The sequence below is a fragment of the Babylonia areolata genome, chromosome 13 (genome assembly GCF_041734735.1).
Source record: "Babylonia areolata isolate BAREFJ2019XMU chromosome 13, ASM4173473v1, whole genome shotgun sequence".
Taxonomy (NCBI): domain Eukaryota; kingdom Metazoa; phylum Mollusca; class Gastropoda; order Neogastropoda; family Buccinidae; genus Babylonia; species Babylonia areolata.
This window is the reverse complement of record NC_134888.1, coordinates 11,380,141-11,524,319: the sequence shown is the minus strand read 5'-3', so window position 1 is coordinate 11,524,319 and position 144,179 is coordinate 11,380,141. Positions and strand designations below refer to the sequence as shown.

The window sequence follows — 144,179 nt, the reverse complement described above, 5'->3', positions numbered from 1 at the left end:
AAGACCCCAGACACAGAGGTGCTCACAAAAGACACCCTTCCCAGCATCTTCACCATCCTGATGCAGTCCCAGCTTCGCTGGGCTGGACACGTGGCGCGCATGCCTGACCATCGGCTGCCCAAAAGGCGAGCTGCAACAAGGGAAGAGATCACACGGAGGTCAGAGGAAGCGCTTCAGAGATACTCTGAAAGTCTCTCTGAAAGCGTTTGATATCAACCCTGACTCCTGGGAGGAATCTGCAGTGGACCGTGACAAATGGCGCGCTGCTGTGCACAAAGGCGCCAGGTTGTGCGAGGCCAACAGGACTGCTGCAGCTGTTCAGAAGAGGCAGGCCAGAAAGTCACGGGCAAACAAGCTCCCTGACAATGATATGCCTGTCTTTGTCTGCCCCAACTGTCAGCGAACATTTCGTGCGCAGATTGGACTATTCAGCCATCTGCGCACTCACAGATAGATTCATGAGCATCCTTCCCCCCACCCCACCACCACCCTCCCCCCATCCCCAATCCCCCATCTGGATGACAACGATGGTCATCATCGATCTCGATGGACACACCACCACCATGTGATGTTGTAAGGTATAGGTGACAGAACGTTACATGATGTTGTAATGTATAGGTGACAGGACGTTACAGGGCGTTGTAAAGTATAGGTGTCATAACGTTACGAGATGTTCTAAGGTATAGGTGACATTACGTTACAAGGTGTTGTAAGGTATAGGTGAAAGAACGTTACAGGGTGTTTTAAGGTATAGGTGACAGAACGTTACATAGTATTGTAAGGTATAGGTGATAGAACGTTACATGATGTTCTAAGATATAGGTGAAGGAACGTTACCTGATGTTGTAAGGTATAGGTGACATAACGTTACGTGATGTAAGGTATAGGTGACATGACATTACATGATTTTGTAAGGTATAGGTTACAGAACGTTACAGGTTGTTATAAGGTATAGGTGGAAGAACTTTACGTGATATTGTAAGGTATAGGTGTCAGAACGTTACGTGATGTTGTAAGGTATAGGTGACAGAACGTTACAGGGTGTTGTAAAGTATAGGTGGCAGAACGTTACCTGAAGTTGTAAGGTATAGGTGATAGAACGTTACAGGGTGTTGTAACGGATAGGTGACAGAACGTTAGATGGTATTGTATGATGTAGGTGACAGAACGTTACAAGGTGTTGTAAGGTATAGGTGACAGGACGTTACAGGGTGTTGTAAGGTAAATGTGACATAACGTTACGTGGTGTTGTAATGTATAGGTGACATGACGTTACAGGGTGTTCTAAGGTGTAGGTGACAGAACGTTACAGGGTGTTCTAAGGTATAGGTGGCAGAACGTTGCAGGGTGTTGTAAGGTATAGGTGACAGGACGGTACAGGTTGTTTTAAGGTATAGGTGACAGAACGTTACATGATGTTGTAAGGTATATGTGACAGAACGTGACAGGGTGTTGTAAGGTATAGGTGACAGGACGGTACACGTTGTTTTAAGGTATAGGTGACAGAACGTTACATGATGTTGTAAGGTATATGTGACAGAACGTGACAGGGTGTTGTAAGGTATAGGTGACAGAACGTTACATGGTATTGTAAGGTATAGGTGACAGAACGTTACATGATGTTGTAAGGTATAGGTGACAGAACGTTACGTGATGTTGTAAGGTATAAGTGACAGAACGTTACAGGGTGTTGTAAGGTATAGGTGACAGGACGTTACACGGTGTTGTGAGGTATAGGTGACCGATCGTTACATATTGTAAGGAATAGATGTCAGAACGTTACAGGGTGTTGTAAGGTATAGGTGACAGAACGTTACGGGGTGTTGTACGGTATAGGTGACAGAACGTTACGGGGTGTTGTAAGGTATAGGTGACAGAACGTTACATGGCATTGTAATGTATAGGTGACATAACGTTACATGATGATATATGGTATAGGTGACAGAACGTTACATGTTGTTGTAAGGCATAGGTGACATAACGTTACATGATGTTGTAAGGTATAGGTGACATAACGTTACGTGATGTTGGAAGGTATAGGTGACATAACTTTACATGATGTTGTAAGGTATAGGTGACTGGACGTTACAGGGTGTTGTAAGGTATAGGTGACATAACGTTACATGGTATTGTAAAGTATAGGTGACAGATCGTTACATGATGTTGTAATGTATAGATGACAGAACGTTACGTGATGTTGTAAGGTATAGGTGACAGACCGTTACGTGATGTTCTAAGATATTAGTTAAAGAACGTTACAGGGTGTTGTAAGGTATAGGCGTCAGGACGTTACAGGGTGTTGTAAGGTATATGTGACAGGACATTACATGATGTTGTAAGGTATAGGTGTCAGAACGTTACAGCTTCATGTAACGTTCGGTCACCTATACCTTACAACACCCTGTAACGTTCTGTCACCTATACCTTACAACACCCCGTAACGTTCTGTCACCTATACCTTTCAACACCCTGTAACGTCCTGTCACCGATACCTTAGAACATCATGTAACGTTCTGTCCCCTTTTCCTTACAACATCATGTAACGTTATGTCACCTATACCTTACAACATCCTGTAACGTTCTGTCACCTATTCCTTACAACATCATGTAACGTTATGTCACCTATACCTTACAACACCCTGTAACGTCCTGTCACCTATACCTGGCAACATCATTGTCACAAACTCTCTTAATACAATAATAGTCTAGGGGTATTGGTTTACACAAAAGAGCTTATGCAAAATTGTCCTAACAATTTTAGGGGTGGTTTACTTAACCTGTATTAATTTTACTTATCCAGTACTAAATGAAAAAGACAACATTTATACAAACACCTTTCAAAAAGGGTGACCACACCAAATTTTAATCTTTAGAACATTTATTAAATCATTTCTTTAATTTTAACTCTCCCCTTTTTCCAACATTCATAAAACAAATAAAAGTCTAGCGACTCACGGCCGCACTCATCATTGCCGACTAGTTAAGTTAATGTCCGGGGGGTAAAATCACAGGACTCATCTTCACGATGCGGCGCACGGTTGTCGAGGTGAAGTACACATGCAGGTCCGGTCCTCTCCAGTCAGCGAAACAGCCTCCCACGTCGTCCCTGGTTGTCCGTAAGTAGCGTTAACACAGTCCGCCCTCCAGCCACAGTCACGCCAGGTCATCAGATCAGACCGCATCAGATCCACGGCCGAACAGTCACACAGATCTGCACCCACAGGTGCTTCCCCCATGTAGCCACCTATATTTTTAATTTACCCCCCATATGGACTGAACCAACGTCGGCTCAGTCAACAAAAAGTGGGATATCAACAACCTACTACCTGAACTCAAACCACGGTTAAACAATGTTTTTCCCAGGCAGACAACTGGGCCACACTACACCGATTTATCATCATTTCTTTTACTAATATAACAAATATCTTTACTATAATAAACATACTATCAAATGTATTATCTCCGTTACACCCCTAATCTTTCACATGCACCCACCATACATTCTCACAACAATAAAAATATCCTTACCAGGCTATCTGGTGAGATTATCTACAGATCCACTACTGGACTCAGCAGAAGTCACGACTTCCAACGTCAGCAACTAAACTGGCTCCAAAACCAGTAACCTGTCGACCCACACTCCAGCAACCAGAACTTGTACTGGGAAACTAACAGTCGACTACAACCTGGATCTAACACTCCAGAAGAAGGAATTTCGACTACATTGATTCTGCAGTCCCCTGACTTGGTCCACTCTAGACCAGTCAACAATAATACGAGTTTAGCACTCAGCTTAACCCAAGATCTTCAGGCAATCCCTGGATGGCTTGTACTATAAACATAAATGACGAACTCCCGAACTAGAAAAAACAAAAGTCCTGTTCGATAACAAGGCACTTAGCACGACAGCAAAATCACTCCAGTACAGCACAAAACCCACAAGAATCTCCAGCAACAAATCAACATGAAACCAACTTTTACAACACTAAATCCGACAATAGAAAAGAAAACGATGACTCTGACTAGCAACACAAGCTTTGGACTCTCGCGATCCAAGGAAGAGAAGTGTCGCTCTCTCTCGAAGTTCAAAACCGGAAGCCCCTCCCGCAAGTCCCATCACAATGAACTCTCCCAGCAGGGAAGACGGAAACACACAACAAACATGGTTCCACACTACAATTATAGATCAGAACCTACCTGACACCCCTATGTAAAACTCAGTTATCGGATCTTCCATCCGACCTTTTCCCAACCTGCCGACATACACTGACATGTGACAATTATGTAACGTTCTGTCACCTATGCCTTACAATACCATGTAACGTTCTGTCACCTACACCTTACAACATCCTGTAACGTTCTGTCACATATACCTTACACCAACACGTAACGTTATGTCACCTTTACCTTACAACATCATGTAACGTTATGTCACCAATACCTTACAACAGCACGTAACGTTATGTCACCTATACCGTACAACACCCTATAACGTCCTGTCACCTATACCTTACAACATCATGTAACGTTCTGTCACCTTTACCTTACCACAACCTGTAACGTTTTGTCACCTATACCTTACAATACCCTGTAATGTCATTTCACCTATACCTTATATCACGTAACGTTATGTCACCTATACCTTACAATACCATGTAATGTCATGACACCTATACCTTACATCACGTAATGTTATGTCACCTATACCTTACAATACCCTGTAACGTCCTGTCACCTATACTTTGGAATACCCTGTAATGCTATGTACCCTTTTCCTTAGAACATCATGTAACGGTCTGTCACCTATACCTTACAACATCATGTAACGTGATGTCACCTGTACCTTACAACATCATGTAACGTTCTGTCACCTGTACCTTACAACATCACGTAATGTTATGTCACCTATACCTTACAACATCATCTAACGTTATATCACCTAGAACTTACAACATCACGTAACGTTATGTCACCTATACCATACAACACCCTGTCACCTATACCTTACAACATCATGAACGTTCTGTCACCTATACCTTACAACATCACGTAACGTTATGTCACCTATACCCTACAATATCACGTAAAGTTTTGTCACCTATACCTTACAACATGATGTTACGTTATGTCACCTATGCCTTACAACATGATGTAACTTTCTGTCACCTATACCTTACAACATCACGTAACGTCCTGTCACCGATACCTTACAACACCCTGTAACGTTCTGTCACTTATACCTTACAACATTAAGTAACGTTCTGTCACCTATACCTTACAACATCATGTAACGTTCTGTCACCTATACCTGAAAACATCAAGTAACTTTATGTCACCTATACCTTACAATACCATGTAACGTTCTGTCACCTATACCTTACAACACCCCGTGACGTTCTGTCACCTATACCTTACAACACCCTGTAACGTTCTGACACCTATACCTTACAACATCATGTAATGTCCTGTCGCCTATACCTTACAACACCCTGTAACGTCCTGTCGCCCATACCTTACAACACCCTGTAACGTTCTTTCACTTATACCTTACAACATCACATAACGTTCTGTTCCCTATACCTTACAACATCACGTAACGTTCTGTTCCCTATACCTTACAACATCACGTAACGTTCTGTCATCTATACCTTACAACATCATGTAACGTTCTGTCACCTATACTTTACAACACCCTGTAACGTTCTGTCACCTATACAACATCATGTAACGTTATGTCACCTTTACCTTACAACATCACGTAACGTTATGTCACCTATACCTTATACATTACATGATGTTGTAAGGTATAGGTGACAGGACGTTACAGGTTGTTGTAAGGTATAGGTGACATAACGTTACGTGATGTTGTAAGGTATAGGTGACAGAACGTTACAGGGTGTTGTAAGGGATAGGTGACAGAACGTTACAGGGTGTTGTATAGGTGACATAACGTTACGTGATGTTGTAAGGTATAGGTGACATAACATTACGTGATGTTGTAAGGTATAGGTGACAGAACGTTACATGATGTTGTAAGGTATAGGTGTCATAACGTTATGTGATGTTGTAAGGTATAGGTGACAGAACGTTACAGGGTGTTGTAAGGTATAGGTGACAGGACGTTACACGGTGTTGTAAAGGTGACATAACGTCAGATGATGGTGTATGGTATAGGTGACCTGACGTGTACAGGGGCGGGAATGACGCCAGCAGTGCCTACACTGGTGATGCTGAAGAAAATCTGGGTCAACGTTACTCCAGGAGAGGATCTTCAGGCTGATAAACATTTTCATTTTCCCCAGGTGAGAGAGGATTTATGTTGTTTAATAGCACACACTTGCTCCTGCAAAAACACAAATCCGAAAACAAACGAGCGAGCCCGCACACAGGCGCAAACGCACACACACAAGTGCTCACACAAGCACAGGCACAGAGATATACACAATCACACACACGTGCGCGCGAGCGCTTAAATGCGGATTGACCGACATGCGTGCCCACAAAACACGTAGAATGACACTAACTGCACCATCAACGTGTTTTACTGTTCATGAATACGTTAAAGTAGATAATTAACGAGAATTAACATAATGGGGAAAAAATGAATCGACTGTACATCGAAGGCAGACATATCTTCTGGTCCAGGAGAAGAAAGAAATCCCAAGGAAAAAAATTACAATTGAAGTAAAATGTAATGTAATATTTAACACATCTAACACACCAAAAATACACAGAAATGTGTGTATGTATAAAGCTATAAGCATTGCCAATTTACTGAAGTAGGCCAGTTACAATCTAAATGCAACGTGATTTATACCTTTTTGAGTATTAGGTTTGAAATTAGATTGAGGGGCAAAACGCCCGAAATGTGGGGGCAGAACTCCCACACTAGGCGCTTTGCCCCTCACGCGAGGGCGTTTTCCCCATGTTTTTTTTTTAGTTGATCACCTCTTACGTATAATTGTTTGTTTCAATTTACCATTACTTGGGATTTGTTGTGGCGTGGTTGGGCCTCTATCGTTTACACTTGGTTACGAAGTGTTGTGGCTTCAACGAGAAGAGAAATCGGACTTCTCGCTTAAGGGGGACCTCTTGCCCCGAATTACTATACCACTTGGCATACTTTTGGTAGTGTACACCGGTCTGCAGTTCTGGAGACAACGGCAGCAACTTGTTGCGGTGTGCATGCTGCGATGACTATGTGTGCTTTATCGCAACTTCTAAAAATTTTATAATCGAGATACATGAAAATAACATGATGCAAAGTGAGTTATCACCTCGAATACTAAAAACGACATTAGTTTGAAAGCTAATTTTGGATATTTGTATTGTATCACTCTTTGTGTTTTGGCCCTGTTGTTACTCTTTTTGCTTCCGCGTTTAACATACACGGTTCAAAACCTTTCATGAACTTTTTGACTCACTTGTGTAAACAATGTGAGCCTGTGTAATAACGCGGTGTTCAGTTCTCTCTCTCTCTCTCTCTCTCTCTCTCTCTCTCTCTCTCTCTCTCTCTGTGTGTGTGTGTGTGTGTGTGTGTGTGTGTGTGTGTGTGTGTGTTATTTTTAAACAAGTTCATTTGTTCTGGAATTGCTTTGTCTGCCAATACCAAATTTGAATTAAATATAGTAGGGGGAAACTTCTTCTCAGTCATACCAGTAATAGGTCTTCAGGATTAAGCTGTGTTTCCGGATCTTGAACAGTTTATTTCGTTGAGGATCCGAATCCAGGAAACCACAATTGATGCTTGGGTTTGCGGACGCATTGCCTCGTTTTTCTTGTTCGCAATTAAAAGAAAAGAAATACAATTTCTAGGCAGAACACATACAGTGATACTAACTACGTCGTTGACGTGTTTACTGCATATGAATATTCTAAAGTCGATACTGAATTAAGTGGAATGGATATAAAAGAATAATTGAATGGACCGGGTTGTAGTTTCTGGAAGCCTGTCGAACATGGATCTCCGCACATCTGGAGAAAACAGCCACACGTTGCGGTGTGTCTGAGGTGATGGCAACGTCTCCTTTGCCGCGGACTTGAAAGAATTTCTTAAATAATCGAGATACACCTAAACAGTAACATGATTTAAACTGCGTCATCACCCTTGAATACCATAATCAATTTATCACGATAGAAAAAAACCCATAAGTTTAAACATTAATTTCTAAATTCTATTGGTAAGCGCACTTTAGAACTGTGAGTAACTCTGCTGCTTAGTTCAAACCTCCTAAGAAGCTCTCTCTCTCTCTCTCTCTCTCTCTCTCTCTCTCTCTCTCTCTTTTCCTTTTTGACTCGCATAAAAAAAAAAGAATCTATGTTATAACCCGGTGTTCGGTTGTGTGTGTGTGTGTGTGTGTGTGTGTGTACGCTCGTGTGTGTGTATGTGTGTGTATCTGTCTGTGTCTGTGGTAAACTTAAACATTGCCATTTTCTCTGGAAATACTTTGTCTGCCAGTACCAAATTTGGTTTAAACATAGGAAAAAATCTTCCCAGTCATCCAACAATAGGTTGTACGTCTCCCGAATTTAGCCATATTTCCGAATCATTAACGGTTTATTACCTTGATGCTCGATCCGGATCCATAAACACAATTTTTTCGTTTCCCAGTTTCCGGACAATAGGCTATGTTTGGTAAGAAGACGGCATGACCTCGTTTTTCTTGTTCACAATTAAAAGAAAACAAATACAAATTCTGGACAGAACACATACATTGACACTAACTGCACCATCAACGCGTTTACTGCTATTCTAAAGCAGACACTGAATTAACTAAAATAAATTAAAGTGGATACTGACTTAACATAAAAGAGAAATTGAGTGGATGATGTCATAGTTTCTCAGTGAGTGTAACTATTCATGTTTCGTATTTGGTATTTCTCCTTTCTTTTTTTTTTTCTTTTTTTTTGTCACAACAGATTTCTCTGTGTGAAATTCGGGCTGCTCTCCCCAGGGAGAGCGCGTCACTACACTGAGAGTGCCACCCTTTTTTTTTTTCCTGCTTGCAGTTTTATTTGTTTTTTCTATCCAAGTGGATTTTTCTACAGAATTTTGCCAGGAAAAACCCCTTTGTTGCCGTGGGTTCTTTTACGTGCGCTAAGTGCATGCTGCACACGGGACCTCGGTTTATCGTCTTGTCCGAATGACTAGCGTCCAGACCACCACTCAGGGTATAGTGGAGGGGGTGATTCGAACCAGCGCGCTCAGATTCTCTCGCTTCCTAGGCGTTACCTCTAGGCCATCACTTCACTCTACTGAAGCCTGTCGAACACGGATCTCTGCAGGTCTAGAGAAAACGGCCACATACTGCGGTGTGTTTGAGGCGATGGGAATGCCTCATTTACTGCGGACTTAAAAGAATTTCTTAAATGCCTGAGATATACCAAAATAACATAATTTAAACGGTGTTATCGCTTCGATTATCGTTATCGATTTTATTGCCCTAAAAGAACACGCTTAAATGATAATTTTTGAACATTTTGGTAGACCCGGTTAGCGCTGTGTGTAAGACCACTTATTCTCGACCTGAACATGCTTGGTTCGAATTTGATTTTAAGCCTTTTTTTTTTTTTTTTTAATGCGAAGCTTTATAATAACAAATACAGAACACATTTTAGCACATTAAAAAACACAATATATTTATTGACTTGCCGAAGCTTTATAATATTAATACATCATAACGATTTTTTTACTGGATAAAGTGTGTATCACAAGTGAGTCTTGAAGGCCTTGCTTCCCTTGTTTTTGATTTAAGATTTGTGTTTCTGAATATACATTTTGCGAACATAAGAATAAAGTGGAATGAATTGTCTAAGTGTTATTGTATGTTTGTCATACAAAAAAAAAAAAAAAAAAAAAAAAAAAAAATCACCAGATGACGTGAAATATCGATGATACCAACATTCATATTTACGTTGAACATATTGATAAACGAGTAAACCAGTATCAAAAACTTTGTATATGTTAACATTTCCAGAAAAGATGTTCCATGGAGTCTCTTACTTCATTCCAAAGCGTGCAGTTGCTTGTGGTTGATAGACCCATTGTATTTAAAACCACAATATATATGAATATATCATCTGTAACCACTATATTTTCGCATCTCTGATTTCATGGATTTTTTTCAGAAGGGAATGTGTGCAACTAAAACACCAGACTGTGTTTCTCGCTTTGGCTTGTACACTTCGCCCTACACAAATAGATTCAAGTCAAAATACCCTATGGTCTGATTGCAAACGACACTATTTTTGAGATTCCTGTCAAAACTGGCGCTCTGATCTGTCACCAACGTGCTTTCTTAAATTCTAGCACTGGTGATGCACAATTCATTAACATATCCAGTCAGATCAACTATTTTAACTGTGTCAGTGTTCAGGTCGAGTCCTGCTTGCTTTCCTTGATTTGATGATTGTGACAGCACGTTTGTGAACTTGGTCGGTAGTAGTGCGCCAAGAGAAGAAAGAGCGCGGACATAGTCAGAAAAAGCTAATGTTTGACTGGTTCTTGGAAATGAAGATTCATGTAGGTATCAGGAAGAGGTCGAAGCAGACCGAGAAATGTGTGTGGTCAGTGAGAACGCTTCGAAGTGGGGCAGAACACAAACCGTTCGCAATTACACGCTATTCGCAGTTAGGTATACCTGCCCTAAAACTCTGTGTGTGTGTGTGTGTGTGTGTGACAGGAGGTGCCTAATTACGTGCGCGGTTACCACCAGTTGAGGGATGAGGAGGTGGTGCCACTGGCGGCACTGCTGTACAGAGCTCTGTACGGCCAGGATACCACTGGCTTTGCCAAGTTTGGGTCTGTACCATAGTGGCCAGTGTTTATACAAGAGTGTTAACGATATCTTTCTGTCTGTCTCTGTCCTCTCTCTCTCTCTCTCTCTCTCTCTGTGTCTCTGTCTCTGTCCCGTCTCTCTCTCTCTCTCTCTCTCTCTCTCTCCAATCCTGTTTTTCTTTCTCTGCTATTGAACCAGTGTGTGCTTGTTTACGGGTATATATATGATGTGTGTGTTTGCGCGCGCGCGCTCTGTGTGTGTGTGTGTGTGTGTGTGTGTGTGTGTGATGGAAACTATATATGTGCTCCAAATATGCAGTTGTAATCGTTCGTCTTTGTGTTGATGTTAATATGAACACCCATCTGACAAACAAACAAAAAGTCGCAAACAGCTGGTCTAACGGACCGATTATTGTTTGAAACGCTCAACAGATGAACTGGTTATTTGTTATGTATCTTTCCAGTGAAATTGCCCCGTCCATTCTGCCACGTGGGTATTCCAAGAACACCTCGCTTGAGGACGTCAAGAAGGTCTCTTTCTCGCTCTGTGTGTGTGTGTGTGTGTTGGGGTGTGGGGGTGTTAAGCGTGTGTGTGTGTTTAAGCACATATACAAGGTGAGGTGGTGTTCTTCTGTGTGTGTGTGTGTGTGTGTGTGTGTGTGTGTGTGTCAGTGTGTGCGTGTGCGTGTGTGTGTGTGTGTGTGTGTGTTGGGGTGTGGGGGTGTTAAGCGTGTGTGTGTGTTTAAGCACATATACAAGGTGAGGTGGTGTTCTTCTCTGTGTGTGTGTGTGTGTGTGTGTCAGTGTGTGCGTGTGCGTGTGTGTGTGTGTGTGTGTGTGTGTGTGTCAGTGTGTGTGTGTGTGTGTGCGTGTGTGTGTGTGTGTGAAGGAAAACAGAAAAAGAAGAGTGAGAGAGAAAGAGAGGAGTTGGTGTATGCACTAGCTAATGATGATAATAATAATACTGACGACGAAGAAGAAGAATATTGATAATCATGATCATCATCATCATCATAACAACAACAATAACACGGTGATTTTATTTTATATAGCACTATGATACAAGCCACAGCAAACTATAATCGCTTTACTAATCTTATAGTTATACTTAAAACGAATCACATCAACACATATCAAAGATGAAGTAGAAACATTCAAATGAGTATAAAAGCACATTCATTAATCTTAGGAAAGCACAATTTACAAAACTTTCTTCGTTGTATGCAATTTCAATCCAAGATTCCAACATCCCATACATCTCAGTAGACATTTATATCTACAAAGACATTGCTTAGAAAAAAAATCAAGTAAAGAACTAATATAAGAGCAAACACAGTACCATTTATACACATGAATGCTCCAAATGTTTTACACATCTGTTGTCTGCAGCGTTTTAACTTTTGGCGCCGTGTGCTGGGGAGGGGGAAACTTGACCAAACATGACAAAGACAGGAAGAAATCATTAGGAAAGCAGGTGGGGTGGTGGGTAAAAGACAAGACACCTTTAGCGACATCTACAATAGAAAACTGACTGACAGACTGAAAACAATTTTGACAGACGAAACACACCCACTACATGATGACATTAATAGTCGACGATCGGACAGAAGTGGCAGGTTCATAGCTCCACGCGCAATAACATCTTGTTACATTCATTCCTTCAGTTATTCGCGCTCACAATCAAAGCTTGCAATACACTCACAACACCACCTGAACTCTACGGAAGGCGAGTGCATGGGCGCAGACATTTTATGTGGGACTGTGTGGTTGAGCACAGGCAAGCGTTACTTTGTGTGTACGCGCTTGTGATTTAATGGATTTCATGTATCTTAATGTTAGTTTACTGATTTTATTGGTGTGATATATGTTTTGAGAGGGTGCGGGCGCACAAGCATTCATGCATGCGTGTGTGCGTGTGCGTGTGCGTGTGCGTGTGTGTGTGTGTGTGCATTTTACTTATAAACACGATTTATTTGATGGATGTTCTAATATGCTGGATGTTTTTATTTGTTTACATTGTTGTGCAATACATTATTATCTTTACGTGTGTGCGTGTGTGTGTGCGTGTGTGTGTGTGTGTGTGTGTGTGTGTGTGTGTTTTACATTTATATACGATCTATTTGTTGGATTTTTTTTTTACATTGTTGTACACTACCTTGTCTTTACATGTGTGTATGTGGTGGAGGGGGTGAGGGTGAGAGTTAGATATTTATATTTTATTTGCTGGATGCTTTCTATCGGTATACATTGTTGTGCAATACTTTATTGTCTTAATGTGTGGGGGTGGGGGGTTGTTATAGTCAGCTACTGAGAGTTTTTATCTGACTTGTTTTAGTGTATTGTATGGTACATATGTTTATTTTTATGTTGGTGTCTACAACGACCCAGTGATTACACACTTTAATTTCCATGTGGATTAATAAAGTGTTTTTGAATTTGAATTGATTTTGAATTGAATTGAGGAAGTATAGCTGTACATAAAATTTAGATATATATAGTGACATAGACAGTGAGTAGTATATAAACAGCTGTTTTTGGCAAATTCATAAATACTGTGACATAAAGTGACAGTGAGTATATAAACTGTCGTTTTGGACCACTTTGACCTTTGATTCCAACAGAGCAAAAGTTCATCATGATGATATTTCCAACGGAGCTCTCTCTCTCTCTCGAGAGAGAGAGAGACTATACAAGGTTGTGGACGCAATTCACCTCTGAGAGAGAGAGAGAGACTATACAAGGTTGTGGACGCAATTCACCTCTGAGAGAGAGAGAGACTATACAAGGTTGTGGACGCAATTCACCTCTGAGAGAGCTGCACTATGTGGGCTATCATAGGAATCATCACACCACTTATGGAAATCCCTTTCCATTGGCAAAACGAAAGAGTGGGTAGGCCCGGAGATGATTCAGTCCACAACTATGCAGTGTGCAACCCAGGACAATGCGCATCTCTTCTAATATGGTAGTCCACTGAAAAATCAACACTGCAGGACCAGCAACTAATTATTACAGAGAGAAACATGTATACCAACCAGTCAGAAGTGTTTGTTTTGGTAAACATTATTTGTTTGTTACAAAACATGTTTACAAAGCAGTTGCATTTTGAAGTAATGTTTGTTTCTCATTTTCAAAACCATTATTTAGTTTTTCCTCTCAAAATATATTTTCTCTCATGTTTTTTTTTCTAAGTTAAACAAGCTTATTTAACAAACGAACAAACAAAAATGCTGGCTTCCTTCCCTAGGCAGATTGCTGCTGAAAACAGTTCTCACTCAGCATGCGCACAGACTCTTTCTTGTGGAGTATAGTGCCAGACAGCGGAAGTGTGCCACACTCACACAGGCATGCAGCCATGTTCTCCATTGGCAGAAGGCAGCGCCTCACACATACACGCGCAGCCACGTTGGTGGAAACACCGTGGAAGTCAACACTTTAGGGCCTTAGTGTTTGTCAAAGCGATTTAATAGATGTGTCAGATTCCTCATTAAATTCAGTGGGTGGTGGGGTTTGAGGTGGAATAACTGTATGACCAGACTCCACTTTATTGATTGTGTGTAAGGTGACAGCCTGTATATAGGCTACAGACGTTCCCTTGTTCTAGCATGTAAATAAAGATTCAACTGCATGCATAAATCATCGATTATTGCTTTCTGTAATTATACTTGATAACATTTCAGCATCATTTCGCGATTTCACACATTCTTCTAATTCATCAATTGCTCAGAATAGGTCATAGCTGTTTAGGATTTTAGCAAACTACTCTTCATAATGCAGAAGTTTCTCACATTCGCTGCATATTTCTGCTTCTTCTCGTTCGTCAGATGGACACCCCAGTCCCCGCGATGAAGGCAGCTGTACACTGCAAGTCCTCCACAGCCGTAGAGCTTCCGGGTCACTGGGGTTGGGTTGAGCCAGTACCTCTCTCTGGGCACCTCAAGAAGGGACAGGACTGCAGCAGATATCTGTTGTCTGGCTGTCAGTCCCACAGGGGCATCGTGCTGAGTGACCAATGCAGAATCTTGTGTATAAGTGGTGGTTTAGGCAGTTGTGGCCTGTTGAGTCTGAACACCTGTTCCTGCTTAGTCAGCAGGTAGTAGGGGTCTGTCCTAGGTGGTGTGGATGTTATTGCATCCATGTCTTCTGTTGCTTGGCATTGAGGATGGTCTTTACTTCAGAGTACGTGGTGGACCCATCCACCTGCTCTTATGTAGTTCTTCCTTCGTGAGGGAGTCAGCAGTCTCATTGCCCAGCACATTGCATTGAGAGGGAATCCATTGTAGGACGACATCCTGGCTCCTGCAGAGGGAGGCAAGAGTGGGGGACAGGTCGTTTAGGTCAGTGTTTTTGTTGGATTGTAAGGCCTGCAGGACGGACAGGGCATCAGTCAGGAAAAATATGTCATGGGTAGCGTGAGCGCCGGACTTGATATGGGCTGCTGCTGTTTTCAGGGCTTCTGTTTTTGCCTTATAAAATATCTGCCTCCTGGGTACTGAATGTAGATTCCTGCCCCACCGTTTCGCTCAGCTTCCTCGGCAGAGCTGTCCGTATAAATTGTTTTGGATATTGGGTTTTTGGAGGTGCTGAAGGGTATGGGACTTTTTCTCAGGGCGACTCGAGAGTCTCTGGGTTCAACACCAGGGATGATAGACTGAACGTGGCTGAGTATTCCCTCTCCCCATGCAGGGACAGCCCAAGACTGAGGGATCTCTTTGGGGTCATGGTCAAGAATGTCTTGGTGTTGTCGTTCAAAGGCCCTGCTCTTGTGGCAAAGCTGCTCAAGCACTGGCCTGACTCTTCTATTGTATAAGGCCTCCTGATGGTTGTGGTGTCTGTGCCCCAAATAGTTTCTGCCAGCTCTTCGTAAGGGCAAGTCGCACCTTGGCTCTAGCTTCTGCCTTCTTGGCTTGCTACTTATGTCAGGTGTCTGTCAAAAGTTACACCAAGGTACATAGGATTGTCCTCCGGAAGTAAAGTTTGTCCACTGATGTGCAGCATGGCCTTCTGTTCTTTTGTTGAGAGGCTGAAGACAGTGTAGGTGGTCTTTTTTGTGTGTTTATCTTCACAAGCCACTGTTTTGTCCAGCCTTCAGGAATGGTCAGTACTGTTGCAACCTATAGTTGGCTGTTGTGAGGTGTTCCTCTGAGCACCAAAGGACCAGATCGTCAACATATATGACTCCGTGGACATTGTGTGGCAGATCTCTGATGATGCCGTTGATGAAGATTAGGAACAAGGCTGGGCTTGAGACGCATTCTTCATCACTCCTTTCTCTCAGTGCCTACTTACGACTGTATGCTCCATTCACATGGACTTTGGGCCTTCCTATTGTTCAGATACTGGGACATCCACTGGCACACACAGCCTGTCACACCACTCTTTTGGAGTTTCAGGCAGAGCCCATTTTCCCACAGTTTGTTGAAAGCCCTTTCTATGTCTGTCCACACCGTCAGAGTATGCTGTTTGTCCTGAAAGCCATCCTCAATGTTCTGGGCAATGTAGGTCACCTGGTCCTCAGTGGAACATTGTTTCCTAAAGCCTGCCTTCTCTGGAGTAATGATGTTCTTCTCCTGGTGCCATACTGGGCGTATGTTGATCATTTGCTCCATGATCTTGCCAACACAACTGGTAAGGTTGGTGGGATGGTACCTGTCTGCTTTCATTTGGTCCTTGCCCTTCTTGTGGATGGGCACCAGATCAGCTTCTCGCCAGTTCTGTGGAACGTGCCCATTTTTCCAGCTGTTATTGAAGAGAGCGAGGAGTTTAGATTTGCTTTGGTGCTAAGAAGTTCAAGCATCTCATTGGTAACTTTGTCAGGGTCATGAGATTTCTTGTCTTTCAAGGTCTTTAGAGCTTCCTCCAACTCCTTGTTGAAAGGCTTGTTCATGCATTCTGGTAGATCTTGTTCACTCTACGGCATATTCTTTTTTGTCTAGTGTAGTTCAATCAATGCATATGCGTTGAAAGGCCATCTGTTTGCAATGGTTCTTTTTAAGCACACTGCAGTATATGTCACATGTTTTGCCACATAGTTCACGTGTCTTAACCGTTGGGCACTGACGCAGGTCCTTGCCAGTATGCATTCTATATATTTACAGTCGCTTTTCTCTCTCTGAAAAAAGAGAATTTTATGGAGGGGGGGTGTGATCTAATATCTTGAAAAATGTCAAATAGACAAATGAAGATAATAGAATATAAATGATTCCAAACAAAGCGTAGCTAAAAGCTAAAATTGAAGCAATTGATAATGCCAGGGAGAATCCTGGCAGAATGAATGTTGTGCATGATAATGTTGCTGATACACATACTACTTGTTATATTCAACCAGGCACCAAAGACCCACAAATGTTCATGGAAAGACAAAGGAATATATGCCAGCGACAATAAGATTATGCAAAGTGCTACAATATATGCAATGAGCGTGTGCACATTTTGTCGCCGGCGACACACAGACAGGCATGCAGACATGCAGACATACATAGAAAGAGCAGCGAGGGGGATGGGGGGTGAGAGGGGGGAAACAGTAGTGGAAACCAGAGAAAGAGATCTGGACGAAAATGTTTCTGAGACCATTTCCCGTAGAAACACTGAGCCGAACTGAGAGTGTGGTTAGTCCGTGAAACAAAGGCAGTGAACAGCGGGCCCACACAACACACACCGCGTACTGCATAACTGCGAAACACATCTTTGATCATGGTTAAATGCAAGAAAGTAGAAAGCATTATCAGTCAGTAATAACACAAAGTTCGTTTGTCAAGAAAAAGTGTTCAATTGTATTTTGACTCTTCTTGGATCTTTCTGAGAAGGACTAACGAGCCGGGGAACTATCGACACGGGGGACCCCAGCCAGCGTATATTCATTCATTCATTTAGTTAGCTAGTTAGTTAGGTGATTTTTTGTTGAATAAGCTTGTTTAACTCATAAGAAATTGAGAGAAGGAAGGATATATTTTGATAGAAAAAACAACTAAATAATGATTTATAAAAATGAGAAGGCAAACATTAGTTCAAAACACACCGTTTAGTAAATATTATGTTTTGTAACAAACAAATAATGTTAACCAAAACAATCACTTCTATCTCACTATGGTATACATGTATCTCTCGTAAGTATCGCTGGTCCCGTCTTGTTGATTTTTTTGTGGGCTATCCTACCATGTCATGATGATGAGAGGTGCTCGCATTAATCTGTATTGTATCTCCAACACTGAATCACCTCCAGGTCAGTCCACACTTCCGTTTCGCCAGTTGAGTGACGTTCCCATAAAAGGTGTGATGATTCCTCTGGTAGCCCACACAGAGAGGCAAATTGCGTCCACAACTTAGGATAGCTTCTTGAGAGCACTCTTGGAAAGGCCAGAATGGTGGACGTTTGCTCTCAGTTGGGGTCAAACGTCAAAGTGGTACAAAAATGGCAGTACATATTGTGCTCAGTGAGATAAATGATGAAATAAAGTGTATAAGAAGTAAAAGAGGTAAATTAGATATCTACTATTGAACCACACCCCCTTCTGCCCTCCCACCCCCATTCCCTCCAAAGCAGCAGTACTTATGACATATGTTTTGATGATGAACATTTTTTGTTTTGCTTTGGAAGTTGATGGATGAGTTGTCTGAGAGCAATAGGTAGAAGATTCCAAAGTGAAAAGTTAATCTTTTTCTCATTTTTTCAGGACGTGCAAGCAGATTACAACAGCCAACATCGTCTTAATCAAGACGAGGCACGCCAAAGTTTCCTCCGAAAGGCAGTGGCATGGCCAACATACGGGTCTGTCTTTTTTGAGGTCAAGGTAAGTTTTCATCAGTGTGTAAGAGAGAGAGAGAGAGAGAGAGAGAGAGAGAGAGTATGATTACTCTTTTAAAAGGGCTAAAATAAAGTTTTAAAGGGATGAGATGGGTTACTGTCATTCCATTGTTATTGTTTCAGTTAAAAAAATGACTTCACGTAAATACGATATGTTGATCTCGCATGAACAGTGAAGTTCATGTTGCCATATTTTATAGGATAATGCCAACCTTTTATAAGTATGTTTCGAATTATGTGTTTGGATAACAGAATCTTGGTGGGTATTATTGCAAACTTGTGTTGACACAAAAACACTCAGCTTCTGCTTTGTTATTGGTGCTGTGCACACTATGTTGGTTGCGTGGACAGAATCATTCATTAGCATAGTTTGTTTTCAGCAACGTGCGGTGAGGTCTGTGTCTAAATATTGTCTGCTGGCCGTCAACACCAGTGGTGTTCACCTCTCCGATCTTCAAACAAAGGTGAGCACTGCCTGTCTGTCAGAGTCAGTCAAAATCAGATAACTTTAGTATCTATTATTTAGCGTTAGCAGTCAGAGAAATTAAGTGGTGAAGTCTGTGATACACAGACCTACAGATAAACAGTAAAAGTATTTATCAAATATCACAAAAAAACATACAACAAATACAACAAAGTCAAAGCAAAGGAAGCTCAATAAAAACATGACTTTTCCACTATTTGAAACACACACTCACACACACATACACACACACACACACACACACACATATATATATATATATATATATAAACACATGCACTCATGCACGTACACACACATGATGCACACATGCACGCGCACACAAACCTGCACACACACTCATATACACTCACACATGCATACATGCAGGCACACACACACACACACACACACACACACACACACACACACACAGAGGAAAAGTTCGATATGTAACGGAATAATAGTGCCCGTAATAAATGTATATAGTTATTTAGGTGTGTATTTTTCAACACGTTTAAGTTTTGCGTCTAAAAACCTGACAAGCCGAGCTAAACGTCCATTGATATGTTTCATAGACAATATTGTTGTTGAATAACCAGTCACAAAAACTGTTCTTAAAAACATTTGGATTGATGCTCACAGGTTAACTTATAAGGCATACAGAGTGTTGTTAGATTTCCATAACAGAGGTAAGAAAAACTGGGTTTGGAATGTTGGGGTGAAGCTGTGTGAAAATGGATTTGGTTTTATGTGGCTTAGTGAAGGTGTTGGGGACACTAAAGCGTTCGAGAAAGAATGATTGACAGCAGATGGGAAAACTGGAATTCGCATGTCCAGAACAGTGACAGATTTGAGAAGCATTGACTATTCAATATTTTACATAATCTTCCAACTTATGTGTCTATAAATATTGACAGCATCTAAGCATAAAATGACGAAATTTAGATTTGGAGTTTCTTAACTGTTTGTTCATTGGTACCGTTTTAGACAGTCTAACATTTGTGATTTGTCCGTTATGCAAAGAATCAAAGGGAGATGAAGTCCATTTTGTGCTTGACTGTGCAGAAACGAAAGGTATCAGAGAACAGTTAATTCCAGAAACATATCTCGGAAAAGCTTGTTTATTCAAACGTGCCTTGATAATGCCATCTATAAGTGATATTGTTTAACAGTGCATTGTTTATCTGTATAAAGTGCTTAAAAGGCAAAGTGCCTTCGTAACAACATGAACATTCTGTGTATTAGTACGTGACTTTCATATTTATCTCCTTTTCCAAGGGGCTATGGCCTGTATATCACAGACTGACATAAGTTTACGGTTGGGCCAAGAGCACAGTGAGAGCTGTATTATCAATGATTTTTCCATTGCAGTGGAGCTTAGTTTTTTGTGAAGGACTATGACTAAAATTATGAGGCAAAATTGCACTGGCTCTTAGTCCTGCAGCCTTGGGGGCTAGCTGGCCTTTTGGAACCATTCCAACGCTGACTGTCCTAAAACCCTGTTGGCCTAGAGAGTGGGGATGTAACTTGGGCAAGACACTCTCCATTATAATCAAATTCTAGCCTAGATAGTCGGGACAGCAGTTACCTCCTCTGCTGTTCTGGGGCCGTATTCACGACAAAATTCATTTTGCCTTCAGGCAAGTTATCTTTGACATGGTTGGGACCTGTGGATGCAGTTTACCTTGAAGGATAGGTTATCTTCGTATTCAAGACACACGCGGTTCACTCAGACAGCTAACCCATCGTCTTTAAAAAAAAAATTAAAAAAATCCCAATGATTCCTGTTTGTGCATGCTCTCAGTTTCACTTCTCATCACACCACAGCTCGGAACATTGTCGAGAGAGTTCGCAAAACACATGTTATCCGTAAAGCACGCCTGTTTTCCCTTTTTTTAAAAAGAAAGAAAAATGCTGCAAAAGGATCCGCCATATTTACCTCCGCTTCGTGGGCAGTCACCCTTGGCAGGTAGTAAGGGTAAATTGCCTTCGAGTTTGTAGACACACGGGTAGACTCTTGTGTTCATGAACACTGGATATTGCTTACCCTCGGGCAGTTTGCATTGCCTCAGACAGATTACCGGTAGGTACACATTTACCCTCATGCACGATGTTCTCTTGAATACGGCCCCTGATGGTCACAGTCGAACACGACTGACTGTCATACATGCATGTCCTTTATGAATAAAACTTCTTTAGTCTTCAGTCCCTCACATGCCTGAACGCATTTGTGTGTGCGTGCGCGCACACATACACACACACGCGCGCGCGCGCGTCTTAAGATATTATTTTCCAAAATGCTAAGCTGAATGCTTTCCTCAGTGGCGCAATGGACTGACCGTGTTGCAGGAGGTGATACGGACGTACCAGTTCAAAGACATCCCCAACTGGGCCTTTGACAGACATTCCTTCACCCTGGTCATTCTGAAGGACGGCACCCCATCCAGACTCCTCCTGGAAACTAATGTGGTGAGCCAGCACTGCTACCAGTGGAGACTGTGTTCCACTTGTCCCAACGCCGTTGACCGTTTGTAAATGTGTGGGGTCGGTTTGCAGGCCAGACTCTAACCCGTCAAGAGTAGGCCCCAGTATCAAGTGGCCTGGAGTAGAATATAGCGGAATAAACAGCCTGCTTTACACAAAGGTTATCGTTTGGCCTAGGCCAGTCTGTATCCTCTGGGCCATTTGATACACCCCCCCACCCCCTCTTTTCCCCTCAAATACACTGATATTCGAAAGGTGTAAATATTACCAAGAGCTACAACCATAGAACGTAGGTTTGGTAAACTGTGAGGGAATATTTTTACAACCACTGGACGTCAAAATGAGAAAAGTTCAAAGCAAACAAGTGTCCTTTTTGCCTGGATAAAACTGACTACTGTCTTATTACAATTGCAAAATTGCGTCTTGAATATTTTCAATATGGAACACCTGTTGCATCTGATATTATGTCTGGGTGTGAAGTTCATTCCTGAAGACCAAAAGTTGTTCTGATGTACTTTGACCGCTTTTGATGAAGATAATTATGCTTAGTGGTCTTGAGTTGGAAACAAAAAAAGGGAGACGCTGGGGCACACCACGAGAGTTACTGTTATGTAAATTTTGTAACATGATTGTGACTGGGATTGACTTCCCTTTTATAATGGAATGCCCCAAGTATAATGACTTTCGAAAGAAGTATGTACCTAAAGATATTTGTCTCCAACGTAAGTTTTCAATTAAAAAACAGTTTGTTCAAAGGAAGCAGAAACGTTTTGTTAGCTGTAAGTTAATTATTAGATTTACAAAAGTAATTTATTTAGATGCTAATTGTAGTCTGAAACATATTTGTGCATTCTTAATGTTTGATTATAGTGTTGATTATTTGAATGCCTTATTTTGGGTGTGGAATTATCATTTGATAGTAGTCCTCCATGCTGCAATAGAGTGAAACTATAAATGAAATCAATTAAACTTGAAGCCTGAATAATCTAAAAGGTAGTATAAAAATGTAAGGAAAGGAAACAAAAGAAGGAAAGAACAATACTAACATGAGGTATTGAGAAAAGAGGTTTCCACTAAAAAGTAAAAGAGCAAGAAAAGAAACAAAGAAGAAAAAACAACATTAATAGTGCACGAGCGCTCGCCAACACACACGCACGTAAGCAAGCAAGCATGCACACACACACACACACACACACACACACACACACATACACACGCACACACACTCCAGGAAATGATTGTTTAATGGTTTTATTTTACAATTTTGGACAAAATTGAAATACCTTCTTGTCCGAGCAGTAACTGAATGTTCAGAAGATGGAATGCTGTCATTTTCAATCAAAACAAGAAGCCTTCAAGACTCACTTGTGATATATGCTTTATCGAGTAAAACAATCATGAGAAAAAAAAAGAGATTAACGGAGATTGTTAGAATATGTTCTGTATTATATATATATATATATATATATATATATATATATATATATGTATATGTATGTATATATGTATCAAGAAGCTTAGGAGAAAAAATAAGGCGTATTGAACCATGCATGTTTAGTTCAGAAGCAAGTAGACGTATCCACACCACTGAGGCGCATCTGACGTCATACGACCAAGGGTTTTTTTTTGTTTTGTTTTGTTTTGTTTTTTGTTGTTGTTTTTTTGGGGGGTTTTAAAGTGCGATAAAGATATAAATGTATTGGGGGTAATAACACAGGTGTTAAATCGGATGTTGCTTTGTTTTGTTTTGTTTGTGTGTGTGTGTGTGTGTTTTATATCTCGGTTATTCAAGAAATTCTTTTAATTCGGCGGCAAAACAGACGTTGCCGTCGCCTCAGGCACACCGCAACATGCTGATGTTTTGTGAAGATCTGCACAGACCAGTCTAGACAAGGCTGACCGAAACTCAGTGAAACGGTCGGTTCGGTTTTTTAAGTTATCAGTTAGGATAATTATACTTTCTTTGACTCACTGGTGTTTTATCCTAGCAGATAAAGGACATATTTATTAACAATGAGACTCAAGAGATAAAACAAACAAACACAAAAAACTAGCCGTTTTTTAAGATTATCATTATGATATTGCCACCCACTCACACCACTTAAACAAGACACACACCACCAAACGACCAGTGATTCATGGGCAATAATTGCGTTAGAACTTTCTAAGGCACCGATGCATTTAACATGGGGCCACATCATATCAACCAAATCCATGGTGATGCACAACACAAAAAGCTGGGTTTACAATGAGAGATGGATGTCAGATTGTTTCCCAGCTTACAGAGGATTCCATCAACAATGACCACTTATATATATGTTATGTATATATATATATATATATATATATATGTGTGTGTGTGTGTGTGTGTGTGTGTGTGTGTGTGTGTGTGTGAATAGTGACAAGAACAATGAAGACATTTATTCACTGATCATAGGCAGTATGTGCTTTTGCGGAGAATACCTGGCTGAACGATACCAGTGTGCTGTGTTGTTGCAGGGTCACAACATGGACGATGTTCTGATGGCTCACATTGGCTGGGTGATGGATACGGAGATGAAGAAGAAACATGGATTCTACAACAATGTAGGCGAGAGCATCTGCTGACCTTTTTTTTTCTTGTGTGTGTGTGTGTGTCTTCCCCCCTCTCCCCCACCCCCAGCCCCTTCCCTCACAGATGTCAGTTTTTCACATCCACTGACAAAAGAACAAGAAACAGGACTCTGTAAACAAAAGAGAGCATCCGCTGGTGTGAGATTCATCGGATGAATTCATGCCTGTACTGACACAGTGGTTCACAAACCTACTCCTGTTCCAATACATGTGCTGGTGACGTGCATGGCTTATTGCTGTGTTCACTCACGACAGTCTGTCAAGTTGAAGTGTTCAGGCACAGTGGTTGTTTGTGTGTGTGTGTGTGGTGTGGTGTGTGTGTGTGTGTGTGTGTGTGTGTGTGTGTGTGTGTAAGTTTTTGATTGTTTGTTCGTCAGGTTTTTTCTACTATTTTTTCAGCATGTCACTTGTATTCACTACACTGCATTATGATGTGAGTGGTGAAGATATTGAAAGAATATAATTATGCAAATGCCTAAAATTACCGTAAGAATCAAATCTGTATGTATGCATATACTGAAACGCAGCGTCATTGTATGTACCATAAAAAAGACTCCTCTTCCTTCTACCTGCACTTTATCTGAACTCCCCAATGTCTTCTCCTCATTTTTTTTCGACAAAAATATTCGTACCAGATTGGACCAAATGCCTTTCTAACCTGCTCATCTTGATTTTCAATTCAGCGGCACTCCTCTCTATTCCTTTAATACATTGACTGAAACAGAAGTCCATGAAATCCTGAAATAAATGACAATAAAATCCTGTGAGCTCGATCATATGCCAGCCTCTGTCTTTTCCCAGTGCGTCTCACAGTTTCTCCCCACAATCACCGATATTGTCAACTCATCCCTTCTGGTGTGTTGCTCTAATTACCTGACCAACACTGCAAGTGTCTGTATCTCTCCGGCCTGGTTAACGCTGGGATATCATTATGACAGGAAGCGTAGAGTACAGCCTTGTCACGCAGTCCCAAACCAAAATGGACCTCCATAGCAACATTGTCATCGTCATCCACCTCCTCCTTCATCATCATCAATATAAACAAAACAGTCTCAAAGTATGTGGCCTTTCATGCCCTGCTCTCACGGTGACCTCAGTTTCGATACCCCTTTCGATACCCCTCCACTTCTGCGCTTGGGGCGAGTCCTGTCAATGTCTTCAGTGTCGGCAGATTCATGGGGGGCTGTTTGAGGGACGTGGTGGCGGTCTCCACTCTGGGAGGGACGCTCACTCAGTCTGGCTCCGCGACTAAGCTGTTATTGTCGTTAGTAGGGGGCTTAGTAAGTGGTGTCCTAAGTACGTTGAATCAGAACAGGCACTACTGAACACCACCGAAGTGACTCAGCAGCAGTGCAGGGTCTCCTCTGGTGTGTGGCTTCCTGGCGACCTAACATCGATGGTTTCCTGCGGACTGCCGACGATGGAACTGTGACAGAAGAACCCGGGTGTGGTCGTGTATGGGGGAATCTAAATGAGCGGCGTGGGAGTAATGCCACTGAAATGGTGCAGATGATGGGGCAGTAAAAAAACAAAAACAAAAAACAAACAAAACAAAAAACCAAAAAAACCCACCTCATCCCTTCTGACTGGAACGTTTCCATCTACTTTCAACACTGCAATCGTCCGGACTCTTCTGAAAAAAAACAACAACAACCTTGACGCAAACATTTTGAAAAACTATCGACCAGTTTCTAACCTTCCATTCCTGTCCGAACTCATTGAAAAAGTTGTCCTGAAGCAGCTCAACAACCACCTTTGTTTCAACAATATCATCCACCCCTTTCAGTCTGCCTATCGTGCTGACCACAACACCGAAACCGCTCTCCTTCACATCCTGAACAATTTGCTGCTAGCACCCGACTCAGGACAAATTTCCCTTCTCACTCTGCTCAACTTGTCAGCTGCACTTGACCATTCAATCCTTCTTTCCCGTCTTCATTTTGCATTTGGTATCAACGGAACTGTTCTCAACTGGTTCATATCTTATCTCACTGATCGATCCCAGTCCATCATTGTTGATAATTTCCAGTCTGAACCTGTTAAAATCGAACATGGAGTCCGTCATTGTTGATAATTTCCAGTCTGAACCCGTTAAAATCGAACATGGAGTCCCACAGGAATCTGTTTTAGGCCCAGTGCTCTTCACACTATACACTGCTCCTCTCGCTGAAATGATCAACCGCCATAATGTCAGTCATCATTCTTATGCTAATGACACTCAACTCCAGAAGAGTGATACACCTGAAAAATTGTTGTCGCTCTTGCAAGAAACATCCGACTGCTTCCTGGACATTCAAAACTGGATGACTCTAAGTACCTTACAATTGAACGCGGACAAAACTGAAGCAGTGGTTATAGGAACTAAACAAAAGCTCTCTTCCATCACAACTGACACAGTCAAACTTGGCAGCACATCCATCCCTCTTTCCAGTTCTGTCAGGAACCTCGGCGTTGTCCTTGACAACACACTGTCCATGCATACATTTATCAGACATGTCAGTCTTGTTACTGTCAATTGCGGCGCATCAGTTCTATTCGGAAATATCTGCCCACCGACGCAACATCTAGACTTGTTTTTCTCATTCTCTCTCGCCATGACTACTGTAACTCTCTATTGTCTGGTTTGTCTGCTTCATCCATTCAGTCCCTTCAGTGCATACAAAATTCTGCTGCCCGACTCGTCCTCAGAAAGAAAAGATCTGAGCAGATCATTCCTCTTTTGCATCATCTCCATTGGCTCCCTGTCTCACACAGAATAAAGTACAAGATCAGCACTCTATGTTGTAAATGTGTTCATAAATGCCCCTTCGTATCTCTGTGGCTGCCTTCACATCTACACCCCATCTCGCTCTCTACGATCGGCTTCGGATCCACTCTGTTTACGCGTACCCAGATTCAAACACTCCGCTGTTGGCCGCCGTTCTTTCTCTGTCTCAGGACCTTGCAATTGGCATGAACTTCCTCCTTCGCCTCGTCAGGTCTCCGCACTCAGCTCTTTCAAGTCTGGCTTTAAAACTCCACCTCTTCCCAAGATAGCCTCCCTCCCCTGACTCTTCCTTGTCTTTGGTGCAAAAGCGCTTTGATTTGTCTCTGCACAAGATTCAGCGCTATATAAATAACATTATAATCATTAAAATACTTTCGCATCTTTATTTTTATACTTTGCAAACAGTACATTCATACAGTTTTTTTTCAAGGACTGTTGCAGATGTGCGTTGATGCATTATCATTTTTAGCTCACATGTTTACACACATCGTGAATATATGTAATAACCATGTGTTTCGGTCAGATCAATCTTTTCAAGGACTGTTGCAGATGTGCGTTAATGCATTATGGTTTTTAGGACACATGTGTATTCACACACAACGTGAGTCTGTGTAATCACCCTGTGTTTCAGTTGTCTATGTATGTGTGTGTGTATGTATGTAGGTATGTATGAATGTGTGTGTGTGTGTGTGTGTGTGTGTGTGTCCGGTGTAAACATTAACCAGTTCATTTTCTCTTTAAAAACTTTGTCTGTCGACACCAAATTAGAGTTTGTGATAGGAAAAATTAGTCATTTCCACTCAGTATAATGACAATTCACTTATGGGAAAAGCACAAACACATAAAGAAGGCAAAGAATGTTTTCATATTCATGTTATTGATTTTTTTTTTCTTATTGTCAGAACTTTCCGCTTTCATCTGACACACTGATACACTGATTTATTGCAGTCATTTTATCATGTTAGTTTAAACAGGAGCTTATTTTGTTTAGTATTGGAGTTACATCGATGCATACATCTGCCGGGTGCAGCACAAATCTGCTAAGTAATTGGTCATCAATCTAAATATACTATGGGAAACTTTTTTTTTTTTAATGGGTCTCGCTCATCTGAAACATTAAATTCTAAAATTTTGATAAAGGCATAGAAAGGCTATTGTATTTTACACTCATTGTGAAAGTTTTACACTGTGATGATCTGATTTACAAATTCAGGTCTGCTTCACACCTTTCTTAGTTTTCTGCTCAATAGTGCACCAACGACACAAAATTATGGATGACTGGCAACAAATTGCAGCTGAATGATAATCAGATAGAAATGGTTGTATTGCTTCCATGCATCTGTTGGACTCAGACTTTCCCAGACAAACAATTTGAATAGTTCTTCTTCCACGTGACGACCAACGTCAGTATGCTGATGAAACTGTCGTTTTGTGAGCGGTTGCCGTTCGACACGATTCGAGTGGAGTGCACAAGATGAGAGGTTGGGGAGGTGGGGCTGAGGGGGAGGGGGATTTCCTTTTTTGAATCACAGACAGAAGTCCAGTCTGGCCTTGAAGCTGTCCAACAACTTGGCTGTGACAGCCTCCTGGGGCAGTGTGTTCCATTCCGGGATGGTGCGGGGAAAAAGACATCTATCTGCACTGTTTCCTGCAGGCAGGCATGTCGTAGTTGCAGGCGTTGTTTCTTCTGAAGTTGAGTTTGTCTTAATTTCATTGACCGGGGCGGGAGAGGGTACCCTTAGGCCAAGGTAACCCCCTCGGCTTTACGGACTAACTTCTGACAATGTATTCGTTCCAGATCAAATCAATTCCTATGGATTTGCCTTACCTGAGACGGCTCATGGCCTTATAATAACATCCTCTTCCCAAATGGGTGTATTCAGTGAAGTGTTTCCAACTAGCTTTACGCGTGTAGATGAATTACAATTCACTTTCAGTTTCTCAAGGAGGCGTCACTGTGTTCGAACTAATGGTTTTAGATACACCACATCTGCTGGGCAGATGCCTGATCAACGCGCTTGTCACGCCTTGAGTGCATGCATGAATATTTGTGTACCTATCTGAGTGGGGGGGTTTTCTACATAATTTTGCCCAAGAACAACACTTTTGTTGCCATGGGTTCTTTTTTAGTATGCTAAATGTGTGCTGCAAACGGGACCTCGGTCTCATCCGAATGACTAAACGCTCACTTTGATTTTCCAGTCAAACTCGGGAGAAAGGGTGAGAGTGAGATTCGAACCCAGACCTTCACGGACACTGATTTGACAGACAAGCGTCTTATCCATTCTGCCACCTTCCTCTTCCGATCATCTGGATCTTTTGTTGTGTTTATTTAGATTTATCGGGTGTATTGATCCCCTTCTTCTTCTTATATATATTATTTTTCTCATAAACTGTTTAGATTCCCAATGTTTTAAATTACGCAGTTCATTATGCCTCTTCCTTCGCATATTTCTGTATATTCTTCTCAAGGTGAGCTTGTAAGCTTTACTTTTCAATAAATCGTGAAATCTGCACGTTTATGTGTTGAGTGATCATGAAACTTAAGTTTGCGTTTTGTTCTGAAAAACTCGGATCCCTTCGGTCTGCATAACTTGTCAAACCATTGTTTTTTTGTTTTTTTTATCTCATTGATTGAGTTACTCTTTGTTTCTTCTGTCAGGGAGTGGTGCTATCTGGTTGTTGATTGTGTGAATTTCTGTATCATGCAAACGAACCATTGAACTCTGTTGTTAATTTTGTGAACAATTTTTCTTTAAGTAATTCCGTTTTGTTCTCATCCAGTGCTCGAATCGTCGTGTGTATTTCATTGTTGTCTTTTTGTTAGTAATGTATGTCCCTGGGTAAGAACTATTGCCGCTGCTGTCAGCTGTCAAAGATAACACCAAAGGACAATGCACATCAGAAAGTATTGCATCATAAGGATCTACACCACACAAAAAATGCTAAAAAGGTGATATGAACTAATTAAATAATTAACATTAGAACACCCATTACTCGTACACATTCCAACACCAGGATCTCTTCCGCACCTACCCTTTACGACGCACAATGAAAATGGTTTACACTGATCTAGTAATCTGAAACCGTAATTATTCGGTCTGTGGATAACTTGTGAGTTAAGTTCCGAGCTGGTATCGTCTCTAATTACTCATGTTCATCTTTTATGCAAAGAATATCATTAATAAAATTGTTATATCCAATCTGACTAGAATCAACAACATCGTATAATGTTTTAATGTATGCATTGAAGTCACCTGCCAAAAGAAGATCACATTCCTACTTCTTTTGGTAATTGATTATATCTGATTCAATTTCATCAAATAGATATACACAACTATACTGCTACCCCTTAGGGGGAAACCACAAGCGGATAAGATCATTGTAGAACAACAGGCCAGATTCAGACCAGGGCGCAGCAAAACAGAAAAATCTTCAACCTCAGGATACTTTGTGAGAGGAACTTACACCAGCAAGACATCTATCACGTCTTCGTGGATTTTAAGGCCTTCGACAGGGTATGGCACGAAGCCTTGTGGGCAACCATGAAGCTGTACAGCATCAACTCCCACCTGATCAAGGTGATACAACGTCTGTATGAAAAGGCCAGCAGCGCAGCATACTTCAGTGGCAACATATAGGTGACTGGTTCAAAATAACTGTTGAGTCAGACAAGGCTGTTTATTAGATCTCCCATTCTCTTCAACATCTTCCTGGAGAGGATTATGGCTGACGCACTTGAACAACATAAAGGAACAGTCAGCACTGGTGGCAGGACAATGACATTGACAACTGGCAGGGAATTAAGATGAGCTCGTGAACCTGGTGAAATGCCTTGACAAAACATCTGCAGCTTATGGCATGGAGATCAGCCCAAAGAAGACCAAACTGATGACCAACAACTGCGACGGCATCAGCACTGATCAGTCAACGGTGAAAAACTGAAAACCATCCAAAGCTTCAGGTATCTCGGAGCAATTGTTTTGGACGAAGGATCTAAGCCAGAGATACTCTCCGGGATAGCTTAGACAACATGAGCGCTTTCATAACTGAGGCCCATTTTGAATGACAGTAACATCACGCTCAACTCAAAGATTAGACTGATGCGCTGTCTTGTCATTTCGGTATTTCTTTATGCGTGCAAGACATGTACCTTGACAGCTTAACTAGAGAATAAGATACAGTTCTTAGAGATGAGATGCCTCTGGAAGATCCTTGGCATCACACACAGGGACCACATCACAAACGTGCGTAGAAGGGTCAAGCAAGCGATTGGGCCATATGATGATCTGCTGACCACTGTAAAGAAAAGGAAATTGAAGTAGTATGGCCACGTCTGGTGTTCATCAGGACCTTACTGTGGGGAACAGTGCAGGGAGGAAGGAGAAGAGGCAGGCAGAAGAAGAGATATGAGGACAATATCTCAGAGTGGACATGTCTAACCCGAGTAAGACAGTCAGGACAGACAACCGTGAGGGATGGAGGGAGCTGGTTGTCAAAGTGTGTGGTGCCCCCACGGTCTGCGAGAGTACGGGATAGACAGATAGATTTCAATGACTCTGAATAGTGTGACGAGGTTAATCTATTTGTTTACATGCATCTTCAATGAAGGGACGTATCATCTGCAAACATTTCACATTTACATTTTATGAAACAAGGCAAGTCGATGACATGGATAGAAAATCAATATGTCCCTAAGCTGGATCACTGTGGTACTCCATGTTTGCTAGAAGTAAATTTTAAGGTTTGATTATTTACTGTTACTAGCTGATTCCTGTGGGAAAGAAAGGGCTGTATCAGTAAGTTTTGATGTTAATTTTAAAACTTTTAATTTCCAAGGATTGATTGATTACACCAAAGGTGTTTTTTTCAAAATATATGAAAAGAAGAGTTGTAAATGTATTTTCATTTATGTTTTGTAAAAGATTATCAGTAAGTTGTATGAGGGCTGCACGACAAGAGTGATTTTCATGGAATCCAGACTAATCTTCGTGGATTGTTAACAAGATAAGAATACAAAGTCTTTTTGCAAGTGGTTTTCGGCGCGGAATTTGTTCCACTACACAATATTTTCATGGAATCCAGATTAATCTTCGTGGATTAGTTTGTTGTTAAGAAGATAAGAATACGAAGTTTTTTTGCAAGCGAATTTCGATGGGATTTGATAAACTACACAACAGGAAAACTATTCTATAGTAAGAAGGATAAGTAGAATCACCTGATTTGTAGAGTGGAATGACTTTAGCTTGCTCGTATTTTAAAGGAAAACATTTCTAATCGATCTAAAAATTACAAAGATATATTAGTTTAACAACAGTGACAGGGGAAGAAAGCATTATTGCTCGCCAGGATTACTCTCGAGGGCGCTCGCAGCTCACAATATCGAGGCGGGTTTTGAGTGTGTTTTTCGTCGTTGTTCTTGTTTTTTCCGTGAATTTTTTTAACGTTTTATCAGAACCATGCATATGCATTTAAAGCTATAGTTCGCTTTCTGGGTCATCATAACTTTTCACTAAAAAGACTTCTTTTTTTCTGTGTGAAATGAAATAATAAACATTTTTCCATTGTAAACTGTCATGCAAACTGTAAACAAATGTCACTTGTATCGCAAACGCTGATATGTTGTAAACTGAAGTATTTCGGTGATTGGAGTGATGAGTTATTTTGTCTTCAAGCAAGTGTGAATAACGGTCTGTGAAAGACATATATGTACAGTTTGATTCCGGGTGTCTACAGTTTGATTCCATGTGCAACCCGCCATATTCACATACCATTCTGACTGTCATACGACAGCAATATAATTACAATCACCTGAGCGATTTTCATATTAAATCTTTGCATTAGTATGCTAATGAAATTGAAATGATTTTACACACGCGCGCTCGCGCGCGCGCGAGAGAGAGAGAGACAGACACACACACACACACACACACACACACACACACACACACACGGGCGCGCATAGGGGAAGAGTGAGTAACAGAAAGAATCAAAGAATTACAAAAAGACAGTAAATTATCATATCATATACATAGAAATATATATTCAATTCAATTTTTGTACATGAAAAAAATCGCATTGTGCATTTATCTACTCAACGAATTTTCCTCTTGTTCTTCCGTTATGGCGTGCATTTATTCAGGGACATTTTCCACTTAACTTCTTTACTGGGCGTGAAAGAGTTCACGGATCTCTGTGAGTCATAAATTACAGACACCAGTAACAATTCTGAATGATGACGTTTTCATATCTGTGTAGCACACAACTTTCGCCCAGTGATAATTATATCAAAGGTGAAGATCACATGGAAAGATCACTATGAGCCTGACAAGAAAGATTTCAGGCAAACCAAAATTGGCTAAACGCTTTACAAAAAATATGTACATCACCACCACCACCACCACCAACAACAACAAAACAACAGTTTATGTAATTATTGTTGAAAGCATGTCCGCAAACGAACATTTGATGGATCTTATTCTAGATATTGTTTCCCTTCACAGAATATGTACAATATTTAAAACACATTTTGCTGTTTGATTGCTGACTGCACCGAAAGTAAATGCCATCAGAAAAAGAAACAAATAATAGACCATATTAAATCAAATCATTATCCATTGAATAAACTGCGGTAATATGGACGTCATTAATAATTATTATTTGTTATCACACCCGTAGCCTAATGTAGCTGGTACAATCATTTGCCTTCTCCTTACTTCAGTATCTTCAACCCAATTCTGAAAAACAATTTCTCTTAACTAAACCACAATCAAAGGCACACAACATCAAGTCATTGGTGATGTCGTTTTCCTTCAGCATGTGGAGTGATGGCCTAGAGGTAACGCGTCCGCCTAGGAAGCGAGAAAATCTGAACGCGCTGGTTCTTATCACGGCTCAGCCGCCGATATTTTCTCCCCCTCCACTAGACCTTGAGTGGTGGTCTGGACGCTAGTGTTTGGGATGAGACGGTAAACCGAGGTCCCGTGTGCAGCATGCACTTAGTGCACGTAAAAGAACCCACGGCAACAAATGGTTGTCCCTGGCCAAATTCTGTAGAAAAATCCACTTCGATAGGAAAAGCAAATAAAACTGCACGCAGGAAAAAATACAAAAAATGGGTGGCGCTGTAGTGTAACGACGCGCTCTCCCTGCGGAGAGCAGCCCGAATTTCACACAGATAAATCTGTTGTGATAAAAAGAGAAATACAAATACAAATGTATACAGGTAGAAACCTCCTCAAAAAATGAATTTTCAAATTCGTTGATCTAAACGTTTTCACAGTAACAACATAAAATAAATGCAGAAACAAATTGCATTTGTTAGGACTGGACAGTGAGTTTGGGTGTCGAACATGCCACACGGAAATACTAAAGAACTTAATGGACAAGTCGTGCCATAAACATCTAAATTTGGCCTCGTCAGCTGTATTCTCTTCTTTCACTTCCAACTTCCAATACATGTTTGGACTACTGGGAAAAGAAATTTTATTATGTGCTGATTAAACGTTCACCGTATGTCATAGGTCTGCAGAAACCCATGTCTTCACTCACTCTGCTTAGAACTCGACCATCTTATCAAAAACGTGATTATTTTCTGTGAAAGGCTTTCCCACATGATGTCACGAAAACAGTATGGTTTTATTGAAAATAAAGAACATCCAGGTTGGGGGTTATGCAAACTCACGAAACAGTTCCCAAATAATGATGAACTACCCTTATTTGTATGTCACGGGTCTATACAGACCTGCATTTCTATAAAAGTGAAAAACCAACTACTGCGTTCTGTACGATTAGTGCAGGTATCTGGTTCGCAGTGTGTGAAAAAAATAAATTCCACCACAACCCCAAAACGAGAGGTGGTACTTGTACCCCTTCGAGTGATATACAAATGTGAACTCAAGCTTCCATAGCAAAGTGCCTAGTATCGCAGGTTGACGCTTGGTTGTGGGTTAGAAAACTAATCAGAAAAATCTCTCCAATTCCGACCAGTATGAGTAGAGTTTTAGTTTAGAAGCCCAGTCGACCACACAGGGCCACAAAGGGCTGAAATTATTCCAGTTAAAAGCACCAATGTCAATATCAATACCCTAGAATCTGAAAAGAAAGTAACCTGGGAAAGAAAATTCGACACAGGCGCAGTCATATAAATGCAAATAAATCAAATAAATCGGGGGTGTACCTCTGAAGATGAACATTCAGTAAATTTTTCAAAGATATCACAAAACACAACACACACAAAATAATACGCGATACAAAAAATCATATGTAAAAGCTGGTATTTATCAAGTCCATAAAAACGTAAACGTTCGGGACTTATAAAAAAAAAAATGCATGTGAATGGAAACGAAGACATAAACGAAAAAAAGGTCCAGAGGACAGAAAGAAGAGGGTAAAGCCAAGAAGAAAGAGAACAACAGCAGATTTTCCAGAAGGTAGAAATACTGCTCAAAACTGGTCTCTGTTGTGAAACTAAAGCAACACTGTCGTATATTTCCACTACACTCAGGACTGATTCTGGCAGTGCTGCGAAGATCTGCTGACAAGTACTAACTGCACATGTCTGCGTCTTTCAGACCTGTCTGGCTAATGCCAGGCTGTTGTGTGAAAGGAAGATGGCACATGTCTTATCCGACAATAGCACATACTGTGCAGTGTCATCTTGAAAATAATTAACAGAAACAAGTCACATAAAGTCGACAGCCACAAACCACAAAAGGAAGTGATAACCAGTAACTGTCAACATCAAAACCTCAAAATTTGCAGGAAACCAGCTCTGTTCCACTAACTGTTTATGCAGTTCTTTTGTCAGAGGAAGCGAACAAAGCAGGTCCAATGTGGACATCATTCGGCCATTTGGTATTTACATATTAGATTACAAAGGTGTGAACATTTTGTGAAAAGCGTTAATTCCTTGAGCCTGCACATGGGCATTGCTCTGGAGTCGAAACCCATCTCATTTTAACCGCTTTCACGTTCCTACATAATATGCATAAACTGCAAAGAAAGGGAAATGATTTTTAGAGTGTTTGCGGATGTGTCTACACGTAATTTGGAGGAAAAACCGTTTATTTTTTCGTCGTTTTTTCCCCATCAATACAGCATGGAAGCCAGCTGAGGCGGTAATACCCAGGGTTGAATGGGTCGAACCGTTTTCTACATAACCTTTTTCTGTTCTTTTTCCCCCCAATTTTCAGTCTTTAAAACAACATTTTGTGATTTATTACACCAAGTCTTTACAAGCGTCTTCTGGAGACACCCAGCGGTATGTTTTAGCATCTTAAAGTCTTCACCTAAGTGGTGTGTGGCATGCATGTAATTTCCGATATAACTGACTGATTTGTCGAAAGGGAGTCGAAGGTTTGTAAATTCATTCCCGAAATTAGCACAGTGCTTTAAAGTTTGCTTTATTTACTTGTTAATTCTCGTTTCAATGTGTGGATGAACATGTAACAAGTTGGCTATTTCAAACTAAATAAATCATCACGAGATTAATAAAACATAGCCATAAAATATAATGGAGAAATAAAAGAAGGAAAAAATATGAGAGAGAGAGAGAGTATGGTAGGGGTTGGGTGAGAGAAACATTTGAATCAAGAGTTGTAGCTTCATCGGTGTGTTAAAACAAAAAAAAGTTCACGTATTCCTTTACAGATTAAAACATCGAATAGGATGACATGAAATCGGTGTCGGACATGTCAAGGTCACGATTACCAACTGATATCATTGATCAGTTTTGAGTAGAAAAATCAGACGGGCGCAATCGCCGAGAGGACTTTCAACCTCAGGGTCCCGGGTTCGAATCTCGGTGACGGCGCCTGGTGGGAAAAGGGTGGATATTTTTTTCCGATCTTCCACTCCAACATAATTATGTGCAGACCTGCTAGTGCCTGAACTCCCTTCGTGTGTATACGCAAGCAGAAGACCAAATATACACGTTAAAGATCCTGTAATCCACGTCAGCGTTCGGTGGGTTATGGAAACAAGAACATACCCAGCATGCACACCCCCGAAAGCGGAGTATGGCTGCCTACATGGCGGGATAAAAACGGTCATACACGTAAAAGCCCACTCGTCTTCATACGAGTGAACGTGGGAGTTGCAGCCCACGAACAAAGAAGAAGAAGAGAAGACAATACTTAAAATAAGATTATTCTCTGTGAGTAAAATGCATCAAACCAAAAGGCAATACTAATATTACATTTCAGTTAAGCATATCAAACAAATGCATGAAGCAATAAACACAATCAACATGATATTCAATGCAAAGTGAATGTGTAACTGGCTGCCATATAAGCCTTTAACACAATGGTAAATTCAACAATGATCAACAATCTTAAGTACACAGTCAGAAAAGCTATTACCGAATAAAAATTCTACAATTTGTTAAATAATGTTATAATGCTCTCTCCCTCTCTCGCCGTCAGTCTTTCTGTCTCACGGACACATCCATGTAAGCGTACACATACAAAAGCATTGCCATGACGGAATATCCATTCAACTTTCTACACGGATTCCCCCTCCCTATCGTCACATATGCACTTGAAGAGCTGGTTCGGATGTACGTTATGTATGCATACGAGTTGCTTGTCCTCTGTCCAACGTGATGTTTATGTCGACGACTTCAAGGATTGCACCACTGCAGCCTTTCCTGTCGGTGACGTGTGGAGAAAGCAAGGGGTGAATGTCAGGGTGGCATGGTCAGAACTGGAATTATCGGAAACCGAACTCTTAAACGATGTCTGGTGCATTCGTCCATGACTCGGTACGATCCGTGCTGTGGCTTCTGCAGTGTGCGGTCTGCTGTCCAGATGTGTCAGCCATACCTAACGTTCCTGAGCAAGTATGGTCACTTATGGACGTCCTGTGTGTCATCCATCACTAACATAGTTTTTCTCCCGGTGTCCACAAGCAACTGCAGAAATTGTGTTTCTGTCGCAGTGGAAGTACCATACAACATGAACACGGGGGTACAAGAAGAGAGCAGGGGCTTAGTGTACAAGCTGCGACCCTCTGATACACTTGGTGCAATAATAACACAGCTTAGAACAGATACAAAACTTGATTTTGAAAGTAAAAAGATTAATGGATGAAATTTTATCTACCACAATTAAGCTACCACTCTCTTCCCCTCTTTCCTTGTGTAGTAGTCTTCAATCTAACGTATCTCCAATATGACGTTTCACAACAACTACAACAACAAAGGGGGAAGAGTGGGTGGTGTGGGAAGAGCGTTTTAGAAGTAAATGTATGTGAACCCACGCCATTGTGCGCACGCACGTGTGTGTGTGTGTGTGTGTGTGTGTGTGTCAGAGAAAGAGAGAGAGAGAGATGGTGAAAGAAAGTGTGTGTTTGTGCGTGCATGTGTGTTTGTGTGAGCGAGTGAATGCGCGGACTCGCACCGCATGTGTAGAGTGTGCGCGCTCACGTGCGCATGTTTTTGAAATTATTTCTGTCCATTTGATACTGAATCATGTAATAGACTCGACACAAGAATAATAAGGAAGGGTACGATTTTATAAGCCTATAAAACATATAGGTTGACAATTTAAATACAAATTTTACCGTGCTCACGTACCCACCAAATTAGCGCAAAACTGTCATGGAAGACATGGAAGAAGCTGGCTTTGTTACGTCTTCAAAGCTATATTGTAGAATAGGAGCAAGAAAAATGTTCCGAAAGAAAATAAAAACATCTTACGTTTGCTTCCGCCACTACTTGAACGAGAATGAACAAAAAACAAAAACAAAAAACAACAAGAGAGGAAAAAAGGGCGATCTCTCTCTCACTCTTTCTCTCTCTTTATATAATATATATGTATATGTGTATTTGTGTGTGTGTGTGTGTGTGTGTGTGTGTGTGTTAGAGAGGGAGGAAGATACGCAAAACAGTACCAAAAGAATCTGAAAATAATATATATATATATACACTTGTGTGCTCTCTGGTTCTCTCAAGATGGGATTACCACAACTCTCTTTTGGCCGGCCTTCCCAAATATCTGTTAGACAGACTCCAACGAATTCAGAATAACGCTGCCAGACTTATTTGCAGAGCTTCTAAATTTGACCATGTTTCTCCTCTCCTTCAGTCTCTCCACTGGTTGCCTGTTTCTGATCGAATAGACTATAAGCTATCCACTCTGACCTTTTCTGCAGTCAACGGATCCGGCCCCGAGTATTTTTCTGAACTCCTCCATATCTATACCCTGTCTCGCCAGCTCCGTTCTTCCTCTGATACTCGACTTCTCAGGATACCTCACGTCAGAAATAAGACCTATGGACACAGGTCGTTTTCTTTTCAATCGCAAAAGACGTGGAACAAGCTCCCTGATAACCTCCGTCATTCTGATTCCCTTGAATCTTATAAATCTCGTCTCAGAACTCACCTTTTCCCTCAGCAATAAGTTCAATTGTGGCAGGTCCACTTCCTTTGCGTTAACTGTGCTTGACTATGTGTGTATACATATGTATGTATACCTAACTACATGCATGTATATTAATGTGTATCGTGTGTGCGTGTGTTTATGCAAGTTTGTGCCTGCCCATGTGTGCGTATGTGTTAGGGTAACTGTTAGACACACATGTATGTTAAAATGTATGTATGCACTGTGTGTGTGTGTGTGTGTGTGTGTGTGTGTGTAGTCACATTTTGGTGTGTGTATAACACATTGATGTAATGTTTTATGTTAACAAAAGCGTTTTTGTAAAGCACCAAGAGCAGATTTCTGGATAGTGTGCTATATAAGTATCCATATATATATATAGATATATATATATATAGAGAGAGAGAGAGAGAGAGAGATGCTGGTTCAGAATGAGTAAACAATCAAACAAGGAAAACAAGTAAACAAAGAATTAAACACCAACATCGCCATTGGATCTTTTTCCAGGTCATACACAAATGATGGTCACAAGGGTAATGTCATGCCGTTTCGGTGTTGTTTGTTTGTCGGATCACACACAAATGTTAATGTCAAAGTAACAACTCTATGTGAAAAGACAAAAATCGAACAACAACCAGTTCGAAGGAATGTTAAACAAAATTGCAATTTTTCTAGTCACTGGTCCTTTAATTTCGTGCTTGTTCTTTGAGACACAACGTCGTGAGAGCGAATTAAAAGTAGTTCACTGACCCGCAGCGGAGCAAACGGTGCCGTCGCTCGGCACTGGAGAGTTCCAGATCTGACAACCAGCCACAACGCGTACGGGAGCGTGTAGAACGTAACGACACGCGCAGGCGTCGTGTAAAACAACAACGATCCAGATCAGCGGCACACACACACACACACCGTGAATCTGATTCTGTTCACACACACACACAAACACACACACAGAATACAACCCAAAACTTTCTTCGCACGATACACGTTCCGAAGCATTCTCAAAGTAGAGTGGTGAATGAGCCAGCCATGTGACGTAAAACAGTTATCAGGCGGCGTCACTGCGTTCGGACAAATCCATATACGCTACACCACATCTGCCAAGCAGATGTCTGACCAGCAGCGTAACCCAACGCGCTTAACCAGGCCTTGAGAAAAAACACACAAAACAAACAAACAAACAAACAAAAAACCCAGTTAAATGACGCAAAAACGTAAGCTCGATAAAACACGTCTTCTTCACAAACTCCTTTTATGGAACACCGTTCCTAATATGAAACAGTGTTTCATAATAGGACCATTACGTGTTTCATGTGAGGTATCATGTAGGCACCCACTACCATGCCTGCTCTTCCAAACAGAAATAAATTCTGCATCAATGCTGCCTACTACCTTGTTTCTAAGTGACTGGGCTGTATTACTGTGATATTCGCCAAGAAATGTTTGCATAAACAAAGACAATTATTAGCACGATATGACATTTGAAATTGTACTTTCCGCTTCACAGTTGTATCTGCGACCGTCATCTCGGATACCGACAAATGGTCACTGGAGGGATCTCTTGTTAACTCTACTGCTGGAGTTTTGAAGCTTCCTTCCTGTACATCGCTTGATCTGTGTTTCATGAAAGGCACTGTTTGATATGTGGTGCTTCTCCCATGCAAGAGACGGAGAGGGTAATCTTCCACAGATCTGTGATAGGTCTATTGCTCGCTTACTTCAGATAGAGATCAATCAGGACCATAACAACCTCTCCACAGAAGCAGAGGTCAGAAAAGCCATCAGCATTTTTCCTGTAAAAAGGATCAGATACAATTCCTGCTGAAATCTACAAAGCAGGAGGCCCACTCATGATGGAGAAGCTGACTGAGCTCTTCCAGTCCATGTGGGACGAAGGGTGCGTCCCTCAACAGTTGAAAGATGTCAGCATGGGAAGATCTTGGCTTGTCCAATCGTCTTCCCCAACTCCTTGAGCGAGGTCTCCTCCCAGAAAGCTAGTGCGGCTTCCATGCAGAGCGTGGAATTGTCCACATGATATTTGCTGCACGTCAACTCCAGGAAAAATGCCAAGAGCACCTCTTCGTGTCCTTCGTCAACCTGTCCAAGGCATTTGACACGATCAGCAGAGATGGCTTATGGAAGATAATGGAGAAATCTGGCTGCCCCAGAAGGTTCAACACAACTGCTTGACAGTTCCATAATGGTATGATGGTGAAAGTCCTGGATGATGGCGACGAGCCTGAAGCCTTCCCAGTAACAAACGGTGTGAAGCAAAGATGCGTTCTCGCCCCTTTCACTCTTCAGTATGATCTTCTCTGTTATGCTGAATGACGCTTTTCGTGATTGCCAGGATGGTATCAACATCAAATACTAGACTGACGGTGGGCTGTTCAACCTCCGGTACCTACAGGCCGTTCCAAAGGTAGAAGAGACCATGATCAGAGACTTCTTATTCCCTGATGTGTGCGCCCTTAATGCCTGCTCAGAGCAGAAGATGCAGCGAGAAATGAACTGCTTCTCAAGAGCCTGCGACAACTTTGGTCTTACAGTACCTAAAAGACCGAAGTTATGTACCAGCCCGAACCCAGAAACCCTTACCAGGAACCACAGATCACAGTATAAGGGCAGAAGATACAGGCAGTTGACAGCTTTACCTATCTGGGCAGTATTCTTTCACGAGCGGTGAACTTCAATGCAGAGATCAGCAACAGAATTGCCAAAGCCAGTGTCGCCTTTGGGAGACTATAATAATGTATAGAGCGGATAGGACTCAGCTTTACCACCAAGCTGAAGGTCTACCGAGCATGGTACCACCACCCTTCTCTTTGCTAGTGAAACCTGGACTGTCTACAGCAGACACGCTAAACAGCTCAACCACTTATACTTGAGCTACCTCCGCAGACTTCTCCACATACAATGGCAGTCCTAGACATGGAGGTCCTGTGGCACAAGGCACGAGCAACCTCCACTTCCACTGCAGCACCAACCCACATGTGTCGCAAATGTGGGCGAGATTTCCGGTCCCTGATTGGCCTCACCAGTTACCTCTGGACCCACACTCACTGATCCTCCATTTGATGCAGAAGTCGCGTGTGTGTTTTGTTGTTGTTGTGTTTGTGTTTGCCTGTGTGTATGTGTGTGTGTGTGTGCGCGCGCGCGCGCGTGCCCGTCTGTTTGTGTCATTGTGTGTGTGCGTGCGCGCGTGTGGAGGAGGGGTGGTGCGTGCGAGTGTGTCTGTATGCATATATGTGCGCATGTGCAGGTGTATGTGATGAAAGTTTATATAAATGTTAAAAAAAAAATTCTTTAGTGCAAAATCTTAATTGTGTTTTCACTAAGTTTTCCCTGTCTTTCTGTCAGCGTGATCATGTCATTGGGTGAAATCTTGGAACATACCTCAGGTGACTATATATTTATACACATATGTGTGTGTGTGTGTGTGTGTGTGTGTGTGTGTGTGTGTGTGTGTGTGTGTGTAAAGAGAGACACAGTGAGAGGGACAATCAGACTAGACAGACAGACATGCGCGTGTATGTGTGTGACTTGAAAACATTGAAAGTTAAAACAAGTTGAAACAAACAAATGACATACCACGGAAATAAACATTTAAGGAAGAAACAAACGTGTGGTATGACACAAATTTCACGTCTTCAATAAAACAAGGAATATTCGGATTGTTGCCCAATGATAATCAGAATTGTTGCAATCACATGTCAGTAGTCAAAAACTGCACAGTTGCATGTCATTCTTCACAACAGACAGCAGGGGCCTACGAGGCGACTTGACCCTGAGAGCGTGTCATCTGCAAGCATTGACATTATGTTGAAAAGCTAAACACTATGAACAATAGCAGCAATCCGGTACGAATATGATGCTCCTGCTTTGCGTAAAATTTAGTTTACATTTCCAACTTTCCTTTTCTCTTTTTCTTACCCCCCACACCCCACCCACACACACATACAGACTAAAACGAAACGACAGAACAAAGACACGCGGGCGAAAATGACTGTCGGACTTTCAAAATGAACGAACGAACAAACAAGTAAACGAACACGACCCCAAAAATAATTGAGATACCCCCCCTTCCCCCACCCTAATTGTCCAAAGAACAATTATGACAGGTCTAATACAGAACAGATGGGGAAAGTATGGGCAGCCAGGTAAACGTGTAGTGACTTGCTGTGTTTAAGTGCACCGAGTGTCGCTGCTTGTCATTACAGATATTTCTATTAGATAACACCGTTTCTGTTCACTCATGTAACTTCTTTTCCGTCCACACTTGAAGAAAATTATACGACCCGAAAGGTTTTTCATGCTAGAGATAAGCTGCCGTCGGTTCGTTTTCCCTCAATCAACTGCGGTAGTCACAGACCCACTCGTCAAATTCATTTCTAGTTAGAAATGTTAACACAAATGATAAAAACTATACACAGACAGACAGGCACGGAGAGGGAGACAGACAGTCAGACAGACAGAGACAGGGAACATGACTTTGGGGAACGGGTTGTGCGTAGATAGTCTTTAACTGGCAGTTGGAGGCGCCGATTTGATGATGTTTTTCCTTGCCGAGCCGGGACTTTTCTTGCCACCTTTTCGTTTGCCCTTGGGACTGACCTTCTCCTCCATCTCCTTCACCGGTCTGTCCTGAGGAGCTCTCTCCTTCACTGATGACTGCTCGCCAAATGTGGTTGAAGCTCGCTGCCGCAGGTTCTCCCAAGCCTTTGGGAATCCCTGAGTGATTTTGTTGTCATCCACATGGACTTCCTTGATGGCCGGCAGTTTGCAGATACTCTCTGGAAGTGCTGTCAGGATGTTATCTGAAACGTCAAATAGCTCTAGGGCTCGAAGACGATCCATCTCTCCAGGCAGTGAGGTCAGGTCGTTGCTTTTGGCGCGCAGTGTCTTGAGGCGATACAGGTAGGGAAAGTGGATTGGCATTTGATCTATATGGTTGTTGGAGACGTCTAGTTCATATAATGATGCCAGTACGTCAATGCGATCCTGGGGGAACATCACCAACTCATTGTATGACAGGTCAAGACGCTTCAGTTTAACCAGGTTTCCAAAGTCATCTGGCAGCAGACGGATGTTGTTGTGAGACAAATCAAGTTCCTCAAGAGAGTTGAGTTTGAGGATGGCGGGCAGGAATTCGGTCAATCCATTCTCTACCAACAGCAAACGCTTCAGCATCTGTAGTGCATACAACCCGGCAGGCAGCGTATCCAGTTCGTTGGAGCAAACGATCAAGTTTTCAAGAGCACGAAGCTTGCAGATGTTTTCTGTTAATGATTTGATGCTGTTTTGAGACAGGTCCAGATGCTTCAGCAATCTGAGGTTGAAAACAGAAGCTGGTACCTCATCAAGTGCCAGTTTGCACAATTCCAGATGAGTCAGGTTCCGCAGGTGATCCTTGTCTCCCATCACCACTAGCGTGGAACGGTAGTCAGTGGGATTGTTCATCAATGGGTTGTCAGACAGCTTCAGATGTGTCAGCGTCTTAGGGAGGTGCAGTTCAGTCAGACCATTGGTAGCCACATCCAGGGACCTCAACTGGTACAGGAACTCGATTGATCTGGGCATGGCAGCGATTTCATTGTGGCCCACGTGGAAGGTTTCAAGGTTGCGCAGTTTCCGTAGATCAGGAGGCAGTGCTGTGAGACGATTGTGGGAGAGGTCGAGTAAGGTAAGGAGCTGGTCTTGTCCAAGTGTTTCTGGCAATCCCATCAGTTTGTTGTGTGCCAAACTGAGTGCTTTGAGGCATTTCAGCTTGCCCACAGCGTCCGGCAACTCTCGAATACCATTACCAGAAAGGTCGAGCGTTACAAGGGTCTTCATGTGGACAATGTCTTCTGGAATGACTTCAATCTCGTTGTCAGCCAGGTAAAGATGCTCCAGGGTGGTCAGATGTACTGCAAACTTCATGGATCTGCAAAAGAAAAGGGATTTGTGTATACCTGCCACAGTATGATTTATCACAGAGTTAGGTAAAGTGGTAAAATAGGGTTCTTGGAATTAAAAAAAGAAACGCAGCTGACTGCAGCGATATGTGCACTTGCAAATCTCGGAGCAGTGACAATGTATATACTATGAAACCTGGAAATCGCTTCTTCATTGTGTTGTGTTTTGTTGCTGTTTTGTTGTATTTTTGTTGTGGTGGAGTTTGATGCTGTCTTGTGTTGTCCTGTTCTTCAGACCTAGACTTCTTTGCATGGAATTCGGGTTGCTTTGCCTTTTGTCTCTTTTCTTTGTTTCCTGTCCGTGTGCCTATATGTTTTTTTTCTCTTTAAATATATATATATATATATGTGTGTGTGTGTGTGTGTGTGTGTGTGTGTGCGGCAGCGGTGTGAGAGGAGGGGAGGGGGCGGACGGGCGAGTAAAAATCAAGGTCCTTGCTGGAATCGAACCTGGCACAGTCACTCCTGAAATTGCACTCCCCCCCCCCCCCCCCCCCACTCCCCCGCCTTCTCTCTCTCTGTCTCTCCGAAGTGGTTTATATATTCACATGATGTGTGTTTTTGTTACAGCACATTGCTGTGTATAATGGGAGACAGAATTAATATTTGTTTTACTGGTATAAGGGTTGGATACACAAAAATGTTCTTAAGTTTAATCTAGCAATGACTTGTTGATTTCTTTACCTGAGAATGAACTGGCACACTTAAGGAACGTGACAGAAAGCTATAGGTCATTGGAAACAGAAACATGTATCAGCCATATAGACATGTACTGCTTCAGAGTTGCTATTTCTACAAATGGGATATAACATACTTCCGATTAATGTCTATTCATATAGCGTAATTCTGTCGTGATATGAATTGTCCTTTTTGGAAGTCAGTAACAGAAGCCAAACGCCATTTTCTTTTTGTTTTTATGTGCACTGTCGAAAAAAACCAACTTGTGTCGACCTGTATGAGAATGAAGTTTACATTGATACAGGTGATCAAGTCATGAACCAGACGCAACTACAGTCGTATCTACGTTACTTATACAGTATTATTGAACATGATTAAAGTTGACGAATCCCATTCCCACTTTCTTGTCAAGGAGACACCCTCACCCATTTCATTTCCTACCAAACTCAGGCCGATGTACAATAAACATTTTAGTTCCTCTCTCTCTCTCTCTCTCTCTCTCTCTCTCTCTCTCTCTCTCTTTCTCTCACTCTCCCTCTCTCTCTCTCTCTCTCTCACACACACACACTCTCTCTCTGATTTAAGATCAGACACACACACAAATAAATATTGTCCATACATTTTTGGAAAAAAATATTCTCGGAGTTTTCAAAGTGACGGTTGTGTTACCTGGATAGCCATCAGGTCAGTGATGAGCATGACAGTGATGAGACATTGCCCGTGCTGTATGTGCTGTGTGCGATATTGCTCATTATGTGCATGGACGTCGAAAGTAATCTGGGCCCTGAAGACCAGTATAACGATATTGTGCAGGTGATGGACTGGCGATTTGATAAAATTTTACACGGCCTTTAGTTACGCACAGCCACCATAAACACAATGCTGAACGACAAATTCAACAAACTAGATAGTACTCTCAGCCAACTGGTATCTGGTGTAAACAGACTGAAAAAGTTTGCTCGTCAAGGATCAGACGATATCCGAAATACGCAAGGAGACAGCGGTTGTATTTTTTGGTATTCCCGAACCATCTGAAAGATAGGGTACTTCTTGTGAGGACCAAATCCTAGACATTCTGGCCACTCTTTAAAATCATGTCTGGAATTATTCAGAGATCAAGTGAGCTTCTCGTACAGGGGAGAGGCGACAATACGACGAAGAGCCCATGCCACCTATCGTCCAATTTAACAGTGGATGAAAATCTTGACGGAGCCACGGGAAGCACTGAGAAGAGAGGGGACCAAAATGACATCCGAACTGACTACAAAACAAAGAAAACCTTAGACGTCTATGAAAACAACAAGACAATGCCAAGTTTTATAGAAACGGAAGACTGCAAGTCATTGACAGGAACATGTACAGAGCTATGGTGATGAGACACACCTCATCCAAGAACTGTCCTCGTGAGACTATTGCAACAAGCCTTTCACGTTTACCGTCTTCAGTCTCTTCACCAGCTGTTTGTTTAAGCAGTTGCCATCTTTTATTGAACTATATTTTTTCTAACTTTAAAATACTGATAAATAACATAACCAAAAGCAAGTATTGCTAAGCAGTCGTAAAGCAATTTTAAACAACTGTTAATAACCATACATAGCTTATTTCACATCTCCAAGCATTGCTAAGCAATTACTAAGCAATGCTATAAGCAACAGGCAGATCAGTCTTTAACATCAGCTTTGCATGCTTGGTTTCTGTAATATAATTCTAACTTTGTCTCGCTCTTCTCGTGTTGAAATAACATAATTTTCTCATAAACATTCTTCGAATGAATCCCTGTCTAACATGACTTACCAGAGATTGCCAGTTTGCTCAACGTCTGCTTCTTTTGATTAAGAGCTATTTAGTGACTGCAATCGTCAATTACATATAGAGTCGGCTCACCCGCAAATATATCGAAAATAGCTGTAACCATTCATGAGGGTAGATGCTGGGATCAATGAGACAAATTTCGGGGTCTTTTTTCAAAACACTGGTAGGCTTTATCGTACTTTATTAGACAAAGAATGACTGTGTTCAAACAAACCGCGGCATGTTTTTTGCAACAAATCTGAAACAAATTATCTTTTATACACCCGTTTGCCCGCAAATGATTGCAGAATGTGCTTCTTTATTAAACAGCTTCGACGGATCTTCCATCTTCTATATTCAGTTGTGCATCCATAATTACAAATATGATGCATTCAATGCACCTTGTGTCTCAGGCTTTTTTAGCAATCTGAATTGCAAAACCCTCTGATGCGTTTTCATTACGTCACTCCCATGTAGAGAATAATCGTCCGTGGTGCGCACAGAGCCAACCACAGAGCATACTTGTTTGTCAAGAACTCACCCACAGTAACATCTGCTGGTACCAGATCTCTTCAAACACTTTTGTTGTTGTTGTTGCTGCTGCTGCCCCATCATCTGCTTCCGTTTCAGTAGCATTTCTCCAACGCCGCTCATTCCGAGTTCCCCATACACAGCCATATCTGGTTTACTCTGTCACATTCAGTGTCAACAGTCCAGAGGGAACAATCAATGTTAGGTCGCCAGGAGGCCACACTCCAGAGGAGACCCTGCACTGCTGCTGCTGTCACTTCGGTGGTGTTAAGTGGTGCCTATTTCTGATTTTTTTATGTCAAGTCAGGGGCATAGCCCTTGCTACTGGTACTATGTAACCTAGTACTACCTGCTGCATGTGAAGTCTCCCAACGACGGACCAGGCGGAGGAGATAACCTTTCCCAACGGCTGTGAAGGCGGAAGAGGATGACCAAAGGGCAGGGGGAGCTCTTATCCTTGGCTGGAAGTCCCCCTAGGAGACGGAGCTCCGAAGAAAAAACCTGCACCTGCCGAGGCCGTCCTACACGTGGCAGTATCTGCACCTGTGGGACTGTGAGCGTCGGTAGGTGAGAGAGTGGGGAAGGGACTGCACAACTCCTCCTCACTAAAAAAAAAAGTCACCTGTGCTGGTCAGGCAATCAAGCTAATGTCGGAACGACGAGCTAGCCCTTCAACACCCAGCTTTCCCAAGCCCTGCCCAAGGTCGAGACCCAGAAGGCCCTGAAGCTGACAACGTCAGGAAAAGCACCAGGAGCGGATGGAATCCAGGCTGACATCTACAAGTATGGAGGCGAGGTGCTGACAGACAAGGTGACCGCCCTGTTCCAGTCTATCTGGGAGAGAGGGGAGGTCCCCCAGGATTTCAAGGATGCTTCCATTGTCCACATTTACAAAAGGAAGGGAGACAAAACATCCTGCGATAACCACCGTGGAATCTCTCTCCTCTGCATCGCCGGCAAGATCTTCGCCCGCATCATACTGAACAGACTGGTTGACCATGTCTCCAACACAGTCATCCCTGAAGCACAGTGTGGCTTCCGCTCAGGCAGGGGAACATGTGACATGGTGTTTGCTGTACGCCAGATGCAAGAGAAGTGCCGTGAGCAGAACAAGGAGCTCCATATGGTCGTTTTAGACCTGACTAAGGCCTTTGACACGGTGAACCGCCATGGTCTGTGGAAGATCCTCCTAAAGTTCGGCTGCCCAGACAGCCTAATCCAGCTGATTGCGTCTTTCCACGATGGCATGCAGGCAAGAGTACAGGAAAATACTGACATGTCAGATCCGTTCCCTATGGTAAATGGAGTGAAGCAGGGCTGCGTCTTGGCACCCACACTGTTCTCCATTCTCTTCTCTGCCATGCCTTCCAAGACTGTGACCGGGGCATCTACATTCAGTTTCGCACAGATGGCAAACTTTTCAACTTGTGGCGACTTCATGCCGGGTCCAGGGTGTTTGAGGCACTGATGAGAGAGTTCCTCTTCGCTGATGACTGCGCGCTTGCTGCACACACCCATGAGGACATGCAGTTCATTATGGACAGGTTCTCAACCTCCTGCAGGCGCTTTGGACTCACCATCAGCCTCAGCAAGACCGAGTCCATGTACCAGCCGGCTAGCTCACAGAACGCCAGTGCCCCCCCCCTCCCCCCACCCCCACCCCCACCTGCAATCAAGATCAATGACACAGAGATCAAGTCAGTCGACAAGTTTTGCTACCTGGGCAGCACCCTATGCAGCAACGGAGCCCTTGGTGCAGAAGTGACGCTGCGCATCGCCAAGGCCAGCTCCACCTTTGGCAGACTCAACAACAGGCTGTGGAACAACAAAGGCATCAGGCTCAGCACCAAGATGAAAACCTACAGAGCTGTTGTGGTGACCACCTTGTTGTACTGCTGTGAAACATGGACGACGTATCGCCGTCACATTCAACAACTTGAGCAGTTTCACCAGAGATGCCTATGAAAGATCCTCGGCATAAAGTGGCAAGACAGGGTCTCCAACCTCCAGGTCCTAAAGAGAAGCGGCCTGCACAGCATCGAAAGCCTGCTGATCCAGTGCCAGGTACGCTGGACAGGACACGTTGTCCGCCTGACAGACAGCAGGATCCCGAAGATGCTTTTGTATGGCCAGCTGAAGGAAGGCCACCGTGAACTTGGAAGACCCTGCAAGCGCTTCAAGGACACCTTGAAGACAAACCTCAAAACCTGTGACATAGACATCGCTTCCTGGGAAACTGATGCCCTTGACCGCTGTCGCTGGAGGATGCTGTGCTCTAGTGGCATAAAGACGTTAGAAAACAAGAGAACGCTGGCCATTAAGGAGAAGTGTGAGCGAATGAAGCAGGGCTCAACTTCTGGAGACGTTTTCCCTTGCAACACCTGTGGGAAGTGCTGTGCATCCAGAATCGGTCTCTTCTCCCATATGAGGACACACACCGACAGATAAGCCTGCCTGCCTACTCATCCGTTGGACCGACGGGAGACTCCATCATTTCTGATTTAACGTACTTAGGACACTACCCACTAAGCCCCCTACTAACGACAATAATTAACTTAGTCGCGGAGCCAGACTGAGTGAGCGTCTCCCACAGAGTGGAGACCGCCACCACGTCCCTCCAACGGCAGCCCCCCATGAATCCGCCGACACTAAAGACCTTGACAAGACTGACACCAAGCGCGGAAGTAAAAGGGTATCGAAACTGAAATCACCATGAGAGCTGGGCATGAAAGGCCACATAATTTGGGGCTTTTATATTGATTATGAAGAGGGAGGAGTATGACGATGCTGACGATGCTGCTGTGGAGGTCCACTTAGGTTTGGGACTACGTGACAAGGTTGTACTCTACGCTTCCTGTCATAATGATATCCCGGCGTCAACCAGGTCCGAGAGATACAGACACTTGCAGTGTTGGTCAGGAAATTAGAGCAACACACCCAAAGACGAATCCGTGAAGTGGATGAAACTCGACTGTGTGGTCCCAGTCTTCCCATTTAAGCCAAGAGAACACTCAACTCTGGGTAGGAGCCGTCCGCGGGCCGAAAAAAACACCTTCGCTAGGATTTGAATCCGCGTCCTCCCAGCAGTCCGCGACGCTAACCACTTCGCCACAGCGGCTGGTGATCTCTTGAAACTTCATCTATTTCAGGATCACGTTTTTGTGTTCCTAAGAACTTTTAAATTTTGTCCCACAGCTGACAAGGAAACATGCATTGACTGTAACGTTGACTGGGTACGCCTTCAACAGTAATTTCGCCTTTTGTGATTTTTGGATCATAGTAGTTATCAAAAAATCTGAGGACTCCCTTATTACTTTTTGCCGGCACATTTGGATTCATATTCCATAGGGTGTCAGCTTCGTTTAGAATAATTTTACGATGCCGCAATACTCTATCATAATTATAGTATTGCAAGCCTGCCTGAATACTGATTTGATATAATTCAGGCAAGTTCTGATGTGTGACTTTTTCAAATTCAAGACTAACGCCTTCGATCGTATATAATGCGTCAAGGTTAGATGAGTTTATTATAAGAATTAACAGTAAGTTCATACTCAAGCCGATCACCAAGAGCACCCTGGTAAAATGGCATATGAGATCGTAACAGGTCAAAATCTGGTGGGATGCAAAATCGATAGCCGCATCTTCAGTTTTACTTTAATCTCCATCATCTGCTCCTATCCACAGTCGTGTAACATCCCTGTTTTCGCTTTAGTCAATATATTGGTACACAGCATTGGCTCTCTCCCGTCTTGTTAGCCAGAGATCACCATAAGTATGAAACGCATCTCTGTCATCAACACTCACAATTTCATTACCAGAGATGCGAATAGTCGTTTTACGCACAATAGCTCTACTTATATCATTTACAAGCGTTCTATTTTTTTTTCTCTCTGTCAGAGTCAAGAGAGATTTTGAATGCTAATATAACAGTCCCCGGAACGATCACGCCATGAGATCCTAAATTTGGAAAGCGAACAAGAAGCTGTTGGTTTTGATCAATGCCTGATGGGTTGTTCGTTATTACAGCAGTTTGACGCATCCCCTTGATTCCCCGCGGCCCTTGCACTCTCCTTATTGTGTCAAGTTTTCTTCATTCAGTATATATCAGATATACAAACCTCCTTGATATATATCTATCATCAGTGAAGACTTTGGTGGTCCCTTCTTACAGACAGAATTATTAAGGAGTGCTGTTGACGATTATTACAAACAACTGGGATTAGAACCCACTGCTGGGAAACTATGATGATTTTGAAATTGAGAACGAACAGCAGCAACTGAAGAATAAACCGGATTTTAATCTTTTGTCAAAGGTAAACCGAGGTAACTTGAAGAAAGGGGATCCACTTCCTCTTGACCCATTAACAAATAAGACAGGTGGCCATACAATTATATGAGAAGAACTTGGTTTTCCAGGATGACCTGTCTCAGCCCACAGGCAGTTGTATCTCTACAAAATGTTGATAATAGATTTAGTGAATCAGAAAACAGTATTGAGATTGTGGGGCTGAAAAATCTTGGGCAAACTGCTAAAAGAACAACAGATCTTGTAGAAACCACTTTCTCCGATGAAAATTTCACAAAAGCGCTTGAATTTTATTATGATGATTCCTCAGTACCTATTACCACATAGGCCTTGATCAGGGTACGCAGGCTGATGATGGCCTTGCTCATCGTGAGCTCAGAGGTTTAGACAAAGCTATGCAAACCCAGCGTGGTAACCTAATGAACAATCTTGCGAAATCATCTAGTCTAGATGATGAAATATTAAATTTAAAATTTCGTATTCGATCTGCAGAGTTGGCAGACAAAGGTGAAAGCGAGACAATGCCGCTATTACGTTTACAGTTAACTGATCAAAACACTGAGCGCTCTCCATGACTTGAAGTAATAACAGCTAATAAAGAAGCACTAAGATCTCAAATTAACAGAATTCGAGAGTCAATGCACCGTGTTTTTAATGAAGAAACACATCATTAGCGGAGAGAACAGTGCATCTCTATTGCTTCCATTCTCACTGCGTTCGGTGTGAACATCAGTAATATTGCTTTAGCTGTTATTGGTGGGTCACCATAAGGGGGTTATGGGGTTAAAAAGGATAGTTGATAAATAAGAAACTTCAAAAACCACAGTGACTTGCTGAAGAGATTGGGTTTAAAGGCAGTTGATGCACTACCAGGAATCATTGGGTCGATGGTTACTTGTACCGTGAGTGCGGACTAGTCGCCTGACAGGCAGGCTCTTTTCCTCTCTCAAGTTTTTAGTGATTGTTTTATTCCCTGCGTTTTAAAATCGTGTTTATATCTGTCAGACTACTTGGTGATGGACATACCTTTAATGTGGTGGTTTTATCCTGTTTCATGTGCTTTTAAACTGTTCGTTTGGACATTTTTGCTCTGGGCTTCAGTTTCTTTTCACCGTCCGCCATTACTGGAGTATGGCCAACACGCACAGTGTTCAGTGCAAAACATCAACACTGCACGCGCCTCGCCATGCAAGTATACTCGGCAACATTTGCTTACACTGGGACAGTGCATGCACACTCTTTTACCTGAGGATGTGATACGAGGTCTTAAAGACTCGAACATTGACTACAACCTCGTAAAAAAACAATCTTGTTGGGGGGAGTACGGAAAAGGAAAATAATATGTGTCGTTCAAGGCAGAACCACCATTTCAAATCCCGAACTGCACATGATTCATAAGGTGAGAGTAAACTCTTTTAATCTTATTCATATAATCCCAATGAAGAATCTTCAGTCAATTGATTTACCCTCTCACCCGTCATATCTAAAAGTGATGTGTGTGAACGTTCAGTCATGCAGACAGAAGGCCGCTTTTATTCATGATATTATTGTTGACCATGCTTTTGACATTGCCATACTGACTGAGACCTGGTTGTATGAGGAGGGAGGCGAATCATATATAGCGCAGCTTACGCCGCAAGGGTACAAACTGAAATCATTCCCTAGACATGTTAGGAAGGGAGGCGGTATTGCAACCATTATGAGAAGCCATATTCAGGATATCTGTACATACAAACCCCTCCATTATACATCATTTGAGGGTGTAGTATTAAGGGTTGAGTACAATAGTTCAGTGTGCCACATTATTTGCGTTTATAGACCCCCACCAAGTCGACACAATAAATGTAACACCCAGACTTTTATTACTGAGTTATCTAATCTCCTCGATAAATACAACCTAGAAGCAGGAGACTTAGTTTTAACTGGCGATTTTAACCTTCATTATGAACAGACCAGCAGTTCAGATTTTCTACTTCACGACCATGGGTTAATAATAATAATAATGGTATTTATATAGCGCTGAATCTTGTGCAGAGACAAATCAAAGCGCTTTCGCACCAGTTATTCACATGCATGCATAACTCTAAAACTGTAGAAACTAAAGACAAGGAAGGGCAGGCAAGGGAGGCTATTTTGGGAAGAGGTGGGTTTTAAGGCCAGACTTGAAAGAGCTGAGAGTGGAGAAAGTTCATTCCAATCGCAAGGTCCGGAGACAGAGAAAGAACGGCGGCCAACAGTCGAGTGTTTGAATCTGGGTGGGCGTAAACAGAGTGGATCCGAAGCCGATCGTAGTGAGCGAGATGGAGTGTAGAGGTGAAGGCAGCCGCAACATAGAGTGCTGATCTTGTACTTTATTCGGCGTGAGACAGGGAGCCAGTGGAGATGTTGCAAAAGAGGAGTGATGTGCTCAGATCTTTTCTTTCTGAGGACGAGTCGGGCAGCAGAGTTTTGTATGCGCTGAAGGGACTGAATGGATGAAGCAGGCAGACCAGACAATAGAGAGTTACAGTAGTCAAGGCGAGAGAGAATGAGAGAAACGACAAGTCTAGATGTTGCGTCAGTGGACAGATATTTCCGGACGGCACTGATGCGCCGCAGTTGACAGCAGCAGGACTGACATGTCTGACTGATAATTTTTTGCATGGACAGTGTATTGTCAAGGACAACACCGAGGTTCCTGACTGACGTGGAAAGAGGGATGGATGTAAGTTTGATTGTGTCAATTGTGATGGAAGACAGTTTTTGTTTAGTTCCTATGATCATTGCTTCAGTTTTGTCCACGTTCAATTGTAACTTATTTCCAGTCATCCAGTTTTGAATGTCCAGGAAGCAGTTGGATGTTTCTTGCAATAGCGACAACAATTTTTCAGGGGTATCACTCTTCTGGAGTTGAGTGTCATCAGCATAAGAATGATGACTGACATTATGGTGGTTGATAATTTCAGCGAGAGGAGCAGTGTACAGTGTGAAGAGCACTGGGCCTAAAACAGATCCCTGTGGGACTCCATGTTCGATTTTAACGGGTTCAGATTGGAAATGATCAACAATGACAGACTGGAATCGATCAGTGAGATAAGATTTGAACCAGTTTAGAACAGTGCCGTTGATACCAAATGTAAAATGAAGACGGGAAAGAAGAATTGAATGGTCTATCATGTCAAAGACGGCTGACAAGTCGAGAAGAGTAAGAAGGGAATTTTTTCCTGAGTCGGACGCTATCAGCAGATTGTTCAGAATGTGGAGGAGAGTGGTTTCGGTGCTGTGGTCAGCGCGATAGGCAGACTGAAATGGGTGGATGAGATTGTTGAAACAAAGGTGGTTGTTGAGCTGCTTGAGGACAGCTTTTTCAAGGAGTTTGGACATGAATGGAAGATTAGAAACTGGTCGATAGTTTTTCAAAATGTTTGCGTCAAGGTTGGGTTTCTTCAGAAGAGGCCGGACGATTGCAGTTTTGAAAGTGGATGGAAACGTTCCAGTGCGAAGGGATGAGTTGACAATATTGGTGAATTTGGGGAGAAGCTGTGACACACTGGGAAAAGACAGAGGCTGTTATAGGATCGAGCTCACAGGATTTTATTGTCATTTCTTTTAGGATTTCATGAACTTCTGTTTCAGTCAATGGATTAAAGGAATGGAGAGGAGTGCCGCTGAACTGAAGATCAGGATGAACAGGTTGGAAAGACATTTGGTCTGAGATGGTACGAATATTTTGGACTTTGTCGAAAAAGAAAGAGGAGAAGACATTGGGGAGTTCAGATAAGGTGTAGGCAGAAGGAAGAGGAGTCTTTTTCGCAGTTCCAAGATTTGACATGACAGAGTAAAGAGATTTGGTGGATGTGGCATCGAGAACTTGAGAAGAAAAGAAGTTTGTTTTTGCTAATATGTGAACCAACCCACAAACATGTTCACACTCTCGACTGGATTGTGGTTCGAGAGAACATTCACACCCCCCAGTTTAAGGTCATGGACTTGGCTCTTGCTGATCACATGGCAATTCTTTATGACATCCCTTTTAAAAGAATGAAGCGACCAAAACGTTTTGTTACATCACGGAACACAAAGATGATTAACCTTGAGGTATTCCAGGCTGACATCAAATCCTTCATGGATGGAACTGACTCAAGCTCATCTCCTCTGACAACATACAACACCGGCCTCCGTCAGATACTGGACAAGCATGCCCCTCTCTCCACTGCCTTGTTACTGACCGACCCTCTGCTCCCTGGATGACTGATGAACTGAGGGCCGCCAAGCGTCGAGAACGACAGGCCGAGCACGTCTGGCACTCCAACAAACTGACTGTCTCCAGACAGATTTATGTCAAGGAGCGAAAAAAACCCTGAATGACATGCAGACAGCTGCAAAGCGTCAACATTTCAGCGCCTCCATCAGTAAGTGTTCCATGTCCAAACAGCTCTATGCTGTATCAAACCAGCTCATTGGCAAAAGTAGAGAACTGTTGCTGCCAAAAAACATTCCTCCTGATGCTTTTAGTAATTATTTTAATGACAAAATTGTAAACATCCGACAAGAACTGGATGCTAGCCCACCAGAGGACCGATTTAATGATTTTAAAGGAAATTTAATGACATGTTTTAGACCTGTCTCTGAAACAGCTGTAAGAGATTTTATTCTTAAATCTCCAAGTAAGAACTGTGACCTTGATCCATTGCCCACTAACCTTTTGAAATTATGTCTTGATGACCTTCTCCCTTTGATCACCAGAATTATTAATCATTCTCTAGAGTCAGGCATTGTTGATGATTGTCTTAAATTGGCCATTATCACCCCTCTTTTGAAAAAGCACAATTTGGACACAAATCAGCTAAAGAACTATAGACCTGTCTCTAATCTTTCTTTCATTTCTAAAATAATTGAAAAAGTTGTGTTACATCAGCTCCAGGAACATCTTGATGAAAACGGCCTGCTTGAAACTTGTCAGTTAGCTTATCGGAAAAGCCATAGCACAGAAACAGCCCTTCTTTCGGTCACAGATAGTCTCCTCTCAAACACAGACAAAAGACTTACATCTGTAGTGGCATTTTTAGATCTGTCAGCGGCATTTGATACAACCACCAAATTTTTATCAATCGTCTTAGCACTACCTTTGGCATTAAATCTACTGCTTTAAAATGGTTTTCTTCATATCTTTAATATCGTCAACTCAAGGTTGAAGTAAAACATTGCACCTCTAAAGTCATTCCTCTTGTGTTTGGTGTCCCTCAGGGATCAGTCTTAGGGCCTATTTTGTTAACTTTGTACACTCAGCCTTTGACATCTTCAAAAGGCACTCATTTGGTTATCATAAATATGCAGATGACACAGAATTACAAAAAGCCGCTCCACCATCTGATTTTAAAACAGTCATTACTGATTTGGAAGCTTGTGTAGATGATGTAAAAACATGGATGGACAAAAACAAGCTAAAGCACAATGAAGACAAAACTGAACTCTTATCCGTTGGAGACTTAACTCGTCTTAAGGCAGCAGAAAAGGACCCAATTATCTTTGGCCCTGCTTCAGTAGCATTTCAAACATCAGCCAAATACCTGGGTGTATATTATACAAATAATGAGACCAGGAGACGATATGATTAACAAACAGCAAAGAGTGGTAACTCTCTCCATTACACAAGGTACACAACTCCAAGTCAGTGATGCTTACGCAACCGATTCAGCAAGCACACAGGTAAATAAAAGGTACATTGGAACAAACCCAGACACTTCCTCAAAAAAGGAAGCGCAGGGCCTGTCCTTATACCAATCATTTGACATGTGCACACAGCAGCAAAGACAGAAGAAATGTGCAAACACAAATTAGCTTTTATTCAAGACTGGTGCTAGCTGAATTGGTAGCGTAAGCATCACTGACTTGAAGTTGTGTACCTTGTATAATGGAGAGAGTTACCACTCTTTGCTGTTTGTTAATCATACCTAGGTGTATATCTCGATCAAACCTTGACTATGAACGACCAAATTTCATTCTTGTGTCGCTCATGTAATTTTCATCTCCGAAGGCTAGCCTCAGTCAGACCCTACATAACAGAGAAAAATATGGCTCAGTTGGTTTCCTGTTTTGTCCTGTCCAGACTGGATTACTGTAATTCCACTCTTGCAGGTTTACCATCTTCCTCCATCAACAGATTACAGACAATTCAGAACAACGCTGCACGACTGGTTCTCGCCAAAAAGAAATCTGATCATGTTATACCTCTGCTGAATCGGTTACACTGGCTTCCGATTGAGTCCCGCATTTACTATAAGTTAGCAACACTCGCCTTCAAACATTTTGACAAGTCTTTTCCATTGTATCTCTCCTCTGTATTGGAAACATATGAACCACACAGAACATTAAGATCCAGTTCTGAAAAGCTGCTTAATGTTCCAAAGACTAATCTGAAATGCGCTGGAAATAGGTCTTTTAGAGCTCCAGTTTCGCAAGTGTGGAACTCTCTACCTTCATCTCTTAGAAATGCCTCTGATCTACATTTCTTTAAGACAGATCTGAAAACTTACCTTTTCCGTAAGCATTTTTGTTCTGGGCGGAATGGTTAAACCAAGGTATGTCTGTTAACAAGTATCTTTGTACTAGTATTTTTGTAGTCCTGTTTTAATGCATTGTGTATTTTATGTAGTTTTGGTCTTAGATGTGATGGTATTTTTTTCTATCTGGTTATTTTTAATGGGCGTGTGTGTGTGTGCATGTGTGTGTGTGTGTGTGCGTGCGTGTGTACGTGCGTGCGTACGTGCGTGCATGTGTTTGTGAGGGTACAGTGCTCTGGTACGCGTGTATAAATGTGTAGGCATATTAGTATGTCCGAACAGAATTCTATGTTAGAAAATAAGAAATATCTTAATGCTTATGTAATTTTGTTTTTAGTGCAGTTGATATTTAATGTCAGCGTGTGTGTGTCTGTGTGTCTCTCTATGTATGTATGTGTGTGTGTGTGTGTGTGTGTATGCGTGTGTGTGTTTTATGAAATGCATTTTGTTTTAATCTAAGCCTTATTTGCTTCATAGCTTTTATAATCTGATTCATCTCTTAACTGTGCTTTTTCATTCATATGAACACACTGGATGTTTTCCATTGTCAGATAGCGGTTGATGTGTTTTTAAGGCATGTTTATAGTCAACTGGATGATGTAAGGCGCTTTGAGCGGCATTGATGCTGGATATCGCGCCATAGAAAAAATATTATTATTTGCTTATTTATCATCATTGTTGTCCTGTTTATTTGTTTTTTATTATTATTATTTTATTACTATTATTATTACTACTACCTTTTTTATATCATAATTATTATTTATTTATTTATGTAAGCTTATCTATTATTTATTCACCTTTATTTTTTTTTTTTTTTTTTTTTTTTCTTAAGGCCTGACTAAGCGCGTTGGGTTATGCTGCTGGTCAGACGTCTGCTTGGCAGATGTGGTGTAGCGTATATGGATTTGTCCGAACGCAGTGACGCTTCCTTGAGCTACTGAAACTGAAACTATTACTATTACTAGACAAGGCTGTCGGATGGTTGGCAAAAAAAACGTATGGGCATTAGTAGTGGGTGTTGCTTTACTCTTGTATGATTATCTACGTCGCAAACCAAAAATATAGTAAGCCCATATATAAGGAAGCCCAAAATAAGGGAGTTTTCGTAATCTTCATGCATTGACGGGTTCTCTGGGTCAGGCGTTGATTGGAGTTCAATTTTATTATCAGAAATACGAACACCGCCCTTTTGTTGCCCGCCAAAGCAAACCATGATCGAGGTATTTGGATTAGCTTTTCATCACTATCAGTACGAATACTCCGGCCAGGTCCTGGAATACCTACAGAAACTTTCGTTTCACCAGCATGAGTTAGTGGTGTAGCTAAAGGGTCACCTGATTTTTAGTCCTTTTTTTTCTAAAATATAATGTTTTATCCGTATCTGGCACCCGATAACCCTTAGACCATCAAAGAGTCTTTCCTGATGGGATGACGAGATAACGGGGTGGGGGGAGGTGTGTTATTGATACAGTGGGGGTTTGCTGGCTTGTACTTGCAGTATGGGGAATTATAGGGGCTTGGTTTAACCAATCGTTAACACCAATAATGCTGGTCTTTTGTAGCAGTAATAATTTTATTATTATTATTCATCTGTATAGTATCTTCAATGTTGCAAAAAACTGTTTCTGAGCTTCAAATCCAGTTCAAGGTTCAGTTATACTGGTTCGAGTCCACGCTTAAAAAAAAAAAAAAATGTATATATATATATATATATATATATATATATATATATGTGTGTGTGTGTGTGTGTGTGTGTGAAATTAAAAACAACAACAAAGAGCAGCAATATGCAAAAGAGTATCCCTTGGACTAAAACTACGTTTACACGGGATGCAACTAACTTGCAACCAATTTGCGACTAACTCTTTGAAACCGGCGGAGACTGGTGGAGACTGGTTGTCCCCGGTTGTGGCCCGTCGCTGCCGGTCTCAGAAACCAACGGATTTTCCCGATTTTTGGTTGCATGTTTGGTCGCAAGGCTCATTTTATTTCCACTCCAAGACCGATAATTTTTTGAGGGCCTTGCAACTAAACTGCGAAAAAACGGTCGCCGCCGGTTGCCACAGCTTGCCGCTCGTCTCAGCCGGTTTCCAACAGGAAATTGATGACGCAAGCGGCACACGTGTCACGGATTTTTCTGTCTGGCTTGGCAGACGCTCGCAGCGTGGTTTCTCGTGTGTGTTGCAACCGGCGGAGACAGGGGGAGACCCGTGGCAACCAGTCGCCACGGGTTGCCGCTGGTTGCAATGTGCTGTGTGCAACCAAGTAGGTCGCCGTATGAGTGATATTTTTTCATTCCACCTCTGCTGCTACACGGACCCACGCCAGTCTTGCGCTGTCATTTTTCAAGTCAAGATGTCGAGCCATGATTCTGATGACGCTGCCACTAACCTGTCTCAGCTTGCACACGACTTGGAAGATCAACTGGCTGAGGAGCCCCAAGCTGCTTCATCTACCAAAGCTGGAGGAGGTGGTCAAGGCAAGGCCAAGGGTCGGAAGGTGGTCAAGCATGCAAGCCTGAGTGAAAAACAGAAGGAGGATGTGGTGGAGTTCCTGCGTGAAAGGCCCCACATCTATAGCAAGAGCCAGACGGCCTACAAGGACGCTGCTGGCCGAAAGAGAGAGTGGAAGGAGCTTGCTGACGAGATGGGAGTTGACGTCGACATAGTCATGACCTGGTACCGGTCGATGAGGACCATGCTGGCCAGGGTGAAAAAGATCAAGTCCAAGAGCGGTTCTGGCAACACCAAGCTGTCTCACGCTTTCCAGTGGGTCTGGGACAATCTGGCCTTTATGATTCCATACATAGAGACGCTGGACACTGACTCACTTGGTCAGAAGAGACGCCGTGCTGCCAGACCACAAGTTGAGGCTGACTTCAACCCTGATGAGTGTGGACCGAGTTGGAAGGTGCCAAGGGTTGTCTCTGCCACTGCCACTACCTCACCTGCGGCTGCTCCAGGTCCATCTCCTGTGGGGTCTTTGCCAGGAGCTTCAGGGTCATCCTCTCACGCTGAATGTTGTGGCCACCTGAAAGCTGAACTGCAGCGCTACCTTGACCGTGCTGAAAATCACCAAACCCACTTCTGGCACTACTTGATGTGGAAAACGTCAAACTTAAACGCCCACCAGAGAGACAATATGGAGCGAGAAGTTTTGGAGGTGGTTATGAGGCACTGCAGGAATGCTCAGCCAGCCATACCCCAGGAAGAGCAGCACTCCAAAGCGACATGTCCCCCGCAGCACTGCAACCCTGTCAACAGTCGACCCGAGCACAACACGTGACTTGGGTTTGGGCTTTGGCTCAGGCTCAGGCTCGGGCACCACAAATTACTAAGTGCGAAAGACGGGTATATTTTATGACATTGTGTTGGATGTGTATCGCAACAAAACTATTTTGGAGATTAATTTTTTGATTTATTAATTTATTTGTTTGTTTATTTTCTTTTCATTTATTTGTTTATTCTTTTTTTCTTATAGAGAGATAGATACAATTGACAATCTCTTAATTTTCTGTCTAAAAAGGCATTATGTCCCCTTTTGTGTCAATAAAAAAAACAACTCGCATAATATTGTCATGTGCACATATTGAATTCTTTGTATTTAAAAAGAAAAAAAAAAAAAGAAAAACAAAACAAAACCATAGTAACAAAAATAATAATCGTTATATGTTACGTTTTCACGGGATGCAACTAACTTGCAACCAACTTGCAACTAACTCCGGCAGGCACAGGGGAAGCAGGAGCAGGGTCTTGGGGATCTTGTTAGTTCCTGTCAGGATTGGTCCTGCGGACATTGGCTTTCTCCCACTGCCATGGGACAAGACCTGCAGGACTTCCAAAGTAGTCTGCAAGCTGCTCCCTGACTTGTTTCCCAGCATTGTTGGCACGTCCCGCCTGTGGTTGTGGCTGATCCTCCCAGATCACTTGTTCTCTCCAGTTGCCAGGGACAATCTCATGCTGTGCATTTTCCCTGTCAAATGCCTCCTGCGGTGGTGGCAAACGCTGCAGCAGGACATTGTGGAGCGTCAGACAACACTTGATGACCTCTTTGACGTTGTGAGGCTTCAACTCGCAGGTGCGCAGCATCACCCTGAAGCGTTGAGCCAAAATCCCGAAAGCATTCTCCACCACCCTTCTTGCTCTTGACAGCCTGTAGTTGAAGATCAACTCCCTTGGTTCCATGCTGTTCCTGGAGTAGGGTTTCATGCAGTAATCCTTCAAAGCAAAGGCATCATCACTGACTATGAAGAAGGGTATGGGGGTGGTGTCCTCAGGGTCATCTGTGAGAGGGCATGGGGCTGGCCTGCCGATGGTATCATCCTCAAATTCCTGTCGCAGGTCACACTCCAGGAAGATTTGGGCATCCGACATGCATCCTTTTCCACCAACCTCGGCCCACAGGAACTTGTATTCTGCATCAACAAGTGCCAGCATGGGGATGGAGAAAAACCCCTTGTAGTTGTGGTACAGACTCCCAGTCCTGTTTGGTTTCTTGATCGCCACATGTTTCCCATCCAAAGCACCCAGGGTGTGGGGCATGTTCCAGCGGGTGTTGAACTTGTCAGCAACGGCCTTCCAACTCTCTTCATCCAAATGACCTGGGAAAGCCTCCTCATCAAAGGCTGCTGTGATGGCCTTACAGACTTCAGGCAGAAAAAGGCAGATGGTGGACGCCCCAACCCTGAAGGCATATGACAATGAAGGGTAGCTGTCCCCAGTGGCCAGGTACCTGAGAGTGACAGCCAGCTTCAACCCAGGTTCAATGGCATGACGCATATTGGTGTCCTCCTTGGTAATGTTGGGACGAATGCGCTCAAGGATGTCCATGAAGACGCGTGGGGTCATTCTGGTGTAGTTCCGGAACATCCTAGGGTCTTGCACTGCATCCTGCATGCCCATGTCCAACAGGGTGTAGAAATGGCCCAGCTCCCTCCTGCTTTCCTCAGTGAGCCAGTATCTGACCCAAACGGTGCGTCTGCGCCTCCCCCTGCGATTCTCATGTTGATGGCGGTGATGATGCTCGAACAAGCTGATGAGGAGTGGCAAAGGGTTAGCCATGTTGAGTGAAGATGAATGAGTTGGAATCAAACATACAGTGGCTTTTATAGTTTTTTGGTAGTTGCAGAACACTAGTTGCGGTAGCCCCATAGTTGCAATATCCCCAGGAGACCCCTGACCGCCCGCAAAGCCTGCAACCAGCGACGACTACTAGGAAACCACCTTGCAAACAAAACTTGGTTGCAGTGCTGGTTGCACAAAAAACAGGCAACCAAATTCGCAGCGAGCGAGTCAGACACAGCGCCCCACTGCCAAAGAAAGGGGAGGAGCCTAGTTAGTTGCACGTAAGTCGCCGCCGGTTGCATCCTGCGGAGACCGTCCAGCCGCATGTACCAGCCTTGCAACCAAAATTTGAATTTGGTTGCAAGTTAGTTGCATCCCGTGTAAACGTAGTTTTAAGAACATAGGGCCCTCTCCTCTCTTTGTCACTGCCATTCTTTCAGCCCCCTGAAGGTGTCATATATACTGTGAATAAGACCTTTGGAGCCACCCTTATCAGTCTTTTATCTCCAGCCGGTGTTTGGATTAACACAACTTATTATGCAGACACCGATACTGCTTTGTCATGTGGATTTAAATTCTTTTTTTCTTTTTTTTCAAATTCGTATACATGTTGAATCCTTGATCAGTGGGCATCATGATCTGCAGTTCGTCTAGTATTCTACGAACCTGATAGTAAAAATGAAACCTGTATGTGGCTTGAATAAAAGGGTCGGACACTTGAAGGTGTTCTTCTGCTTCTCCACAGCCTGCAGTCACGCACCAAACGGCAAACTTAATTTGGTTCTGCCACCACTATTATCAACATTAATGTCTCCAGTTAAAGGGGGTTGACATATGGTTGAAAATTGTTATTTAGTTTGTAAAAGAATCAGCTTTGTTCACTTTTTTTTTTTTTTTTTTGCTTCAACACATTAACCTCTTCTCTGCATATACTGCGCCGGTTTTGTATGTTGCGTCTGATTTGAATCTAAAATTCTTCACATTAAATATGTATATAATATTAACATGATTATGTTCAAAATGAAACATTAGGCCTAGGCCTACCGCGAAGCTGACTTGGTAAATGAATGTCGAAGCGAGAGGACGCGTTTTGACCGCTCAATGCAAGTGCCGAGTTTTTCTGAGCTGAGCGTTGATCTGCCTTCTGTTTTAGAAGTATTTACGCCAGTCTCAGTTTATAATTTCCTTGTTTTCGGTTGCTTCAGACCAAGAAGTGCAACGGCTCATTTATCGACGTTAAATCCTGTCTTTTTAAAACAAAAAGACATTCCGAATTATGACGATGACCGTCCGTCCGTGTTGGAGATCTGTCTGGCGGCGGAATGCTCTGCGGGCCAGGGATCTATTCTCGGTTTCGCAAAACATCCGTGGCCTGTGGCTCATCTACCCGGCTTTCAAAAAGTCGCGGACGGAACTCCTGATCAAGAGGCTTCGACTGAGAGAGACGACCCTTCAGCTCTAACACACCAACCACTTCATCCTGCACAGGTGAGGAAAAACCGAGCTATCACTAGCTAAGTTATGGATCAATAACATTCCCATTTCTGTGGTTGAAACAGAAATATAGCACTCTCTGAAGAAACTGGAGTGTGAGCTCAGGTTTCCAATTCAAATGGAACAAGCAAGGGATACGGACCATAAGCTAGTAGTAGTAAGCTTAGTAGGGACTGGCATTTTTGCCTTTAGGCCTCGCGGCCTATAAATGTCCCCTCTTTGTGTCATCTTTGTTGGTGTGCATCGCATGCCTCATTTAAGAAACATCAAAGCAGTTATTCATCAAATTCATAAAACATGTTGCCAAACTTTGGATCGCAGTCCCGACAGTTCTTAAAACTGTTAGTAACACGAACAGAAAAGTTATTTTCTTTTGTTCGTACTAAATAATTGAACAAATATTTTTCCGTCGGAATTTCTTGTTATGCTTGATTGGCGAAGAGTGGAAAAAATCGTCAGTATCATTGTCCTCAATGTTGTTAATAATTGTGTAAGTCTGTATCAAATCTCCTATAATCTTTAATTCGTCCCTTCGGAGAGTGCAAATTATTTTAATCTTACACCATGTGTGTGGAGTGATGGCCTAGAGGTAACGCGTCCGCATAGGAAGCGAGAAAATCTGAGCGCGCTGGTTCGAATCACGGCTCAGCCGCCGATATTTTCTCCCCCTCCACTAGACCTTGAGTGGTGGTCTGGACGCTAGTCATTCGGATGAGACGATAAACCGAGGTCCCGTGTGCAGCATGCACTTAGCGCACGTAAAAGAACCCACGGCAACAAAAGGGTTGTTCCTGGCAAAATTCTGTAGAAAAATCCACTTCGATAGGAAAAACAAATAAAACTGCACGCAGGAAAAAATACAAAAAAATGGGTGGCGCGGTAGTGTAACGACGCGCTCTCCCTGGGGAGTGCAGCCCGAATTTCACACAGAGAAATCTGTTGTGATAAAAAGAAATACAAATACTCTGGCATTCATTCAACATTTTAGTAGCTCTCCTTTGAACATTTTCAATAGCTATTGATTGATATTTCCATGTAGGATACCACACAACATTACCATATCCCAAATGAGTTCTAACAAAAGCCTTACATATAATTTCAAAGGGGTAACCTTATCTTTAAAAGTAAAAACTCTCCATATAATTCCAATCATTTGGTTAGCTTTACTAATTCTCTGAATGTGAGGCCCGAAGGAAAAGTTTGTCATCAAACATCACTCCTAGATCTTTTTCTTCTGTACACGCATTTGTAGTTCGAACATAATTACCAAGATTCATAGTGTAGTCATAACAAGGGTTTTGTAAGCTAACCCGATTCCTCACAGACTTGACTTCACTTTGACGATCGACGATTTAGGCCTCTCCCGAGGCCTGTTCGTGTTCCAAAACTGTCACTGAATTGGTTGCATGCGTATCGAGCGCGGCTAAACCAAATCAGTTACTCTGGCAAAACGGGTTGTACAGACCAGGTAGGTCCCTCCAATGCTTATCCAGGCGGCTCTTGAAGGCGTTGACAGACGGCGCCAGGACCACGGAGTCTGGGAGACTTCCAGTGTGTCACCACTCTGTTAGTCTCTCAGGGTAAGGCTTCTCTTCCAGTGAGCCCAGGAGTTTTGTTGCTCGCCTCTGAACATCCTCAGTGTCACTGCATAGTGTTTTATGAAACGGTTGCCAGACACAGTGGCCATATTCCAAGAGTGGTCGGACGAGGCTCTTGTACAGCTGAACGAAAGTTGTCTCAGTCAGATAATCAAACGATCGCCTTGTAAGTCCAACCATTCTGTTTGCTTTAGATGTCGACTGTGCAACATGCTCTTTAAAACTCAGTTTGTCATCAATGAGCACTCCCAGGTCCTTTTCACTTACAGTCTCTTTCAGTGTCACCCTTGTACTGTTGCCCTCTTCATTTTTGCTCGTCATGTAGTATGTTGCCTCTGACTTCTGCCCCCCCCCCCCCCCCCCCCCCCCCGTTTCATTACGCTGCATTTCTGTGGATGGAACTTGAGCAGCCACGTGTCAGACCAGTGCTGGAGTTGGTCAAGGTCATCCTGAAGATCTTTTGGTCCCGTCTCTGTGTCACTTTTGTTGAACACTTTGGTGTCATCCGCAAACATTTTTACAGTGCTCTTTACTCTGGCTGGAAGGTCGTTGATGAAAACAACGAACAAGATCGCCCCGAGCATGCTCCCCTGGGGGATGCCACTGCTCACACTGGCTTCCTGTGACTGCATGCATGCCATTGTCAATAACACGCTGCTTCCTGTTGGCCAGAAAGTCCATGATCCATCCCAGCACTTTCCCCGCGACCTTTGACAGAAGTCTACGATGGGGCACTGTGTCGAATGCCTTCTGGAAGTTGGTGTACACCACATCCACGCTGCCTCCATCTTCTACAATGCTCGTCCAGGTATCCATGACCTCCAACAGTTTGGTAATGCAAGATCGTCCAGGTACAAAGCCATGTTGTTCTTCGGCGATCAAGGAGTTCTTCAGCAGGTGTTCCATGACGTGATCGCGCACGATCTTCTCCATAACCTTGCAGGTTATACACGTTAAACTAACAGGTCTGTAGTTGCTGGGCACCATTCTGCTCCCCTTCTTGAGTATGGGTGTGACGTAGGCTTTCCTCCAGTCCTCCGGGATCGTTCCGCTGTCCAGTGTCAATCTGAAGAGATAGGCCAGAGGCTTCGCCAACTGATCAGCTGCTTTGGCGAGTATCAGTGGTGTCAATCCATCGGGTCCTGCTGCCTTGCCTGTATGTAGGTTGACTAAGTGCTTCCGTACAACTTCCTCAGTGACTTCAAAATCTTCCAAAGCTTCTGTGAAACTGTAGTCTAGTGGGTCTGGGAGTGGGCCTGTACCCTCAACTGTAAAAACACTCTTGAAAAATTGGTTCAGCATTTCTGCCTTTTCACTATCTGTCTTTGTCTTTGAACCACCGTCTTTCTTGAGGTCCACTATTCCAGTCCTTGTTTTGGTTTTTCCTTTGACATAATTCCAGAATGCTTTTGGGTTGGTTTTCGCTTCTGATGTCGCCTTTGCTTCCAGCTTTCTCTGCGCCTTTCTGCAGGCCTTCCTTGCCTGATTCCTCGTTTTTATGTACTCTTCGTAGTCCTTACCATCTCTTGTGTTTTGCCATTTTCTGAAGTGTTTGTGCTTCTTTCTGACTGACGTCAGCGTACCCTGATCCATCCAGTTCTTTCCTCTTCTACCATTGGTTCTGGTCTTTGGAGTTGACTTGGTGATAGCAGCGTTAATGTGCTCTTTAATGTTTTTCCATGCTGCATCTGGTTGCAAGTCCCTCAGTTCCTCTGTCCAGTCGATTTTTCCCAGTTCTTTTAGTACATCAACAACGGTTTTCTTGTAGTTGAAGCGTGTCACTTTGGGTGGGCCCCTGCATGTGCATGAGAGACTGATGACAAGTGAGAAATGATTGCTTTTCCCAAGTCCTGCCTCTACTCTGATCTCATTGATCATGTCTTCTCTGTTCGTGAGAACCAGGTCAAGCACGTTGACTTTCTCTCCTTCCCTGTAGCGTGTTGGTGTGTTTTGGTGCTGAATTAGGAATACATCCTTTATTGTCTTGAGGAAACTGGTATGTTCAGGCCCACCTTTGCCTATAACTTTCTCCAAGTCCCAGTCAACATCTGGGAAGTTTTGGTCCCCCATCATCATCACATGAGAAAAATGTAAATCCATCACTGAAAGTAGCCCATTGAGCTTTTCGGTGTTTGCCTTCATGGTACTTGGGCTCCTATATAGCAGGCCTATGAGGAGCGTGTCCCCTTCCTCGACTTGGCATTCCACAAGTATGTGCTCTGAGAAATCCGATGTCAGTTTGTCGCAGAGGGATGGTTTCAGTTCCTTCCGCACATACAATGCTATGCCTCTCCCCTCTTCATGCATGTTGTGGAACAGTTCGTAATCTTTCAGAGCAATCTCGCACTCCATAATCGAGCAGCTTCGTTGTTTCCACTTTACCTCTGTTATCCCAATGATATCAGGCTTGTAGAGGTCGACTGCTGCCTTTAGCTCGTTCCTTTTGTTCATCAACTGGTCTGCATTAGTATAAAAACAAGTGCAATTTGCAAACTTATTTACAGGCTTTGGTGTAGGAACAGAACGACTAGAAAAAACTTTGTGTAGTCTTGTACTTAGTCTCTTCAGCCCCACGTTTCGCTGGGCACTTTTGCCGGCGCTTCTCCATGGGCACCACTTTTCCTTTCTTCAGAATCGAGTGAACGCTGTCATCCCCCATCTTTGGGCTTCATCTCTCTTCTGGCGTAGTTCCTGGAAAAGTGCATCTTCTTCTTTTCTTTCCATTGGTGTCATATCTTTGCGTATAGCCAACTTTGTGCACCACAGGTCTTCTTCCTCTGATTCCTCCTCCTTTGGTTTTCTGATCTCCTTTCTTCTTTTATGATACGCTGCAATCGCTTCATCTCTGGCAGCTTCTGAGGAAAACAAGTCTGACTGGGCGGTTTTTTCTGTCTATCGTTATCAGTTCGCATGTTTCCAAGGCGCCTCACGTCCACGGGTTTGTGCTCACATTTGATCTCTGTGAGAAGCTGCTGAATTCTGTCCTGATCAGCTGTTTTCCTTTCCTGGGCTGATTTTGCTTTGTCTTCTGAAAGCCTGAAGATAACCACATTGGTCTGCCTCCTGACCTGATCTTTGATTTCCTTCATCTGTTCCTTGGACTTTTCTTCAAGCATGTTTTCCACATGTTCTCTAGACTTAACATCCATCCTGGTTTCAAAAATGTCCAAATCTACTTCAAGTTTTACTTCAGTTTGGTCCTTGGTGATTTGCTTCACTGTCTCAATCATGTGATCAGTGAAATGTCCTTTCCTTATATCTTCAACTTTGCTGTCGGTTCCATCCACTTTGATATTCAGTTTTTCCATATCCTCTGTCAGTTTCACCATTCCACTCAGGAACTTGGCTGCTACATTGTTACAGGATTTGGAGCAGTAGTAGTGCACTACTGCGTACTTCTTTTTGCCATCTTTTTTCAGCAAACGATATGTGTCATCATCAATCTTTTCACATTTTGTGTGGTACCATATGTCACAGAGCTCGCATTGTAGAGCCTTCTCAGTGAATTGCAGTTAATTGCATTTTCCGCATAGGATTTTCATGTCATCCTTAGCGTCCGTGACACTGATAGGCACTCCTAGGGGGTTAGGGGTGCACGGGAGGGGTAGTACCTCTCGAGGGGGGGCTTGTCACACTCTTCAGGAAGTGGTTCGTCCTCTATTGGTCCCCACCGGCACCCAGCTCTCACCTATGGGTCCTAGAAGCTGCTAGCATGCGGCAACAGCTTTGACAGGCTGGCTAAACTAGGCGAGGGTAGCCGACGGGTCTCAAACCCTCAGTGAGTTAGGGCTTGTCTACCCAAGCATGTGAAGACTGGATCCGACCGACTCGGCGGAAAAAACCTTCATGGTTCAATGGAGAGGAAGGCGGTTGCAGCAGAGCATTGTGGAGTGCTGAGGGCAGGATGAGGCACATAGGACATCCTGGTCATCCATTGCATCCGTTTCCATCTCCAGTCGTCTTGACCTCGTCTTGCCACTGGGTACAGACGGTCTCGGACAGGAGAGTGAGGTCGACGGTGCGCAACTCCTCCTCACTATAAACAAAGTCATCGCGCAAGTCATCAGTCATCCTTCATCCCATACCATCATTTTCCCCAAGCCCTGTGGCGACAGGTGAGCGACGAAGTGACAAGTGTGGGTACACTGGCAGTCGTAGCCGCGGACCTGCACACAGGCGGCTCAGGCCATAGGGTCGTTTTTTTACCGACTGGAGCAGCGGTGGACATCGGCAGCCCCCTGAGTGACTGAGCAGCCCTCTTCAGGACAGCACTGCTCACCTCCATGGCATGAGGAAGGGGCTAGAAAAGGTGCCCTAAACATTGCCTGCTCCACACCACCCTAGTCATCATACCGCGGCTGACGGGGACCCTACTCAAGCAGTCGACACACAAAGGAAAGAAAGAAGAAAACAAGGAGCACCCCACTGACCATTGCCACATGGAACGTGCGTACGCTTCTGGACAGAGGCAACTCAGACAGACCACAGAGACGCACAGCACTCATTGCGAGTGAACTAGCCAGGTATAACATCGACATCGCTGCCTTAAGTGAGACCAGACTGGCAGAAGAAGGTGAACTCTGTGAGCGAGGCGCAGGCTACACCTTCTTTTGGAGTGGTCACGGACCTGAAGAGAGACGTGAGGCTGGAGTTGGCTTTGCAGTGAAGACAACCCTCGTTGGGAAGCTGGCTGGCCCCCCGAAAGAAGGGAACGATCGCCTGATGACGATGAAATTCAATTTATGCAACAGGAAGAGGTTTACCACCATTGTCAGTGCCTACGCGCCCACCATGACCAACCCGGATGAGATCAAGGACAAGTTCTATGAGGACCTGAACGCTGTCATCACCACTGTTCCAAACGCAGACAAGCTCATCATTCTTGGTGACTTTAATGCGAGAGTTGGCTGTGACAGCACCTCCTGGGAAGGCGTGATTGGGAAGCATGGGGTTGGCAACTGTAACAGCAATGGTCAACTACTTCTCCAGACGTGCCGAGCACGACCTTCTTATCACAAACACCGTCTTCTGCCTCCCTACCCGTAACAGGACGTCATGGATGCATCCTTGCTCTGGGCATTGGCATCTCATCGACTTTGTCATCGTCAGGAAGATGGACAGGTAGAACGTACGAGTCACGAGGGCCATGTGCGGCGCCGAGTGCTGGACAGACCACCGCCTTATCGTCTCCAAACTCAACCTCCGCATCCAGCCCAAGAGACGGCCTCAGGGCATGAAAGCACCCAAACGCCTGAATGTCAACAAGCTGGAGCTAGGCAACTCATGCAGAGCTTTGCTGACACCCTGGAGGAACGCCTTAAGTCCACCGTGCTGGACAACCAGAATGTGGAGGCAGCATGGGGCGCATTGCATGAGACGGTGTACAACACTGCCATGGAGTGCCTGGGGCCTTCTGCCAGGAAGCACAAAGACTGGTTTGATGAGAACTGCACTGAGATCATGCAGCTGCTGGAAGACAAACGCCAAGCCTACAGAGCCCACATTGAAGATCCCAAGTCACAGTTAAAGAAAGACATACTGAAGAGCGCACGCAGCACCATCCAGCTGAAGCTGCAGCAGATGCAGGATTCCTGGTTGAGCAACAAAGCTGATGAAATCCAGGGCTTTGCAGACAGGAACGACATGAAGAACTTCTATAACAGCCTGAAAGAAGTCTATGGTCCCACCACCTCCGGATCTGCTCCACTCCTCAGTGGTGATGGTTCTACCCTAATCACTGACAAGGACGGGATCCTTGAGAGATGGGCTGAACACTTTGACAGTGTACTGAAGCGCCCTTCCACCATCAATGATGAAGCCATCAACCGACTCCCCCAGGTGCCAGTCAGTGAGTCGTTGGATGCCATTCCAACTTTGGAGGAGACCCAGAAAGCTATCCGTCTGCTATCCAATGGCAAAGCCCCTGGCTCAGACTCCATTCCAGCTGAGGTCTACAAAGGTGGTATGGCGCTGACTGAGAAGCTTCATCAGTTGTTCCAGCTCATCTGGCAGCATGAGGCAGTTCCACAGGACTTCAAAGACGCTTTCATCATACACCTGTACAAGCGCAAAGAAAATCGTCAGGCCTGTGACAACCATCGTGGAATATCCCTGCTGTCCGTTGCAGGCAAGACTCTGGCCAGAGTGCTACTCAACCGTCTCATAGCGCACCTTGAGCAAGGTCTCCTACCAGAGAGCCAGTGTGGATTCTGGAAAGAATGCGGGACTATCGACATGGTGTTTGCTGCCAGGCAGCTCCAGGAGAAGTGTCAAGAACAGAATGCCAACCTTTACTCCACCTATGTCGATCTGACCAAGGCCTTCAATACTGTTAGCAGAGATGGCCTTTGAAGAATCTTGGCGAAGTACGGATGTCCCAGAAAGTTCATCACCATCATACGGCAACTACACGATGGGATGCTGGCCCGAGTCCAAGACAACGGAGAGACTTCAGAACCATTCCCTATCTCCAACGGAGTCAAGCAAGGGTGTGTTCTTGCCCCCACCCTGTTCAGTCTCATGTTTTCAGCCATGCTGACAGATGCCTTCAGAGACGCTGACGTAGGCATTGGCATCAGGTACCGCACAGATGGCTCACTCTTTAACCTCAGGAGGCTACAAGCAAAAACCAAGGTGAGGACAGACACCGTCAACGACTTCCTGTTTGCTGATGACTGCGCTCTCAACGCTGCCTCTGAAGCTGACATGCAACACAGCGTTGACAAGTTCTCTGCTGCCTGTGACAACTTTGGCCTCACAATCAGCACAAAGAAGACTGAGGTGATGCACCAGCCAGCTCCAGGAAAGCTTTACGTTGAACCAAACATCTTCATCAACGGGCAACGACTGAACGCGGTGGACAAGTTCACATACCTGGGCAGTACACTCTCTCGCACAGTTGTCATCGACAACGAGGTGAATGCCAAACTCGCCAAAGCCAGCGCTGCCTTCGGCAGACTCCATAAGAACATTTGGAACAGGAGAGGCATCACCCTGGAGACGAAGCTCAAAGTATACAAGGCCATAGTTCTCACCACACTGCTCTATGGATGTGAATCATGGACGGTCTACAAACGCCACGCCAAAAAGCTGAACCACTTCCACACCACCAGCCTCAGAAAACTTCTCGGCATAAAGTGGCAAGAGAAGATCCCTGACACAGAGGTGCTCACTCGTGCAAACTTGCCCAGCATCTACACCATCTTGATGCAAGCCCAGCTGTGCTGGGCAGGCCATGTAGTTTGCTTGCCAGATCACCGGCTCCCCAAGAAACTGCTGTATGGCGAACTCCAACATGGCAAGTGCTCCCATGGAGGCCAAAAGAAGCGCTTCAAAGACACTCTGAAAGCTTCTCTGAAGGCCTTCAACATAAGCCATGACACATTGTTGATCATTTCCAATCTGAACCCGTTAAAATCGAACATGGAGTCCCACAGGGATCTGTTTTAGGCCCCGTGCTCTTCACACTGTACACTGCTCCTCTCGCTGAAATTATCAACCGCCATAATATCAGTCATCATTCTTATGCTGATGACACACAACTCCAGAAGAGTGATACCCCTGAAGAATTGTTGTCGCTCTTGCAAGAAACATCCAACTGCTTCCTGGACATTCAAAACTGGATGACTCGAAATAAGTTACAATTGAACGTGGACAAAACTGAAGCAATGATCATAGGAACTAAACAAAAACTCTCTTCCATCACAATTGATACAATCAAACTTGGCAGTACATCCATCCCGCTTTCCACGTCAGTCAGGAACCTCGGGGTTGTCCTTGACAATACACTGTCCATGCAAAAATTTATCAGTCAGACATGTCATTCCTGCTACTGTCAACTGCGACGCATCAGTGCCGTCCGGAAATATCTGTCCACTGACGCAACATCTAGACTTGTCATTTCTCTCATTCTCTCTTGCCTTGACTACTGTAACTCTCTATTGTCTGGTCTGCCTGCTTCATCCATTCAGTCCCTTCAGTGCATACAAAACTCTGCTGCCCGACTCGTCCTCAGAAAGAAAAGATCTGAGTACATCACTCCTCTTTTGCAACATCTCCACTGGCTCCCTGTCTCACACCGAATAAAGTACAAGGTCAGCACTCTATGTTATAGATGCATTCACAAAACTGCCCCTTCCTATCTCTGCGGCTGCCTTCACCTCTACACTCCATCTCACTCACTACGATCGGCTTCGGATCCACTCTGCTTACACATACCCAGATTCAAACACTCGACTGTTGGCCGCCGTTCTTTCTCTGTTTCTGGACCTTGCGATTGGAATGAACTTCCTTTTTCGCTTCGTCAAGTCTCCACACTCAGCTCTTTCAACTCTGGCCTTAAAACCCACCTCTTCCCAAAATAGCCTCCCTTGCCTGCCCTTCCTTGTCTTTAGTTTCTACAGTTATGCTGAGTTATGCATGCGTCTGAATGACTGGTGCGAAAGCGCTTTGATTTGTCTCTGCACAAGATCCAGCGCTATATAAATACCATTATTATTATTATTACATGGGAGCTGAATGCAATGGACAGACCAAAGTGGCGTTCAGCTGTCCACAAAGGCGCCAAATCCTGTGAGGCCAACAGAATCGCTGCAGCACAGCAACGCAGACAGGCCAGGAAAAGCAGTGCCAGCAAGTCCCCGACAGCCGCCACCATCCCCTGTCCACACTGCGTCAGAACTTTCCGGGCGCGGATTGGCCTGACCAGTCATCTGCGCACCCACAGGGCCCAACCCACCCACCCCTAGGATGACTAGATGGTCCTCGTTGATCCCGACGGACGAACCACACAGGCACTCCTTCAGAGGGTTTTCTTCCCATAGCCGAGGCTGGGGAAACAACATGATTATCGTCTAATGGTTTGTCCTTGTCAGCATTCGGTGTTTAATTTTTTCTGGTACTGGTTGTCTGATTGCCTGGTGGGGCTGTCTGTGACATGAATTCTGTTTTGTTTTCCTGCTCCGTACACGAACGCATGCATAGAATGAAAAGTCAACTCACCGGCTCTGCCACATGTGCCTGGTGCGTGCGTGCTCAGGGTGAAAATCAAAATGGCTCCAGAAGGTTGCAGGTTTGTCTTTATATCTTTCCCCTTTACTCCTTGTGGTGTTGTGTGTTTCACTAAATCTGGAGTCTTGCGTGAAGAAATGCTCTTTATAATGAATTCAGGCAGGAAGCGATCAGTTTAAGTCCGAACGTTTATTCTGTCAATAGCAACTTCCCTAGCAACCCAAATATAACTAGACTGATCTCCCTTGACTGACTTTGGTGAACTCGATAGCTCAGTGGTATTACTCATTATCCCACATCTCCCCCTTTTAAATATAACATAGAATGTCAATCTTTTCAAAGTAAATCAGTTGAATTATTCATAATTATCTCTGTCAGTCTTTGCAAGCAGTTCCGTTCAATAAATGATCAGTTCCAGCTCTTATCTTGACTTACGGTTAATCAACAGATGAATAACCAAGAAGATGAAAGTTTCTGCCAAGTGTAACGCTTTGTTTACAAGGTCTCTCAGTACATTGACTGTATCACTGAGGAGCACTTCTCTGGAATGGAATTTCATACAGAGAAATGTGTTGTGATAAAAAGAAATACAAAATACAAATATACGAACAGGTTTATATTATAGTAGTGCACAGTGTGTATTTTGTGGTTTGTCGTGAATACTAGCCCCCTTCCCCCACCCCCTTAAAAAAAAAAGATGTCACACACACACACACACACATATATATAGACTTTGCGGGAAGGGGGGCGAGCAACTGCAGCGAACCTGAGTTTGTTGGCGGAGACACTGATGGTGGTTATGGAGTGGAGCTGTGCTGTACTCTGCGGCATGAATTCCATTTGGTTGCAGGCCACCTCCAGCACCTTCAGCTTGCGCAGCTTGTGGATGTCCTCGGGAAGGGTGGCAATCTCGTTGTGCGATAATTTCAAAGTGTCCAGCGCGTAATTAAGGCAGCAGATTTCGTCAGGTATAGCCTTCAGAGAATTGTGAGACACGTCCAGGTGGTGCAAATATTTCACCATGCCGATCTGGAGACAGACAAATAATTATATATATATATATATATATATATATATATATATGCATGCAAGTAAAGGCTGCACACAGTTCTGTCTACAGCATACGATCGTCCCTAGACGCAGCATCACACCTTGAGGTATGAGACGTGCCTTCCAAACTGAGGTATGGCATGTGCCTTCCAAATTGAGGTATGACATGTGCCTTCCAAATTGAGGTATGGCATGTGCCTTCCAAATTGAGGTATGGCATGTACCTGGATACGTTCCAAACTGAGGTATGATATGTGCCTGGAAACGTCGGGGCCTCTGTCTGGCCGTCACAGGGCGGGCCTCAGTCTCCTTCCGCCCAATAAAGCTTTGACCCGGCTTCATATTGAGAGACCGCATTATTTGCGCTACCAGACTGTAATTTGAAAACACACACACACACACACACAAAAAAGCAACTCAACAAACAAAACAAAACACCCCCCCCCCCAAAAAAAAAAAAAAAACAAACAAGAGAGGCAAGGCCTTCAAGACTAACTTGTGCTACACTTTAAAAAAAAAATGTAATCATTAAAATGTGTTCTGTATTTGTTATTATAAAGCTTCGCGTTTAAAAAAAGAAAAGAAAAAAAAGAAAAAAAAAAGAAGTCCTAACCAGATTCGAACCCCGCGTGTTCGGGTGAGAAGAAACTGTCTTATCCATTACACTATCGTGGCTCCTTAACTGACGTTCTAAAATTTAACATTTGAACATACTTTTTTAAAGGGCGATAAATCAATTGCGGTATTCACAGTGAGAACGCTGTTTAAATCATATTATTCTGGTGTATCTTGGGCATTAAAAAAATCTTTAAGGGCAATAAAAAAATTCTTTTTAACGGCTATCGCTGCAATCACACTGCAACATTTAGCCGTTTTCACTAGATCTAGATAGATGTACAAGTTTAGTTACACCCGCCGGGAATGTAGTACGACATGGTCGATTCAATTTCTCTTCTTTTTTTTTTTTTTGCTGCCCCATCATCTGCGCCGTTTCAGTGGCATTGCTCCCACGCCGCTCCTTTAGATTCCCCCATACACGGCCACACCCGGGTTCGTCCTTCGCAGTTCCAGCGTCGGCAGTCCACAGGGAACCATCGATGTTAGGTCGCCTGGAGGCCACACACCAGAGGAGACCCTGCACTGCTGCTGAGTCACTTCGGTGGTGTTCAGTGGTGCCTGTTCTGTTTTAACGTACTTAGGACACCACCTACTAAGCCCCCTACTAACGACAATAATGGCTTAGTCGCGGAGCCAGACTGAGTGAGCGTCTCTCCCAGAGTGGAGACCGCCACCACGTCCCTCAAACAACAGCCCCCCCATGAATCTGCCGACACTGACGACATTGACAGGACTCACCCCAAGCACGAGAGTGGAGGGGTATCGAAACTGAGGTCACCATGAGAGCAGGGCATGAAAGGTCACAGACTTTGAGACTATTTTGTTTATATTGATGACGATGAAGAAGGAGGATGACGATGATGATGATGTTGCTATGGAGGTCCATTTTGGTTTGGGACTGCGTGACAAGGCTGTACTCTACGCTTCCTGTCATAATGATATCCCGGCGTTAACCAGGCCCGAGAGATACAGACACTTGCAGTGTTGGTCAGGTAATTAGAGCAACACACCCAAAGACGCATCCTTGAAGTGGATGACACTCGACTGTGTGGTCCCAGTCTCCCCATTTAAGCCCACAGCACACTCAACTCTGGGTAGGAGCCGGCCACGGGCCGAAAAAACCCACCTCCGCTGGGATTCGAACCCGCGTCCTCCCAGCCGTCAGTCCGCGACGCTAACCACTTCGCCACGGCGGCTGGTCAATTTCTCTTTTATGTTCATTCTAGTTTTATAGTTTTAAAGTTGATATGAAAATTTAGTATTTTGTTAAACAAATTACAAGTAGAGCCAAGGACAAGTACTTCTAAACGTCGTAAGAAGTGAAAAGGACTTCATTTTGAGAAAAGTCAAGACTGGAAATTTTTTCGTTTCATCGTGATCAGTTCAGGGTATTAACTCGCATGGTTTACAGTTTTTAACTGTGAATTCCGACTGATTCTGTGGATATTTTTATGGCAGTTTGGGGCATAATCCAGTAAGTGATGAGGCGTTCACAAATCTTTCTCTGAATAAATATTTAGCGGTCTTCTTCTCCAACTTTCCATCACATGTATCGTGTATTGTCCATTGAATATAGGATTGAACGGGCAGGTCAACAACTTGAAACAAAATGGCGTCGTTCGCGTTCGCGAAGAATATGAGCACGCGCTTTGAATGTGTATAAATATGTGTACGCAATTGACCTTCAGGGCTCAGCCAACAGATCTGTAAAGTCCACTCGTATTCATTTTAGTATTTTCCGAAAAAGACCACTTGGGCGAATGAACATAGTGAAAGCCCTCTACACTGAGAGTAAAGCACACAAGCTTTTTATGTATTGAGTATAATTTCAAAATGTAATGTTTAAGATGAGAAAGATCAGTTTAAAGCAAATTAAGTCCCCTAGCATTAATTACAGAGTAATTTCCCTTTTTTACTATCTGCACCAAAACGTTTGCAAAATAATTAAACTTCCATGCTTAGCAAAAGAAGTTCTTGTTGGAACAAAAAATGATAATAATGACTGCTCTTGTTGTTGTGTCAGAATATCAGATCAAAGTGCCAAGTTTAGAGATTACAAAAAATATAAATATAACAGTAAATGCAGTTTGCATATAATTAGGCTTCATTTTTTAATTTTTTGGTGCCCATCTCAGAGGTGCAATATTGTTTTAAACAAGATGACTGGAAAGAACTGAATTTTTCCTATTTTTATGCCTAATTTGGTGTCAACTGACAAAGTATTTGCAGAGAAAATGTCAATGTTAAAGTTTACCACGGACACACACACACACACACACACACACACACAGACAACCGAACACCGGGTTAAAACATAGCCTCACTTTGTTTACACAAGTGAGTCAACAAACAAGAAAAGTAGGTGAATCCTGATATTTTAAACACTGTGGAGAAAGGATGGCAAACAGATGAATCTGGGCTTCGAATCCAGAGGACCGAGGGAGACATCCTGCCGAGAGATTTGGTAGTGGTCACTGTGTGTTGAACATCCGTTAATAGACCTTGGTAAAGAGGAACAATCACCTCAACTTTGCTGCTGTCCTTGAAGATGGTTGTGATATCAGCAGTGAATAGACTAAGAAGATGTTGCCTGGAGTCAGAGACATGTCATAAACAATGGCCAGTTAGATCGCGTTGTTTTCATGTGCATCTCAGTTTTATTCGTAAAATACAGAATGTGTATTTTTTTTTTTTTTTTACAAAGTCATGATCTTCAAATGGTCAGGTTACCAATCTAGTATAATTTATTTTGATACCAAATTATTATATAGATATGTGAGAAGACACTCGATGAGTGACTTGAAATAACCCCCACCCCTAGATGGTCACTATAATTGGGGATACTACTATACTGTAACACTTCTATGTCCTGATATAACCTTGTTACAGCGGGGTAACATATGCCATGAAATCCCCCTAAAAGTTTTTGGGTTTCAGGGGCTATGGTAAAGCCAAAGGCTACACTGTGCCCTAACCAGTCCGTTTTAGAACCGTTGCCCACCACTGAAACAACGCCACTTCGGTCACAAATGACATTATATTTGCCCTTGATCGCGGTGATGCATCGCTACTTTGCTTTGTTACTGACTTTATCACTCTACATTTTCGCTCATTTCACCAACACTGTGGATTTGTGGATTCAAGAGTTATCTCACATGCTGCACTCAAAGGGTCATTATCAGTGATTTTTCACCTCATCTGGAACTGTTTCCTTTGGAAATCGTCAGGTTCAGTGTCGGGCTTTGTCATATTCATCACGTGCACCAAGACCTTGCACTCATTCATTGACAGCCATTCAAAATAGTATTTCAGTTTTTGTCTTCTCTTTCTCTTATTACCTTTTGCTTCCATGTTTCTTCTTCATCGTAGCAGTAGTGGTTGTATCGTACATCATCGTTCTTATTAGTTTGGATGTTGTGTGTGGATGTGGTGTGTAGATGGCGCTGGTGTGGTGGATCCTGCTTGGTGCCTGCCCCATGTCTCTCACATTCTCCTTCGTTACCTCACCACGTATTCTCTCTTAGAATTCCTCTCTTTCATGCTCAGTTTGTGTGTGAAAGAAAGTTTTATGTGTGAGTTTGAATGATTTTGCATTGTTTTGATTATGCTTTCTTTTGCATCGCTTTCGATCCTTTTTTCTGTTTTTACTTGAGGGCTGGGTGAAAAATAAGTCTGGTATATAAGCTTACTTCCTTCCCTCGAAGACAAAGATTTCATTCATTCATCCTTTGATTCATTCATTCAATACATTATTTACGCCCACTGTTTATAGAAACTGTCGAAGTTAAAATTGAGGACCGAGCGATACAAAAACATTTTAAGTTCGATAAATGACCAATACGGGATGTTGTTGATGGTGGTGGTGGTGGTTGTGACGATGTTGACAGACCTGTGGCGGCAGCTCGTCCAGGGAGTTGTGGCTGAGGTCGAGGTGAGTGAGACAGGTTAGTCTGTCAATTGTGTCAGGCACGAAGGCGATGGAGTTGTGCTGAAGGTCCAGACGTTTTATGTGCGGCTTCTTCACTGTGGCCACCGGCATGGCCGTCAGGCGGTTATTGGACAGGTCAATGTGGGCAGGCACCTCATACACTCCCTGCACAACCACGGCACACTCCTTTTACACAGCACACTCCCCGTCATTCAATGTAGCTACATGGCACTGACATCATTTACTACAAAATTAACGACAGTTTACACATCGTACTCAATTATTATAGCTTACACAAGACAGTCATATCATTTATTGTCGCTGGAATTTTGCACATGGCACTCACATCATTTATTGCAGCTGACAGATTACACGTGACATTCACACACACACACACACACATTAAGATATACACACACGCGCGCGCTCACGCGTACATACCCCCCTGGATATCATATGTGAACAACTGCAAACATTTTTAACTAATTTATTTACACAATCTGTAGTTCCATCTGCTTCCGTTGGCAACGTTATATATGATAATCAACTTATGTTTGAAATAGTTCAGAGCTTATATGGGAGCCCCGTTGGCTCTTGTAATTTTACTAGTTGAGAAGTACGTTTGTTGGTTGTTTTATTTCATTCATACTTTTTGTTATGCAAATTCATAAGAGAATGGAATAGAAAAAGTAGTGATGACATCAGGCGTGGGTGAGTGGGGGAAGGGAATGGATTCTCGTTTAAAATCACAATTGTGGATAGCCGTTAAACAAAACAACGAACGAACACACACAGAGACAGACAGACACACACACACACACACACACACACACACACACACACACACACATTCATTGCATCTGACAGCTTACACATGCTACATCCTCATCAATCATTATTAATGATACAGACTGCTTTACACTAGACACTGAAATACACGATTTACGGGATGCGATTATAGCATTGACGAACGGAAAAGTTGCTGGACCAGATAGTTTCAGCGGTAAATTTTATAAATATTCATCTCTGTTAGCTTAATTATTTCCTTCTTGACAAAACTTTTCAATAAACTGTATAAATTTGAAACGTTTCCATTGAGCTGGTCTGAGTCAATAACACACCCGTTGCAGAAGAAAAGAGACATCCGTTCACCTGATAATCAACAATGTGTTATATATCTGCAGCAAATTGTATATTCTTATCCTATATATCTGCAGCAAATTGTATATTCTTATACTGAATAGGAGCCTAACAAAATAGGTTGAAGATGATAACCCGCTAAGCGAAGCTCAGGCAGGTTTCAGATGAATATTGGCATCGTACAGAAACAGTTCTCTTGTGGTCAAAAACTGTATGCAGCACTTATTCAAATTGACAGGAGTCATGTAGGCCTGGGAGCTAATACTTTGCAATAATGGCATCAAGTGAAAAATGTACAAAGCTATCAGAGCATACACGAAGTAGTTAAAGCTGAGGTCCGAATAAATAATGATTGAAAGAAACATTCTTTTGTCCCCTTGGACCGAAACAGGGAGATGACTGTAGCCCCGTGTTATATGCTTTATTTATTAAAGAGCTTACTAATGCCATTGTTCAGTCTGTCAATCATGAAGTTAGTTTGACACCTGATTTGATGCAAACCTTCATCATGTTCTTTGCTGATGACATTGTCCTTCTCTCTACCACTGCAGTGAGTCCCCAGCGACAGTGAATATTTTATATAAAACTGCTGATTGACTCAGCCCAAATCATGGTAAATTGAAAATAGTTATATTTAGAAAGGGAGACACATTGCTTCCAGAGAAAAATGGGTTTATGGTAGTTTATAATTAGACCGTGTGAAACGGAATAATACATATCGTGGAGCATCTTCTCCGCTGGGAAGTTTGCAATCGCCATCCCTTATCCAACACTGATAACTTTCTGAGCTGACACATTGCCAGTAAATGTCATTACCCCCACCCAACACTGACAGTTTGTCATGTTACCCCCACCCCCACCCCCCGCCCACAGTTTTGTCATGTCACCCCATCACTGACAGTTTGTCATGTCACCCCAAACACCAACATTTTGTCATATCACCCCAAAGGCTAACAGTTTGTCATGTCACCCCCTCCAACACCGACAGTTTGTCATGTCTCCCCAACACTGACAGTTTGTCATGTCACCCCCAAAGGCTAACAGTTGGTCATGTCAACCCTCCCCCCCCCCCAACACTGGCAGTTGGTTATGTCACCCCAACACTGGCAGTTGGTCATGTCACCCCAACACAGGCAGTTGGTCATGTCACCCAAACATTGACAGTTGGTCATGTCACCCCAAACACCAACATTTTGTCATATCACCCATTCACTGACAGTTTGTCATGTCACCCCAAACACCAACATTTTGTCATATCACCCCAAAGGCTAACAGTTTGCCATGTCACCCCCTCCAACACCGACAGTTTGTCATGTCTCCCCAACACTGACAGTTTGTCATGTCACCCCCAAAGGCTAACAGTTGGTCATGTCAACCCTCCCCCCCCAACACTGGCAGTTGGTCATGTCACCCCAACACTGACAGTTGGTCATGTCACCCCCAAAGGCTAACATTTGGTCATGTCAATCCTCCCCCCCAACACTGGCAGTTGGTCATGTCACCCCCAACACTGACAGTTGGTCATGTCACACCCAAACGCTGACAGTTTGTCATGTCACCCAAAAACACTGACAATTTGTCATCTCACCCCTAACACTGAAAGTTGTTATGCCCCCATCCCCAGCACTGACAGTTTGCCATATCATCCCCAAACACGAACAGTTTATATACCCCCAACACTAACAGTTTGTCGTATCCCCCCCCCCCACCCGCCCACCTACCCCCACGAGAACCAGCTGATGTAACAGGACACTTAACTGAACTAAGCCAACACTTTGTCATGTCACCCCCAACACTAACACTTTGTCATGTCACCCCCGACACTAACACTTTGTCACGTCACCCCCAACACTAACACTTTGTCATATCACCCCAACACTAACACTTTGTCACGTCACCCCCAACACTAACACTTTGTCACGTCACCCCCAACACTAACACTTTGTCATATCACCCCAACACTAACACTTTGTCACGTCACCCCCAACACTAACACTTTGTCACGTCACCCCCAACACTAACACTTTGTCATATCACCCCAACACTAACACTTTGTCACGTCACCCCCAACACTAACACTTTGTCACGTCACCCCAAACACTAACACTTTGTCATATCACCCCCAACACTAACACTTTGTCACGTCACCCCCAACACTAACACTTTGTCATATCACCCCAACACTAACACTTTGTCACGTCACCCCCAACACTAACACTTTGTCACGTCACCCCAAACACTAACACTTTGTCATATCACCCCCAGCACTAACACTTTGTCACGTCACCCCCAACACTAACACTTTGTCATATCACCGCGCGTGCTCCCCTCCCCACCCCTCTCCCAATTTTTTCGTTTTGTTTTCTATTTCCGGTATTACCCTTTCACAAGCGCCTTCGGGAAGTCAGTACCACGTGAGACTGAGAACACCTAAAAACTGTACATGGTGTGTGTACACAGAGGACGAAACTCGAGTCAAGAAGACATGGCATCAGTTGTGTCTTTTAGAACGGATCCACAAGGTTCCAAGTAGACTCACCTCTCCTCCACCCCACTCTTTGTGGAGTCATTTCTACAATGACGGGAGAGTTGTTTACCTGGACTTTACCCCCTAAACTGTGTTCAGAGAGTGTGGTTCTTGGAGTGTTAATGTTGTTTCAGCGCACGCGACGTTTACAGTTTTACCAACATTATTCGACCTGATGGCATCCTACCCCACCGATCAGGACGTCATAAGGAGAAACTGACCTTTTTGAAGCTCTTGATCAGGTTGCCGGACACGTCAATGTAGGCGAGGGAACCGGACTTGCCGATGTTCTTGGGCAGGGCGCGGATCCTGTTGTTGGAGGCTAACAGCGTAGTGAGAGCTGTGCACTTGTGGATGGCTGGGGGCAATTTCTTGATGGAATTATTGGTGATGTTCAGACGCACTAACTTCTTCAGACGGGACATGGAAGCGGGAAAGGAGGTCATGGCGTTGTTCTTCACGTCCACGTCTTCCAGGTTCTCCAGAGCAGCCAGGGCTTTGGGAAGACGCTTTAAGCGGTTATTCTCCGCGTTGAATCGAACCACCAGCGCACTCAGCTCCTCGTTGTCATATATCTCTATGGGTAGTGACTTCATATTGGCTGTGCTGAAGTTGAGAAACACCTGTTAAGTTAGACCACAGAGTTAGCCATAACGCACTATGCCAATAACTTCGTTCGCGTCAGTCTGTTCTGTTTGCAATATAGAAAGAAACATAAATATCTATTTCAAATATAGTAACAAAACTAACGTTAACTACACACACACACACACACACACACACACACACACACACACACACACACATGTACTATCTTTTTTTTGCTATTTATTTTCAATTTCACTTCCTGAAGCCAACGAAATAAAAGGGTAATCATAGTGTATTATATAAGACAATCTTAAAGCATCAAAAGAAAAGAATAGGTTTTTTTAATGAAAGAACGAAAACGAGAGGAATCAGTATTTACCCAGGAAACGTGTGTGATGACGTCGTATGTAATGTAAAGGCAATGAAATGAATTACACCCACAAGAATCCCATGCCGTAAAATTCAGTTATGCACAGAAATGTTATGCTTGTTCCACAATATGTTGGGAAACTAAGACATTAAGTTACCTTTTTGCCATCAGGGAGGCGTTTGATGTATTTTTTCCGTAACGGTTCTGGTAAGGCAACGATGCGACTGCCTGGTCCGGTTGCAGGGGGCGGCTTGTCGTCTTTCTTTTTGCCTCGCTTGGCGCTCATGTTGCCGTGCTTGCAGTTCACAGGTGTAAATCACTTGCAGTTTACAAGTGTAAATCTTCCGCAACCACGTCGTGCTCTGCCCCCAGTCCGCCTTCACTGTCTTCTTCCGTGTTGTCTGCAGAGATGAAATGAACCAACAGCAAACATCATAACCACGATGATAACTAATGATAAATGTGGGTGTTTTTTGTTGTTGTTTTTTTTGCCTAGACGGCTTAAGGGACAACAGACAAGACCAACACGCAACACACTCAAAACATCACAAATGATAACAGGAATATGAATGGTGCCTCTGGAATAATAGTTATTTCTGCTTAACACATGAAATATCCCCCATGAAGACCAAATTTGTACAAAGTGTGAACGTAGAAACGCTGGCTACGATTTCAGTTACCTGAAAAGGACGTAGCTTCACCCTGTCGCACAGCATGAGCCAGTACCTATCAGTCCGCAAGGCCGAGGGTGTTACCGTGCACCCCCACCCCCTCCCCCACCTCCGTAATGATGTAGACTAGTCTTAAAATGTTCTTCGGTGTCTCCTGAAGTCATTTTTACATGTTCCCAAGAAAAAGATTGGGACGCACTCACAGTTACTGCCCTTGGCACAAGGGTACTCTCTCGTCCCGGTCAATGAAATTAACACAAGCTCAAATTCAAACACTCGTAAATCATATTTGTATAAGGAAACCACCATATATCATATGTTTTCGTATTCAATATGGTCTTTTCTATTCGAATAGATATCCAGAAATGAAATATCTTCATTCATTATTTCACAATTAAGGCTTGTATTGGCCTTCTGTCAAATCTTCGCTAATCTGCGCAATGTTGTCCGGTTGTTTTGTTTCTTACTTCAGTATCACTCCTGCCGAAATGAATTTTACACAGAGACATGCTGTCTTCTAGGAATTATTTCTGTGCGTTTGGATGAACAATTGACTCTTTGGGGGGGTCACACTGGTCGAGTTGCTTCCCATACCTGCAAAATGCTGTTTTGCCAGGAATCGCCTTAAAGTCGTAAAATCTTGTGCTTTTGTGGCTTATATTTACATATGTCATGTTCCCCTGCTTCAGGATACGATAAATACTGATTTTTCGTTCAAATTACATTGTGTATATCGTGCACATACAACCTCCCATAACACTCAGAAGAATAAAGCAGACTTGTTTTAAACGTATTGAGAGTGTTCTGTGAGGGGTTTACAATTGTTTTCCACACGAAACCACACGATTTAGCATCTTGAAGGAAATTGTGGGGCCATCGTGGAGCCAGCCTGATGTTTAAAAATGTAACAAGATGTTGTCTAATTCTCCTATCATCAAACAACAAAAATTTCAAGAATGGGGTTTTATGGGGGCAATGATTTCATAGTGTGCTCTCGTTTGCGTTGATGATTTACTAGCGGACAGTTTTGGGTATCATGATTTCACATCTACATTTCTTCTGTGTATCTGTTAAGTTAACGTCGTTGTGGTATAAGAAGATAGAAGAAATGGTGTCAAGAGTGAGCAAGCATGAAACAATAAACGATCTGACATCAAAAATAGAGGAAGTCCCAGACTCCATTATTCATTTTGAAGAATCGACTGGAGAGCCTTTTATCTGTTTTTTCTGATTACCAGCGGCTGCATGTTCAGTTAGAGAAGCTTCAATCAAGTCACAGATAGAGACTGCTGTCTCCCTTTTTCACATGGACATATCTGCAAAATTTTGAGGACCTGTGCCCAGAGCCTGGGTATCACGGAATTAGCTATTAACGTTTCAGAATTAAAAGGAACAAAGAAAAAAAATAACCCCCCAAAACAAAACAAAACAAACACACACACACACAAAAAAAAAAACCCAACCAACCAACCAACCAATCAAACAAAACAAAAACACTTTGCCGTTTACACATCTACAGAAGACGATGAAGCTGTTCAACAGCAGCCCCAAACTTTAAGCATTCCTCTGATACATTGGGGAAAAAAACTTTTTCAAGCCTGACTGCAAAAGATATGCAACAGAAAAGTAAGAAAGGAAACTAATTACAACTGTAGTTGGAGAAGGGCATGGGTACCCTGCATATTGTTATCAACGCTTCACAAAAACCTTTGCCTTTGAAGGACTTCCACAAAATATGAAGGACCTGTCACGTTGACAACAGAAGGAACTACAGTATTTGAGTATGAAGGCTGGAAAACGGTGCTTCAAGCTGCAGAATAGAAAAACAGGATGAAAGGCACTTACGGAGAATAAGGTGATTTGACCTTTTAGCATGGCAAACAAAATCTCACTATAGCTGCTGCAGGCAACATCTGTGAGGTCCAGTCTGTTGGATAAGTGCTGACGAAGAATATGAACAAGACCAAGACGAATTAGAGGAGTAACACGCAGGCTTGCTTTCGAGCATAATTTTATGTGCCAGGTGACTGACAAAGAAATCATCAACAAACAGAAGTACTTTGGTAGATAAAGCATACATATTCCAGCTACAGAGCACAGAAACTGAAAAGAAAAGCTGAAGCTGTGATCAGAAACTGTTGTTTTGTTCTTTTAATCAGGGAGAAAAGCTGCAGCCTTACCTCGTGTACAGTTCCGAAAAGTCTTGAACCTCCATCGGCTTTCTGCTGACGATATTATTCGGCTGTCGGATTTTCTTCCTAGTCAGTTGAAACTCAGTTAAGACAGTACTGAGGTAAGATTTATACCTTCCTTTCTTGTTAAGGGAAGAAAACGCCGGTATCTGCCAAGAGCGACAACTTTTTTTTCTTTCCATTTCTGTGCTTTGTAGCTTAGATCTGGAAGCATTCTTTATCAAAGCACTTAAGTATATACTGCACAACTTAAAGAGTATCATGATCATCTATGCCAGTCACCTGGCACACGTGTTCGAAAGAAAACCTGTGTGAGTTCTCTAGATCCTCCTGGTCTGGTTCAGATTCTTTATCAGTACTTCTCTAACAAACTAGATCTATCAGGTATTACCTGCAGCAGCTGTGGTGATAGTTTGGTTACCATGCTAAAAGGTCAAAGGACCTTATTTTCTGTTAGAACTTTTCATCCTTTTCCCGTTCTGCAGCTTGAAGCACCATTTTCCAGCCTCCATATTCAAATATTGCAAGTCCTTCTGATGCCATATGTGCAATTTCTATAATAAGGTTTATTTTGTGCTTCCCTGTTGAAAAAACACCAAGCACTCTGGCTTGGAAAATGCTTTCTCCGATGTCTCGGAGGAATGCCTGGATGTTTTTGGCTGCTGTTGAGCAACTTCATCATCAAAAGTTGGGGGAGGGGGGGGGGTTGTTTGTTTTTTTGTTGTTTTTTTTTAATTCTGAAGCATGTTATAGTAATCTCCTTGCTATGTATGGGCTTAGGTCCTCAAAGAATTGCAAACATGTCCATGCGATTAGTCAGCAGTCCAGCAGTCACCGTCTAACTACGTCTTGACTGAAGTTTCTCTAATCGGAATTACACCCGTTTGTTAGAAATACCGACAAAAGGGTCTTCAGTTAATTCTTCAAAATGTATAATATAGTCTTGGACTCCCTTTACCCTTGATGGGAGATTGTTTCATGTTTCATGAGAACATGTAAAAAAAATAGTTCAGCGGACCCCGAAGAACATTTTAAGATGAGTCTACATCATTCCTGAGGGGGTGCACGGTAACCCCCTCGGCCTTGCGGACTAGACAGCGACACGCCTCTCGCCTACCTTGAAAAATTCATTTCCATCGGTTACACAAGCGAGGCATGCAATCAGACACCCAGCGCAACGCCCGAGCTTTGAACGTCATCTGTGACACACAAGGCGGCTTAACTATGTATTCATCGGTGGCTCTGCCACATGTGCCGCAAAGAATGGAGGAGCTGGAGCCTTCATTTGTTTCAGAGGGGGTGGATACACTCCACTTTGAAATTATCAACGAACTGCATATCAGAAACAGTAGTTTTCTGTGAAGCAGCATGAACAGTCTTGAGCAATCCAGAAAGAATACTGGCAAAGTGTAACGATGAAGAAGAAGCGGAAGGAAAAAAGAGTAAAAGTCGATGAGAAAAATCGATCACTTATAAAAAAAATAATAATAATAATTTAAAAAAAAAAAAAAGAAGAAGAAGAAGAAGAGAAAAACCGAACTGTCAAAAAAACAACAACCCAAAAATATGACATCGTTTAAATAAACCATTAAGATTTGGTGTCTCCGAGAGAAAAGAAAGTGCAGAAGTACGGAAGTATTTCATTATGATCAAGACCAAATGGGTCGTTAAAGAAGAAAAGTTCACAAACGATTTGTGATCTATGTAAATCTCAGTTTTACAAAAGTGCTAGATCACATTGGAACCTCAAAGATAATGCACATAAAAACATGAAGTATTTTTTTTATATATATAGAAATATACGTACAAAGAAATCAGTTACTACATATGAAACAAGACAGGCAAGGCCTTCAAGACTCACTTGTGATACACTTTTAAAAAAAAATCTAATCGTTAAAATGTGTTCTGTATTTTATTATAAAGCTTCAGGTTAAAAAAAAAAAAAAGGCAGATTCGACCGCGCATGTTCGGGTGAGAAGAAACTGTCTTACCCAGTACATTATCGAGGCTCCTTAACTGACGTTCAAAAATTTAATATTTAAACATGCTTTTTTAAAGGGCGATAAATCGATTGCAGTATTCGCAGTGAGAACGCTGTTTAAATCATATTATTCTGGTGTATCTTCAGCTTTCAAAAAGTCTTTAAGGGCAATTAAAAATTCTTTTTAAGTCCGCGGTAAAGGAGACGTGGCTATCGCCGCAATCACACTGCAACATTTAACCGTTTTCTCTGGATCTAGATAGATGTACAAGTTTAGTTACACCCGCCGGGAATGTACGACACGTTCGATTCAATTTCTCTATTATGTTCATTCTAGTTTTATAGTTTTAAGGTTGATATGAAAATTGAGTATTTTGTTAAACTAATAACATGTAGAGCCAAGTACAAGTACTTCTAAACGTCGTATGAAGTGAAAAGGACTTCATTCTGAGAAAAGTCAAGACTGGAAATTTTTACGTTTCATCAAGGGTATTAACTCTCATGGTTTATTATTTTTAACTGTGAATTCCGACTGATTTTGTTGATATTTTTATGGCAGTTTGGGGGCATAATCCAGTAAGTGATGAGGCGTTCACAAATCTTTCTCTGAATAAATATTTAATGGTCTCCTTCTCCAAGTTTCCATCACATGTTATCGTGTACTGTCGATTGAATATAGGATTGAACGGGCAAGTCAACAACTTGAAACAAAATGGCGTCCTTCGCATTCGCGAGGAATATGAACATGCGCTTTGAATATGTATAAATATGTGTTTGCAATTGATTTTTGCCCATGACCTTCAGGGCTCAGCCATTAGATCTATAAAGTCCACTCGTAGTATTGATTTTAGTATTTTCCGAAAAAGACCTCCCATCCGACTGGCTGAGTGCAAATGTTGCCTGTGTATACAAGAAGGGGGATAAGCACGCAGCAGAAAACTACAGGCCTATCTCTCTCACATCTGTCACCTGGAAACTTCTTGAACACATCATCTACCGCCACATCCTCAACCATTTTGAGAAACACAGCACCCTGACCACTCTCAACCACGGCTTCCGCAGTGGATTCTCTTGCGAGACCCAACTCCTTCTGACTACACATGACCTCCTGAACTCCTTTGACCAGAAGCATCAAGTGGATGTCGCCATTTTAGACTTTTCAAAAGCATTCGACACTGTCCCCCACAAACGTCTCCTTCACAAGCTCCACGAATATGGAATTAGAGGTCCCCTCCACACCTGGTTATCAAACTTTCTCCAGCGCAGGAAGATGGCCGTCTTGATAGAAACCTCGGTGGATTCCGGAGTACCTCAAGGAACAGTGTTGGGCCCGCTCCTCTTCCTGTGCCACATCAACGACCTCCCGGACAGAGTCAAATCCCAGGTACGCCTGTTTGCTGACGATTGCCTCCTTTACCGCCAGATCAACTCCCTACAAGATCACACTCAGCTTCAAGAGGACCTCAATCAACTCAAAACCTGGGCCACTGACTGGGGTATGAAGTTTAACCCCAACAAGTGCTACATCCTCAGTATGCAGCAGTCAACCAACCACATCTACTCCCTATGCAATACTCCCCTTCAGCACGTCCACGCAAACCCCTATTTAGGTATTCAACTCTCCGATGACCTGAAATGGAGCACCCACATTGCCTACACCTGCAAGAAAGCACACAGCACCCTTGGCTTCCTCAGGAGAAACCTGCGTTTCTGCCCCCTCCAATGCAAGAGAAATGCATATCTATCCCTCATCAGACCAGCCCTCGAGTATGGCTCCATCATATGGAGTCCCTACCTCAAACAGGACATTGATAAACTTGAAAAAGTGCAGCGCCTATCTGCCCGGTTCATAACCGGCGATTATAAATCCAAAACACCCGGCTCCATCACCAAGATGCTTCACATTCTGCAACTGCCGACACTCCAACAGCGCAGACATGAACTACGCCTCATCTTCCTCTACAAGGTGGTTGAGGGGTTGGTACCGGCCATACCACCTACTGAGTACTCCACATAAACCAGGACGACTCATAAGGCCACGACTCATAAGGCGATCAGTACGATACCACCAGTACGATCTCTGATTATACAAGAAACAACACAAGACCAAGTCAGCAGATGTCAGACAGAGCAATACAAACAGTCATTTGTTAGCACAGTAAGAGACTGGAACCACCTGGAAGAAAACATCGTAAGAGCACCAACTCCTGAGATCTTTAAAAAAAACAACTAATAACATCTCAACAGTGAACCTGCTAAGCTGCGCACACCTCCACCCGTCGCGATAATGCCATAATCTTGGCGACAGTGATGTACTTAACAGATACAGAAGACCACTTGGGCGAATGAACATAGTGAAAGCCCTGTACACTGAGAGTGAAACACACAAGCTTTTTATGTATTGAGTATAATTTCAAAATGTAATGTTTAAGATGAGAAAGATCAGTTTAAAACAAATTAACACCCCTAGCATTAATTACAGATTAATTTCCCTTCTTTACTATCTGCACCAAAGACATGCACCAGAAATATAACTATGCTTAGCAAAAGAAGTTCCTGTTTGAACAAAAAATGATTTAAAAAAATGACTGCTCTTGATGTTGTGTCAGAATATCAGATCAAAGTGCCAAGTTTAGAGAATTAAAAAAAATATAAATATAACAGTAAATTCAGTTTGCATATAATTTGGCTTCTTTTTTTTTCTTCTTTTTTGTCCCAGAGGTGCAATATTGTTTTAAACAAGATGACTGGAAAGAACTGAATTTTTCCTATTTTTATGCCAAATTTGGTGTCAACTGACAAAGTATTTGCAGAGAAAATGGCAATGTTAAAGTTTACCACAGACACACACTCACACACACACAGAGACAACCGAACACCGGGTTAAAACATAGACTCACTTTGTTTACACAAGTGAGTCAAAAAGGGCAGGGGGAAGTCAATGATCTGCCCAAACTGTCACAAGAAGGAAGTGCTTTGTTAGAAGGAGAAACAAGTTTGAATGAAGCGAGCTATGCCTAAAAAATATGAAAAAAATGGAAAGAATGCAGGTACAGACGGAATTCCATGTATTTATTAACGTATTTATTTGTTTAATTATTCATTTATTTCCCTTTTAAGACACTATGTTCTTTTGTAGTGTAATCAGTCAGTGAAAGATGGAGGACTTTAAACCATTTGTAAGGAATCATAACCAATATCCCCAAATCAGACAAATCAAAAGAATACATTAAAAGTGGAAACCTGTATCATTCTGATCATCATGAAGTGCCTGAACCTGTTTTATACTGTGCAGACTGCTGGGGACTACACACCTTTTTCAGGACCCCTGCAATTTGCCTTCAGCCTGGACTTTTCTTCAGCCTTCAACACCATTCAGCCTTGTGTGCGAGAGAGAGAGGGGGGGGGGGGGGGGGGAGTGTGTGTGTGTGTGTGTGCGCGCGCGCGCCTTACCTTGTGTTTGTACTTTACCTTGGTGTTCACATAACTACTTTTCTGCTTTGCAACGTATGTTTTTACATAATACTGTTTATTTTCTTTGTGATATCATATTTTTATTTAACGTCTTGTTTAGGTAGTCTGCAGCTGACCAGCAAAGGCAGATTAGAATAAAGACACTGTCTAAATAATCTATTCTTCATTCATAAAGCTTTTGATTACCTCCCTCATCTCCCCCTCCGCGCTTTCTGTCTCGTGTGTGTTACGAGTGGTACAGTGGTCCCAGTATCTACACTAACGAGTGAAATCAGTGCATGGGCAACAGTGGTTTTATAGGCTCTGAGAGGTTACCAACACAAGCTGGTCTGTTTGTCGTATCCAGGTTAGACAATGGCGAGATTACACATGGTTGAGTCAACATAGAACAGGCCGACGTGACAATCACGACATACGCAGGAACACACACACGATCTCACGACGCCACTGTCGGGAAGGGAGAGGGGTGTTAAAGGTGAAGTGGGAATGGGCTGGGGTGACGCCGGGTTTGTTGGGGTTGTTTTTTTTTTTTGTTTTTTTTTTGTGAAGTTCGGTTTCCGCTCACAGCGCAGACCATTCTGAGTGGGACTGTGTTCAGATTTTGTGTGGACAGCCATGGAAAAAGTGGTGGAGCGGGTAAGAAAAGAACATACAAGACAAAACGAAAGAAATTTTACATTCCTTCCGTTCTTCATTCCTCCCTTCCTCTTTTCTTTCTTTCATCGTTGATTCCTTTATATATATATATATATATATATATATATATATATATATATATATATATATATATATCTTTAGTTTCTGTTCTGTATTTTCTTTTAAAAAAATCAATCTCAACTTATCTTTCTCTGTTCCTGTGTAATCTTTTCTTTTTGTACATCCTTTCATTCCTTTCTTTCTTCCTCTTTTTTTCTTTACGTTCTTTCTTTCCTTCTTGTCAATTTCATATTTTGTCTTTCTTTTATTTCATTCTTCTTATTTTCTCCCTCCCTTCCTTCCTGTCTGTCTATACTTTGTTCATTCTTTGTTTTTGCTATTTTCTTTGTTCATTGTGTTTGGTGTTTCTTTTCTTCTTTCTTTTGTTTTCTTCATTCCTATAGTCCTTTTTCCCCGACATGTTGTGGTGTGTTATTACAGTCAGGTCATATCGTTTTCTTCATTCCTATAGTCCTTTTTCCCGACAGGTTGTCATGTGTTATTACAGTCAGGTCATATCGTTTTCTTCATTCCTATAGTCCTTTTTCCCGACAGGTTGTCATGTGTTATTACAGTCAGGTCATATCGTTTTCTTCATTCCTATAGTCCTTTTTCCCCGACATGTTGTGGTGTGTTATTACAGTCAGGTCATATCGTTTTCTTCATTCCTATAGTCCTTTTTCCCGACAGGTTGTCATGTGTTATTACAGTCAGGTCATATCGTTTTCTTCATTCCTATAGTCCTTTTTCCCGACAGGTTGTCATGTGTTATTACAGTCAGGTCATATCGTTTTCTTCATTCCTATAGTCCTTTTTCCCGACAGGTTGTCATGTGTTATTACAGTCAGGTCATATCGTTTTCTTCATTCCTATAGTCCTTTTTCCCCGACATGTTGTGGTGTGTTATTACAGTCAGGTCATATCGTTTTCTTCATTCCTATAGTCCTTTTTCCCGACAGGTTGTCATGTGTTATTACAGTCAGGTCATATCGTTTTCTTCATTCCTATAGTCCTTTTTCCCGACAGGTTGTCATGTGTTATTACAGTCAGGTCATATCGTTTTCTTCATTCCTATAGTCCTTTTTCCCGACAGGTTGTCATGTGTTATTACAGTCAGGTCATATCGTTTTCTTCATTCCTATAGTCCTTTTTCCCGACAGGTTGTCATGTGTTATTACAGTCAGGTCATATCGTTTTCTTCATTCCTATAGTCCTTTTTCCCGACAGGTTGTCATGTGTTATTACAGTCAGGTCATATCGTTTTCTTCATTCCAATGGTCTTTTTTCTCGACATGTTGTCATGTGTTATTACAGTCAGGTCATATCGTTTTCTTCATTCCTATGGTCTTTTTTCTCGACATGTTGTCATGTGTTATTACAGTCAGGTCATATCCATTTCTTATGATATTGCTGATGGGGGGAAGCTGAGGTGGGAAAAGAAATAACCCTCTGTGGAAGGTGGAGGAGGGGAGGGCAGGGGTAGGTGGAGGGGAGGCGAAGGACGAAAGGGTATGTGTGCTTTCAGACACGTCACTGACACCAGTGGAATGACGGTCTATATTGGTGGGCACAGAGACAAGCTTACTCAAAATGTTCTACTGATATTGAACCATCCAGCATCATAATCTTTATAATTGATGACAGAAAGTGAAAGCAAAACAAAGAGAGAGAGAGAGAGAACAAGAACACAATTTTTATTCCATAGGCCTCCGGTCCCGAGAAACAAAAAGAACAAGTAAACTGCATATTAAAGAGAACGAAAAGGTGAAAACGGAAACATGAACAAGCCACTCATGCAGGACGGTAAAATTTCTAAAAGATACATATTTTAAGTTATTTTTCTCAGCTGAGAGGGCATTACTGTTCCGTTCCTATATTTATCCACGGAATTTTTTCGTATTTTTATTGCATAAAATATATCAATTCATAGGTTCCTTGTTTTATGCATGTTGTCACATTATAACAATCGTGGTGGAGATTGTATACAACTGTAGACCAAGCATTCCTCTGATTTCGGAATACAAAAGGACAAGCACAAATCACATGTTCTTCATCTTCGGTGACTCCACACAAGCCGCAAAGTTTATCCTGATAATTGTTGAGAAATTATTTAAAAGGTAATTGCTCCAAGCGTAATTTGACAATGCACTCTGAGACATTTTATGTCCACACAATCAAAATATCTTTCACTTTCGAAAGTGAACTGAAATGTTCTACAGTAATTACAGATATCTTTCTGCAGTATAGACCTTTCCCATTCTATGAGGTAAATATCTGTCAGGCGTTGTTTAAACAAGGAAATAAACGAATTTTTACAACTTTGAAACGAGAGACAGAGAGAGAGAGCACGTGTATCTCTGTGTTTGCTTCATGAATGCATAACTGAGCATGTGCACAAACAGTTGAAAGCTGTATGCATTGTTATATTGAATGTAAGTAGTCATACCATCAATGCATTGTTTTCTGATGTGCCAATAAGGGTCTTTTCCCCTTGAAAAGGAGGTTATATTCTTCTCAATCAGTACAATACAATCCACATTGATTCTGTTAGTTCTTTTCCTTTTCTGTGTTCAATTTTTTGTTGATTTTTTCTTTCCATTCTGTTTTCATTTTATTCATTTTTTTCTTTGTCTCACTTTTTTTTCTGTCTTTGTTAACATTTCTTTTTTTTCTGTCATTCTTCTTAGTATTTGATTTTCGTTTGTTCTGCATCTTTCTTTCGCGATCTTTCATTTTCTTTATTCCTACCTCCTCTTTGTTTTCCTCTTTCCTTTCCTTTCTTTATTTTATTACCCCCTATTTTGATGGTATCAAATTAATATCGGATTTGATGAACTATCAAAATGTGAAAAAAACCACCCAGGTTTATCATCACCTAATCACTTTGAAAAAGGCTTTTGTCTCTTTACACTGGACTTTTTTTTTATATCGGTTTTGAAAGCTTGTGGGTTTGGTAATGATATATGTTGGTGGATTGAAACTTCTTCAACAACATCAAAATTGCTGTAATTGTAATTGGCCAGACATCTAAATGGTTTGATATTTAACGGGGAAGCAGTCAGGGTAATTCATTTTCTCATTATTTTTTATGTTGAGTGCAGAAATTTTAGCCACAATGACAAGAGAAGATAAACAGGTAGGTGGTATGAAAATCAAGGAAGTGGAAAACAAAATCTCCCAATTCGCATACTATACGCGATTGATGAAGGAGGGTAATAAAATCTCTTCTGAACACACAAGCTACACACCTGCTGGAGAACTGTAGCAAAATTTCAGGTTTGTTCATGAATGGTGAAAAACCACAAGCAATATGACTTGGGATTTGAAATGATTACAAAGAGTTTACTGTCCACATCCACAAATTAATGGTCTGGAACCCAGTTAAATTTATTATCCTTCGTGATTGATCTAAAAGGTTGTGTTGCCGTAAACTATAAATACAAATTTTCGGAAGTAAAAACACTGTTCAAACTTTGGTCACAAAGAACCGTAACTACTACTGGTAGAGTGGCTGTCCGGAAGTTACAACCGTTGAGCATTAAATTCGTTTGGAATGATAAACAAGAAAAACCTCCAGTATATCAGTGAAAGACGGTGACTGGGATGTTCCAGACGTACGAAAGTACATATTGCTCTAAAAGTCAGAAGAAGAAAAACATAAATGGATAAATACCGCAATACGAACGTGTCCATTTCTGGAATGTATTAGTGCTTGTGTCTATGTCGTCATTCCGATTTTGTCATCAAGAGCGTCTTTCTTTCGCATCGCATGCTAATAGCAGTATCAGTATCAGTATCAGTACCTCAGCATCTGCCAAGCAGATGCCTGACCAGCAGCGTAACCTAGCGCGCTTAGTCAGGCCTTGAGAAAAAATAAAATGAAATAAAATAAAATAATAAATAAATAAATAAAATAAAATAAAATAAATAAAACTAATAGAGTTGGCGAACAGCCCTGTTTTAGGTTCCATTTGGGTTTCTTTTTTTTTTAAGATTCACAATTGCGTCCTCGAAGAGTTCCTTTGCACGTGATGAGACCTTCTGAAACAGTCACCAGAAGAAGTCTCTCAAAAGCTTCAAACACTGATGGAATGGTTGTTGTGTTAACCGGCTACAATGGCCTCAGTGGATCCCGCAGCGCAGATGTCCGACTGAACGATGTCTCTAAAGCTTGTTCCTCTTTTTTCTTGTTCTTTTTTCAAGAATACAAAGGAAAGAACAAGAGACATGAATCACACCATGACGCACAACATTCTTCTGGGACTGTTCATTTTCAAAAATGGTCATCAGTGCTACTCGAAGGTCAAACGTAACAAAGGCATACCCCTGACCCAGTTGTCTGGTTCCGTCCATTGATATCTGCAGAATGTGTTGCACGGTTAAACTCTCTGTGACAGAATGAAGCGCAAGTTGCTAGTCAGCTGGGGGAACGAATGTCAACGATGTTGAGTACAGGCTCCACCATTTCGTTTGTGAAACATGGCGGGAGCTTTTGAATCTGACAATGATGGCTAGGTGGGTGTGTCGATCAAAGCTGTGTGTCACTGAGCACCAGTGTCCGGCCTGGTTTTCAAAGTTTCTTGTCACTTCTTGGATGGCAATTCCATGTGTTGAACGTGTTGTTAGATCCTGTCTGTCCCCTGTAAATTAACATTGTCTCAGCAGGAAATGATTATGGCAGCAAGCTGCTACTTTTAAGTGCATTATCGCTGACTGCAGTTCAAAGACAAGTTCAAGGATACAAGTCTGAGATACAATAGTGATCAAAATGCTAACAAAGTCAGCGCTGCCTGTTAGATGGCGGATTGCAGTGCCCAGAACGATGTGCTTTGACATCTTCACTGTCCATCTTTGACAGCATATCACATGTCTTGCGAAACAGGAAAAATGATTCTGTTCAGAAGCAGTTTTCTTTCCAGTCACTTTCAAGAAAGTCATTTACAGAATCAAAAGTCTGTTCTTATTCAGTCAAAAGAGACGCCACTATTAGTGGCCAAGGCATCATTGGAGCTTCTCTGTGACCCTGAATGATGAGACAACGGAAAGTGAGGGCTGCCTCTTCCAAACTTCTATCCTCTGAAGCAGCAGAACAAAATCACTTTCAAAGGTTCTGCCTGTGTGTAGATCTGATGAGTATAGTAACTCATCCCAGTGATTCTGGTCATTTGGAGCTCCAAAACCTACATATTTTGCTCCCGAAATCAGTGTAGTTTTCAGTTTCTGAGTCGTGTGGTTGGGATTGTAAAACTAGTTTTTCTTTTGCATAATTCATGAGTCCCTCAGCATTGATACACGTTCTTCTTCCTCTTCTCCAAAGCTGTTTTCCACGTACTCTCAGCATGGTTAAAAGCGTCTCTGTGGGCTTCCTTTTGCTGTGTAAGTAATTTGTCTCTTCTTTCATTTCTATCCACACGCCTCAGGTGTGCCTTTCGAAACATTTGTCATGAGGTCTGTGTCCTGTACTTGGACGATCACACCAGTTCCCTTAAACCAAAATCGATGAAAGCATTTGAGACCGATACCGATTTCGGAAGATCGGAAAAATAACATGCAGAAGAAGAACGCAAGGCAACAAACAATGACACAGATGTAGGCAATGAAGTTTTGCTTCAACAGAGAAAACAAGACAAACTCACAACAACTTTCGAACCACAGCCATGCGTCCCTGAAGTTGTTGAGTCACCTGCCAATGGTGCACATTACAAATGAAATGTGGCACACATGAAAAAAATCATAACCAGATAACAAACAAACACTGACAGAGAGAAAATGCATGTTCAGAAAAAAGAAAAAGAAAAAAAAAAAACAACAACAACCCAACAACATCAGTTGATCCGACTGACAAAAAGACACACAGACAGAAACTGCAGTCACAAATACAAGCTGTCAAATGTTCCACAAGAATGAAAAGGCAACCAGAGAAATTCAAAGACTATGTTATGAATGAATAAACATTGATATTGATATTCATGCTGTAAAAGACTATGTTGCAAATGGGTAAACATTTATTTTGATGTTTAGGATGTCAATGATGCTTATTATTAGAGATTTCATATGTTGATTCAGTACTTGTACTTTTTGTGTGAAAAAACAACTGAATTTAGATAATAAACGGGAGAGTGAGAAAATGGTTCAGTTTCAATGCCAGTGCAATTGAACAAGCTGGAAGAATGAGTTAAAAAAATTTGGTCAAGTTTCAGTGTTAAAAAGTCGTCTTAATATATTTTAGTTAAGAACATCATTTATTCTGGAAGAAGGAAGAGATCGTAGTAGATTAAGTTTAGCATGCTAAAGTTCTAAGATTTGAATCATATGACTGCCATATTAATTAATGTGCGTTATTATGCGAGATTTGGGAATGTTCCACGGGATAATGTTGTAACCAGAATTCATGGTATCTGGGAGGCCTGTAAAGACCTTTAATGTTCACCATTCCTCCTGTTGATCATATGGTATGAATGGTTACAGTTTCTATTTTCAAGGTCGCAGAAATACTTTTGTTATTTTCCCCCCTCAGCCATCAGACCTAAGCAAAACACCTTACATTACTTTATCACGAAGTGACGTTAATTCTTTATTTTTCTTTCAACACTTGAATATAATTATCTGCTTTATTTTGCATTCTTTCGATCAGTTCCATGGTTGCATTCGCTATCGTTTTCGATCTTCTTTTCACTGACAGATTATCTATAAATCTTTTGTCAAATGAATTTATCTTCATATCAATATTTAGAATTTACAGTTTCTTTATCAAAATGGTTAGCAGCAATTCTTTTATAACATTTGAAATTACAGTTTGATCTTCCTTGAAATAGGTGATATCTTTCAAAAGTGAGGAACTAAACTTCCAAAAAGGTGTTGTTGTTTTTTTGTTGTTTTTTGTTGTTGTTTTTTACCAAATGATAAATGCAGTGCCGTAATGGAATGATCTGACATATATCCTTGCAAAACATCAGTGTGTTCATAGTGGCAATAAAGATAACCAGACAAAAGAAAAAAGTCGAATCTACTTCGTTGTAAATGTGCTGCTTTACGCCAAGTAAAACGTCTTAATTCTGGGCTATTTTCTCGCCAGATGTCTGTTTGGTCAATTTCCAACATCATCGATTCTATTACTTTCTTTGCTCTTAGGTTACTGACATGTCTGTATTTGTCATAATCATAAGTCAGGTCCAATACAAGATCCCAGTCTCCCACAGCAATTACGTTATGGCTATCATATTGTTTAACTATTTCAAAAAGGCTTGAAAAAAACTGAGATGTGTCTCTGCTTGGGCCACATACATTTACTAAAATTAATTCCTTATACACAAAAGAATTTTGAAAAAAAATATAATTTCCCTTCTGGTCTCTTTTGATATCTTCAAAGTTAAATTCAAATGTACATATTAGTATCATCTGACAGTTTGTATTGTATTCATGCTTGAATTGGGAGCCAGTGAAGGGAAGCGAGATGTGTTGACATTTTTTGCCTTGAGCGTGAGTCGTGCAGCAGAGTTTTGAACTTTTTGAAGTTTGTCAACACAGTGTTTGGGACAGCCGGCAAGAATAGCATTTCCATAGTATATATGGGGCAAAAGAACAAACCGAAAGCCTCGTGGTTTCTGTGGTTAAATATTGGCAAATGAAGCTGATTGTCAGAGTGCTGCATATGTTGACCTACAAATGTAGTTGACATGTATGTCAAGTGTCATGTCGTCTGAAAGCATGTACCCTAAATTGCATGCAGATGCTGCGAAAGGTATGTCTGAGGTTCCTACCAGGATAGATGATGGCTCAGGCAAGTCAGAAAAGGGGCGCTTTGAATGAATGAGAAGTGCTTCTGTTTCATTATCATTTTGTTTGAGTTTGTGATCTGTCATCCATGATTTGACATCTGTGATTCACAATACTGTGTCGTTTAAGAAAGATTTATTGGAAACGAGTGACTTTGGATGAGCGTATGAAGAAGTTTGGTGTACATGATGAAGAGTATAGGACATGAGTCATATCCCTTTTGAACTCGAAAGAAGACTGGCGCCGATTGTGACGAATGATTCTTGGTGACAACTGTCTGGATGCGACGTGAACGATAGCTTTTAACCCAAGAGACAGCCAATCCAGTAGTGATGAAGGATGTGCAACAGAAGTGCATGTTCTATGGTGTCAGGCGCTGAGATTTAACAGAGTAAGAACAGAAGCATGACCTTGATCTTATGCCAAGAGTATATCGTCAGTGACCTGAGAAGTGCAGTTTCTGTACTGTGTGAGGGTCTGTATTCTGACTGGTAGGGTGACAGCAAGGAATGTGAGTTTAGGTATTTAAATAACTGACTCAAACCAACTTTTTTCAATGACTTTAGTGTATAAAAGATAACTTTGAGACTAGTCGATTATTATGTAGAAAGTTTGCATCCAGAGAGGACTTCTTAAGTAATGGTTTTATTACTGCGGCTTTACAGCTAGAGAGGAAAGAACCTGACTGAAGGCTTTCCTAAAAGTGTCAAAGCAGGCAAGACGGTGTCAATGTTTTCGACTAACAACGAAGTAGGAATGGGACATGGTTGGCAGGTGGTCGGTTTTTACTTTAAAATAATTTTTCTAAGTTCATCTTCCGTGTGACAGGATGGAAACTGTCGAAAACAGAATAAACTGAATTAGTGCCTTGATTCCAACTGATCACAGATGATACACAAAATCAGAGATGTAAAACAGAAATAGTTGAGACTAGTACATACAATTCTTGACACACATGTAGCAATAAAAGCAATGGGTGTAGCATCTACTAGCATGTGCGTGTTGTAGTGATTCGGTTGACCATTTATACGGAGTTGTAAACGTGACAAAAGTTTACTAAACATGCCAAAAGTTTACTAAAATCATTACTTTCGTTAATGAAAATGTGAAACTTCCTGCAATGTAATGATTCCCATATGCATTGTCTTGTCTGGTGTAACCGAAACCATAAAACAGAAGTCTTTAGCTCATGGTAATATTAGCAGAATGTTATCTTTATAAATGCCGGATTGAAAAATATATACAAACGTAGGCCTACATGTATTTCAAAAGCATCTGAACACTCGTTTTGAAAATGAGCAATGTACTACAAAGATACACTGCAGCCTGTCCACTTTTAATGTTGAATGTCATAAACCAGTATTTCTCACGGAAAACAACAAAGTGAAAAAACAACAACACACAAATAAACAAATAAATAATTTGTTTTAAAAGAATGAAAATCTAGTTGGGAACATACTGAATACTGCATCTCTTTACATGAAATGGCATCAAGTTAATGTGATAATGTCAAAACTTTTTAAAGTGCGTGTTCAATTGAGTGGGTGCTGTTTTTTTCTGAATTTTGTTGTTATTTTATTTCCTTTCTTCCTTTTCGTGCATGTGTACATGTGAAACGGAGTGTTTTCTTTATACATATTTCTTCTTCAAATATATGTGGAAGAAATACTAAGTAAACTTTGTTATTAATTTGAATATGATCCATCCCTTCCAGACAAGATCTGTATTAACAGTAGCCTGCAGACATAAAATTCGCATGTTCGTAATCATGGTGTCTTTTCCATGAAACCCTCCCTTGCAAAGTGCACATCTCCAATATTTACGGTGGTGCATTTCTGCAGTTCACCACTCGCAACCAAAACCCTTGTCTGCTTTCTTGTCTGCAGTCAATGCTGTCCTCTTGGGCGCCCAAAAGTGCCTGCTGTACAAATTCCAAAAAGTCCTTTTTTTCGTATGGTTTTCTGTCATTTTAGCTTTTCAGATGTCGCTGTTGAATTCTTAACATGGTACAGATCTTGTGGTGCTTGCAACGCTCCAAATTGCCACCTACCCTAATTGCCGCCTGTGCGTGTGTGTGTGCGTGCGTGCGCGCGCGTGTGTGTGTGTGTGTGTGTGTGTGTGTGTGTGTGTGTGTGTGTGTTCCTGCTGTAGGTCGATATAATTTTGTCCCCATTTTGTGTTGAGTTTGATGTTTTTCTTGTGTCTATGTGTTCTTGGTTATGACTTGTTTCAGTCCGTTTATATGTATCCTTTTTCTGCGTTCTGAAATAAATCTCAGTGGTTGTCAGCTGTTGTCAGAAATGGTCAACAATGTTCAGCGATGGGTGCGGTGGTCAAATGTTTGGAGCGTTGGATCTTCGCCCGAGTTTCCCGAGTTTGATCCCCATCTCACCTGGTGGGTTAACGGTGGACGTTTTTTACGATCTCACAGGTCAACAACTGTGAAGACCTGTTTGTGCATGGGCGCTCTTCATGTGTATACGCACGTAGAAGATCAAATACACACGTTAAATATAATATAATCCATGCCACCGTTCGGTGGGTTTTAGAAACAAGAACATACCCAGCATACACACCCCGCAAATGACTGCCTACATGGCGGGGTAAATAACGAAAACGGTCATACACGTAAAAGGTTACAAGTGTGTGTGTGTGTGTGTGTGTGTGTGTGTGACAGAAACCTGACTGAATGACACAGGAAACGAACGACAAGCGCCCAGTAGCAGATGTCAGTCGGCTCTTCCCAGGTAGAAGTGCAAATCATTCCGTCTTTGTAGGGCTCTGACCGAGGATAAGCGCTATATAAATATCCATATCATTAGCAGTAGATAGCAGTGGTCAGTAATGGTCAAATCATGCGAAGAAGTCCCAATATTGAATAACCGTCTCAAAATATACAACCTAAACATTAATTAGTGCCAAGAAAGTAGTCAACAGAGGTCAGTTGTGGACCTTTAGTGGTAAAAAAAAAAAAAAAACACCTTAAGACTAGTAAAAATGCATAAAACTGACATAATAACGCAATCCGGGCGACGATTTAGGTAGGAGACAAGTTGGGGCGGAACAGTGCTCTGTGTGTGAAGAGTGCAACCACTGGTCGTCAGTCTGAAGAGTGCGCGCGCGCGCTCGCGCGCGTGTTTGAGCGTGCGTGCGTATGCCTATGTGTGGGCTCTTGAATACGTGCATGTGCGCTTCAATGAGTGTTTAAGCGTATTCGTATACGCGCGAGTGCCGCTTTGTGTGCCCGATTAAATTACGCATTTACTCCGACAAGTTCATTTACTTACGATATATGTGATAATTCAAACGCGATATAAATGTGATAATTATAGAAATCGTACATTGCACGCCCAGAGGAAAAAACACGATAAAACCTGCATTGATCAATATGCCTTCACTCCCGTTTTGTGACACAAGTGTGACTGACACCGAACATTGTGACTGCTGATTAATATCTGATTTTTTGTCTTGACCCGCTTGAGATTTGGAACAGTGACTCTGCTTACCTCGAAATAGGCTGCAATCCAATGACAGCACGTCAGAAATAACACACACGGAACGCTCTTCACAGTTTCAAGAAACTTATGTGTCTTGTTGAAAAAGTTTCTCTGTCACTTCGTGAAAATGATACTATATGTAGCTTTGAGGCATGTTCTTCTTTTTTGGCACAGCTTGTCGCTGCTTGCCTGGCTGAACTAAACAATAAACTGTCACCACAATCCAGCACGACAGACAAGGCCTTCGTGCGACGGGTCCCATTTCACTCGTCGCTAAGTAACGGCGTCACCTCCCCAAACCGTCACGAAGGGGAGATAACAGTACTCGCTTTCTCCCTTACCCCAGTATTAACATTTCTCCCTCTCCCTCTCCCTTGTCAGTGTTTTTCGGCACATCTCTTCACAGCGGTCCCTACCTTCGTATGCCGTGTTCTGTGTACCTGTTCACTCAGCTAGTTAAACAACATTCGTACACTCAATGCTATTCGATTTACTGTATGGTGGCAGGGTACGGTTGCGCACACATTTCTAAATGGCTGGCCGCCAGGTACTGGTCGAACGAGTTGTGGAGATACGTTTTATGAGTCGAACCTTCGAAGAACCTGTTACCCGCACACACAGGCGCTTTTTTTTTCTTCTTTTTTTCCCCCCAAGCACACATCATGGTCGTGGCAGCTCTTTGGCTTGAACAGACCTACTTGAACACAGCTTTTGGTCTGACTTTAAACTATTTAATTACCTTTCAGTGTGTCAGCGTGTGTGCAAGTGCATGCAGGCATGTGTGTGTGAACGTATATATATATATATATATGTGTGTGTATGTGTGTGCATGTGTGTGTGTGTGTGTGTGTGTGTGCGCGCGCGCAGGATAACACTATGGGCCTCCTGTACGATCGAGCTTCGTTCGTTCATTTACGGTAGGTATACTTTTTCTGTTTTGGTTCAAGATTCGAATCGAATTCTCGACGAGGCAAGGAGCGTCAGACATGAAACTAAACATGTACAGTGGGCATAAAGTGTGCTCCTTTAAAGCGACAAAAGCATACGTGTAGTCAACATTAGACTTGAATAAAATGTTAATTTGTATTTGTGAATGTTTTCTGCTACAATTATTTTGTGTGTCTGTGGTAAACGAAGAGCACACAAACTAAGCGCTGACTTTCATTTTAATTAAAGTGCTATAGCGGAAATGAAAAGAGCGCTAGCAGTCGTGTGTCCATCGAGATCGATGATGACCATCGTTGTCATCCAGCTTGGGGATGCAGGGAGGGTGGTGGTGGGGTCGGGGAGATGCTCATGAGTCTATCTGTGAATGCGCAGATGGCTGAATAGTCCAATCTGCGCACGAAATGTTCGCTGACAGTTGGGGCAAAGACAGGCATATCATTGTCAGGGAGCTTGTTTGCCCGTGACTTTCTGGCCTGCCTCTTCTGAACAGCTGCAGCAGTCCTGTCGGCCTCGCACAGCCTGGCGCCTTTGTGCACAGCAGCGCGCCATTTGTCACGGTCCATTGCAGATTCCTCCCAGGAGTCAGGGTTGTTGTCAAACGCTTTCAGAGAGACTTTCAGAATATCTCTGAAGCGCTTCTTCTGGCCTCCGTGTGATCTCTTCTCTTTTTGCAGCTCGCCATAGAAGAGCCTTTTGGGCAGCTGATGGTCTGGCATGCACGCCACGTGTCCAGCCCAGCGAAGCTGGGACTGCATCAGGATGGTGAAGATGCTGGGAAGGGTGGCTTTTGCAAGCACCTCCGTGTCTGGGGTCCTGTCTTGCCACTTGATGTTCAGTAGCTTCCTGAGGCATGTTGTGTGGAAGTGGTTCAGCTTCTTGGCGTGTCGTTGGTACACTGTCCAAGTTTCGCAGGCGTACAGTAGTGTGGGGAGAACTACTGCTCTGTAGACCTTTAGCTTGGTCTCGAGACCAATGCCTCTTCTGTTCCAGACATTTGCATAGAGTCTGCCAAAGGTTGCGCTTGCTCTTGCAATCCTGACGTTCACTTTATCGTCGATGGTCGCATTTCGTGACAGTGTGCTGCCAAGGTATGTGAACCGCTGCACCACACTGAGTCTCTGACCGTTGACTGTGATGTTGGGCTCAACATGGGGTTTCCCTGGGGCTGGCTGATGGAGAACTTCAGTTTTCTTCGTGCTGATGGTAAGGCCGAAGTTCCTGCTGGCAGTGGCAAACTTGTCGATGCTGAGTTGCATGTCAGCTTCAGATCCAGCGTTGAGGGTACAATCATCAGCAAACAAAAAGTCTCTGATGATGTCTGTCATGACCTTCGTTTTTGCTTGAAGCCTTCTGAGGTCAAACAGCTTGCCATCTGTTTGGTACTTTAGGGTGGTTCCAACATCGCCATCTCTGAAGGCATCAGTAAGCTTTGCAGAGAACATGAGGCTGAACAGTGTTGGAGCCAGGACACAGCCTTGGTTGACACCATTTGTGACTGGAAAAGGAGCAGATGTTTCGCCATTGTCCTGGACTTGAGCCTGCATGCCTTTATGGAATTGGCTGACCAAGGAAATAAATTTCCGAGGGCATCCGTACTTGGCCATGATCTTCCACAGTCCCTCTCTACTCGTGAGTGTCGAAGGCCTTGGTGAGGTCGACATAGGTGGAGAACAGATCAGCATTTTGCTCCTGACATTTCTCTTGCAGCTGCCTTGCAGCAAACACCATGTTGATGGTTCCGCGCTCTTTCCGGAATCCACACTGGCTCTCAGGCAAATGACCTTGGTCAAGGTGTGCTGTGAGGCGGTTTAGTAGGATCCTGGCAAGTATCTTGCCTGCAATGGAGAGCAAGGAAATGCCCCGATGGTTATCACAGGCTTGCCGGTTCCCCTTTCGCTTGTACAAGTGAATGATAGAGGCATCTTTGAAATCTGGGGGAGCGTCTCTTCTTTCCACATGAGTGAGTACAGCTGATGGAGCTTCTCAGTCAGCACAGTGCCTCCATCCTTGTAGACCTCTGCTGGTATGGAGTCTGAGCCAGGTGCTTTGCCACTGGATAGCAGACGGATTGCTATCTGAGTCTCAAGTGTTGGCGGATCGTCCAGTGCTTCGTTGATGGGGACTTGTGGGAGATGGTCTATGGCTTCATAATTTATGGAGGAAGGGCGATTTAAGACATTGTCGAAGTGCTCAGCCCAGCATTCGAGAATTTTCTCCTCGGTGATCAAGGTATTCCCATCTGCACTGAGGAGGAGGGATGATCCTGAGGATGTGGGGCTGTAGACTTCTTTTAAGGTATCATAGAACCTCTTCATATCGTGCCTGTCAGCATATCCCTGGATCTCATCAGTTTTGTCACTCAGCCACTTATCCTGCATCTGACGTAACTTTTGCTGAACAGTCCTGCGGATGGCATCGTACGCATCCTTTTTGGATCTGGACTTTGGGTTGCTCAGGTAGTCTTGATGCAGTCGGCGTTTTTCATCCAGGAGCTGCTTGATTTCATCACAGTTTTCATCAAACCAGTCTTTGTGCTTTCTGGTCATGGGTCCCAGGGTCTCTGAAGCTGTACTATAGATCAGCTCGCGCAGGGTCCTCCAGTCAGACTCCACATTCTGGTTGTCCAGAGAGGCGGATTCCAGACGATCTTCTAGCAGCTCCACAAAGGTCTGTTTGATGGTGATGTTTTTCAGCTCAGCGATGTTGAGCCGTTTTGGAGCCTTCTGGCCTTGGGGGCGTCTCTTGGGTTGGATTCGAATATTCAGCTTCGAGACAACAAGGCGATGGTTTGTCCAACACTCGGTGCCGCACATGGTCTTTGTCACACGTATATCTTGCCTATCCCTTTCCTGACGATGACGTAATCGATGAGATGCCAATGCTTTGAGCGAGGGTGCATCCATGACGTCCTGTTAAGGGTAGGGAGGCAGAAAACTGTCGGTTATCAGCAGTTCGTGCTCTGCACAGGTCTGAAGCAAAAGCAATCCATTTGGGTTGCAGTGGCCCACGCCGTGCTTTCCAGTCACTCCATCCCAGGAGATGTAGTCAGAGCCAACTCTAGCAATGAAGTCCCCAAGAATGATGAGCTTGTCTGCTTTCGGGATAGCAGCAATGACAGAGTGAAGGTCCTCGTAGAACTTCGCCTTCACTTCATCCGGGTTAGTCATGTTTGGGGCGTAGGCACTGACAATGGTGAGGTGCTTCTGGTCAGATGCCAGTGGGAGTTTCATGGTCATAAGCCTATCGTTGACTCCCTTTGGGATTCCAGCTAGCTTGCTGACAAGTGATGTTTTTACTGCAAAACCAACGCCAGCCTCGCGTCGCTCTTTGCTTCCTCGTCCACTCCAGAAGGTGTAACCAGATGCCCGTTCATAGAGCTCGCCTTCGCCTGCAAGCCGAGTCTCACTCAAGGCTGCGATGTCGATGTTGTATCTGGCGAGTTCGGATGCAACTAGTGCCGTTCTCCTTTGGGGTCTGTCCGCGTCATCTCTGTCCAGGAGAGTCCGTATGTTCCAAGCACCAATGGTGAGAGGAACGATCCTTGTTTTTTTTTCTTTTCTTTCTCTATGTTTCGACCGCTGATATAGGGTCCCTGCCAGCCGCGGTATACTGGCCAGGGTGATATGGAGCAGGCAATTTTTAGGGCACCTTTTCTAGCCCCTTCCTCATGCCAGGGAGGTGAGCAGTGCATTCCTAAAGAGGGCTGCTCAGACGGCTCCCGAGCTCCGTCGCTGCTCCTGTCGATGAAGAACGACCCTATGGCCTGAGCCGCCTGCATGCAGGTCCGCGGCTGCGACTGCCAGTGTACCCACACCTGTCGTTTCGTCGCTCGCCTGTCGCCACAGGACTTGGGGGTGATGAAAGGATGAAGGATGAAAGGTCATTAAGGGTGACTGATGACTTGCGCGATGAGTTTGTTTAAAGTGAAGAGGAGTTGCGCAACGTCGACCTCACTCTCTCGTCCGAGTCCACCAATTTCCAGTGGCAAGAGTAAGTCGAGACGACTGGAGGATGAGCACGGATGCAGTGGATGACCAAGATATCCTTTCGGTGTCTCACCTTGCTCTGTGCACTCCACAGTGCACTGCTGTAACCGCCTTCCTCTCCTTTGAACCGATTCTGCCGGATCCAGACTTCGCATGCATGGGTAGACACACCCCAGGGGCCAACTGCGTGTGGCATGCACACAGCACGGTGGAGCTAGATGGCCGTCGGTGGCTCTCCTGAGCCGACGCCCTTTTATGGATCTCGTTTTTAATTCCATAAGGGTGTCTAGCCACCCGCCTCACCAGTCCCGGAAGGGAGCGGTGGGAGTGCCGGTTTAGTCGCCGGCAACCCAACCCTGAACAGGTTGTACTGGATTACAGGTTACCAGTAGTAGTTCTAATGACCTGACCTGACCACAGTAGTAACAACAGTAAAACAACATACTGTCACCACAATCCAACACGACATTCAGGCCTTTGTACAACGGGTCCAGTTTCTTTCGTCGCTGAACCGTGATACAGCACCAACAGTAGTAACAACAGCAAAAGTACCACTGGCACTGGCACAGCACCATCAGAAACAAGTGAGAGTGTTTTTGGCAGTGATACGTATGTGTTCTTTGCAAAGTGGTTGGCGCGCGCGTGTATGTGTGTGATTTTTTTGTCAATATGAAAATATTGGTGGTTAATGTTAATTCAATGGATCACATTATTGTTCTACAGATATGTGTGGGTGGGGATGGTGGTGAACTTTTTTTTCAAAACAGTGTTTGTTAGCAATCATTTTTTTACATGCAAACATTGTCAAGTTCAGTTTAGTTTATGTTAAAATCCTGCATGTCCTCTCTCTCTCTCTCTCTCTCTCTCTCTGTGATTATATATATATATATATATATATATATATATATATATATATATATATATATATATACACATACACACACATGTAAATGTATATATATATATATATATGTGTGTGTGTGTGTGTGTGTGTGTGTGTGTGTGTGTGTGTGTGTACATATGCACACACACACACACACACACACACACACACACACACACACACACACATATACACATACATATACAAACGTACATATACATATACAAAATAAAACATACATACACATTGTATATCATCCATCAAATTGTGCAGCTTGGTCCAACTAAGAAAGTAAACATGATGAATTATAGGAAGCCATTGCATCAAAAGTGCATACAAAATTTAATGTCCATAGTAAACGCCCCAAACAAGTTCAAACATCTGAAACCAAGCGCGAAAATTTCAACACACAAACAATGCAAAACCCACCGACAAGACCCAAAAATCAGCCCATCTTCCTTCCTCCCCTCCACACACCACCTCAACAATCCACTGAAAACAGAAAAAAGCACACACCCACAGTCGCAGGCATCACGAGATAGTTCAAAGGCAGTTTTAAACAGATGAGCCCTGAGGTTGGTTTTGAGGATGGAAATGGACTGGGAGTGTCTAAATTCATTTGGAAGGGAGGTCCACTGAATGCAAATGATCTTTCACCGAAGGACTCAGTCATAACAATGGGAATTTGCAGAATACGACTATGATAGTCGTAGTTGTTTTGTTGGAATGTAAACAGTCAGGAGATCAGTAAGATAGCTCAATGAAGAACCAGAGAAAGTGTGAAAGCAATGTGTGGAGAGTTTGTATTCAATCCTAGACTGCACTGGCAACCATGCTGTGGAGTTGTTTCAGAAGAGGCCGAAATAGGACTTTCTGCAGTTTATGAAGAATGTATTGTGGAGAACCAGCAATCAGAGAATTTCAATAATTGAGCAGACAAACGCACACAAATGAGAGTCTGACAGACATGAAGTGACGAATGGAAGCAGTGCGGCGGAGGTTTATGTGTGCTGACTTAGAGACATTAGAAAGACACTTGTCCATGGGCATATCACTAGAAAGAGTGGCACCAGAATTCTTTTGTGTGATCTGTGAAGGGGATGTCGGTCTGCCCATACGGATAGAAGTGGGAACCATCAATGTTAGGTCGCCGGCGGGAGGCCATACACCAGAGGAGACCCTGCACTGCTGCTGAGTTCACTTCGGTGGTGTTCAGTGGTGCCTCTTCTGATTTAACGTACACCACGTACTAAACCCCCTACTAACAATAATGACTTTGTCGCAGAGCCAGACTGAGTGAGCGCCCCTCCCAGAGTGGTGACCGCCACCACATCCCCCAAACAACAGCTCCCCATGAATCTGCCGGCACTGAAGACATTGACAGGACTCACCCCAAGCACGGAAGTGGAAGAGTATCGAAACTGAGGTCACCACGAGAGCAAGGCATGGAAGGCCACAGACTTTGAGACTGTTTTGTTTACATCGATGATGATGAAGGAGGATGACGATGACGATGTTGCTATGTAGGTCCATCAGTTTTGGTTTGGGACTGTGTGACAAGGCTGTACTCTACGATTACTGTCATAATGATATCCCGGCGTTAAGCAAGCCCGAGAGATACAGACACTTGCAGTGTTGGTCAGGTAATTAGAGCAACACACCCAAAGACGCATCCTTGAAGTGGGTGACACTCGACAGCAGTGTGGTCCCAGTCTCCCCATTTAAGCCCATACAGCACACTCATCTCTGGGTAGGAGCCGGCCACAGGCGGAAAAACCCACCTCCGCTGGGATTCGGATCCGCGTCCTCCCAGCCGTCAATCCGCGACGCTAACCACTTCGCCACGGCGGCTGGTGTTAATCACTCTAATCTGAAGAGTCTTCATGCCTCAGAACTTCGATTAACTCAGCTAGAGTGCCGAAGACCTGGTAGATTTAACGGGAGGCTGATCCGGTGGCACTTTTGTCGGAGTAAACGAACAAAACTTTCTCTATGCGGATAACAACAGGGGGGAAGCGTCTATTCAACCAAATTATGTAAAATGGTCGAATGATTTAAAGGAAAACTATGATGAACCATATACTGATGATGATGCAGTTAATAAGCTTGATCATGATTTAGATTTACTACTTGGACATCCTGACTGTTTCAACAGACGTAATGAATTATATTGTGAATAAAGTGAATGTAGTCTTATTGGATAATGCTAGGACACTGGGAATGGTTAAGAAGAAAAAGAGGGTAGACAGAAAGCATGAAGAGAAATCATTTGGAGAACCTTAGTTTGATGAGGAATGTAAGCGAAAGCGAAATCTTTTTAATAGAGGGCAAAACGTAACAGAAAAAAAATGTTTTCTTGGATGCTGAAAGTAAACGAGCTGCTTTATAAAGAGTATAAAAAGTATGAAAAAACCCAAAACATTCGATAACTATAACTCAGATTTAGCCACAAAACTCCGTCAGTTGCAGTCGAAGGATCCGAAATCATACTGGAGTTTGTTAAATAGAAATAAGAAAAAGAATAATGTGAAATTACCTGACTAAATCATTTTATAAAACGTTTAAGAATATGAGTCTTGAGGATGGTGATAATGATGTGAATAGTTTTTCTTTAAAAGAAAGTGATTTTGAAAATCCTCTACTTAAAGATTTTATATCCAAAGCTGAGGTTGTTAAATGCATTACAAAGTTGAAAAAATTAATGATAAGGCATGTAGATTAGATAATATTATCAACGAATTTCTGAAATCCTCAAATGATAAAATGGTTAATATATATGTTAAATTATTTAATCTTGTACTGTTGACTGGCAAGGTTCCATGTGACTGGACTGTAGGAATCATAAGACCAATTTAAAAAAAATAAAGGTTCACCCGATGACTTACACAACTATCGTGGTATCACAATGTTGTATTTTGGGAAGCTATGTACAAGTTTACTGAATGAGTGTCTAAAACTGTACATCGATAGTTCGGGTATACTGGGGCAGGAACATGCTGGATTTAAAAGTGATTTTTCAACGTTAGATCATTTAATTATTTACTTTATATGGTATCGTTGATATTTTGCTGTTGAAGAAAAAGGGATCACACTGTGCTTTTTTTAGACTACGAAAAAGCTGTTGATAAGGTTGATAAGGTTAACAGGATGTTCTTATGGCAAAAAATGCTAAGGTGTGGTATTTATGATCAAATATTGCATAAATATGTATGATGACGCTAAATCATGTGTTATGGCCAATGATGAATTCTCAGAATTTTTCAGTTCAAATATTGGAGTGAGACAATGAGAAAATCTGTCTCCGATAATGTTTGCATTGTTTTTAAACAACATGAAATCCCACTCAGAAAAGGATTTAGATGGATTAAAAAACATAGTTGATGAGGCTAGGAAAATGAATATGAGTGAACAACATTGTAATATTTTCTTAAAACTATTTGTTCTGCTTTACGCAGATGATACTGTGATTTTCTCAGAGACAGCCGTCGGTTTCCAGAATGGTCTTTCTTCAATGAGACAGCATTGTGAAAATGGAAGCATAATATGAATGCTAAAAAGTGCAAAGTAGTAGTATTTTCTAGGGGCAAAGTAAGAACATTTCCTGATTTTTATATCGATAAGGACAAAATTGAGTTTGTAAGTGACTTCCAGTATTTGCGATTAAAGCTAAATAACAATAACAATAATAAAATGCATGTTGCACAGCGAGATTTATATGATCGTGCTTCAAGAGCAGCATCTGCATTACTGAGGAAAACTAGCCAATTTAATCTTCCTGTCGATTTAATTATTGATTCATTTGATAAAACAGTTCTTCCTGTACTTACATATAGTTGCGAAACTTGAGGTTTTGATATTTCAGAAATGGTTGAAATATTGCAATTAAAATTTATAAACTAGTTCTAAAACTAAGACAATCCACCCTATCATTTATGGTTTTGGTGAAACTGGTAAATTTTCTGTGTCTGTCTCTGTAAGATCCAGAATGCTAGCGTTTTGGTTTAGACTCGTTACAAACCAAAGAACGTCTAAACATCAATTACAGGATATTTAAACCAAACTTTGACCAAGATGCTTATTTGACGGTGTTACCAATTAATTGTGTAATTGAGTTAGTAAAGTTTAGAACAACTCATAATCCTTTGTCTGTGTTAATAGACTGCTTTTCACAATTTACCCAGAAATGAAAGAATCTGTGATAAATGTTCCACAAATGACATTGCTGACGAGTTTCACTATTTGTTTGTGTGCCCTTTTTTTGAAAGTGTCAGACAAAAATGTGTATCCAGGTATTATATAATCCGCCCGAACTCCATTAAATTCCACCAATTCTTTTCTGAAAAAAACACACAAAAGAATACTGTTAAAACTTAAATCCTTGGTTTCTGCTACATAAAGCTCTTTTCATTAATGTTTTTTCTGTTGATACGATTTTTTGGGGGGGTTGATTTTTTTGTTATTGCTTTTTGTTTGTTTGTTTGTATTATGAGTGAAATAGTTCTCATCGATGTGCATATTAAGTGACTGAATGAATGAGCCTATTTCTTGTTTTTGGCATCACTCTTTTTATATTTATAGGATATGTGTAAAAGATCAACGTACGTAATGTTTCAATGCCACCAAAGGGCACACGAAATAAACTCCTTGCCTTGCCTTGCCTTGGATATCACTTGGTCATTTGACATTTTTACATTAGATGTACGTGGACATAATTATTATGCATTGCAAATGGTGTCTTCTAGAACAGAACCTTCTTTGTAAAAAAATTGAAATAGAGCATTTGACAGCTGGTAATAAGTTTGTGAAATCGTGCATATCAAACAGTTATTAAACACCAAATCACCATTGTTACCACTACCAGGGTGACTCAGGACTATCATAAAACAATATAGGCCTTTACAATCTGATTCAAAATGTTGCTTTAAAGCTGCTGGCAAAGGTTCCCTCACAACTGCACCGGCACCACATGATTTGGCGTTTTTGTGATGTGGAGAGAGGAGTGGCAGCCACACAGATAGGAAGGGACAGATTTGTAAATGCATTTATAACACAGAGTGCTGAGTTTATAGTATTCTGTGTGAGACAGATGTTGAACAGGTGTTGCCAAAGAGGAGTATGTGTTCAGATCTTTTCTTTCTGAGGACAAGTCGGGCAGCAGAGTTTTGTATGTGCTAAAGGGACTGAATGGATGAATCAGGCAAACCAGACAATAGAGTTACAGTTGTCAAGGCGAGAGAGAATGAAAGAAACGACGTCTAGATGTTGCATCGGTGGACAGATATTTCCGAATGGAACTGATGCGCTGCAGTTGATAATAGCACTGTGGACACCCCTCCAGACAAATTTCTCAAGAAAGGGTCCACCAAAACAAGATCATATCACTGACACAAGTTTGCACACCTCGGCACCTCCTCTGACCCATACAAGTTCAATTTCTTCCCGTCAACCATTCCTGCCTGGAACTCCCTGCCTGCAACACCAGTAGAGGTTTCCTCCTTAGTATAATTCGAGAGGGAGCTCATCAGAATCCCAGCTTAGACCCCTCCCCATCTAGCCACGCGGTAAATGAAGGATGGGGTTGTGCCAGTCCAGGTTTTGACCTGGGGGTCGCTACGATTACCGGATAAGCCTGTCCAGATACCAGGTTACGCTAATCGGTCCCCCCCCCCCCTTTTTTTTATTCTTTTTTTTTTTTTTTGCCTGCCGCAACATGCTGCCCCAGAGCTGAACTCAGGGGTGTGCGGTTGGGGTGCTGAGGCTGCTTTAGACCTTCTTCTATCCTTTTGTGGTCCCAAATAGACCTATTTTTGACTCACTTGTGTAAACAAAGTGTGTCTGTGTTTTAACCCGGTGTTCGGTTGTCTGTGTGTGTGTGTGTGTGTGTCCGTGGTAAACTTTAACATTGCCATTTTCTCTGCAAATACTTTGTCAGTTGACACCAAATTTGGCATAAAAATAGGAAAAATTCAGTGCTTTCAGTCATCTTGTTTAAAACAATATTACACCTCTGGGATGGGCACCAAAAAAAAAAAAAAAAAAAAAAAAAAAAAGAAGAAAAAAAAGAAGCCAAATTATATGCAAACTCAATTTACTGTTATATATATATATATTTTTTTTTATTCTCTAAACTTGGCACTTTGATCTGATATTCTGACACAACAACAAGAGCAGTCATTTTTATCATTTTTTGTTCAAACAGGAACTTCTTTTGCTAAGCATGGAAGTTATATTTATTTTGCATGTCTTTGGTGCAGATAGTTAAAAAAGGGAAATTAATCTGTAATTAATGCTATGGGGGTTAATTTGCTTTAAACTGATCTTTCTCATCTTAAACATTACATTTTGAAATTATACTCAATACATAAAAAGCTTGTGTGTTTTACTCTCAGTGTACAGGGCTTTCACTATGTTCATTCTCCCAAGTGGTCTTTTTCGGAAAATACTAAAATCAATACGACGAGTGGACTTTATAGATCTATTGGCTGAGCCCTGAAGGTCATGGGCAAAAATCAATTGCGCACACATATTTATACATATTCAAAGCGCGTGCTCGCAACATCGAAGGGCGACATTTTGTTTCAAGTTGTTGACCTGCCCGTTCAATCCAATATTCAATCAACAATACACGATAACATGTGATGGAAAGTTGGAGAAGGAGACCGTTAAATATTTATTCAGAGACAGATTTGTGAACACCTCATCACTTTCTGGATTATGCCCCAAACTGCCATAAAAATATCAACAGAATCAGTCGGAAATCACAGTTTAAAATAATAAACCATGAGAGAAACGAAAAAAATTCCAGTCTTGACTTTTCTCAAAATGAAGTCCTTTTCACTTCATACGACGTTTAGAAGTACTCGTACTTGGCTCTGAATGTTATTTGTTTAACAAAATTCTAAATTTTCATATCAACTTTAAAACTATAAAATTAGATGGTAAAATGGGGCGTCATTTACCCCGAGACTGATGTCAGTCATGCTTGTAGCAGACGATGCTTATTACACACTGTTCGACAACACATGCAAGGCGGTAGAGAAGGGAAAGAAGAAGAACAACAACAACGGCAGAGACAGCAACCACTGATGAAGTCAGTCAGCCATCCACCCTCAAAACTGACCAGTCTGACAACTCCCCACTGGCTCAGTTTCTGCATCAGCGGCAGACTACTTGGGCCTGCACTACGAAAACGGCACCAGGCTGGACCACAGTGTCACACGCCTTTGAAACACAGCCATCCTGAACAACAGATCCTGTCAACTTGATACCATCTTTATAATCAAGATCATAACATGTGTGGGTTGAATCAATATTATTCATATCATACAATTTAATATATATCTGAATACTATGACATGTCTTGTGAATTTGAACTTTGATATTGAATTTCTTCAAACTCGCTCACACACACAAACACACACACACATGAGAGAGAGAGAGAGAGGGGGGGGGAGGGGGAGGGGAGATAACAAGAAAAAATCTTTATACATGAGGATACATAAATATTTATTAAATGAAAGAGTTGTTTGTCGTGCTCACATGTGTGTGTGTGTGTGTGTGTGTGTGTGTGGTTCTGTAACAAAATATATTCAAATGTGGAATGTATTTACTGAATTAGATGTGTATGAGAAAGAGACAGAGATTACAAGATAAAATTCTTTATTCATGAGGATAATAGATATATGATAAATGAAAGTTTGTTGTGTTCATTCATTCATTCATATATATATATATATATTATGTATTTGTGTACACATGTTTTGAGCTCAAAATAGATTCATATGTGGAATTAGAGGTGCATACCTGAATTAGAGGTGCATGACAGAGAGAGAGAGAGAGAGAGAGAGAGAGATTACAAGAAAAAAAATCTTTATACATGAGGATACATAGATATTTATGAAATGAAAGAGTTGTTTGTTGTGTTCACATGTGTGCATCTGTGTGTGTGTGTGTGTGTGTGTGTGTGTGTGAGGTTCTGTAACAATAATATAGTATGACTGATAGCAGTTTACATAACTGATTTCAGACTGCTGGGAAACAGACCCTGGCCTGACTGATCCATTCCAGGGGGTTGAACCGTGCATCTTGTGTATGGAATGTAACTGAACTTTATTTCTTATATGAAGTTGAATCCTTTTTCACTTAAACAAAAAGCAAATTTGAGTTTGAACAATCATTTGAAACAAATAGCCATGCACATTTTAATATCTATTTTATTTTTAAAGCAAATTTGAGTTTGAACAATCATTTGAAACACATAGGCATGCACATTGTTAATATCTATGTTTATTTTTTCACACCGTATTACACTTTTTCTCAACAATTATAAGCTTATAATTATGTAATTAACAGTTTTTGTTTTTCATACATAGTAAAAAGCTCACTGTTCAGTTACATCTTATGTATTCAAAAAAATACATTTATAAAATGTAACTGACCTATATTTATCATTTGAATTTTTACTTTCATGTATGAGCATGTAATGCAGCTGCATACTCAAATAGGTGTATGTATGACTTTGAAGTTTACACCAGAAAAAGAGTGACTGTTTTAAAAAATGGTCTAGATTATGAAGTAATTATATGTATATATATGTGTGTGTGTGTGTTGGGTCTTACTGAATCAGGGTTATCACAAAAATCTGTAATATGATGAAAATGTGTTGTGAATGTCATTTTTTCTAATACTAATTGTAATCATAAAGCAGACAGGCACATTGTTAATACCCATATTGAGTTTTTTCACATTGTAGTAATTGTTTTCTCTATGATTAAGCTTATAGTGCATTACATAATAGTTTAACAAAAAGTTCAGTTACATCTTATATATTTATACATGTATAAAATGTAACTTTATTACCTATCTTGTGTTTTTCTGTGTGTGTCTGTATGTTGGTCACACTTAGGTGCATTTCCTCTTTCATTTAAACAAAAGCAAGTGTGAGTTAGAAATGATTTTTTTTTCCTTTGCGACTTTAATTTTTAAAAGAAAAGTGGAAAAAAAAAGAAAAAAAAAGTGAAATCCAACACAACTTTGTGTGATCTATATTTCTATGTTGGGAGATGCACATGACTTTTGTTTTGCAATTGATTTTTTGTGTGTTTTGATTCAACTGTTGTAGTAAGTGCATGTCACAAGTGAGTCTTGAAGGCCTTGCCTCTCTTGTTATGTCTTATCTTATGTCTCTGCGCACACAGGTCAACAATAGTCAATGATGACAGCTGACCTTCCAAATTAAAGATTGAAGCAGGATTGAGAGGTCTGACTGATAAATGTTTGCATGGACATTGTGTTGTCAAGAACAAAGCCAATGTTCCTGACTGAGCTGCCAAGTTTGATTCTGTCAGTTGTGATGGAAGAGAGTTTTTGTTTAGTTCCTATATATGATCATTGCTTCGATTTGTCTGCGTTCAATTGTAACTTATTTAGAGTCATCCAGTTTTGGATGTCCAGGAAGCAGGCGGATGTTTCTTGCAAGAGCGAGGACAATTTTTCAGGGGTATCACTCTTCTAAAGTTGAGTGTCATCAGCATAAGAATGATTCATGACTGACATTTTGGCGGTTGATTATTTCTGCGAGAGGAGCAGTGTACAGTGTGAAGAGCACTGGGCCTAAAACAGATCCCTGTGGTGCTGTGGTCAGCACGATAGGCAGACTGAAAGGGGTGGATGAGATTGTTGAAACAAAGGTAACCGGTTGTTGAGCTGCTTCAGGACAGCGTTTTCAACGAGTTTGGACAGGATGGGATACATGCTATGTGTGTGAACCTAAGTCTACATGGTGTGTGTGTGTGTGTGTGAGAACCTCAGTCTACATGGTGTGTGTGTGTGTAGGTAGGTGGGTGGGTGCAAAGGCCCGTTGCCCACGGGGCAATAGCATTGGCCGCGCATCATTTTTTGAAGCCTTGCTACATTGTTGCGCGAACGCCTGAAACCTGCAGCGAGGCATGGCGCTCACACACGCGCGACAAACCTCCCCAGGTATCAGGCATCAGACTCCATATTTGGAAAGTCACGTGCTGTCAGTGTTGTATTTGACGATATTGTTGATACTTTAGTGGAAATTATGGTTGATGTCGCCATAAATAGTGATAGTTACATTAAATCATGTGATCACTCATCTGTTAACTGTCTCAAACAATGTGATGAAATAAAATCTGTGTCGTTTAGCATGTCATTTTGTCTGTCTGTTTATTCATGCAATTAGGTAAACTGGATATATTTAATCATAATTCAGATTTATTCATCTTTATGTATACACTGATTTCATTTCATTCACTTCATGTACATCATTTTATTTATAAACAAAAAACTGTATTTTTTCATCATTTCATTTTATTTGTTTACTCCTAAATTGTTGAACCTCATTCATTTACAACTAATTTGTTTACCTCTTATCATTTTATCATTATTTTGCTTGTTTACCATCCAGTTTTCATTGACCCTTTCCTCCAGTTAATGTATCCTACATTGTTTATCTAATATTGTACTATTCCTTATACAGGTCTATCTGTCCAACTGTCTGTCTATCCTTAATAATTTATTTAATGATTTCTGTGTTTACTTCTTAATTTACTTGTACTTTATCATTCATTCCAAATATTTGACATGACATAATGAATTATAATCATTTATACTCTTGACTGATTGTCTATTTACGTATTTTTAAAAAATATCTTTAAAAAAATCATTAATTCAATATTCTTTTTTTATTTCACTGGAAAAAAAATCATTGCATGGTATTTAATACTCAGTATTTTCCTGTCTTGCTGACCAGACACAGCCACAGAGAATGCAGAATCACAAATAAACAAATCTAGTCTTAAACACACACACACACACACACACACACATTTTCACTCTCACTCTAAAAAAGACTCGACAAAAAAAATCCACCAATTTCTGTGTGTGTGTGTGTGTGTGTGTGTGTTATTTAACAGACACTTGGCTACAATAGTTTCCTGTCTTAGTGATCAGACACAGCCACAGAGTGGAGAATCACAAATAAACAAATCTAGTTTCAGACACAGACAGACAGACACACACACACACACATATATATATTATAAATATATATATATATATATATATTATAAATATATAAATTGGTGGATTGATCATTTTGATAAGAGAGTGTGAGTGAGAGAGAGAATGTGTGTGTGTGTGTGTGTGTGTGTGTGTCCTTGCATTGATGTTTACAATCAGATACAACAAGTGTGTGTATATATATATATATATATATATATATATATATATATATATTATAACAAAAATATAATAATTTGTTCATGAACAGTTTTACTTTGGAACTAAACCTGGGTGTTACATCTTTCATTTACATTAGTGTGGATGTGTGAGAATCCTGTGCATGCAATTGTGACAGTTTTCTTCTCTGTATCAGTCGCACAGCTTTATACCAGTAAACTGTGCCTGTTATAACTGCAGATACAATATGTTTTCCAACATTTTTCAGTTCCAAACTATGGTTTGAAAAAAAGAAAAGAAAATACAATTGCATTTAGACCATGAAGGAGAATACAATTATGTAAGCATATATTTGTGTTGAACTATCAGTTCTCCAATAAGAAGTAATAACTAAAATGAAAACTTAAGACACTGGTGTGTAAGTTATCAAATTGTATGATGAAAACACTGATATACACTGGTGTGTAAGTTATCAAATTGTATGATGAAAACACTGATATACACTGGTGTGTAAGCTATCAAATTGTATGATGAAAACACTGATATACACTGGTGTGTAAGTTATCAGATTGTTTGATTAAAACACTGATATACACTGGTGTGTAAGTTATCAAATTGTATGATTAAAACACTGATATACATGGCATTTGGCAAACCCTGTTGGAACAAACTGCTGAGAAATGTTTATTTTAGGTGGAGGAGTGGGCTGAAGGTGAAATAAGGCAGGTAAGTCTTTGATTGCACTCAGTCAGACCGATGATGTCAGAAGACTATCAAATTAGAACTATGATATGCAAATGAAAATGTTCATCGTACCAACGTTCAGGTGGTGTTGCTTTTGCATACAAAAAGAAATATTGTAGTTATATAACCAAACAAAGACAGCAACTCAGCATGGTTCATGATAAAATCATCTTTAACGGGATATGATAAAGATGTGTGTGTTGGAGTGGTTTACATCCCTCCTGAAGGATCAGTGTATAGTAGTGTTGATACGTTTGATGATGTTGAAAACATGTTCTTTGATATACAAAGTAAATATGATTGTTATATTCTGTTAGCAGGTGACTTTAATGCATATACAAAAAATTTGGAAGATTTTATTGATCAACATCAGAGTGACAGTAAAGGTCCATTCCATGATTTGATCAATGTTTTAGATGAGCAGTTATATCCAGGTAAGTGTAGACATAATCAAGATAATCGTCGACCAAACAACTATATATGGATATAGATTGATTGACTTGTGTAAATCGTCTTCATTGTATATTCTTAATGGAAGAGCAGGGAGAGATGACGGAATCGGAATGTTCACTAGTAATGGCTGTACTGTGGTTGACTACATGATTGGATCCCCCTTTTTGTTCACAAAAATAACAGATTTCACTATTTCCCCATTTGATGCTTTATTATCTGATGTACACAGCCCGTTGATCTTGTCTCTGGCTAGAGTGTCACATATTGAACTATAAAAATCATACTGATACGGCTGTCATACTGTGTCATAAAAAATGTGCCGCATCAAATTTAACAGGTCAGAATGAAATAATACGAAAATGGGAACACGAAAAGGCTGCTTCTTTTCAAGAAAATTCGTCTAACGCTGAGCTTACAGACTTAAATGACGCAATTGATCCTGATGATATTGACGTCATAAATGATAAACTCGCAAACATTCTGATTCAGACGGCAAAAGATACTCTCGGGACATAAGCTTACCAAATTCGTACTTCTAAGACAGAACACAGAGATAGTCGCAGCTGGTTTGATTCCACATGCAAACGAAGCAGATCAGAATATTTAAAGCTAAACACAGAGTAAAAAAAAAAAAAAAAAGAAAGAAAGAAATTCTAGTAAAAATAGAGACACGCTCGAAAGAGTCAGCAAAAGTTACAAGTCCGTTTTAAAGAAAGCAGAAAAGACGTGGAGAAAAAAACTGATGGCACAGAGAACTACGAAGTTTACGCAAAAGCAATTCAAGAGAACTATGGAATAGAATTAAAAAGAAAAAGAAAACATCATGTCCCATAAACTTGACTTGACTTGACTTGATCAACGATTGAGGCTTATTTGCCTGTTCGTTGTTCCTACGACTTTACGCATTTGTGGTTTGGTCACTATTTGTGAGTCCATTACTCTAGACAGGAAGGGGAGAACCTAGCTGGATGGTTCTCCCAATATTTGTCTAGCCTTGTCTTGAAGGAGTTCAGGGAAGGGGCGGTGACAACACTGTCTGGCAAGCTGTTCCATCCGGCAACTACCCTGTTTGAGAAGAAGTTGCCTCTGATATCCAGGCGAAATCTGGATTTCGTCAGCTTGAAGGGGTTGCCTCGGAGGTCTCTTCTGCTATTGTCGGCAAGCTCGAATTTGGGATTGTCTACATTGTAGAAGGCGTGCAGGTATTTGTAGACCTCAATCATGTCCCTTCTGAGACGCCTGTGTTCCAGTGATGGTAGATGAAGGGCCCTCAGTCTTTCTGGGTACGGTTTGTCCTTCATTGACGCCAGCAATCGTGTTGCCCTTCTCTGAACGTCTTCCAGTTCGGCGCTGAGGGTTTTCTGGTAAGGCTGCCAGACTGCATGTCCATACTCCAGGATTGGTCGCACCATGCTTTTGAAAAGCATGACAAATGTCTCCTCTGTCAGGTGGTCGAAGGATCTCCGTATCACTCCTAATGTTCGGTTTGCTTTGGATGTGCACTGAGCGATATGCTGCTTAAATTTGAGCTTGTTGTCAATGACGACCCCAAGATCTTTTTCTGTTTCGCTTTCTGTCAATACAACAGTGCAATCCTTTCCATCCCCGCTCTTTCTTGTCATGTGGTACTTCGCCTCTGACTTTCTGTTACCCAGCTTGAGTACACTGCATTTTTGTGGGTGGAACTTCAGCAGCCATTTTTGTGACCAGTCTTCCAGTTTGCCCAGGTCATCTTGCAGGAGCTCTGTGGCACCCTCCTCGTCACTTCTTGTGTACACTTTTGTGTCATCCGCAAACATTTTTACGGATGAACTGATGCCTTGTGGTAGGTCGTTGATGAAGATGACGAAGAGGAGGGGACCAAGCACGCTCCCCTGAGGAATGCCACTTGAGGCGTTTGCCTCCCTGGAGTATAAACTTAGAAGACATGTTTCACCATTTCAGCAAACTTAACGTTAATGATAATGAACATATTGACAGTACAACGGCAATGCACATTATCAATTTAGAGGATAATAATAATAATAATGGATACTTATATAGCACACTATCCAGAAATCTGCTCTAGGTGCTTTACAAAAACGCTTTTGTTAACATAAAACATTATATCAATGTTACATACACACACCAAAATGTGACCACACACACACACACGCACACGCACACACACACACACACTGCATACATACATTTTAACATACATGTGTATCTAACAGCAACCCTAACACATACGCACACATAGGCAGGCACAAACTTACATAAACACACGTACACACAATACACATTCATATACATGCATGTAGTTACGTACGCATACATATGTATACACACATAGTCAAGCACACCTAACGAAAAGGAAGTGGACCTGCCACAATTGAACTTATTGCTGAGGGAAAAGGTGAGTTTTGAGACAAGATTTAAAAGATGCGAGGGAATCAGAATGACGGAGGTTATCAGGGAGCTTGTTCCACGTCTTTGGATAATGATGATATTTTAAATGCATGTATTACTGAAGATGAAATTACTTCAGCCATCAAAAGACTGAAGAAAGGCAAAAGTGCTGGTGAAGACATGATTCGTAATGAATATATCATTAACAGCGTTCCTTTGCTGACAGAAACATACTGTAATTTATCTAACAAGATACTGGACGAAGGTGTTGTACCAGAAAAATGGGTATCCGGCTTGATATTGCCATTGTATAAAGGCAAAGGTGATACACCTGACTGTGATAATTATAGGGGAATAACTTTGCTCAGCTGTGTTGGAAAACTATTCACTACAGTGTTAAATGCTAGACTGATTATATCAATGTAAACAATATACTTTCAGAGGCCCAAGCAGGATTTAGACAGTCCCATTCTACATTAGATCAAATGTTTGTTTTGAAATCACTAACTGATATTTTCTCCATGAAAAAGAAGAAAATTTACTGTGCTTTTGTTGAGTTTAAAAAAAGCCTTTGATTCAGTTTGGAGAAGTGGGTTATGGCAAAAACTTGTTCATGAAGGTGTGAATGGTAAAATTTTGCATGACAAATGAAATTCTATGTATGATAGAATTAAGTCATGTGTGTTTTTAAATGATGAAAAATCTGATTTCTTTAGTATTTGTAAGGGTGTATGACAAGGAGAAAATCTCTCGCCTTTGCTTTTTTCTCTGTATCTCAATGATTTAGAGTTGTATTTGACTGAGCATAAGAGTCCATCTGTTGATCTTTTATTGAATGTTAACATTTCAGAGTTAGATAATTACATGCGATTATTTGTACTTTGTATGCAGGTGACACAATTTTACTTTCAGAGACGAAAGAAGGATTACAAGAGTCCCTCAACGTTTTTCACAAATATTGTTTAAAATGGAAACTAGTGGTCAATGTAAAGAAAACTAAAGTGATGATATTTAATTCTACAAACAAGCTAAAGCCTGTTTTTAAGTTTGGTGATGCATGTTTGGATGTTGTCAATTCTTTTAAATATCTTGGCATCGAATTTAGTAGAAACGGAACTTTTTACAAAGCTAAAAAAAATGATTTATGAAAAGGGCCAAAAAGCTATGTTTTCGTTACTTCAGTCAGCCAGAAATCAAGATTTACCTTTACATATTATTCTGGACATGTACCAGTCTATGATTGTTCCTATTTTGTTGTATGGTGCAGAAATATGGGGTTATGAAAATGTAGATATACTTGAAAAATTAGAATTGAAATTTTTTAAACGCTTGTTCAAACAGAACAGAAATACTATGACCCAAATTGTTTATGGAGAAACCAGTATTTATCCAATTAGTGTGTTAGTGAAAATGAGATTAGTTCGATTTTGGACCAGCTTAGTGATATCAAACACAGAAAAATATTCTGGGAAAATATATTTGATATTACTTATATCGAAATGGCATTTATTCTTCAAAATGGATGAGTTGTATCAGACAAATTTTAATAGGAGCAGGGTATGACTGTGTTTGGGATACTCAGTTCTTCTTGGAGAAGGAATCTTTCTGCAAGAATGTCAACATTGCTTTGAGAGATAGTTTTCAAAATCTATGGAGACATGCTCTAGAGGTGAGTAGTAAATGTTTGTTTTATCAAAATTTCTAAAGTGGATTTGGTAGAGAAAAATATATAAGTCAAATGCCTGATAATTACGTTGTCAGTTTCTTCAGATTTTTGAAGTAGTAATCATAAGCTGGAAATAGAAACAGGGAGACACAAGGGCATACCACGAGAGTTATGGCTTTGTAAGGTTTGTAACATATCTGTGATTGGTGATGAGTTTCATTTTATAATAGAATCTCCCAATTATGATCAGTTACGAAATAGATATGCTCCTAAAAAATATTTGTCTCCAAAATCGGTTTTTAATTTTTGTAATATGCTCAAAGGAGGCAAAAAAGTCATTTTAGCTGTAAGTAAGATGATTAGATTTTCAAATGTTGTCTAGTTATACTTTTGGAATTAAAAGACATTTGTGTTTTCTCACCTTTTATGTGACATTGTTGTGTATTTGGAAATGTTTGTTCTGGGCATGAAAAGTTTATTTTGCAGTAATCCTCCATACTCCAATAGGAGTGAAAGGATAATTAAAACTTGAAACTTGAAGTAAAAATTCTATCTGAAATCAGTTGCTTACCAAATGCTAATCACACTGTTAACATTTGTGATTTGTAAGATAAAATAGTCACAAATAGCCACAGTCAGCATAAATCCCATAATATTTGTATGCTGTCTACTTACAAATATCTTATTTAGGTTGCTGCCAACATTTATAAACAGTATTGGGAAAATACCTCCACATAATAAAAAATGGCTGCATTCAGTATTTGTTTCACTTGGGGATAATAAATTAAAAATCACACTTAGTTGCAGTCAACGTAACACATGTATATCACACTCTTAGCTTTATAATATAATAATAATAATGTACATTTATATAGGGCCTTTTCTCACTAAGAGCTCAGGGCGCTTTACACGAAAGAAAAATATTACAAGTAACATAAAACATTCGTGATCACTCTTTCTTAAAAAAAAAAAAAAAAAAAAAAAAAAAAAAAAAAAAAAACCTTCCCCCACTCACACTCTCCCTTTCTCACTCCACATACATCCAAAGTAAGCTGACATGGGTGGTGTTGGAGAAAACGAAGCTGAGAGTACTTATAGGTAGGTTTTAAAAAGATGAGTCTTTAGTGATGAGTGAAAAGTAGAAACAGAATCAGATGCACAGATATGATGAGGAAGGTTGTTCCAGATGTGATGAGCAGCAAAGAAGAAAGAACGTTCACCATAGGTTCTTGTATTGACAGAGGAAGCTTCAAAAGGTAACAGTCAGAGGAAGAGTGGAGATTTCTTGTGGGAGTGGAAAAACAAGGTCAGAAAGATAAGTAGGTCCTGCGGACTCTTTACTCAGAATAATATACACTGTTTGCCTGCTTGCTTACAAACATTTGACTGCTGTATGGGATAGAAATATAGATATATATGGATATAGATATATCACTTGGATTTTAACATCTGGTCAGCCATGCACATTACCTAAGATGGATAAAACGCTATATGCTATGTTTAAATAATATCAAATCAGAACTATGATATATAAGAAAGTTGAAATAATGTCTAAAATCAGTAGTTCACTGACATTTGATCATAACTTCATGCTAATATTTGTAATTTTATGGGAAAATAGTCACACATAGCTGCTGTCAGGATAATATTTGTATTCTGTCCATTTACAAACATTAATTTGATTGAAGTTGCAATCAACATTTGTAATCAGTGTAGGTAAAATAGCACCCAAATTTAAAAATTTAGCTATTGTTGCAATCAATATTTGTTTCAGTTGGCTTGTTGGTAAGCCCAGAACATTACATTGGGGTCAGTTAAATTTTTTTTTTTTTTACATTATTTATATTCAGAATTTTTTTATGTGCCTTGGTGACTCGTGTGTGTGTGTGTGAGCATGGATGCATGTGTGTTTGTGTGTGTGTGTGTCCATGCATGTTAACCTCAGTCTACATGGTATGTGTGTATGCTAATATCAGTCTACATTGTGTGTGTATGTATGTGTGTGTGTGTACATCCATGTGAACCTCAGTTTGTGTGTGTGTGTGCTAACCAGTCTACATGGTGTGGTTGTGTGTGTGTGTGTGAACCACTACTGAGCTAACTGCACTCTACATGGTGTGTGTGTGTGTGTGTGTGTGTGTGTGTGCTAACCTCAGTCAACATAGTGTGTGTTCACTAATCTCAATCCACATGGTGTGTGTGTGTGTGTGTGTGTGTGTGTGCTAACCTCAGTCAACATAGTGTGTGTTCACTAATCTCAATCCACATGGTGTGTGTGTGTGTGTGTGTGTGCTAACCTCAGTCAACATAGTGTGTGTTCACTAATCTCAATCCACATGGTGTGTGTGTGTGCTAACCTCAGTCAACATAGTGTGTGTTCACTAATCTCAATCCACATGGTGTGTGTGTGCTAACCTCAATCTATATGGAGTGTGTATGTGTACTAACCTCAGTCTACATAGTGTGTGTGTGCTAACCTCAGTCTACATAGTGTGTGTGTGTGTGTGTGTGCTAACCTCAGTCTACATAGCGTGTGTGTGTGTGTGTGTGTGTGCTAACTTCAGTCTACATAGTGTGTGTGTGCTAACCTCAGTCTACATAGTGTGTGTGTGCTAACCTCAGTCTACACTCTGTGTGTGTGTGTGCGTGCTAATTTCGGTCTACATAGTGTGCGTGTGCTAAGCTCAATCTACAAAGTGTATGTGCAAAGCTCAGTCTATACAGAGTGTGTGTGCTAACCTCTGTCTACATAGTGTGTGGGTGTGTAACCTGAATCTCCATTGTGTATGTGTTTACCTCAATCTACATGGTGTGTGTGTGTGGTGACATTAGTCTACATAGTGTGCATGTGTGTGCACACCTTAGTCTACATATTTTCTTTTTGCTGACCTCAGTCTACATGGCATGTGTCTGCTAATTAATTTTTGAGTCTACATTAGTGTGTTTGAGCTAACTGCACTCTACATGGTGTGTGTGTGTGTGTGTGTGTGCTAACCTCAGTCGGCATAGTGTGTGTTCACTAATCTCAATCCACATGGTGTGTGTGTGCTAAGCTCAGTCTATATGGAATGTGTATGTGTGTGCTGACCTCAGTCTACATAGTGTGTGTGTGTGCTAACCTCAGTCATATACAGAAGGTGTGTGTGCTAAGATCAGTCTACACAGTGTGTGTGTGCTAACCTCAGTCTGCATGGTGTGTGTGCTAACCTCAGTCTACATGGCGTGTGTATGGCAATCTCAGTCTATATGGTGTGTATATGTGTGCTTACCTCAGTCTACATAGTGTGTGTGATAACCTCAGTTTACAGTGTGTGCTAACCTCAGTCATATACAGAGGGTGTGTATGCTAACCTCAGTCTGCATGGTGTGTGTGCTAACCTCAGTCATATACAGAGGGTGTGTGTGCTAAGATCAGTCTACACAGTGTGTGTGTGCTAACCTCAGTCTACATGGTGTGTGTGTGCTAACCTCAGTCTACATGGTGTGTATATGTGTGCTTACCTCACTCTACATAGTGTGTGTGCTAACCTCAGTTTACACAGTGTGTGCTAACCTCAGTCAACATGGTGTGTGTGCTAACCTCAGTTTACACAGTGTGTGCTAACCTCAGTCTACATGGTGTGTGTGCTAACCTCAGTCTGCATGGTGTGTGTGCTAACCTCAGTTTACACAGTGTGTGTGCTAACCTCAGTCTACATGGTGTGTGCTAACCTCAGTGTACATAGTATGTGCTAACCTAAGTCTACATGGTGTGTGTGCTAACCTGTCTACATGGTATGTGTGCTCAATACCTTCCACTGTGGCATAAGGGCATGGTCAACTTGCTCCAGACAAAGAAAGAAGCCGATTTCTTACCATCTGCAAACTTCAAGTGCATCCTGGGTCATGATCTGTGGCATGAGAGGGTTCAAGCACTGAGGTGTGCAAAAGGTCTAGGTCCATAAGCTACCACAGTCTTGAATGGCTAAGCGAGAAGGGTTGCATCCCAAAATACATCCTCTGGGGCTAACCTGAACCTAGGTCTTAAGCTAACAGACATCCATGCCTCTCATGCAAACATATATGCAAACTAGACCTGTTCTCTGCTGCCACAGATACAGATGAGTGGGAAAACATCACGAAGGATTATACTTTGACAGACTGTGAAAGCAAGGATCAAATGAACCAGAAAAACACATGCAGCTACTGATCTACTTCCATCAACTTTCTGATGCAATGTAGCAACTGAGATGCCCCCCAGGAATGGACTCTTCATCCATCTTACAGACTGCATTAGGTGTACAGTATGAATAACCATCACACAGATGGTATTAGGTGTACAGTGTGAATACCCATCACACAGAGACTGTATTAGATGTACAGTGTGAATACTCATCACACAGAGACTGCATTAGGTGTACAGTGTGAATACCCATCATACAGACTACATTTGGTGTACAGTGTGAAAACTCATCACATGAACTGCATTAGGTGTACAGTGTGAATACCCATCACACAAACTGCATTAGGTGTACAGTATGAATACCCATCATACAGACTGTATTAGGTGTACAGTGTGAATACCCATCATACAGACTGAATTAGGTGTACAGTGTCAATACCCATCATACATACTGCATTAGGTGTACAGTGTTAATACCCATCACATGAACAGCATTAGGTGTACAGTGTGAATACCCATCACACACAGGCTGTATTAGGTTTACAGTGTGAATACCCATCACACAGACTGCATTAGGTGTACAGTGTGAATGCCCATCATACACAGACTATATTAGGTATACAGTATGAATACCCATCACACAGACTGTATTAGGTGTACACTGTGAATGCTCATCACATACAGGCTGTATTAAGTGTACAGTGTGAATACCCATCACACACAGTCATACACACTCCATTAGGTGTACAGTATGAATACCCATCACACAGACTGCATTAGGTGTATAGTGTGAATGCCGATCATACACAGACTGTATTAGGTGAACAGTGTGAATACTCATCACACACAGGCTGTATTAGGTGTACAGTGTGAATACCCATCACACACAGACTGTATCAGATGTACAGTGTGAATACCCATCACAGTCTGCATTAGGTGTACAGTGTGAGTACCCATTATACAGACTGCATTAGGTGTACAGTGTGAATAACCATCAAATGAACTCCATTAGGTGTACAGTGTGAATACCCGTCATACAGACTGCATTAGGTGTACAGTGTGAATACCCATCATACTGACAACATGAGGTGTACAGTATGAATACCCATCATACAGATGGTATTAGGTGTACAGTATAAATACACATCATACAGACTGAATTAGGTGTACAGTGTGAATACCCATCACACGAACTGCATTGGGTGTACAGTATGAATACCCATCATACAGACTGTATTAGGGTGTACAGTGTGAATACCCATTATACTGACTACATTAGGTGTATAGTATGAATACCAATCATAGAGACTGCATTAGGTATACAGTATGAATACCCATCATACAGACTGTATTAGGTGTACAGTGTGAATACCCATCATACAAACTGCATTAGGTGTACAGTATGAATACCCATCATACAGACTGCATTAGGTGTACAGTGTGAATACCCATCATATAAACTGCATTAGGTGTACAGTATGAATACCCATCATACATACTGCATTAGGTGTACAGTGTTAATACCCATCACATGAACAGCATTAGGTGTACCATGTGAATACCCATCACACAGACTGCATTAGGTGCACAGTGTTAAGCCCATCATACACAGACTGTATTAGGTGTACAGTATGAATACCCATCATACAGACTGCATTAGGTGTACAGTATGAATACCCATCACATGAACTGCATTAGGTGTACAGTGTGAATACCCATCACACAGACTGCATTAGGTGTACAGTGTGAAAACCCATTACACAGACTGCATTAGGTGTACAGTGTGAATACCCATCACACAGACTGCATTAGGTGTACAGTGTGAATACCCATCACACAGACTGCATTAGGTGTATAGTGTGAATACCCATCACACAGACTGCATTAGGTGTACAGTGTGAATACCCATCACACAGACTGCATTAGGTGTACAGTGTGAATACCCATCATACAGACTGCGTTAGGTGAACAGTGTGAATACCCAGCATAAAGACTGCATTAGGTGTACAGTGTGAATACCCATCATACAGACTGCGTTAGGTGAACAGTGTGAATACCCAGCATAAAGACTGTATTAGGTGTACAGTGTGAATACCCATCATACTGACTGCATTAGGTGTACAGTATGAATACCCATCATACAGACTGTATAAGGTGTATATTATGAATACCCACCCATCACAGAGACTGTATTAGGTGTACAGTAAGAATACCAATCACATAGACTGTATTAGGTGTGCAGTGTGAATATCCATCACACAGATGGTATTAGGTGTACAGTGTGAATACCCATCACACAGAGACTGTATTAGATGTACAGTGTGAATACTCATCACATACAGACTGCATTAGGTGTACAGTGTGAATACCCATCACACAGAGACTGTATTAGATGTACAGTGTGAATACTCATCACACACAGACTGCATTAGGTGTACAGTGTGAATACCCATCATACAGACTACATTTGGTGTACAGTGTGAAAACTCATCACATGAACTGCATGAGGTGTACAGTGTTAATACCCATCATACTGACTGCATTAGGTGTACAGTATGAATAACCATCACACAGATGGTATTAGGTGTACAGTGTGAATACCCATCACACAGAGACTGTATTAGATGTACAGTGTGAATACTCATCACATACAGACTGCATTAGGTGTACAGTGTGAATACCCATCACACAGAGACTGTATTAGATGTACAGTGTGAATACTCATCACACACAGACTGCATTAGGTGTACAGTGTGAATACCCATCATACAGACTACATTTGGTGTACAGTGTGAAAACTCATCACATGAACTGCATGAGGTGTACAGTGTGAATACCCATCACACGAACTGCATTAGGTGTACAGTGTGAATTCCCATCATACAGACTGCATTAGGTGTACAGTGTGAATACCCATCATACTGACTGCATTAGTTGTACAGTATGAATACCCATCATACAGACTGTATAAGATGTACAGTATGAATACCCATCACACAGACTGTATTGGGTGTACAGTATGAATACACATTATGCAGACTGCATTAGGTGTACAGTAGAAATACCCATCATACAGACTGCATTAGGTGTACAGTATGAATACCCATCATACAGACTGCATTAGGTGTACGGTAAGAATACCCATCATACAGAGTGCATTAGGTGTACAGTGGGAATACCCATGATATAGACTGCATTAGGTGCACGGTATGAATAACCATCATACAGACTGCATTAGGTGTACAGTATGAATACCCATCATACAGACTGCATTAGGTGTACAGTATGAATACCCATCATACAGACTGTATTAGGTGTACAGTATGAATACCCATCATAGAGACTGCATAAGGTGTACTGTGTGAATACCCATCATACAGACTGCATAAGGTGTACTGTGTGAATACCCATCATACAGAGACTGCATTAGGTGTACAGTGTTAATACCCATCATACTGACTGCATTAGGTGTACAGTATGAATACCCATCATACAGACTGAATTAGGTGTACAGTGTAAATACCCATCATACAGACTGCATTAGGTGTACAGTATGAATACTCATCATACAGACTGCATTAGGTGTACAGTGTGAATACCCATCATACTGACTGCATTAGTTGTACACTGCGAATACCCATCACACAGACTCTATTAGGTGTACAGTATGAATACCCATCATACAGACTGTATAAGGTGTACAGTATGAATACCCATCACACAGACTGTATTGGGTGTACAGTATGAATACACATTATGCAGACTGCATTAGGTGTACAGTAGGAATACCCATCATACAGACTGCATTAGGTGTACAGTATGAATACCCATCATACAGACTGCAATTGGTGTACAGTATGAATACCCATCATACAGAGTGCATTAGGTGTACAGTGGGAATACCCATGATATAGACTGCATTAGGTGTATGGTATGAATACCCATCATACAGACTGTATTAGGTGTACAGTATGAATAACCATCATACAGACTGCATTAGCTGTGCAGTATGAATACCCATCATACAGACTGTATTATGTGTACAGTATGAATACCCATTATACAGACTGCATAAGGTGTAATGTGTGAATACCCATCATACAGACTGTATTATGTGTACAGTATGAATACCCATCATACAAACTGCATTAGGTGTACAGTGTGAATACCCATCATACGGACTGTATTAGGTGTACAGTATGAATAACCATCATACAGACTGCATTAGCTGTGCAGTATGAATACCCATTATACAGACTGTATAAAGTGTACTGTGTGAATACCCATCATACAGACTGCATAAGGTGTAATGTGTGAATACCCATCATACAGACTCTATTATGTGTACAGTATGAATACCCATCATACAGACTGCATTAGGTGTACAGTGTGAATACCCATCATACAGACTGCATTAGGTATACAGTGGGAATACCCATCACACAGACTGTATTACGTGTACAGTATGAATACCCATCATACAGACTGCATTAGGTGTACAGTGGGAATACCCATCATACAGACTGCATTAGCTGTACAGTGGGAATACCCATCATACAGACAGCATTAGGTGTACAGTGGGAATGCCCATCACACAGACTGCATTAGGTGTACAGTGTGAAAACCCATCACACAGACTGCATTAGGTGTATAGTGTGAATACCCATCACACAGACTGCATTAGGTGTATAGTGTGAATACCCATCACACAGACTGCATTAGGTGTACAGTGTGAATACCCATCACACAGACTGCATTAGGTGTACAGTGTGAATACCCATCATACAGACTGCGTTAGGTGAACAGTGTGAATACCCAGCATAAAGACTGCATTAGGTGTACAGTGTGAATACCCATCATACAGACTGCGTTAGGTGAACAGTGTGAATACCCAGCATAAAGACTGTATTAGGTGTACAGTGTGAATACCCATCACACAGACTGCATTAGGTGTACAGTATGAATACCCATCATACAGACTGTATAAGGTGTATATTATGAATACCCACCCATCACAGAGACTGTATTAGGTGTACAGTAAGAATACCAATCACATAGACTGTATTAGGTGTGCAGTGTGAATATCCATCATACAGACTGCATTAGGTGTACAGTATGAATAACCATCACACAGATCGTATTAGGTGTACAGTGTGAATACCCATCACACAGAGACTGTATTAGATGTACAGTGTGAATACTCATCACACACAGACTGCATTAGGTGTACAGTGTGAATACCCATCACACAGAGACTGTATTAGATGTACAGTGTGAATACTCATCACACACAGACTGCATTAGGTGTACAGTGTGAATACCCATCATACAGACTACATTTGGTGTACAGTGTGAAAACTCATCACATGAACTACATGAGGTGTACAGTGTGAATACCCATCACACGAACTGCATTAGGTGTACAGTGTGAATTCCCATCATACAGACTGCATTAGGTGTACAGTGTGAATACCCATCATACTGACTGCATTAGTTGTACAGTATGAATACCCATCATACAGACTGTATAAGGTGTACAGTATGAATACCCATCACACAGACTGTATTGGGTGTACAGTATGAATACACATTATGCAGACTGCATTAGGTGTACAGTAGAAATACCCATCATACAGACTGCATTAGGTGTACGGTAAGAATACCCATCATACAGAGTGCATTAGGTGTACAGTGGGAATACCCATGATATAGACTGCATTAGGTGCACGGTATGAATAACCATCATACAGACTGCATTAGGTGTACAGTATGAATACCCATCATACAGACTGCATTAGGTGTACAGTATGAATACCCATCATACAGACTGTATTAGGTGTACAGTATGAATACCCATCATAGAGACTGCATAAGGTGTACTGTGTGAATACCCATCATACAGACTGCATAAGGTGTACTGTGTGAATACCCATCATACAGAGACTGCATTAGGTGTACAGTGTTAATACCCATCATACTGACTGCATTAGGTGTACAGTATGAATACCCATCATACAGACTGAATTAGGTGTACAGTGTGAATACCCATCATACTGACTGCATTAGTTGTACAGTATGAATACCCATCATACAGACTGTATAAGGTGTACAGTATGAATACCCATCACACAGACTGTATTGGGTGTACAGTATGAATACACATTATGCAGACTGCATTAGGTGTACAGTAGAAATACCCATCATACAGACTGCATTAGGTGTACGGTAAGAATACCCATCATACAGAGTGCATTAGGTGTACAGTGGGAATACCCATGATATAGACTGCATTAGGTGCACGGTATGAATAACCATCATACAGACTGCATTAGGTGTACAGTATGAATACCCATCATACAGACTGCATTAGGTGTACAGTATGAATACCCATCATACAGACTGTATTAGGTGTACAGTATGAATACCCATCATAGAGACTGCATAAGGTGTACTGTGTGAATACCCATCATACAGACTGCATAAGGTGTACTGTGTGAATACCCATCATACAGAGACTGCATTAGGTGTACAGTATGAATACTCATCATACAGACTGCATTAGGTGTACAGTGTGAATACCCATCATACTGACTGCATTAGTTGTACACTGCGAATACCCATCACACAGACTCTATTAGGTGTACAGTATGAATACCCATCATACAGACTGTATAAGGTGTACAGTATGAATACCCATCACACAGACTGTATTGGGTGTACAGTATGAATACACATTATGCAGACTGCATTAGGTGTACAGTAGGAATACCCATCATACAGACTGCATTAGGTGTACAGTATGAATACCCATCATACAGACTGCAATTGGTGTACAGTATGAATACCCATCATACAGAGTGCATTAGGTGTACAGTGGGAATACCCATGATATAGACTGCATTAGGTGTATGGTATGAATACCCATCATACAGACTGTATTAGGTGTACAGTATGAATAACCATCATACAGACTGCATTAGCTGTGCAGTATGAATACCCATCATACAGACTGTATTATGTGTACAGTATGAATACCCATTATACAGACTGCATAAGGTGTAATGTGTGAATACCCATCATACAGACTGTATTATGTGTACAGTATGAATACCCATCATACAAACTGCATTAGGTGTACAGTGTGAATACCCATCATACAGACTGTATTAGGTGTACAGTATGAATAACCATCATACAGACTGCATTAGCTGTGCAGTATGAATACCCATTATACAGACTGTATAAAGTGTACTGTGTGAATACCCATCATACAGACTGCATAAGGTGTAATGTGTGAATACCCATCATACAGACTCTATTATGTGTACAGTATGAATACCCATCATACAGACTGCATTAGGTGTACAGTGTGAATACCCATCATACAGACTGCATTAGGTATACAGTGGGAATACCCATCACACAGACTGTATTACGTGTACAGTATGAATACCCATCATACAGACTGCATTAGGTGTACAGTGGGAATACCCATCATACAGACTGCATTAGCTGTACAGTGGGAATACCCATCATACAGACAGCATTAGGTGTACAGTGGGAATGCCCATCATGCAGAGTGCATTAGGTGTGCAGTGTGAATACCCATCATACAGTCTGTATTAGCAGTACTGTGAAAATACCCATCATACAGTCTGTATTGAGTTCTGTGTGAATATGAACAGGTAGAGTTGCAGGTCTTCCAAAACATAGAGAGGCCATTGCATATTTGGCATAGTATAAAGTGATTTTACCCATCTGATTGGTATTTCAAAAATAATACTGAGGACTGGTTCTCATAAAATAATTTTGGATATTGAAATTATTGGTGATAACTCTGTTGACAATTCACAACTTTCAGTCATATGCTTAAAAAAAACCCAAACCCCCCGAAAATCCAGCCAAGTTACATATCTCTGCTACCCTGCTGAATAATCACCCAATATTTTAGTTTATCCTGAATAGACATGCACACGATAAAAACAGGTAAACTGAATAACCAGTCCATGATAATGTGCAATTCTGACTTAACTGTTCAGAAGCACAACACACATGTTATCTCCTTTCAAAACAAGGTGACTGCACAATATTTTGAATTTATTTACATATTTGCATGTAACTGGTCATTATTTATAAGGAAAATATCACAACACTCAATAAATAATAACTATGAAAAATCTCAACATAATTGATCTGCACCTCATTTCTTGCACTTCTTGTTGGCAGCCCATGAGACAAGACTGACAGTTGTATCTTTCTTCAAACAGTCCACATTTAGGGGCATTTCTGGTCAAAGGGTCAAGTCATTCAAGCATTCAACAATCATATCTGTCTCCACTTTTCTATACTATTCTGTTGACTTAATTTTAAAATAAAAATCTGACATACAATGAAATTCCATGAAATACATTCATAAAGTTACAAGAAATGATACAAACATAATTAAATTACATGTGAAATTACAAACCAATAAATCATGTTTCAAATTCGACATTCAGTTCTTGTAACAATTGACTTGCCATGCAAACAAGAGCAATAAAACCACTTTTAATTTTTCAATATCAAGATAAGCAGCAACAAAACAAAAGAAATCAAAAAATGCTGTGCATGTGTAGTATTCTGTCCCATGTGCTTCTGATCAGTGTGTCTTTTAGCAAACAGGCAGGTTAAAATTTCCACCAGATTAATGTATGTGAATCTTTTTTCTTTGTGAAGTATGTGCAAAGCAAACCTGATTTTTCCTCACAAAGAAATCCACCAAGTCACCTGTAACTGCCTAGAAAAGCAGAAGCCAAACAGACCATGCCATGGAAAACAAAAGATACTGGTCAAGCATACTAGAAGCCAAGGCATACAGTGGAGCTGATGTTGGAAGCAACCACTGCCAATGCATAGCCAAGGTCAAGGAGGTACTTAACAGGCCCAACCCAACCAGTCAAGCAGTATTTTCAGGAGACAGGGAAACACTTAACAAAGATACTGTCCCCTTCAGGTTATCAGAACTCAGTGATGCCATAAAGAAATTGAAGAGAATCAAACAGAAGGGAAAACAAGATTATGAGTGAAAGGCTTCAAAACCTAAATGAGGACACAATGCCTGCACTGCTTGGTATCATGAATGAAATTCTAGATTTTGAACAAGCCCCCAAGGAACAGAAGCACAGGACTATCATCAAGCTTCCAAAGAATGGAGACTCTCAGACTGTTGTAACTGGAGGGTTATTACCTTTCTATCAGTAGCTGGTAAAGTCTTTAACAGAATGTTATCAAACAGAATGAGAGACAAATTCAACATAATTCTCGGAGAACAGGCAGGATTTCACCCTGCTAGAAGCTGCACAGACCAGACCACTACTTTCTGAATCATTTAAGAGAAGTGCCTAGAATGGCAGATCCCCCTCACAGTTAATTTTGTCGACCTTCAGATGGCCTTTGATAGCATACATAGGGACACCTTGTAGAATATTGCAGCAAAATATGGAATACCCCAAAAAGTCAGTAACATAACGTAAGATCTCTACATGGACTCAAAATGTTCTGTGCTGATGAACAATGGATGCTCAGAAAGATCTGCTGTCAAGACAGGTGTCAAGCAAAGATGTATCCTCACTCCATTTCTGTCTGTTTTGACCAAAGACTAGGTAACAAGGAAATGCATATATGACAACAGAGGCATCATGTGGTCAGAGGCAACAACTCTCCAGGATCTCGACTCTGCGGACAACCTTGCCTTGCTCTGCCAATCATATGACAACTTATAGGAATTGATAGATGCATTAGCAAAGGCTGCTGGCATAGCTGGACTCCTCATTAGTACATCGAAAACCGAACTGATGAAAGTCAGTGCAGGATAAGAAAGGGTTCAACAGTGGAGAAGACCTTGAAAATGTAGAGGAGTGTATTTTGGAAGTAAAGTGTCAGCAGATGGCAACATCATCAGGGAAGTCAGAACTGGAATACCAAGGCTGCTGTAGCTTTCAACTCTCTGAGCAATATCTGGAAAAACCAAAACATAAGCAAAAGAACAAAGCTAAACCTTTCAAATCCAATGTCTTCACGGTCCTAATGTGCAGACCTGAAAATAACTGCTGTCTGTACAAAAGCCTTTTTAAAAAAAATTTTTTTTTAGGTCTTGCTTTTGGAAGTGGGGCCTGGACCCTTCCGGCCAAACCGGGGGGTTCTGATGGTCTTAACCCAGGAAACTGCTCAACAGCCATTCATATCAAACATCATCAGAAAGAAAAAAAGAAATATTATGGCCATGTATTGAGAATGTTCATTGAAAACCACCAAAGGCAGTGCTGTCTTGGAGGCCGAAAGGAAAAAGAGAAAGAACAAAACAAATCCTCAAAAGAACACTCCAGTCTGTAAACATCAATGACCTGAAAGTAGCTGAACAAATGGCAGCTGACAGAGAAAGATAGAAAGCCCTTGTCCCAGCCCTATGTGCCATGTTTGGCACAGGGTGATAAGAAAGTAAATAAAGTTAGTAAAAATGGACACTGGATTTATTCTTCTGCTGATTTAATCCAGCAAAATGATTTGGCTGTTGCACCACTTGTTTCAAAGTGAAAAGGTCTGAATAGGGGAAAAAAAAGTTAAAATCTCTAAATCTTGCTTGTTGACATTGATGAACCCAAGAAGGCAAGTGGATCTGTTTACTTAGACGGTCGTTTACACATCATGCATAATGAGGCCTTACACAAAGAATTTTCCAGATAAAATTCAACAACTTCCTTCACCTCTTTTCAAAAAATAGGTTCTTGTGAACTGTTGATGCGATCTTCATCCTGGTAGGCATAGAAGAAAAGCACAAACAAGTTAAACTTGGGTGAATGTAGATAACATGAGACCTTCACAGTGAGTGTAAAACACAGCAGGCTTTATATGCTGTGAGTTATATTTTAAAATACAATGTTCTGATTAATTGTTAGTATTTTGCTGCACTTGGCAGATGTATGCATCAATGTAGT

At 41.8% G+C, this 144,179-nt stretch overlaps 3 protein-coding genes across 7 annotated transcripts in view; 1 reads left to right on the top strand and 2 right to left on the bottom strand.

The window, feature by feature from the left end:
* The window catches only part of LOC143289055 (unconventional myosin-VIIa-like), a 226,551-nt gene extending 197,124 nt beyond the window's left edge, over positions 1-29,427 (top strand). For 4 of the 5 annotated variants that reach the window (XM_076597869.1, XM_076597871.1, XM_076597867.1 and 1 more), the window contains 7 exons: positions 6,175-6,302; positions 10,683-10,801; positions 11,242-11,308; positions 18,451-18,567; positions 18,962-19,045; positions 21,397-21,516; positions 24,031-29,427. In XM_076597869.1, the coding sequence (XP_076453984.1) occupies positions 6,175-6,302; positions 10,683-10,801; positions 11,242-11,308; positions 18,451-18,567; positions 18,962-19,045; positions 21,397-21,516; positions 24,031-24,138 (743 nt within the window). In that variant the 3' untranslated portion in view covers positions 24,139-29,427. The remainder of the gene's footprint in view (positions 1-6,174; positions 6,303-10,682; positions 10,802-11,241; positions 11,309-18,450; positions 18,568-18,961; positions 19,046-21,396; positions 21,517-24,030) is intronic. The other variant, XM_076597870.1, reaches the window with a different exon arrangement.
* A 3,507-nt stretch (positions 29,428-32,934) lies between these two features.
* LOC143289054 (uncharacterized) lies at positions 32,935-107,044 on the bottom strand. Its single transcript, XM_076597866.1, has 6 exons — positions 106,778-107,044; positions 86,639-86,882; positions 85,745-86,146; positions 81,818-82,021; positions 77,027-77,289; positions 32,935-45,214 (listed from the first exon to the last, which is right to left on the bottom strand). Exons 2-6 carry the CDS (start codon positions 86,765-86,767, stop codon positions 43,810-43,812), a joined length of 2,403 nt encoding a protein of 800 aa, XP_076453981.1. The 5' UTR covers positions 86,768-86,882; positions 106,778-107,044; the 3' UTR covers positions 32,935-43,809.
* An 18,878-nt stretch (positions 107,045-125,922) lies between these two features.
* LOC143289339 (uncharacterized) lies at positions 125,923-126,786 on the bottom strand. The gene has a single exon (XM_076598339.1). The coding sequence runs from the start codon at positions 126,784-126,786 to the stop codon at positions 125,923-125,925; it is 864 nt and encodes a 287-aa protein (XP_076454454.1).
* Positions 126,787-144,179: the final 17,393 nt, after the last annotated feature.

Excerpts from the sequence above, each read along its gene's own strand:
- LOC143289054 (XM_076597866.1), bottom strand. The coding sequence starts at position 86,767 with ATGAGCGCCAAGCGAGGCAAAAAGAAAGACGACAAGCCGCCCCCTGCA. Across the intron at positions 77,290-81,817 it reads TGGACGAGCTGCCGCCACAG|ATCGGCATGGTGAAATATTT; the intron begins GTCTGTCAACAT and ends GTCTGTCTCCAG. Across the intron at positions 45,215-77,026 it reads GTCTCCGCCAACAAACTCAG|ATCCATGAAGTTTGCAGTAC; the intron begins GTTCGCTGCAGT and ends TTTCTTTTGCAG.
- LOC143289339 (XM_076598339.1), bottom strand. The coding sequence starts at position 126,786 with ATGTTTGCGGATGACACAAAAGTGTACACAAGAAGTGACGAGGAGGGT.